The sequence below is a fragment of the Henckelia pumila genome, chromosome 4 (assembly GCF_033568475.1).
Source record: "Henckelia pumila isolate YLH828 chromosome 4, ASM3356847v2, whole genome shotgun sequence".
Lineage (NCBI taxonomy): Eukaryota > Viridiplantae > Streptophyta > Magnoliopsida > Lamiales > Gesneriaceae > Henckelia > Henckelia pumila.
In genome coordinates, this window is record NC_133123.1 from 231668211 (window position 1) to 231812389 (window position 144179).

The 144179-nt window shown below is 35.3% G+C and overlaps 3 protein-coding genes, 1 long non-coding RNA gene and 1 pseudogene across 4 annotated transcripts; 1 reads left to right on the plus strand and 4 right to left on the minus strand.

Annotated features, from left to right (window-relative positions):
- Positions 1-13650: 13650 nt before the first annotated feature.
- LOC140866817 (heat shock cognate 70 kDa protein-like) lies at positions 13651-15965 on the minus strand. Its single transcript, XM_073271871.1, has 2 exons — positions 15641-15965; positions 13651-15543 (listed from the first exon to the last, which is right to left on the minus strand). The coding sequence occupies exons 1-2, from the start codon at positions 15855-15857 to the stop codon at positions 13871-13873; spliced, it is 1890 nt and encodes a 629-aa protein (XP_073127972.1). The 5' UTR covers positions 15858-15965; the 3' UTR covers positions 13651-13870.
- Positions 15966-18036: 2071 nt separating this feature from the next.
- LOC140862894 (heat shock cognate 70 kDa protein-like) lies at positions 18037-105812 on the minus strand (annotated as a pseudogene).
- Positions 35710-36955, plus strand: LOC140860057 (uncharacterized). The gene is made up of 3 exons (XR_012143583.1): positions 35710-35824; positions 35956-36051; positions 36861-36955. It is a non-coding gene; the product is annotated as an uncharacterized lncRNA (long non-coding RNA).
- Positions 105813-111989: 6177 nt separating the features above from the next.
- LOC140867302 (heat shock cognate 70 kDa protein-like) lies at positions 111990-114259 on the minus strand. Its single transcript, XM_073272376.1, has 2 exons — positions 113951-114259; positions 111990-113640 (listed from the first exon to the last, which is right to left on the minus strand). The coding sequence occupies exons 1-2, from the start codon at positions 114156-114158 to the stop codon at positions 111998-112000; spliced, it is 1851 nt and encodes a 616-aa protein (XP_073128477.1). The 5' UTR covers positions 114159-114259; the 3' UTR covers positions 111990-111997.
- A 21433-nt stretch (positions 114260-135692) lies between these two features.
- Positions 135693-136052, minus strand: LOC140862895 (uncharacterized). Its single transcript, XM_073265927.1, has one exon. The coding sequence runs from the start codon at positions 136050-136052 to the stop codon at positions 135693-135695; it is 360 nt and encodes a 119-aa protein (XP_073122028.1).
- Positions 136053-144179: the final 8127 nt, after the last annotated feature.

The window sequence follows — 144179 nt, forward strand, 5'->3', positions numbered from 1 at the left end:
TAACAATTCCGAACGACGCTCAAATTCAAAACCGATTGAGAATAAATGATCAGAACTCTGCCAAGAACAACATACTTGAAACTCAATCGATTCTAACATCATCCAAAAAACAAAACATGTCTGATCGGAGAAATACTTACGGTATAACAGAGCTCTCGTTGTTGTGATCGCTAATCTGCCTTCAGAAATAAATTCCAACGGCCAGATCGAGCTCGGACTAGAATCTAAAGGCTTGGAGAAAGCTTGAAGGCGCGTCAATGGAGGGAACCGATGGGGAAGAAGGAGGAGAAGATAAGGAGACTAAGTCAAAATCAATCCAAGTGTAGATAATATATTAAACTCCAATTTTGCACTTTAGTCCCTGAAATTTCCAAAATTTGCAAAATAAACCCTGATAAATATCAAAACGGCCCTCGACTTTTTAAAACTCTGATTATCTCAAATAAGCTCAATTAAGATAAAATCGGGGCGTTACAAACTTGATCTTAAACATAAATCAATGCTAAGAATAACCGGGGTATAAAATACATGCAATACAATAAATTCAACAATAAAAGCATGCTACAAAATATAACCGAGTTCTAAAAGTTAAACGACTCTAAATCGGCGTCTCAGATCTATCATTCGATCTCAAGCTAACCATGATGACTCTGACTAGCTCCTCCCTCACCTGTTGTCAAATACACACATACAAAACAAGACAACAGTCGGATAACTCCGGTAAGAATAAAATCTCAGTACATACGACGTAAACATGCAATATCAACACTTATATCCAAATCATGATATAACACATACGTTCTTCAAGAATAATGCAAGATGAAATGCATGTCTTTAAATTCGGGATTATCAAATCGGATAATCAAAAGGTAATTCGGTTCTTCAATTCTTCGGTTGGGATCCCGAGGATAAATATCACAACAATCACACCGACTTCCCCTTTCGAGGTGGACAATGTATACTTCAATTCTCTAGACTCTGGAGCATTCAATAGAGAGTTGATCGGTCACTGTAGTAAATCGCCTACTAGTGCCACTCGACTATAATCCCCAGAACGTCTAATTCAAATATGGGCAACTCAGCCCTCTCAAAATCAAGGAATCAGGCTCAATATGAATACATATGACACAAATGCAATTAAATCAAATTAAAATAACAAATTTCTTTATTCAGACATCAAAATATCGTAAATGCATCTCATTCAATTCATATATTCAAACTCATGAATATAATATTGAAAATCATTGAAGTAATTCAAATAAGCAACCTCATGTTTTTTAAATGGAATATATGCATCACCTACTTCAAACAATTTTAGATAGACAGACTCAAGTCTTTCAAATAATATCGAAAATCAATTAATCATCGAAATTCTCATTCAATATCAAATAATCAAATAAACATGCAAGTATGTGATTTTAACGGGAACTCGAGAATCTCAAACTCGCTTGATTCCCTTCGAAATCAACATCAGCTCCTACCTCAATTTTCCAAATATGGAAAAGCTCAAATCCCTAGACTGCTGATTTTTGCCTTTAATATCCTCAACTGTCTTCCGATTTGCGAAAAATCTTATAATATACAAAAGTCAACTTTGGTCAACATGGTCAAACTTTGATCGATAAATTGTGCACTTTATCGCGTTCTCACCGCTGAACGAATTCGAATCTTAACTCGAAACTTGGATATCTGGATCTATCACGTCGAGACGATAAAAAAATGGGTAACAGATCGGAGGTCGCCGAAAAATGAAGAAGACGGCGGCGACGGCGTCGGTTATCCAAACGTGCTCCAAAAATTATGAAATTTGGCAGGGTTGTAGAGCTCGAAGAGACGATTCCAACCATCTAAGCCACGACCGGAACGGAGGTCTGACGCCATAGATCGGCTATTTACAGTCCGATTCCGGCGACTTGGTTTTGCTCTGATCTACAAGATTTATTCACCAAAAAAGATACAATAAGATAGGGAAATGTTCTACACATCTCATACTATCATATATAAACTCAAAAACCAAAACAAACGAGCTCAAATCGCGAAAATCTCAATGAAGAAGAAGGTGAACAGTACCCGCGCAAAATTCGTCTGTTATTCGTCGATTTTCCGGCGATCCAACCATCGGATCTTTGATTTCTTGGTACCAATAGACTTTCCTTGATCTTGGCTACAAAGTGACTGGTAGGATTTTTTATCGAGTTCTGAAAAACGGCCGACGAAGCTAAACGTGAGGGCTGCTACAGTAAAGTCGAGAATTGGGAAAAATTGGGGCAAAAATTCATAACTCTGTATTTTATTTACTGATGTTTCTGCGCGTGTTTTTCTATTTATAGTAATCCAGTATTTTCGGGTCTCGGACTAATTTATTTGATACTCAAATGGTAAAATTAGTCCCCGATCTGATATTTTTCTGATACACACACCCAACATCAATTAATACAATTTCTGAAATTATTGACTTTGACCAGTCAATTGGACTCATAATTTTCCAAATTAAATACTAAATCCAATTTAAACTCTGACTAGTCCACTCGGTCAAATATTCTTCAAAATTAAATTATCTGGAATAAATATTTATTTTTATTTCAATATCTCAATAATTATTTCAAAATGCCAAAAATATCAGATATCCAGAAATAGTCAAATTCATTGATTAACTAACACGTGTATTTTGAAAATACACTCTATAATCTCATTAGCATTAATAATTATTTAATTAACTCCATAATTATTTTAATTGCTAATTACTCCGGTAGATAATTTTTGGGGCGTTACAACTAGTGTAAGTTTTATATTTATAAAATTTTATGCTTTTAGGAAGAGCCATGGATGACAATACTGATAAATGGCTGTAAATAAGAACCCCGGAGTACAAAGCGCGTCTTCAGCATTCACCTTGTTCGCGAATCCAGTGATACCTAATAAATCTACCAGGTCTGTCATATCTTGAGTTAATCCAAAACTTGCTGCTGCTCCACTGATTAATATGTAAGATATAATCTTCCCAGAAACCCAAAAGAAAAAAAATAGCTTTTAACCGAGCAGCTCGACTCGAAAATATTTATTATTCCTAGCTTTCCAGCTACCCGGTGATCAAGATCCTATCATGTGGCTTGATCAATAGTTTAATATGAAGGATTATGAACTTTAATTTTCTTCAAATAGTCGTGTTGAAGTATGTTTCTATCAGATTGAATAAGAATACAGAAGAGATCAGATGAATTCAGTTATCAGATGAGATCATTGTCAGATCGAATACTGGGATCATATCGAAGTTGATTGTCAGATGAGTCTTCGGATGAGTTTGTGCAGATCGATTGCTCGAGTACTAGGACTTGGTTAGAAGTCAGATGAATTGACCGTAAAGCCGGAATCTTGAAGACAGATCAATGCAGATCAAAGTACGAGATCAGATCAGACTAATGTAAGATGACTTATCGGGTTGGACCATGTTGAATTTATAATTTGGCTGTAAGTTGTTTGACCTAAAGCCCAAGATGAAAGTCGGTGTAATTCTCTATATATAAGCAGATGGAAGCTACGCCAACGAACATAACAGAAAATCAAATTCTTCAAACTCCAGAATATTTGACAGAGAAGAAAAGAGAAATTTCAGAGAAGAAAACAGGGGCGCAGATTGTGACGGGAAGAATTCAAGGCTTTAAAGCTTGAATTGATTCTTTATCTAGCATTAGAGTTTATCTTGGCTGTATGTATAATAAAATCTGGTTATTGAGCTTGGATTTTTTCTGTTGGTGATTAATAAAGTGGTTATGTTGCTCTCCCGTGGACGTACGCAAATTTCTTGCCAAACCACATAAATACTTGCGTCGTTTATTTACTTTCGCATGAGTTGGAGTTTGATCTGTGTACGTTGGGTTTTATCTGCTCGTTGGGATTGTGTTCTTGTTTTGTTGTGTGTTATCTTGTCTGGTAATTCTTGGAATATCGAATTCTTCTAGATTGATTCCTAGCAAGTGGCGTCGTCTGTGGGAAATAAGCAAAGATGGTGGGATCAATGAAGTTTGATATTGAGAAGTTTACGGGCTAGAACGATTTCTCACTCTGGAGATTTAAGATGCGGGAAATCCTGATACAACAAGGATTGGTGGAAGTTCTTAAGAAGAAAGAGGATATGTCTGATAATATCAAGAACAAGGATGAATTGCTCGAGAAAGTACACAGTGCAATTATTCTCTGTCTGGGTGATAGACCTCTTTGAGAGGTGGCGAGAGAAGATTCTGCAGCGGCTGTGTGGCTTAAACTTGAGAATTTATACATGACAAAATCCCTGGCTAACCGTCTGTACATGAAACAGAGGTTGTATTCCTTCGTGATCAAGGATGAAAAGAACCTTGAAGACCAGATCGAAGAATTCACCAAGATATTGGATGACTTGGAGAATATTGAAGTAAAGCTTGAAGATGAAGATCGGGCTTTGATACTTCTAAATGCACTTCCTAAAGCATATGAAAATTTTAGGGATGCTTTGCTCTATGGAAGAGAACATACGATAACTTTGAAAGAATTTATGTTGGCTATTCAATCCAAGTAACTTCAAAGAAAGTCAAACACAAACACTGAATCACATGGAGAAGGTTTTATGGCAAGGGGCAGAAGTGATAAGAGGACATCCAGTGGAAAATACAGGCCAAAGTTCAGATCGAAGAGTCAAGGAAGATACCAGAACAAAAATTTGGGAAATATGAAGTGCTATGCATGTCAGAAGGTTGGGCATCTAAGAAGAGATTGTCCAGAAAGGAAAGGGAAGCAATAGGAAAAACCCAAATATGATGGTACTCTGGCCATTTCTTCAGATGGATATGACTCAGCAGAAGTATTGGTGGTTTGTAAAGGTGATCAAAACCACGAATGAATACTGGATTCAGGATGCTCCTTTCACATGTGTCCTAAAAGATCTTGGTTTGAAAATTTGGAGGAATCAGAACAGGGCATGGTATTGTTGGGGAATAATCAATCATGCAGGATAAAGGGATCTGGAAACATCAGAATAAGGATTCATGATGGGATTGACCGAGTACTCACTAAGGTGAGGTATGTGCCCGAGTTGAAGAAAAACTTGATATCATTGGGAACATTTGATGCTCAGGGATATTCATTCAAATCAGGAGCAGGAAGTCTCTCAGTGTCAAAAGGATCTCTAGTTGTTATGAAAGCTGTCAAAAGGAACCTCCTATATGTACTAAAAGGTGAAACGATTATTGGAAGTACATCAAGTATTCAGGAACAACAAACAGAACCAAGCTATGGCATCTGAGGCTTGGACATGTAAGTGAGAAGGGATTACATGAGCTATCTAAACAGGGTCTGTTAGGTGGAGATAAGATCGAATCACTAGAGTTGTGTGATAGTTGTTCTCTTTGGAAATCAAAAAGAGTATCGTTTGGTCAAGGAAGTCACACAACTGAGCAACCATTGGCCTACATTCATTCAGATCTATGGGGTCTTTCTCGGACAGAAACTCATGGTGGAGGCAGATACTTCATGTCTTTGATAGATGATTACTCAAGGAGAGTATGAATATTCTTCTTAAAGACTAAGGATGAAGCTTATGACAAGTTCAGAGAATGACTGCTAGCAATTGAGAACAAGAATGATCGAAGAGTTAAACACCTGAGAACAGATAATGGGCTGGAATACTTATCAGATAAGTTTGTGAAGCTATGTAAGGAGAAAGGCATTACCAGACACAGAGCAGTGGCAGGTAAACCACAGCAGAATGGCCTAGCAGAGAGAATGAACATAACTCTTCTGGAAAGGGTCAGATGTATGTTGATCAATGCTTCTCTTCCTAAGTCCTTCTGAGGAGAAGCATTATCTACTGCGTGCTATTTGGTCAATAGGTTCCCATCCAGTGCAATTGGTTTCAAGACATCAATGGAAAAGTGGAGTGGAACACCTACAGACTATTCAAACTTGAGGGTATTTGGATGTCTTGCATATGATTATCTGAAACAGGACAAGTTGGAAGTAAGGGCAGTCAAATGTATATTCATTGGGTATCCGGATGGTGTGAAGGGTTATAAGATTGGGAACCTGGAGTCAAGAGGTCCAAAGTGCTTCAACACCAGGGATGTGAAGTTTGATGAATTCAAACTGGGATATAAAATGAATACAGATGGAAAGGATAGTCAGATCAGTGTGAATGATAAACTACCATTTGAGGTGGAGTCTTCTGTGCCAGATAAAGAGTTAGAAGAGATGCAAGATGAGAATGTGATAGCGAGTGATCCAAAAGAGTATTTGAGTACTTATAATTTTGCAAGAGACAGAACCAGAAGGGAGATCAGAACTCCTAAGAGGTTTGGTGAAGCTGATTTGGCTTGGTATGGGCTTCCAGTAGCTGAGGAGATGGAGTATTCAGAGCCGAATAATTATGATGAAGCTATGAAAAGTAAACATAAAAACAAATGGATTGAAGCTATGAATGAAGAGATGAAATATCTTGAGAAGAATCAAACCTGGACACTAGTAGATAGACCGAAGCATCAGAAGACATTGGGATGCAAGTGGATCTATAAATAGAAGGAAGGAACTCCTGGTATAGATTAGATCAAGTATAAAGCCAGATTGGTTGCAAAAGGTTTTGGTCAAGTAGAAGGAATAGATTTTAACAAAGTCTATTATCCAGTGTTCAAACATTGTTCCATCCGGATTATGTTAGCATTGGTGAACCAGCTCGATTTGGATCTTGAGCAGATGGATGTGAAAACTGCATTTCTACACGGTGACCTGGAAAAACTATATATATGGAACAACCTAAGAGCTTCATACATCAGAAAACACATAACAATGTCTGCTTACTGAGAAAATCATTGTATGAGATAAAGCAAAGTCCGACGCAGTGGAACATGAGGTTTGATAAGTTCATGATTGGTATTAGTTTTGTGAGAAACCAATATGACAGATGTGTCTATCTGAAGAAGGATGAAGGGCAGGTTATCTTGTATCTACTAACTTACGTTGATGATATTTTGATTGCAAGTAAAAGTAGGACAGAGATATCATCCTTGAAACAACAGCTCAACTCAGAGTTTGAGATGAAAGATTTGGGAGAAGCGAAGAGAATATTGGGCATGGACATAGTGAGAAACATAAAAAGGCAGGAGATTCATTTGAATTAGAAGAACTACTTGAAGAAGTTTGTTATGAGGTATAACATGAATCAAGAAAAATCTGTCTTAACCCCTCTAGGATAACATTTGAAGCTATCTACGAATCAGACACCTGAAAGTGAGGAAGACAAGATGAAGATGGCTGGTATTCCATATGCTAGTGGAGTGGGAAGTCTCATATATTGAATGGTGTATAGTAGGCCTGATCTGTCATACGCAATCAGTGTTGCATCAAGATTTATGGCTAATCCAGGTACATATCATTGGGAAGCTCTGTAATGGATTCTCTGATATCTCATAAACACAACTGGGCTAGGGTTGAAGTTTGAGAAACAACAAGATAGAATTGATCTGGTGGTTGGATATGTGGATTCAGATTTTGCTGGAAACTTATACACGAGAAATTCATTGACTGGATATGTGTTCACCTTTTATGGCACAGCGATCACCTGAAAGTCTAATCTACAGTCAGTGGTTGCCCTTTCTATCACTGAGGCAGAATTCATAGCTGTTACTGAGGCCATAAAGGAAGGATTGTGGTTAAAAGGGATGATAGCGGAGCTTGGTGTAAAACAAGATCAAGTTGTAGTACACTGTGACAATCAAAGTGCAATACACTTGACGAAACACCAAGTCTATCATGAATGATCGAAACACATAGATGTGAAGATGCATTTCGTCAAAGATGTGATTGAAAAAGGATATGTGATCCTTGTGAAGATAGCATCAGAATAAAACCCTGCAGATGTTATGACGAAGTCACTTCCGTATGCTAAGTTCAAGAAATGTTTGGACTTAGTTAATGCGGTAGTTGGAAATTAGCCAACGAGGCTAGAATGGAGAGCAGCATTCAACCTGAAAGAATCAAGGTGGAGATTGTTGAAGTATGATTCTATCAGATTGAATAAGAATAGAAAAGAGATCAGATCAAATAATAGAGATCAGATGAATTCAGTGATCAGATGAGATCATGGTCAGATCGAATACTGGGATCAGATCGAAGTTGATGATCAGATGAGTCTTCGGATGAGTTCATGCAAATCGATTGCTTGAGTACTGGGCCTTTGTTAGAAGTCAGATGAATTGTCCGTAAAGCTCTAAGATTGAAGGCAAATCAATGCAGATCGAAGTATGAGAGCAGATCAGACTGATGTAAGATGACTTATTGGGTTGGACCATGTTAACTTTATAATTGGGCCGTAAGTTGTTTGACCTAAAGTCCAAAATAAAAGTCAGTGATTCTCTATGTATAATCAGATGGAAGCTACACCCATAACAGAAAATCAAATTCTTCAAACTCCAGAATATTTGATAGAGAAGAAAAGAGAGATTTCAGAGAAAAAAACTGGGGCGCAGATTGTGACGAGAAAAATTCAAGGCTTTAAAGCTTGAATTGAGTCTGTATCTAGAGTTAGAGTTTATCTTGGTTGTCTCTGTAATAAGCTCTGGTTATTGAGCTTGGATTTCTTCCGTTGGTGATTAATAAAGTGGTTGAGTTGCTCTCCCGAGTATGTAGGCAAATTTCTTGTCAAACCACGTAAATACTTGCGTCGTTTATTTGTTTTTGCGTGAGTTTGTGTTTGATCTGTGTACATTGGGTTTTATTTGCTCGTTGGGATTGTGTTCTTGTTTTGTTGTGTGTTCGTTTGTCTGGTAATTATGGGAATATCGAATTCTTATGGATTGATTCCTAACAAGTCGAATATGAACGATTGTGAAGTTTAATTTTTTTTCAAACTACAAGTTGACAATAGGTGCATAGTAAGCTCAAATTTTAAAATACAGAGAGTTTCTATCTAATATTTTTTTCATGAGGAGGATTTGAGAAAAAACTAAGATATTACAAGAGTAATGTTTGCAATTTCTTCTAAATTCTTTTTTTTAATATCATACATAAATTAAACAGAAGACAATTTAGTAAAATCACATTGACTTTGACTGTGTGTTTGGTTTTGGGACACGCGTGAAACGTAACTTATATAAAAACACAAGAGTTAGAAGCCTATTTAGTTTTCATAAGGATGAAGAGGGTATTTTCAATATTTTATTGATAATTTTTGGCAGAATACACTTTTTTTAAAAAAAATATATTAAATTATGTCGTTGACCGTTAGTAACCTGGCTATTGATCGAACTAGACTCTAACAATATTCACTTCTCTAGCTAGAGGTTGAAAGAATATCTAACAGATTTCAGACTCTAGTTAGATTCCACTTACTTTTTATTTTTTTTTTTAAAAAAAATCTCGAGATCAACTTAAGCTCAAGCCAGGTTTTGATCAAACCAGGGCAACCATATATTTTATGAAAATAATGATTTATTAATATCCGGCATTCTCAAATCTTAAATAGCACGTACATATATTCTCATGTTTTCAATTCTTGAACATATAAAACCTTTATTCATATATGTTTCAGGGATATGCACGCTCAAGATTTGAAAATAATGAGAATAAATAGTCACGAGAGATATTCGATCAATAATCTCTTGATTCAAAGGACAATGTATATATATAAGTAACTCGTTAATTAATTTGGCTATTGTTACCTTGTCATCGTAGAAATCAACGTAAACGAATCTATCGCCGCCGAAGCGGCTTCCGTTGCTGATTTGGTAATGGTCAAACCACATACCGATAGATTGTTCAACTTGAATATATGAATAGAAATAGATATGATTTCACATTTTTAATTATTTGACAACATTTTATGATTCTATAATAACATGTAAAATTGAGTTTAGAATTTTAATTTGTTAGGTCCAATAATTTCTTTGTTGTAAAACAATCGAGGTGTGACATTTGATTAGTTGCTTCGCTATAAAGCAATCAAAGTGTGACATTTGATTAATTGTGATGTGGTTTAAAATTTTTGAGTTGTTCTATAAAGTGAAACAAAACGGTGACATTATCTTCACAAAAACTTTTTATGAGATCGTCTCACAGTCAATTTTTTTTTAAACATTTTCGACCCGACTCATGAAAAATTATTAATTTTATGTCAAAAATATTATTTTCACTCAATATATAGATCGTGTCGACTCTTTTCATGAACATAGATTTCTTAGCTGTCTCACAAGAAACCTACTAGTTATTTTTTTTATTGCAATAAAAGTGATCATATTACTTTCTTTACTTTAGACATTTTTTTCCTATAATTTTTACTTGTAAGAATTGATAAAATTGTTTTTTTTTTCTGTATGTTTATCTGTCTTATTCTAATTTTTGTTATCTATGTTGTTTCGGTTTCAGTACCCTATTTTTGTTTTTTTGGGACAATTTTAGTCTTCTTTTTGATTTCTAGCTAACATGAAACCTACACAATGCTGATGTAGCGTTGACATATATACATAGTTTCACATCAGCGTTCCCAATGAAAAAGAACTAAAATTTTCAAAAACAAAAAAAAAATTACAGAATTAAAATTGAAATTTAATAATTACATAGAAAACTAAAATCACAAAGTGACAAAATTACACAATTAAAATTTTAATTTTCTCGAAAACATTTATCTCCATTTCAACATTTTGGTTTGGGGAACAATACTCTTATTATGTAGCCCGTCAAAAACCGTGATTACTATATATTTTAAAACAAAAACTCTGACGAAACCGTCTTATATATGGGTTAATTTTATGAAATCGGTATTCGAAATTATCCAATTTATGAGAAATATTATTTTTTTGTCAAGAATATTACTTTTAATTACATATATGAATGAAATCAATTCGTCTCAGAACAAACCTAATTATCTTTTAACAACGGAAATAATACTATTATTTTTAAATTATATTAATTGAATATAGTAATACTATCTTACAATATCTTACTATATTATTAAAGAATAACACCACTTAATAACATATTTAAAATTGATTTGGTGAAGTCAGAGATGAAATATATAAAATACACTTCAAAAAACCAAACAAAAAAGAAAAAGAAAGAAAAAAAAAATTTATATCTATTTTAAACTTTACGCACTCGCCCATGATTTTCTCATTTTTCGTACCTCTATTTTAATTTTAAATTTAAATCTATTAGAAATAAAAATATAAAAATAAAATATAACAATAAAAAATAATAATAATAAATATTCATGTTTTAACAGCACACACATTGTGTGTGGATGCAACTAGTATATAATATACAACAACCCCATAAAGAACTAACTCGATCATTTTTAATGTTATATATATATATATATATATTAGGAAATCAAGATAGTTTTTCTTTTCAAAAAAATAAATATAATCCAGATGTAAATTAAATTTATTTTTCCTACAGATTTATTTGATACCTTGTTCAATTTTACAAAAGATTAATGAATGAATAAAATAACGTACATTTTTTTCAAATTAAAAATCAAGATAACAATTAACCGGATCACAAAATCTAGTAATACATATACCTTATCTTATTATATTATTATTAAAATCAAGATAACCGGATAACAAAATCTAGTAATACATATATCTTATCTTATTATCTTATTATATTATTAAAGAAGAGCACCACTTAGTAATCGAATTAAATTAATTCGATGAAACTAAAGACGAAATATCTAAAATATCCTTTAAAAAGAAAATTTTTTTTATCCTATTTTAAACTTCATTTTTACATTATTTTATCATTTTTGTGCTATCATTTTATTTTTCAAATTTGTTTTTTGAGAGTCAAATTTATTTGAAACAAAAATATAATACATGTATACAATAAATAATATTCATATTTTAATCAAACACGCAACGTAACTAGTTATTATATTATGATAGGATCGGTTGAAAGTATAGAGGGGGTGAATAGACTTTCAAGAAGTTTAGTATAAAATAATTGAACTTGATCGGTTTAGGGACTGAGTTCTAGGCTTATCTTAATGTCAGATGTAATTTGACAAACAAAATATATGCGAAAATATGTCAATTTACAGATTTGAAACACTGAGTAAGTATCAGTTTAGGTTAGGTGGTGATGATGAGTAAACTAAAATAACACAAACAATTGTTTATGGATGTTCGGAGATTTCAAATGCTCGTACGTCACTTCTTCTTCCACCTTGGAAAGATATCACTAGAAGACTTTGAATTTTACAAGTAATTTGCAAAACCCCGATCCAGTTTAGGACTTAGACACTGCCTAAACAAGAACTCCTAGTACAACACTTCAGTTTCAGTCCTAGACTGATGATAGAACAAAAGGAATACAACTCGAAATCCTTAGCAAAAGAGATTGATCCTTCAATGATCCGAATAACACTTCGGCGTTTTGTGCTTCGAGTTCCTTGATCAAATCTTGAGCGTGTAAAGCTTTGAGTTTTTTCGTAAATAACAGAATTTGCAGAGCGTAAGAGTTATTTTTTTTGATCGATCAAGATCTCTATTTATACCCTTTGGATTGATAACGGTCATAAATTCAAATTGAATCTTCAGATAGGGTTTGAAATATTTTCGTTGGATTTGTCACTATCATCAACGAATTCTGGAGCCGACATTGCCCTTGGTATCGCGACACTCTCTTCTGCAGAGTTGTTAGAGTACGGATAAACTTATCAAAAAATGGCAAGGTAGAAGACTGATGCTGGTAAACTGTTGTAGACAGTTTAGCGAGTGTAAACTAATCTTTTGGCCAATTGAACGCTGTCGTTGATTATGACATAGTTTAGTTCCAAATATCAGTTTAGCGCTTCTTAGTTGCTTTGATTAGTTTAGCCTTCTTTTAGACTTTGTAATATTGTAAACATCAAAACTAAATTTTCCAACATATTAGTATAACAGAGATCATCTAATTAACTAAATTTCAATTAATTGGTGAATATTATGATAAAATTATGATTATATCATAACTTAATTCCTAACAAAACCAAAATTATTAGAAAAATTAGTCATTTTGTATGGTCTCCTCTTTTTTTAACCATTAGAAACAGTTTTATTTACCAAAATGTTAATAGCTATCTTTGTTTTTATTTTTTTAATTTTTGTAATTTTTTTTGTAAGATTTAGATTAGATAGTTATCATTCTTTTAAATTTTGAATATCTAATTCATCATGTGAGTTCTAAAATAATATGAAAAATAGACGTAAACAAATTATGTATATGCACGTATCGCGGGCAATGGACGCAGTTTTACTTAACAATTAACATTTGGTTATTAATTTGATTTAATTAATTTTCTTTACGCTTCATATAAAGCTCAAGATATAAATAAGAATATAATAAAATTTTAAACCTAAAACTGAAAATTTTAATATTTGATTACATGTATAATTAATATAATTAAAAGATTAAAACCTTATTAATATAATAATGTGAGTCGTTATTAATATGGAAAGCTATAAGTTTAGAGGATTAATAAAAAAATTAATATATAAAGAAAGTCATATTCGGATATTTTTGTCAAGAGATGGAACAAAAATATACAATGGAGTGCTATGACAAATTTATAGTTATTTTATTAGACCTTTATAATATTATAAAGTAAAACTAAAACTAAGAAAATCACAGTAATTGGTAAAATTTTCATGGTTTTTTTTTAGGTAAAATTTTCATTGATTGGATTGGATATAATATAACCTACAAGTCCTTTATATATAGAACTTGAACCAATTATTTGGACAAAGATCGATCAATCAAATTCTTATAAGCACATCCACACCAAAAGATGTATCTGCTTAAAAAAAAAAAAAAAGAAAAGAAATAATTAATGTAAAAATTAAGGAACTTGATTATTTAATGAAGTATTAAGCTAGAAGATTGACCACCACTTCTTCCTCCTAATTACCCGACTACTCTTCCCTATAATAGGATCCCAAACACTCTTCAATTCCTTTGTTTTCTTCTCAAACACATGTGCTTCTGCAGCTTGGTGTTCATCCAACCACTCCATTGCAGATTTTATCCCATCTTGGATTTTTTCGGCATCCGCAGCTGGTAGTTTGAGACCGAGTTTCGTGGTCATAAAAGCAGCCCTGGTGCGATACACATAATGCTCCAGAGAATTTTTCGCCGCGAACTTGTTTCTAAGCTCTTCATCTTCTATCCTAAATCTTTCTGATTCCTTCAACATTCTTTCAATCTCCTTCTTGGACAACAAGCTCTTGACATGGCTGATTGTAATACCATTCTTGTTGCCACTTGCTCTGTCTTTAGAAGTCACTTTCAAAATACCATCAGCATCAATCTCAAAGCAGTCTGTAATTTTAGCAACACCTCTCGGAGCAGGAGTAATGCCACTCAAATGAAATTTACCCAACAGAATGTTGTCGCTAGCTCTAGGCCTTTCACCCTCGTACACACTGAAATGTACACTAGTTTGGCCGTCCTTGATAGTGGTATACCCCTTTTCTTTCTTAGTAGGAATAGTGGTATTCCTCGGGACTATCACAGACATTATATCATCATTCACATTCACACCAAGAGATAGAGGTGTGACATCCGATAATATTAGGTCTCGGATTTCATGATTGCCCTGTCCAGTCAAAATCGCGGCTTGAACTGCTGCACCATAGGCTATAGCCTCATCAGGGTGAATGCTTTTGCAGAGCTCCTTACCATCGAAGAAATCCTCAAGCAATTGCTGCACCTTTGGAATTCTAGTAGATCCACCAACAAGAACCACTTCGTGTATGCTTTTCTTGTCCATCCCGGCATCCTTCAAACACTTGTCCACATGGACAATGCATTCCTCGAACAAGTCTAAGTTGAGCTCGTCAAATTTGGCACGTGTTATTGTAGAGTGAAAATCAAACCCATCACACAAACAATCAATTCCAATAGTTGTGTGTGCCGTAAAAGACAAATTCCTCTTTGCCCTCTCACAAGCTGTCCTCAACCTTCTCAATGATCGTGGGTTGTCGCTTATGTCCCTTTTGTGCTTCCTCTTGAGTTCTTCGACGAAATGGTCCACCAATCTGTTGTCAAAATCCTCTCCTCCAAGGTGTGTGTTGCCCGCGGTCGACTTAACCTCAAAGACACGCTTCACCATAGTGAGAAGTGAGACATCGAAAGTGCCACCGCCAAGGTCGAAAACAAGTACATTCTTTTTAGAAGAGCTACGTGACATTTTGTCAAGACCATAGGCAATGGCCGCTGCAGTTGGTTCAACAATGATACGCAAGACATGGAGCCCAGCAATGATTCCGGCATCCCTGGTCGCCCGCCTCTGGGAATCATTGAAGTAGGCAGGTACGGTGATAACAGCTTTCTTTACGGTAGATCCCAGAAAAGCTTCGGCAATCTCCTTCATCTTGAAGAGGACCATTGAAGAAATCTGTTCCGCAGCGAATTGTCTCTCTTGACCTTTGTAGGTGACCACAATCATTGGCTTGTTGTCATGAGAAACAACCTTAAAGGGCCAAAGCCTCAAATCTTTCTGTACCAAAGGATCGCTGAATGTCCTTCCGATTAATCTCTTTGCATCTACAAAAATATAATTTATTATATATATATATACATTGAGATTGTAAGACTAACACTTAAATTGTTGAAGAAGTGGGAATGTTAATTAATATCTCACCAAAAACAGTGTTGGTGGGGTTGACGGCCGCAAGATTCTTGGCGGCATCGCCGATGAGACGTTCGGTTTCGTTTAAAGCTACGCAAGAAGGCGTGATGCGGTTGCCCTGATCGTTTGGTATGATCTCAACACGATTCTGTTGCCATACGGCTACGCATGAATAAGTGGTGCCCAAATCGATTCCCACCGCCGCCGGAGCTTGACTTTTCCCGGACATAGTTATCCGCTGCAATGCGTGAGGATCACTAGAGTTTTAGGAAACTGAGAATTAAGATCAATCAATAGTTAAAGATTAATTTCTAGAGTTTTAGGGAAATAAGAAACGAGTTTTACGTATATAATATTTGGGGAAAATTGCTTTTTTGGTCCTGTATGTTTGTCACTTTGCGATTTTGGTCCTTTATGTTTTCAGATTGCAGTTTTAGTCCGCTATCTTTATTTTTTTGGCAATTTTAGTCCTTTTTCCGATGTGGCGCTGACGTGGCACAAATTCAATGCTGATGTGGAGCTGACGTGTACAGTGCCACGTCAGCATTTTCGAAGAAAAAGGACCGAAATTGCCAAAAATCGAAACATACAGGACTAAAACTGAAATGTGAAAACATAAAGGACCAAAATCGCAAAGTGACAAACATACAGGACTAAATTTGCAATTTTCCCTAATATTTGAGTCGGGGGGAGGGTTGTTACGATTGATATCGAACTCGAGATTTCGCAGCGATATTATTGCTACAAAAAAAAAAAAATTAAAACTATTAAAATATTTCCTTCCGTGTTTATCAATATATTTGAATTCTAACATGATCTTATTGATCTTACCAAAAAAATTAATAAATAAATAAAAATTCACAAAAATCACTATAATATCGTCGTATCTTTAATCAATTTTGTGGGATGTATCTCTTATCACGTCTATACATAAAAAAATATTACTTTTCTATCAAAGTATAATTTTTTACTTTAAATATAGATTTGATCAATTCATCTGGATCAAAGTATAATTTTTTACTTTAAATATAGATTTGATCAATTCATCTCACAAATATAGATTAGTTAGACTGTATCCAAAACTCTAAAAAAAACTAATTATTACAAAATTATTTATCGCTAAAAATGTTTTATATGCATCGTTAATTGATAATTGATAATCAACAAATATCACTTCTTTGGTACAGGGAACTCATCTCACTTTTCTAGTGTGATCGCTTTCACATTCCCAACGAACGATAAGCTACACTATTACGATTATTATTACTATTACTATTACCATTACTATTATACCATTAAAAATTGAATCTAAGCTAGATTATTATTTTATTATTATTAGCGATCGAGACATACACACGCGATGTATGTGTAAAATAATAAATAAATTCTATTTAATAAAAAAAAATTAGGAAGATAAAGAATAAATAAATATATTGATTAAAACAAGTTGATAAGAGGTTCTTTCAAATTTTAAATTAATGATAATGAATTCTATCAAACAATAAAGATATTGTATAGAGTAGAGATCATTTCTTTGATAATAAATTCTATCAAACAATAATCTCCAGATGTCACATTGACAAACCAAATCAGTTAGTGCAAGTGTCTCAAGTTTTATATAGAGTAGAGATCATTTCTATGATAAGGTGACGATGTAGAAAATTATAGAAATTGAATTAATAATGTCTCAGCCACTAATCAATCTCAACTCGAAAATATTTATTATTCTAGCTCGGGGGTGATCAAAAAAGTTTGAGTAGGTCTTCTGCGAGACGTTATCACGAATCTATATCCATAAAATGGGTCAACTCGATTAATAATTGTAGTGGAAAATAACATTTTTGGGATAAAAAATATTTTTTAATGAATCGGGTTAGAAATGTGCATTATACAAAAAAATTGACCTACGAGATGATTTGTACGAGTTTTTGTGAGTAAATTTTTGTTGATCTTAGCATACCAACATCGATACACAGTTAAAACCACATGGCCTGATCAATAGTTGATTACATGCATACAAGAAGAATCGAAGATTATGAAGATTTATTCAAAATATAAGTAAATTATGCAATTGGCCTTTAGTAACCCAGCCACCGATTGAGCTCGGCTCGAAAATATTCATTACCCCAGCTCGAGTCCAAAATATTCACTACCTGAGTAATATATTTCAAACTTGAGCTCTATTACACTTATTTAAGAATAATTTAACATAATTAAGCCCTAATCAAGCTTTCAAAACTTAACAAGTAATTAAATTTATCAAATTCAACTTTACTAGCTATGCAATGTTTAGGATCAATAATCTCCAGGTGCTAGTTATAAAGGTTTGGGTCATACTCCCAAAACAGGACAAAAGATAGTATATTAATTCAAAAGCCAAAATACTTGAAACTATGAACAATAACCTCAAATCTTAAGCTGAAATCAGAGAGTTGGGATATTTGAATCATTGAATGCTTCCCCCTCAGTACTGCTCAATTTCATAGAAATAGGATCCCAAATACTCTGCAGCTCCTTTCTTTTGCTCTCGAATATGTCTGCATTTGCATCTTGGTATCCATCAAGCCACTGGATAGCAGATTTGATCTGGTCTTCTATCTTTTCGGCATCGATAGTTGCTGACTTCATAGCAAGTTTCTTGGATGCTATAGACATATTTTTCAAGAAGATTCTTTGCCTCGAATTTCTTCTTAAGCTCCTCGTCTTCTATCTTAAATCTCTCGGCTTCCACCAACATTCTATCAATCTCATTCTTGGACAACATGCCTTTGACATTGCTAATAGTGATGCTGTTTGTATTACCAGTTTTTCTATCTTCAGCGAGCACAGTTAAGATACCATTGGCATCAATATCAAAGAACACATTTATGCTAGGGATGCCTTTCGGAGCAGGAGGGATGCCTGACAAGACAAATTCACCCAATAGAATGTTGTCGCTTGATCTAGGTCTTTCACCTTCGTACACTGGGAACAACACACTCGTTTGATCATCGTAAAGAGTGGTAAAAAATTTTACCATCTTAGTTGGTACTGTGGTGTTCCTAGGGACTACCAAACTCATTTCATCATCTCTGGTACTCACACCAAGAGAGAGAGGGGTAACATCCCATAAGACCAGGTCTTGAATCTTGTGATTACGCTGACCAGTCAAAATAGCTGCTTGAACTGCTGCACTGTAGGCTACGGCCTAATCTGGATGAATGCTCTTGCACAACTCCTTACCATTAAAGAAATCTTGCAGCAACTGTTGGACCTTTGGAATTCTAGTGGATCCACCAACAAGCACCAAATCATCGATACATTTCTTGTCCATCCTAGCATCTTGCAAACATTTCTCTACATGGTTAATGCATTACACAAACAAGTCCATGTTGAGCTCCTCAAATTTGGCACGTGTTATTTTAGAGTCAAAATCATTTCTGTGTCATGATGAAACTCTCATCACATGACAATCATGTCACAAAGTTCTTCCTTAGCCATTGGTCTGCGAAGCCATACGCACATGCCGCAATGGTAATCATTGCATCTCTGATTAATTACATTGTCTCGACCACATGTTACTCACCTATGAATCTCGATCGATGGACTTGTCAAATCTCTTGGATACTGATCCCAGTATCAAAACTAACTCTACGAGATTCACCCATCATGGGACATCCTCATGTTAGTTATACATACTTGCAATCACTGTACCCACATCGAGACTAAGGCAAGCTTCCACCAAAATTCTTGACTGGGACATTCCACAGTACACCGACATATGGAAACACTTCCTAACTCGTCTTGAAACTCGACAGTCATTTGCACCTGGTATAACTCATCTCGGTGTCTCTGATGAAAACCATCATCGTTACTTACAACCTCACAAGGTTGAACCAACTGATCTTTAAAGAAAACTAATCCCAACGGATTTCAACATTTTCACTAACTCATGTTCCTACTGAAACGCATCAGCCCTGACATGAATTGGAAAAGATTACGATTTCTGAAGAACACGTCACTCCTGGCACTAGCGTAACCCACCTAGTTACCAAGGTCTTCAAAGAACACGCCTAGCGTTAACACGCTCGGAATAATCTTCATGACATGTAACGTATCCGACTATTGTCTATTGCTGAAACACAATAACCTTAACAATTAGTCCGTACTGATGTGACCCATATTTAGACAAGATGCATTGTCCTTTGTACTAGATTATGACAATTGTCCTCAATCCATTCTAGTATTCTCATGGCACAGCACATCAGAATTTTACTGAAAGAACAATGACAACAATCCTGCCAGACCGAAAACCACAATACTGTTGTCTCATTCCACGGTCAGATAACTGTTGTTCACTTGCTAAAGAACATTAGAATCCACAATACTTGTTGGATCTCCAACCCAACGGTATACTAAGACATCATCACAAGAACACTTGGCAAGATGTTCGGTTGACAGTCCTCGAAAATTTTTGATCACTAACGAAATGGAGCAACACTTGATCCCTTCCTTACCCAACCTTGAGTATACTATTGCTAATACTAAACAATTGCTTGGATCAATTTCGGCTTCTTCTTAACAAGAAAACGCTTAACTGGGAAAGTACCAATTTCCTTGCTTGCTCTTAATACAGCTGATAACTAAGTTATCACTCAAACTTGACCGCACAAGTCAACTCGCAATCATCCTTGATTAGCAGCAATCCCAAAAGATCCGTCTCTGGCATTCCTAGAGATTCCAATTATACCCAAATTGCCAACTGCTATGAGACTATACCAAGTACCAATATCCTAAGCACAATGCGACAAAATACTATCCCAAGTACTTCTCGATCTAGTACATCCAAACCATCACTGATCGGACTCACTTATCGACCACGTCGCTCTGCTGTGGCTTGCAATTGGCCTGTCGGTGATAATCAATTCAGATAACCACTGATTATCAAAAGCCTACAAGGTTCGATTAATAATATTGACTCAGTTGCCACAAGACTACTATTCCCCAAACACTTGGAATCACAAGAATCACACCTGATTCGACATACCTATTTCTGACAGAGTCCGACAACAGTTACAAGTAGTCACTAGTACCAATCCTGCACCATTCTGGACCTACTATCAACTGTCTCATTCATTCGAGATGAACACCAGGACTTGCCAAGTCCGAAAGATTCTAGCTATTGTTGAACATGCTCATGGTAGTTATATCTCTTGCTAAGACTGTGCAACAAATCAATACTGAGGTAAACTCCCACCGATAGCCCAAATCTGGAATAATCTTCCAGATAACACTAGCGTAGGTCATTCTTCCTCCTGTCTTGAACAATGCAGTAACCTGAATTAATCCTATCACAAGGAATCCCAATCGTATTTATGATTAAATCAGATGATACTTTGTGCCAACACTGGTAGAAATCCGGCTACCTACTAGATCCACTAGTCTAGCAATATCTCACAGGTCAACACGTAACTGATCAGAACACTCACCCATCAAGGACTCACTCCAAGACTGGTTCTGACAACAAAAAACCCAAATCAAATATCTATGACAAAGATCAGACGATATCTAAGCCACTGATACCAAACTCGGTATCTAATCCATACAAAGGTCATACCCCGTCGTGAGTGTTACCAAATCCCTAGATTGAGTAGCCTTCCCACCGCCACCTTCTGAAGCACAAAGGCTCCCAGGCAATACCGGCATAGGGTCGCGCCTATTCACATCTAATCCTGGTCACAACCCACAACTCTTGGTAATACTTGACCTGACATTCTGATGAAAAACCTATCATCACAAGGTCACAATCTAAGAAAATCAAACAGTCCAATGTTCTAAGGAAAAAAACCTAGAACAATACCCCTACATTTGAATAATCTCCTCATCCCTGGCACAACTTAGTCCACTGACTAACTAGGTCATCCTAAACACCTAGACTAACCAATAAATGTAGTTATAATCAGATTACTCAAAACTTATGAGTTACAACAGTTGAACACAAATCAAATATGCACTGGATCCAACCCAAGAAATTCCAAAATTAATATACGTGTATCATTGTTTCAAGTTATATACAATTCTTATTACAATCCCATGTAATACAAATTACTAGAATCCAAATACACTGGAAAATGCACAACTCAACTTGAAATGATACAACTAGTGTCTAAATCAATATTACAGATGATTTAATACTTACAACTGAAATACTGTTTACAGTAAAACACAATATTCAAATACATTTAAATCATCGTATACATCTTGATTTTGAGCACGAATCTTTTCATCTGTCCAAGCATCGATACAAGAATACTCTGACAAATGTATTTCATTCACGCTTCAAACCTAGAGATTCTCATTACTCGAGTGGGTGCATCACGAATATATGTGTAACCCCCGATGGATGAGATAATATCTCTATGATAATCTCTCCAACTACGAGTGGAGAATCTTCAGAGGTGTGTCATCATGGCCGAACGGTACAGATGCATACATCAAGTGTGTCCCAACCAATCCTCTTCCAGTGCCTCCAAGATCTGGTACTCGATCCAAAGCTAGGATCCACATGATTAGAAATCTCGAAAACTCAGACACGATCTTTCGCTCCTATCCGCACTTGCTGGAATCCCATAAGAAAAATGTGAGGACCTGGATTCTAATCATCTATCAAAGAATAACATTTAAATAAACCACAGAAAGTCCGGACAAAAGGTAAGAAATTTTATTTTATTTTTTAAAGACATGCACGGACCCCGTGCACCCTCCGTGCTTGGGTCCGTGCATTAATCTATAGCCAATGGTTCGGAGGCCACAAAATACACGGACCCCATGCACCCTCCGTGCATGGGTTCGTTAGAAACTAATGCACTAAAAACCCAACTCTCTGTTTTATTCACTGAGCCCGTGCACCCTCCGTGCCCGGGTCCGTGCCCAACATTTCAAAAAAAACAAGTTTCTGCCTCGAACTAAGTCCACACGGACCCATGCACGGACCTAGGCACGAGGTCATGCATGAACAAATCCAGAACACACAAAAAAAGCAAAGATACACGGACCCTCACCCGGACCTAGGCACGGGGTCTGTGCCCTGCTATTTTTCTGAAAAATAAAAGAACAGACAGCATTTCATGCAATCCAAAAACAATTCTAATACTTAAATTCGACATACAACATGCATAAATCCAATACATGATAGTTATAAGTTGTACAATAACCGATCTAGTAGAACATGCATCAATTCTAAGTTCTTCAATACAAAATACAATCCAAAGGAGTTCGAATACAAAGTTCGACTTCTAAACTAAGCCCTCACTTCTATCATCACAATCCCAGTCTAGTCATGCTGCTTCTGACTCGAACCTGCCCCACCTGTTTCCAAGCACACATACAAAGACAAGACAACATCCGGATAAATCCGGTGAGAATACAATTCCTAGTAATAAAATACATAACAAGCAATATCAACTTATATATCAAAACATGATATATCAACAACCAGACATGCAATTTCACGAAGTATATAAAAAATCACGAATAACAATAACTCAATTCAAATGCAATAAAATGCAATGCATGTCATCAGAGTTCAAGATTATCTAATCCGATAATCGAAAGGAAATTCTTCTCTAATTGGGATCCAGAGGTAAAATATCACAACAATCACACCGACTCTCCCCTCGAGGTGGATGATGTATATTTCAATCCTCTAGACTCCGGAGCAACTTTAGAGAGCTGTTCGGCCATTGTAGTAATTCGCCTACCAATGCCACTCGACTATAATTTCCAGAACGTCTAATTCCAAAGGTAATCAAATCTTCCTGCTCAATATGAATGCATATGGTAATCGTAATACATTCAATCATATAATTCCATAAATTCCTTTAAACAAGCAAGTATGTGATTCTTTGGAACACTCGAATCAAGTCGGATTCGAGTAACTCGTCCCGTTCAAGTATAAGCTGTCTTATACCTTTTTCTTTGGTTCTAAGTAGCTTCCAATCTCGATCAAGCTACAATAACAAGAATTTCCAATCAAATGTCATACAACTCAATTCCAAGAATGAGATCAACTCAAAACCAAACCTCGATCCATTCTTCGACGATTCGAATTCTGCCAATTCTGAACTCCACGATCTTCGACCAATCTGTACGGAGATAATACAATCCAATATCAATCAAATCAACTCAAACAAAACCCAAAACTCAATCAAACTCCCTAAAATCCAAAAATCTCAAATCATAACGTCTATAAAATCAACTATCCGAAATCACAGAACAATATATCAATCTAAACAACTCAAATCAAAAAATACTCATCCAATTCCATCCAATTCCATCAAATCCCAAAACACCATTTTCGAATTTATGCCTAAAAATTCATAACAAATCCGAACGACATTTTTTTTCCGATCCGACTTCAAATATATGATCTATCTTAGCTCAAGAACAACATATACGAATTTAAACAAATTTTGACAACATCCCAAAATCGAAGTATACTGAATCGAAGAAAAATTTACGGTATAACGGAGCTCTCGCAGCCATGATCGCGAATATACCTTCACATTGAATTTCTATCGGACGGATCGAGCACGAAAATAAATCTGAAAGCTTGAAGTTCACGTTTCCATCTTCAATGGAGTTAGCATGAAAGAGGAGAAGGAAAGGAGAAGAAGAATAAGCATCACACGCCTCATCCAATTATTTAAGTCAAAGACTTAGTCAAATTATCAAAATTGCACTTTGGTCCCTGAAACATTCCCAAATTTTCAAATCAGTCCCTTTTTGAATACCAATTAAATCCTCGAATTTACTAATCTATGATTATAAATCTTAATCTCATAAAATCTCTATTAGGCTAATTTTGGGGCGTTACAACAATTCTTTAAAAATCTTACCGATGATGATAGTCTTCGGGCATTCTAAATGCCTCATCATCATTCCATTTAAAAAACCCACCATTCCTTCAAGGATAACCCAAAGTCTCAGTACTATATCCCAAGTCTCTTTGCATACGCTCTCATACCAATAAATGTAGCGACCCAACCCGGATCCACTACTAATCCGAGTTTAGAGCATAATTAAGCATGCAATTTAAATAAATTAAATTATTCGTTGTGGAAGAATTAAATAAATGCTGACCGACAGAATACAACCGGTTAAATAAATTTGATATACAACCCAATCGAATTAAATCTAATAAAACCTACAGCTAATCTTGTTGTCTTAACTGGCCGCTGGATCCTTCGAGCTACTGGGCACACTACCTGCACCTGCCCCGTCGAATGTGGTGTCCAAACATACAGAAAAATACTGGACGTGAGCGACTATCCTCAATATGGAAGCAATGATATATAAAATATATGCAGCACATAAATGACTTTAAATTAGAGTAAAACAGTCTACTCAGAGCGCCATGAATATACAACGCCGTGCTGGATAGCTAGTCCATGGGGTCGCTCGTATATTCACCTACCATTATATTCACCCATGCATCATTATTTAAGCTCTAAAAGCCTTAACTAAGCTATTGCATACTTCTAAATATTTTTAGGAAGCAAAAGCTATACCTTCGTCCGTCATCAGCCCGCTCATGGCGATAGTCCCAAAAATTAGGCATAGCTCCGCTACTAGCCCCGTAGCGCCTAGCCACATCTGGATTGCCAATATGACGCCTAGAAAGTCCCTAAAAGGCTAAAAGACTACAAGAGGAAGAAGAGAGAAGATGAAATGGTTCATCTCACAAATGAGCTTGACACCCCTATTTATAGAAGTTCCAATCGCATGATCGGAGCTTTCGATCCAATTGGAGCGTCCGATCCCATGCTTCCAATCCCTCTCAGCCAACATGTGTCAAACTCTGGCTGTTCACCAACAGTCCGATTGGAGCTTTTGTTCATGATCGGAGCTTCCGATCTGCTCTGATGTCATGGCTTACGTATTATTCCAATAGCTGGCTCGGGGACCTGATCGGAGCCTCCGATATGACTTCGGAGCTTTCGATCTCAGCAGAGCTTCCGAACCTGGTTCGAAGATTCCATTCCCCTCGAAGTCCAAAGCTCTTACCGGACCATTTTTGATCGTTCTGGATCCATTTCCGAGTTCCTTAGAATCATTAGGAAATCCCTTAATCATGTTATACTTAATCTAATCATGACCACTTGATTAGTTACCAATTAATCGTAAATTCAGGATATGGGTTACTACATGAGCCTTTTAATCTTCTTGCATGTTTGGTTTTCAACCAATACTTTCCAGTTTCTGAAATTTTGCAAGGCTTCATTCTTGTGTTTCATTGTATATACTCATACCCTCCTAGAATAATCATCTATGAAAGCTATGAAATATCTAGAGCCTCCATGTGTCTGAGTCTTTGCAGGCCCCATGCATCTGAATGTATGTAATCCAAAGTTTTTTTTTCTTTGCTCATCTTTCTTGAACTTGACGCTAGTTTGTTTTCCTAAGATACAATGCTCACAGAAATCCATATTTCTTATTTGGTCTTTGCCAAAAGCTCCTTTTTATTTAACTCAAGCATTCCCCTTTCACTGATATGTCCCAATCTGGAATGCCACAATCTTGTTTTATCAGGCTTGGCCTCTACAGTAAAGAAAATTTTCTCAGCACATGATTTTCATTCCCGCACATATAGGCCATTATGCCTCAGTCCCTTCATCACAACCATCACACCATTGGTGACAGTAAGGACTTCATTTTTGGTTTTGAACTCATAGCCTAATTGATCGAGAACTCTATGTGATATCAAGTTCCTTTTCAATCCTAGAAAAAACCTCACTTCAGATAAGGTTTTAATGGTACTATTATTGAGTTTGAGCTTGATAGATCCAATGCCTTCAATATGACAGGCTACATTGTTTCCCATAATACCTTTTCCACCATCGATTCTTGTGAAATGACTAAACCATTCTCTGTATGGACTCACATGGAAAGAACACCCTGAGTCCAAGATCCAATCCCTCTCAGATTTCTCAGTGGTAACCAGCAATATATCTGCACTCTTATAACCATCCTCTACCACAGCTGCATTTCCTAATCCTGATTATTTTTCACCTTGTTTCTTATTTCTTTCTGGACAATTTCTCTTTAAATGTCCCTCCTTATGGAATAAGAACATCTTTTTTTTTTTTGAAGGCCTTGATTTTGAGTTGGAATTAATTTTGGGCTTCAATTCCATCTTGTCAGATCTTCAAATAACAAAGAGTCCCTTACTTTGATCATTACTGTTGGTCCCAAACTTCGTATGATCAACTACTTTGACATTAAGGAAGCGTGAACTTCTTTCAAGGTCAGTGATTCTTTGCCATAGATCATGAAGTCTTTCAGATTATCATACCCGGGAGAGATCTTAGTAACAACAAATCTTGGTATTTATCTTCAATTTTAATATCTATATTCTCAAGATCCAAGATAATTTTATTGAAGTCATCAATGTGATCTTCAATCAACTTGCCACTTGGCATCTTGAATGTGTACAACTTCTGTTTGACAAAGAGCATGTTCGCCAAAGATTTAGTCATATAAAGATGCTCAAGCTTCATCCAAATCGTAGCTGCTGATGCCTCCTTCGATATCTCATGCAACACCTTATCTCCAAGACTCAAGATCAGTGCACTTAGAGCCTTTGCAATAATATCTTTCTTGTCGATTCCTTTGACTTTATTAGGCATCTTCTCTTCTCCCAGGAGTGCATCTTCGAATCCATTTGAACCAGCAATGACCTTATATTCAACCTCCATAGACCAAAGTCATTTTTGCCCGTGAACTTCTCAATGTAAAACTGTGTGGTGTCACCTTTAAACAGGATCTGATGTCATTTTGTTAGATGTATTCAATACAATATTGATGATCAAATGCAGACGTTGACGTAATCTCACCAAGAATTGCACAACATGCAACGAAACAAAGAACAAGGAATAGAAAAAAGAGAACAAAACGATATATTGTGGTTCGGATCAATGCTCCTACATGTACTTTTGCCCAAGGCTCAAATGTTTTCTTCAAGATATCGAAATCAGAGTTGTTTACAAAATCAATTTCTATGATCTATCTTCGCAATACAATGCACATATCAAGAATAAATGAGAGATACAATCATTCAACTAATATAATCTTTTGCAAATCAAGAGTAGGAGAGAATGATCGTATATGTGCTGGGATCCATCTGCGCGCATCTTTTGTTCTTCTTATATGCATAACGATATCCATGCTTCCAAAGTCGGCTATTTGTTAGGTTAGTTAGTAGAGCTTCAATCCTCCACGGTTGTACCCTTGATAATCTTATGCACTTCAAGCCATCCATGCAGCCCATTCCTCTAGTGAATAGTCAATCCAACTCATAAATAATAAAATAGAAGGAAGGGTTTTCAGATTTTTGCATGGCTGACCGACGATTTCGGTTGGAAAATTCTAGCAAGTGTAGTAGGTCAAGTTATAATATAATTGGATTGAGTACAAGTCGATGCCACAGAGACTATTGTTTAATTACTAAGATATAAATTATTTAATTTCATCTAGGCAAATCAAAATGAGGGATTTTTATGAATTAATCAACTAAATGAAATAAACTAAATTATTTTAAAAAAATTTTTTAATTAAATTTAAAAACAGAGTAAATTAAAGAAGAATTAAAATTTCAAGAAAATGACCAGGAACACACAACGGTACCAGACATCAATTATTGTCACGTATTGGATTTAATCAAGCAAGAATTATTCACATTCACGATGAAATTCTCTAAAATAATTATTAATATATTTTTAGAATTAAATATCCTATTTTTATTTAACAGCCCAATAATTTTTAATTGAATTGAATTAAACAAAAACGCATTCGCAACTATGGAATTTAAGCTTTTGCCTAAAATTGCACATTGAAACCGAATACTATTTTTAGTCAGTTTAACCATGTGTTGATTAATATTTTTGAAGCTAATTTCAATCTCTTCTTTTTCAAGTCCATATCGAACAACAAACATGCGATTAATTGGCCAGATTAAAAGCAAAAAATCTGTGTAAATATTAATCAATAAATATATCATAAATAAAAAATCAATCAATCTAAACATGAACAAACATCGATAGTCTGGCTCTATCGTGGCCCCGGTCAAAGAACAACTACTCCATAATATCAAAATCAAAAAAAATTCTAATGTTTGAATTCAACATAAATAAATTAGAAGAAGAAGAATAAAGAAATTCTCAACGATGGTGCGCGGGTCTTGCTTGTGTTCTTCGTTTCTTCTCTTCCAAGCTCTCTAGCCGTCTTCTGAAAATATGGCAAAAGTCCTTTCAAAGTCGGGCCCTCTTTTCTTTTATACTTCCCCTCCAAAAAGCCCTATTTTTGTCTCCAAATAAATGTTAAATATTTCCTCCAATAAAAAGAATCTCTGTAAGGCCCGAAAATATTAAAGGATTAATTACGGAAGAAGAAATTTAAATTTCGGGTCAAAAATATTTAATTTGAGAATTTACGGATATTGAGATTTAAATTCCGGGATTCTTAAATTAAAAGATTAAAATATTTGTATTGAATATTTACAGGATTTGAGATTTAAATTCCTAATTTGATAAAATATTAATTTGAGTATTTTGGGAGTTTATATTTAAATTCCAATAGAAATGTAAGACCAGGATTATTTAATTTTAATCCGAGAATATTTAATTTAGAAATATTTAGAGTTTAGAATTAAATTCTAATGTTCTTAAATTATTTAGGATTGAAATTGAATTAAAAAGATTGGCCGAGAGCTAATTTGCAAATAGCGCAGGGACTGATTTGCAATTAAGCCAAAGTTCAGGGACTAAACTGCAAATAGGCCAATATATATCTAAATTTCACTTCTATTCTTAGAATTTGCACGTGAAATGAGCAGTAGCATATAGGAGAAGCTGAAAAACTCACCCAACGCCATTTTTGAAGCTTTCCAATCTTCGGTTTTCGTCATCCGTTCGGTAGAATTCAAGATTGAACATATATTTTCGATCACCGCTCCGAGAGCTACGTTTTGACGTAAGTTTTCTTGATTTCTCTCATGTTTTGATTTTGTAGTGGATGATGGAATTCTATTATTATTGGATATATATGTGCTTAAGCTAGCATAGATTACATATCCAAGACGGATCGGAAAAAGAACGGCGTTTGGAATTATTATGAATTTCTGAAGCAATTATAAAAATTCTGATTTTTGGGGGATGTATATTTAGAGATTATGCTATTAAATTGGCGATAATATCATGGTTAGATCATAGTATGATTGATTTTAATGCTTTTGGAATTACCGAATTCGCACCATTACACCGTCGGTTTATATTTGATGAAATTCATAAAATTGTAAAGGCTGATTTCGAAATCTTTATGAGGGAATGAAGATGATATGATTCATAGAATTTTGAATTAATGTTTGTGAATCAAGTTTAGAGTTGTTAAGATTTACGGTTTCGAAATCGGATGCCGTCGGTTGAATTTTGGTTCTTTGATCAAGTTTTGAAGTTGTTAAGCATTGAAGAGGATTGGAAGATGATTGTGAATTGTATAATACTTCCTTTCAGACTTGAGATGAAGATCATAGATCTTGAGTCGAAGTATTCAAGGCGATAAGAATATGAATCGGAGAATTCGAGTCGAATGAAGTTTGAAGCAAACAAGATCTTTGACTAGCAAGGTGAATGCTCAAGAGTTGGAATGAACAGATTTTGCCAAGTTTGAGCAAAGCCTTGCGAGGTTCAAGTACTTCAGATTTAATACTGAAAGGTATGAATTTACATTTAATATGATGGGAAGAACAACTCAAGATCGTTTATGATTATTGAGTTTCCTAAAATCATATACTTAAATTTTTATGTGTTCTTATGTGATTGAATTGTTATTGTTGCTTTGAATGATTATGTGATTACATGTTCAAGATGTTTTACAGATTTGTATTATTTAATGCATCAAGATTATGTTGCATTCATCTTGAACCCAACTTGAAAAGCATAGAGGGCTGATTGGCCTAGATTACGAAATGACGTTTGGAGGGCTATTGTGATTCCTGGGGCTGAAGAGGCAGGGAGTGATCGCCGGTGCCAAGAGCTTGTACGGACAATGAGCGGCTCCTGGTAGGCTTCTAGGCGGAGGGAGACATGAATGAACCGATCCCGTGCCGGAATGAGAGGGATTCTGAGACTGTGTAGGTATGGGACTACATGGTTTAGAGGGCTTAAAAGATTTCATATGTACTATTCATATTAAGAAGGTGCATCTTCTTTTCGAAAGCTCATCACATAAGAACTCCAAAGTTAAGCGTGCTTGACTTGGGGCAATTATAGGATGGGTGACCCCCTGGGAAGTTTTCCAGGGTGCGTGTGAGTGAGAACATAAGCACGTTGAAAAGACCCATCTTGATACAGTGGAGCGTTACAAATGGTATCAGAGCCGACCTCTCTTAGTAAGGTATGGTTCGGGGACGAACCAAGCGGAAGCTGGTGGGCATGTGACGCCCGGGGCTGAAGAGGCAGGGAGTGATCGCCGGTGCCAAGAGGTTGCACGGACAATGAGCAGCTCCTGCTAGGCTTCTAGGCGGAGGAAAACATGAATAAACCGATCCCGTGCCGAAATGAGAGGGATTCTGAGACTGTGTAGGTATGGGACAACATGGTTGAGGATGACTTAAAAGATTTTCATATGTACTATTCATATTAAGAAGGTGCATCTTCTTTTCGGAAGCTCATCACATAAGAACTCCAAAGTTAAGTGTGCTTGACTTGGGGCAATTATAGGATGGGTGACCCCTGGGAAGTTTTTCAGGGTGCGTGTGAGTGAGGACATAAGCACGCTGAAAAGACCCGTCTTGATACAGTGGGGCGTTACAGCTATAGAGTCGGTGGTTGGTTCTAGATTTTATTCCCCAGGACCCCAAGAGCTAAGATTCGTTGTTATCAGACTTGATAGTATATTCCTTGAACATGCATTGCATTTATGCATTAACCTAGAGATTTCTGTGGTTTAGAATATGCAGTTATAAATGCTAGCATGTTGTTATATGTCATTCTAGATATGAATGTATTGATATGCTTGTTATGATATTGTTGTAGATAACAACTATGCTTTAAGAATTTAAGAATTGAATGTGCTTCTATGATTTACATGTTCTTACATGTTTTGATGATTTTAGATTATTATGGCATATAGATTTCATATGCTTAAATGATGTATATGCATGTTGTTCATACTGAGATTTATTCTCACGAGTTATCCGGCTGTTGCTTTGTTTGTATGTGTGCATTGCATCAGGTTGGGGCATGAGCAAGTCAGATGTGGCTTGGATAGCACGAGATTGAAAGATTAGAAGTGGTGACTCGGGTTTTAAGCAGAAGACATGTATTATGACTTGAAAAACAAGTTAGATCAAGAATAAGAACTTTTGTAAATATGTTTGCCGAGTACTAGTTTATATTTGACATTATTTATCCTAGATAAGAAGAGTAATGTTTGTATGCATGCTTTTGATGTTGTAGTTTTTAAAAATAAATTTTGTTCTTGATTTATTTATTTACATTAATGATGTTTAATGTATGTTTTTTCCTTAAGAATAGATTAGCAACCCGAGTTCCTAGAACAGGTGGTATCAGAGCATAAAGTCTTGGACTAAGAAAGATGTTGAGCGGGGTAGATTGAGTCGCATGAATTTTTTGTCTTGCATGATTATGCTTTACTTGATTTGTAGAATTGTATGCGAATATGATTAATGGTTTAACACTGCTTGCTTTACCGATAAGAGAATTACATGCTTTTATGCTGATATGCATGCATGATTAATTGAATTTATCTGACTAAGTGAATTCGTTGCAAGCATGTATTATTTGAAAAGCATGAGAATTAGCAAGAATGTGTTATATTCAGAAGCATGAGATTATATGTATGTTATACTGAATTGTATTTTATAATCTCTGCATTATATATTGCTTTTTTTTTTATAGAAGAAAACATATTTTACAGATAGAATGAGAACCCCAGATAGAACAGAGCAGTGTTATGGTAAGTTTTGAACCGATATATACAAGGATTTTACTGAGGAGGATGTTAGATGAACAACTCCAGAGGTATTAAGCACCAACTCAGAAAGATACAAAATATGCTATGTCTAGAAAGGGGTTGATTTGAAAAGCTGGATTAGTTGTTCAAGTGAAGAATATTCAGATAAACATATAACCAGCCTGATTTTTATTCAACTCCATGTCTTAGCATGAAGTTGGTGAATTGTACAGAAAATCTTGTTGAAGAACAGAGGTACTGAAATGGTTTGGCAGGTAAGTAAACAGAATTGTTTCTTTTTGTATGTGATAAAGAAGATAGAAAAGCAGAATTTGCAGAACAGAAGCATAACAACCTGAATGAGTTGATTGAAGTCAGTGACAGAATAAAGAAACCATGAACCGGTTGTATGAGGCAGAGTGGAATTTTATTCACGCCTCTATAATTGAGAAAACTATTATCATCACCTCCAATACTTATTCCATAGAGGTATAGCTATGAAGCAAGAGATAGTGACAACAACATCAAAGATTGATTCAACCTAAAAGCCAACAGATGAAGAAATATAAGAATAGCTCCCCCTAGCTGAAATAGATCAAGAGGAAATTCGAATGGCAGATGATCTCATAGGCAATAAGCAATTACAGAAGATTATGCTCAAGTTGTATCAGATAATAATATTGTACGTAAGTGAGTTAATTCTAGTTAACCTTCTTATATCTTAATTGCATAGCATACATTCATAGATCAGTGCTTTGTTATGCTACAATCTTTATCTGTTGAGCCTTATTAATTGTATTTGCTGAGATTTTGCCTTTGAGTAGATGAAATGCATTTGAGAGATTAGACATAAAAGATAACATACAGATTTGAGAAAAATAAGATTGAATTTGATAATATGAGACTTGGGTATTAAGCTAGCATGCATTATAGATATTAATGCTATAGCTGAGTACCAGTTAACTGTTGATTGTTTCCCGTGCAGTGAGTAAGTTAGATCAGCAATAGAAATGATTAGAGATTTATGATATGAGTTTCCAAAAATAAGATTTATTTTATTTCGGTACTGATTATATCAAGATTAAAGTAGAAGAATGTCGGAAGAATTCTAGTAGATGTACTAGACCAGTATAGAACTAACCTAGAATTGACAGATATGTCAGTGGTTAGAATGTACAGAAATAGTCAGATGAAATATTCCGACCTTTCTACGAAATGAAAGAAGTTCTATATAGAGAGTGGTGTCTAGTACGAAGATCTTGTGACAACTCGTATAGAAAAGCACTACTTGAACTGAAGAACTTCAAAAACAGCTAGAAGATTGATGAATGAAGAATTATCCTAGTATCAAATTGGTTATTAATTCTATGACAATGAATTAAGTCGAAAAGATGATATTCGACTATTGTCAATTGGGAATTAATTGATAAACTCATATCAAATGAGAATAAGAAAAATCAGTTACAGTTGAGCTTTCTCTTCAATTTTGTTGAAGATATTACATGATAAAAATCATGATTCTTGAATCTCTTGATATCGATTCTAAGGTTTTTGCTATTCGACCTCGATCGATCTTGATTGACTCTTATTTATTTGCTAGAGTCTGATTTGATTCATTTTTTTTAGTTTTATGATGCAAGTGAGTTGGTATCACTTAGCAGATTTTATCATCCAGAATATGTAATTTTGGATGATATTGATTTGAGCACATTTCTTTGAGTCAAGATTCGAGAATTGTTGATCATTTAATGTATATATTCAGTACACTTTGAAGTTTTTGGCTCGTAATTGATATAAATTTGGATACAGAGTACCAAGAATATTTATGGATTGATTGCATGATTTTTCATTCAGTAAGAAATAGAAAGAAGAAATTAGATGAATGCTTGATCGATTGAGTACAGATCTGTGTTTTTGTATTTGGGTTTCTAGATAGATACTCAAACAATCATAATTGTTGCAATCCAACTAAGCTAGATTAGTTTGGAAAGATTAAAGCAACATTGATATGAGATCAAGCAATGGAAATTATATTGAGAATGCTAGATTCAGATATGAGACAAGAAATCAGATCAGAGTTGATGGATTATGAAGTAAATAAGTAGTTTGCTTATGTCAGATATTTTAGAAATGGAATATCAGATTTTGAAAGAGGCATACTACAACAGATTTCATATCCATCCTGTTATTTTAAATTGTATGAATTACTTGGAAAGGAGTATTGGTGAAAGAAAATGAAAGCAGATACGACAGAATTGAAATTACCAATACTAAATTTCCAGTACAAGAAGCAGAAAAGAAGAGACCAAGTGGTATATGTAACATATTAGTTACTTAAGAGCCGAAATAAGATCAACTTTTTGAAAGATTTTAGTTCGAAACTACTCAAATTGTCATGGTTTTGCGATTTAGATTGTGGTAGATTTCGACATATTCAAGAATATGCTGTATTAGATGCGATACAGATATTGATGAGATAACTGTTAAGAAATGAGTAATGCATGTTATGAGATTACAGGAATTATTGCAATCTATTGTCGAGATAGAGACTTTAGATTTATTTTCTACCTTGTGGCATTGATTATCAGATGTTCTGAGTGTGTGGTTTTATGAGATTTCATTATACCATCCTTTGATTAGTGGACTATCAGATGTGATTATCAAGATTTCCGAGGATATACTCAGAACTGTAGTACTAGATTCGGTACTAGCTGATTGATTTTCTGCCACATGATTATTGTAATTCATGTGACAGTTATCTGATAGATATAGAGACATTCACTAGTAGAATTTTGGCTTTTTACTTCGCCACCTATTACTTCGGCAATTATTATTGACGAAGTAATATGGAACAATCAACTTCGGTAATAACATTGGTGAAGTAAAAACTAATTTTTTACTTCAGAATTTAAAAAACACGGGCTTCACTTGTATTTTTGATAACATTTTACTTCAGTATTTTAATTTAGACGAAGTAAAAAGCTAAAAACTAAAATTTATAATTATAATTACTGAAGTAAAAAGAATAACCGGGTATCTTAGATTTTAATTTCCCTCACACTTTTCTATCTAAAATTTATCCTTAAACGCTATTCCCTTTCTTCTCCAGCCCAATCGCCGCCGATTTGCATCTTCGCCTTCCACCTCCGCCTCTTTGACGGAAATGTTCAGTTGACTACATATTTGGTAAGATCTCGTCGCAAGCTCTCTCTCGATACCCATTCCATAAGGAAATTCCAGATTTTTATTTCGGTTGTTGGAATTAATTGCGTTTTTCCGGCCGTTTTCCGATCGATTTTGGTGTTTTCTGGTTGTAGGTTGCTTGGATTTGAGTTTTATAGAGATTTATGGCACCTCCTCAAATTTTCCGACATATTTCAGTCACGGCCGCCGCAAGTCCACCGTTCACTGCCGTAGGCTTTCAGACTCGATCTTGCTTAAGAATGGGCAAATTTTCTTATTTCATATTTAGTCAGGAAATTTTTTTATTCTATTTATTCAATTAAGGGTGGACTTGTAGAACTTCACTTGACTTGACAGTGTAGTGAGAAGGAAAATGTGTGTTAAATTGGATGTCATTAACTAGATTGGATCTAAGATTCTTGTTTATGAAACACAATTTCCTGACTACATCTTTATGTTTGCATAAGTACTTTGCTTTCTATTGGATGTGTCAAAATCTATAGAAAGTAGATAAATTTGGAGAAAATGCACATACTAATATACTATGAAAAGGAAAGAAAATAGCATTTTCAAGCTTCCGACTTCCATATATATAACCCACAAGACAAATCCTAGGTTTCCAGAACATAATTACAGAGAGAGATGGAAGGTGAAATGAAATTATACAATTGGGGTTACGAAGTAAGAAGTGAGAACTTGTTCAGATGCTTGTATGTCTGCCATCAATTCATACTACAACACAATGTTTGCGCAATTTCTTTTTTATTTCTTGAAATATGTTTTCTTGATGTTATTTTTTTTGTCTTGTTCTTTGATTACTCGAGGGTTGTTTACTATGTACTTATTTGGTTTCTAGATGTTATTTGTGGTGTAGCTCTTTGATTACTCGAAATGCATTTTTAAAAAAAATTTTATTTATGGTGTGGCTTTTGGAATCCTTGAATGATTTTATGTAAAATGTCATTTCCTTTTACTTCTTATATTTTGTCCCTTCTTGTTTCTTGGAATGATTGAGTTCTTGAATTTGCGTTTTTCTTAGGTGCTTGGTCATGGGAGAAAAAGGTCTGAGATATTGGATGCTCCAAAAAGCGATCCACAATGTGTCCTTGGAAACATTTGGCAACTCATTTTCTCTGCTCAGCGGATTAACCTCGTGCTCCGCCGCACGTTGAGGTAGCCAAGTCTTATCTCGTATATATCTTGTTGATTTGATAATATTAATGGGTTTGGTTTTAGGTTCTTATAATTGAGCTTTTCCTACTTTCTGGTACCTATTCTTTCTCTTATCTTCTTAATGATGGATGGAATTTTTGAATTTGGACAGAATCATGCTTGTCCGTATGAGAAATCTGTGTTTGATGTTTTGCTGTATTTTATTTCTCCTGATAGAAACGATGATCTGGCCGTGGAGTTGCATTCCAATGTTACTGCTGAATCTTGATCACTCTCTGTTTTCCTTTTCTTTATCTACTTCATTGCTTTTTTTTCCTTAAATTTTATGAATTTATTAAGTAATTTATGTTGTTATGGTCATGATGTGATTATTATTGGAGTTTCAGACTGCTTTGGATGTTTAAACTAAAAGATGTAAATATTTACATATAATCCGTACTAATGATTTAAGGTTCTTTCTATTGGTTTTGTTACAGCTCTTACAAGATTTTCCTAGATATATTGTGTCACTTGAGACTTGTAGAACAGGTACTTGTTGAAGTTATGGTTGAACCAATCTCGGATGTTGACTTCATTTCCAGTTATGATTTTGAAATTGTTTTACGCTTCCGTGACAGTATTTCAAATATCTTCTTATTGTGTGTAGTCACAGATAACTATTTCGGAAACAGATCAATAAAATATGAAAACTTGATTTGAAGCCAATGTTATCCAATCAAAATGAGAGAAAACTTGAATTATTTTTTTATACAGAGTGATATTGATCTTTGGCGATCATAGCATGTCACTTATAAATTTTTTCAAAATCTTAAAACCAAATAGAAATGAAACGGATAAAGTATTTCCATACAGAGAATCATACATATAATAGATTATACTTTATTCCGGGAAAAGGGAATTTATTACTAGTTTAGCTGATGATAATGGCTATGGATGAGCTATTACAAAATCTCTTGTAGCCGCAGGTGCTGAAATTTATTGGTACATGGGTGTCTATATGTATATGAGATTTATGTTTCAATATTCAAGTGTTAATTGAACTTTTTTGGCATGTTCTATATTCTTGATGACAATATCATCTTTCAGGCTCTAACCCATGTATGCGTGGATTTTCTTATATCCATCATTTATAATTTTAATATTTCTCTTTATTAATGTGTGGTTTAATGGTTTGGAATTGATGCTATAGGTTGCCAGATGGTTGTTTGATGGAAATTACAAAATTTTACCCATTAGATGCAGTTTATGACTGTCCTAAGGATGTTCCTAAAGATGTAATGAGAAGTTTTTTTTTTTTTTTTTGTTTTGGCAATATTCCCATTATGAAACTCTACATTAAATTAGTTGTTCCTTGATTATGCAGTTCAGAACAAATAATCAGTATGCAAGATCTTCAAATTGGACAGTAAAGGTATTTTGTAATAGAATCCTTTGTTTACTTCTCTTAACTTTTTTTCGCAAGTGCACCAAAAGCTAGTTCTTGTTCTTCTTTCACACAAACTTGAGCAGAGTTTTAATGGGAATGAGAATTATGTATATGGCATGCTTTAGGGTTCCTCTCTCGATCTCCATTCTCGATCTCCACTTTGAGGCCAGATCCCATCGGTCCAGCGCAACTTCGGAGAGGTCGACTGTGTCAGGAAAAGGTTTATGGTCCTCTTGCAAAGGATTGTATTGGTTTTTGTTGGAAATCTGTGGAGTATACCTCAGCATCGATTTCCAGATTTTGAAACAAAATGGTATTGAAGACACCGGTTATGGATATCATCATGTCGCTGCAATTTCTCATACCACAAGAACAAGATGGGGGCACGGGGTCAGGCAGCAGAAATAAACCTCTTTTAAAAATGGGTACACCTGCTGGTGCTCTTTCGAATGAGCAGTTTTCATAATGGGGAAGAGTTTTCTCCCTAGGTATATATCATAACAATTTTGTGCTAATATTCAACTTATCTTGCATTTTGACAGCTTATTTTGTTTTTGTCGTGATGTTCAAACAGGTGAGGAAGCAGTATACGATCACAAAACAAAGGGAACAATGGACGGAAGAGGAGCATAAAAAGTTTCTTGAGGCACAGGATATTCATGGATTGGGTGCCTATGCTTATGTTATACCATCAGGATGACTTAGTGGTGTTTGCTTGTATCTTATTTTCGTGTGCTTAGTAATCCTTATCGGTTGGTCTATTTCAGTTATTGGGAGGAACTGGCAGGCCTCCTCCCCTGTACATTGTTTTTCTTGTTATGAAAAAAATAACCAAATGCAATTAGAAACTTACTTGGAGCAGGCATGAATGTGGTGGTCTATTGCATGTGTATGTGTGTGTACATATATGCATATACTGAATCATATTCAAAGCAGACTGAGAATAATTTGTGGGCTCTTGGTGAATTGTTTTGATCATGATTTCTTAACCTTTTTTCACGCTCTTTCTTTCTGTTAGAATAAATCTTGGCTTGGATCGTTAATCAATACGGTGATCGGAAATTTAAAGCTTTCAATTTCAAACATTCACATCAGATACGAGGATCTTGAGAGGTATGCAGGTTTTTATACCGGATTCATCCTTACTTTCTTCCCCCTTTCTCTGCTTCTTTCTCCCCTGATCTCTGAATGTAACCCAAAGCAACCATTTCATAGTGCCACTGTTTACCAGTAATCCAGGTCATCCATTCGCAGCTGGTGTAACCTTGGATAAACTTTTAGCGATAACAGTGGATGATAATGGGAAGGATACTTTTATAACTTGAGGTGCATTGGAGCAAATCCAAAAGGTTCATGTCCCTTGAAATCTTAATCGAGAAGAAACAGAATTGTGTTTCTTCAACTGTTCCTATCAAATAATCAATTCCTTATGTTTGTGGTTTTACTGTGTTTGGTTATTATTTACCTGTGCAACTTGATCCATGCAATGTATTCTATTAATTCGGAAATTTTAGTGTTATATTATATTTGAGAACTTTAGTGTTATAGTGTTATATTATATTTGAGAACTTTACTCATTTGCTTACCTAATTCAGTTTTTTTTTTCTAAACTTATTGCTGAAATATTTTTTTATTTCATTGTAGGGTAATATAAAACAAAGTGGTTCGGTTGAATGCGGATTTTGTGTGATGAAGTATATGAAAGATATAGTTGAATGCGAAAATCTACATTTGGATAAAATGGTGAGTTTCCTTTTCATTTTATGATTTGGTTTACGTGAAAATTTGTTTCCATCCTTTTTTGCTACTTAGTTGCTCATAAATGAATCTGAAGTTGACATCTGTTTTGAAGTTGGCATTTATGGTAGGCTCTGTTTTGAAGTTGGCATTTTTGGCATTCTTCTTTCTAAACTTTCTGTCTTAGCACTGTTAGTGGTGAAAGGGTTTTATAATTATTTTTTAAACAACTCTTTTTCAGAGATATTGACATATTGTACTTGCTCGCTGGTTTATATCATATTTTCTCGTACGAAAAAGGCCATTATTCCATGCTGATAAATGTTGGAATCAAAATTGTCTGAGATTACTTGCGACTGCTCTATGATGTATGGATTATTGTTTCTAGTTTGGATTGGGTCAATGGTATTTCGTGCGACTGTTCTATGTTCTGGGCATTTGATTCTGCACTTATTGGCTATTTCTCTATCTCTCACCACCTGTCCATTTGTTCTCGCATTATCTGCCTCCCTACTTCTGCAAATTTAGCACTCATTTCCAAACCAAAAATGTAATATGAAAAAGGAATAAGATTGCAAGAATTTCAATAATTGGTGCTGCAAATGGTCGAGGAAAGGCTTGTGATGCTATAGACCCACAAATACTTTTATTTAATTTTTCTTTAGATCTATTATGTTGAAGCTTCAAGATTTTCATTAGCTAGCTGTTGGAATTATTTGTGAAATGACAAATATATATGTATCCTTGATAGAGTACTGTGTTTTCAATTTAGTAATGTTTTAATTTAATCATCTGTTGCAATGACAACCTGTGATCAGTACCTGCATATGTCGTTACCTTTATTTGTGAAATGGCAAATATGAATCCTCGATCTTAAATTTTATTCTAATGTATTTTATTTTTTTTACATTTCAGTATTCAGGATCCATCAGGAACCAATATTACGACCAAGCTCAATTTGACGAAATTAGAAGTGAATGGAGCGAATTCGTCTACTCCTATGTAGGTTCATAAATTGGTCATATGCACGTTGGGATGCATAATACTTTTATTGATGGATATACTTTTGGATGGATAATTTATCAATCTTTTGTAGAAATACTCGTGGATGCATAATTTTTTATTGATGGATGTACTTTTGGATGGATAATTTATCAATCTAATTAGTGTATTTTACGTTTCAGATATATATATATATATATATATATATTAATGGTGTTATTGTATCTAATTAAAATTGTTTAATGTTGATTTAGTGATACATATATTTTTACTTCATCAATCAATGTAAAAGCCGAAGCCATATGTACTTTATTACTTCGTCAATTAATGAAACTGCTGCAGTAAGGGCATGTTTTTACTTCGCCAAGTTACATAACATTTGAAGTTAAATAAAGCATTTACTTCATCACTCAATGTAAATACTGAAGTCATATATGTTCTATTACTTCGTCGTTTAATGAATCAACGGAAGTCATATATGTTCTATTACTTCGTCACTTAAGAAAACTGCCGAAGTAAAATACGCGCATTTAATTCGTCAGTCAACGTAAATGGCGAAGTTATAGATGTTATATTACTTCGTCACATAATGTATATGCTGATGTAAAAGGCATGCTTTTACTTCAGAACCGGTCCAATATTAAGTGAAGTAAAATGGTACCCTATTACTTCGGTAATTTCATGCCTAATACTTCGGTTATTAAGCGAAGTAAAATGGTACCTATTACTTCACGTGCATCTACTTCGGTACTTATCTATCTACAACTTCAGTTAATATGCGAAGTAAAAGACATAAATTCTACTAGTGATTGTTTTGATGATAAGATGATAAGAAAAGCATAATTGTCTTTATATGAAGACAGTATTTCAGAAGTATCAGCTATTCGATCAGAGGTGATTCGAGAAAAAACAGAGAATATGAAGATTGATCCGAATAGAGCAAGAATAAAGCAGAATAGATGGAGGTAGCAGAGGAGTAAAATATACAGATTTTGATGTGTGAACAGAATGATCAACAAGAAAAATTTGTTTCAGAGCATTATCCATTTCAAAAAGAGATTTCAAAAGTGAATCAATAATTGATTCTTGTGAGTATTAATCTAGCTTATTGATTAATATTTAATCTAGAATTGTCAGACAAATAAGATGTGATCTTTGTATTTAAGTTGAACAACATCAGCTAAACTCTTTCCTGTGACTTCAATTTGATAAAGATGAAGTCGATAAGATTTTGAGCTAAGAAGAATAAACAATGCAGATTTTGATTTAGAGAAAAGAGTAGCTCAACTATAAGTTGACTCAATGATTACAGAACAATGAATTAGCTATGATTGAAGAAGCGATCAGATAGACGAATAAGAGAAGATATCAGAACAAATATCTAAAGCTCACATAATTGAAGTAAGTATTACTTCAGTCAGCTATACAGCTTACGAGATTCAGTAGTAAGATTGAATACGATTTCGAGGACGAAATCATTCCTTAGAGGGGAGGAATTGTAAGACCCAAAAATATTAAAGGATTAATTACGGAAGTAGAGATTTAAATTTCGGGTAAAAAATATTTAATTTGAGAATTTACAGATATTAAAATTTAAGTTCCGGGATTCTTAAATTAAAAGATTAAAATATTCGTACTGAATATTTACGGGATTTGAGATTTAAATTCCGAATTTGATAAAATATTAATTTTAGTATTTTTGGAGTTTAGATTTAAATTCCAATAGAAATTTAAGGCCAGGATTATTTAATTTTAATCCGAGAATATTTAATTTGGGAATATTTAGAGTTTATAATTAAATTATAATGTTCTTAAATTATTTAGGATTGAAATTGAATTAAAAATATTGACCGAGAGCTAATTTGCAAATAGCGCAGGGACTGATTTGCAATTAAGCCAAAGTTCAGGGACTAAACTATAAATAGGCCAATATATATCTAAATTTCACTTCTATTCTTAGCATTTGCACGTGAAATGAGCAGTAGCATAGAGGAGAAGCTGAAAAACTCACCCAACGCCATTTTTGAAGCTTTCCAATCTTCGGTTTTCATCATCTGTTCGGTAGAATTCAAGATTGAACATATATTTGCGATCACCGCTCCGAGAGCTAAGTTTTGACGTATGTTTTCTTGAGTTCTCTCATGTTTTGATTTCGGAGTGGATGATGGAATTCTATTATTATTGGATATATATGTGCTTGAGCTAGCATAGATTACATATCCAAGACGGATCGGAAAAAGAACGGCGTTTGGAATTATTATGAATTTCTGAAGCCATTATAGAAATTCTGATTTTTTGGGGATGTATATTCTTAATTCGGTATCAATTAGCAAGTGCACTAGGTCAAGTAATAGTAAAGTGGACTGAGAGTCCAAGTATCGATCCCACAGGGACTGTTGTCAATTCTCAAGAATTAATTATTTAGCTTAATCTAGACAGAATAATAAAACGAGCACTAAAAATTAAATAAAAATTTAATTACTAAAATAAAATAAGAATTAAAATAGAAGTAGAATAAATTCAATTAAATAGAGACAACCAAGACACACGCAGGTACCCAACAAATCATGCAAACAAGTGGCAAATCCAGGATCCAGATTTAATCTTAAATCACGGCGAATTATCCTATCTTGTTTAGCAGTCTATTTCTAGAACATGTTAAACCTATTCAAGTTATGACGGATTAATTTTCATAATTCTAATCAAACATGAATGCATTCAATATTTGTGATAATTCAGTTTTCACCTAAAGCCGCATACTGAAACCGAATACTATTTCTTGTCGGTTTAACCATATGTCAATTATTGGAGTGATCGAAATCAATTCCTCCTATGTCGACTTGGAATCAATTAACAAGCAAGTAAATAGTTGATTAGGTTATTCACAAGACAGAATTTAAATCCAACAATCAATAATATTAACAAAAATCCAAAAATCCTAAATAAACATCCAAATACTCAACATAAAACTGTCTGGCCCAATCTCGCGGTCTTGGTTGAAGAAAAACTAATCAATAAACGAAAATAATATTCAACAAAAGTTTATTAATCTAAAGAAGAAAGGAAGAAAAACTCGAATGAAGCGTTCTTCAATCTCCAAGCCTCCTAGCCGCCGTCTCTCTTATGCGATTTCAACCCCTTTAATCACGTTCTGAACTCTCCTATTTATATGTCTTTGAAAGCCCAAGAAATAAAGACCAAAAAGTTGAAAGTTTTAATTCCAGAAAATTCTATTTTTTCTGATTCTGCGACATGAACGGACCCTGGATAAGGGTCCGTGTCTAGGTCCGTGCATTAAACTGAAAAATGCTGAATTTTTTACGAAGCTGCACGGACCCGTATCTGGACCCTTGCACGGGGTCCGTTCATACATCCTTTGTTGGAACACGCGTTCTCTAATCACACGGATGTGATACCCGGAGCAGCGGAAGTTTAAAAATTTTATTTTTCGATATGGAACGATTCCATATCGTGGGTATCAAATCCAAACGATTAAAATCTTGCAAGTAAAAATATAAATTCACAATTAAATATTTTTACCTCTTCAAGCTAAGGCTTGATTATGGACTCCAACTGAATTTAATCTGCTCTTCTTGTAAATCCCGGGAACCGATGACTTGCTCGATCAATCTCCGGAATTAGGTCCACGAATAGAAAATAGAAACCCTCTGATTGATTGCACTAGAAATCAATCAGATGTTTATCGTAGAGAATAAACAGATTTGATCTGTTAATTCAGAAAGTGACTTTTCAAAAAAATCACAGACCGAATTTTCTCAAAAAAGAGAATAGAGAATTCGAAATTCCCTTAGAATATTATAAGTGTTTTTTTCGAAAATTTCAAGGATGGAATGCATGCAATTTTCGAACACTACACCTATATTTATAGATAATTTTTAGACTAGATTAAGTTATAATTATATTAGGACTCTAACTCTTTAGGGCCCATAATCCATAACTTAAACCCAACAAGCCATGCCTGTTATTATAGAAATTAATATAAAATTCATCATGACTCCGATTGATAAACTGATTTCACCAATGTGCACAGAAACCATTTCTGCATCTTTTAAAGTCAAGATAATTTTTCTAAATCCGAATTCAGTGATTTCCAAAAATGCCCATCCATATGTCATTTTAGGAAATTCCACTCCATTTAGTTAAGAAGTCCAACTTCTCTTTCATTAAATTTAACTCTTTAAATTTAACTATCTCAACGGGGTTTATTAATCCATTACTTGTGTGACCCTCAATGGTTCAGGGATACAGCTAGCTGTGGGCTCGCAACTCCTTGTGACTCGGAACAACAATTTCCGACTTACCCATCGAATCATGGTAAGAGCGCCTAGCAACATCGCCCCATGATTCCCTAGGTATCACTGATAGTGCCTGCAAGAACCAGTAGATTTTGGTTAGCGTACAGTACGGTCCCTTCATCCAAATATCCCGATCGAATCAACAACCATTGGTACATCGAGAGTCGTTCGAGATTCGATAACTATGCAACGCATCTTGAAGATCAAATAGTGACATCGCATGTGCTACTAGGAAACCAAGTAACCTAAATCACATCGAGTACTCTGGCTAGAGATTTGTCACACTAATATCTCCTCAGATCGCATAGGATATCCACACTCGCAAGCGTGTGGTGAATCCTTGACAACAAAGCATCGACTCCTATATGTGTCGTTACTGTACCCAATCCCGACACCTGATGACCCCATAGAGTCGGTAAACGAGTCAAAGTACAGTACTAGCATATAGAGTCTCAATGATGTTTCAAGTAGTAAGGACTAATGGTGTACAACCAAAACCGCAGACTTATCCACTCAAATAATAATAACCACTTGGAAAGTTCGAATAGGGTAGTTCGATCATTCATCATATGAATATCCATTTGCATGCTTTGAACATCTCCATGTCCACTACCAATGAAACGTGGTACTGGCATCACAAATGCTAGTCTCAATCTCGAGCGATCCTTATCCTTATTAGCGGACGGCTCAATTGACTAGGAACTATTTAGAATATACAGTGACTATAAGATGTGTTTCATAATAGTGATCTCTCTTTATTCACTATCTCATCTTACTTACACTATAGTATATTCAAGGTCTTTATCAAAACAACAATAGTATATCACAATATAAAAATATGAAGAAAGATAAAGAAAATGCCATTAATTAATGTAAATTATATTAAACAAATATTGTTTATACATAGAGTCATAAAAGCCCTTAGCCACAAGTTGGCTAACCGGGCACCCACTCTTTCATCCTTGCCTGCGCGCAGTTTTCTTGAAAAATTCATATATTAAGTTCTAGCCTTCGGATCAAGCTGAAATTTGGACAGAACCTTTAAAACATTTGGAACGTCATGTTGAACGGTGGAGATTGGATTTGGAGCTATATAAAATTAAAAATTAATTTTTGACCAAGGCTGCTCCGTAATTCACTCTTCAACAATTCATTTTCCTACAAAATTAACCCGATGAGTGAAATACACACACATAAACTAAAACAAATAAAAACACATAAAAAATAATATGAATGCACACAAAATAGATATAAAAATATCACAAACTAATGCATACAAAATGTTCTCATCAACACCCCATACTTAACTCTTGCTCGCCCTCGAGCAAGACATGCAAAAACAATATGCAAACAACGACATAAGTAAGAATGAATCATGAACAACATAGCCTCCGATAAGTTCCAACTTCAATCAACTAAAAACCACAACAACTTCTGATTGTCCACAATACACTATCAGTTTAACGTAAACGTGTGTGTGTGTCATGTCATTCCAGCTTCATGCAACTTCAAAAGAATATGTCCTAAGAATGCTTAGCGACCTATGACAATTCAATGCAAGTATCACAATCCAGTACTCCATCATCTCAACAATCCCAAACAAAAATATGTACTTTCTTGAGATTAATTACGTACCTCCGGATTTTTCACCCGGTATTTTTAATAAGCCCCAATAATTAGCCGCAAACTTAGCTATAACTAAGATAGGATTCGAATTTCAATCCCCTCGTCTATAGCCCGGATGGAGCCACAATCCCATTTAGCCCGCAAACTTAGCTATGGAAGAATGATTAGGATTTCAATCATTTTCCAAGCCCGGATGGAATTGTTATTTTAAAATTTCAAATTTTCAACCCCATGGAATCCGCATACTTAGTCAAGAACAAGAGATTAGGATTTCAATCTCTGCTCGTAACCCAGATGGAGTTAACTTAATTTTCAACAAAAGTTTTTTCAAAAATTTTATAGGTACGCCTAAGATCATACATGCAATGTCTAACAACTATCAAGAATCCAAAGCACTATCATGAACAACAAACACCTATTGCCGTGAAATGATCAAGCAAACACGAACTTCATCAATTAAATCGCTACACTACACTAGTCTAACATGCGTGCTTAAAAAGATTCACGATTCAACCAACAGTTTCTCATGTTCAATCAAAAGCAACATTTTTTTAAAATTTTTTTTTCAAATATATCATCATCGGCTATTATGACTCATCCTACTCATGCAACACAAAACAAAAAAAAAACAACAAAAATGAACGAGATGCAAACAAACACAAAACATTACTAATGCAACACAAACACAACAAACAAAAAAATAAACTAGTCGACCCCACCATACTTATCCAAAGAATTGCCCTCAATGCTTCAGAACCATGAACAGAATGCGAAACAAGCACACAATGAAAACAAAAATAGCACTTCCCTGGTTTCTTATTCGTCCTCTTCATCTTCCTTTGTAAAAGTCCAACAGCAACTTCTGGTGGCGGGGCAATATACTGCACATATAAAGGCGGCAGGTAATGCATAGGATTAGCAAAAGATAATAAAACAAAAACAAAAACAAAAAAAATAATAATAATGAAAAGAGAACACTGGGTTGCCTCCCAGTCAGCGCTAAGTTTATAGTCTACAGCCCGACTATGCAGAAGCAACCATCAAAGAGCGGTTGCTGCCCATAGTAAGAATCATACGAATCTATGTATGGGTCTTGATTTCCTTCGCCCTCAAGCTTGGCGTGATATATACTTTGTAAGCTCGTCGGTCCAACAACACTTGGTCTGAAATTTTTCTTTTGGAAGGAGACTCCGAATCTAGGCTGAAGCTCATAGATGATGGAATATGCTAGAGGTGGCGTCAATGGCAAGAACGAATCTTCTAATGGTATGCATGAAAATATCATTGACGAGGACAAATCTTTCGCCTTGTATATTTCTTCCTCCTCCACTGTAACTTTCGGCTCTTTGTCACATTCAAATTTCTCAAACAAAATTTCTTCTTGATCTGGCTCAATTACGGTCGCAGGATCATACTCCCATGCAAATTGATCAACACAAATCGCTTCATTCTCTTGATTGATATCAGGAACTGACTGCACCAGAAGCTTCATTTGTTCATCCAAGAAACTCAAAGAATTGATGTGAGTTTCTGAAAATTTTTGGTTGATCTCTGACTGTCTATTAACAATGTCCTGCAACTGATTCAGAAATTGTTTAGAATACTCTCCATTCTCCACGTTATGCTCACGTGGTTGATTTGAAAATTTTGGGTAGTGGGGTGTTGGAGGATATTGGTGACTCCAACCCTGCAGTGAAGAATCCCAATGTCAATGGTAGTCGAAATCTGCCATATCATTTAACAAGTGCATCACACTGTCGTAATCTCTCTGAAATAGGTGACTGCCAGTTGAAAAAGCTCCATAATCCACCCAAATTCTTGTTGGCTCATCCAAAACACCATAGAAAATCTGAATTAGAGTGTAGTTCGAAAAATTATGGTATCAAAATCTGTCTGCCAAATAATTGAATCTCCTCCAAGCAACATAAAATGGCTCCGAGTATTGCTGTCCAAAACTTATGAATACCCATCGATTATCCATCTCCAAGCACCTCACAAGTAAGAAAAATTAATATTAATAATTAAAAATAAAACAAATGCAAGAAAAAAAATGTCTAGTCTCAAACAAATAATCTATCCTAATATTAACTGAACAGTCCCCGGCAACGGCGCCAAAAACTTGACCGCTTAATTCGGTATCAACTAGCAAGTGCACTAGATCAAGTAATAGTAAAGTGGACTGAGAGTCCAAGTATCGATCCCACATGGACTGTTGTCAATTCTCAAGAATTAATTATTTAGCTTAATATAGACAGAATAATAAAACGAGCACTAAAAATTAAATAAAAATTTAATTACTAAAATAAAATAAGAATTAAAATATAAGAAGAATAAATTCAATTAAATAGAGACAACAAAAACAAAATCAGGTACCCAACAAATCATGCAAACAAATGTCAAATCCAGGATCCAGATTTAATCTTAAATCACGGCGAATTATCCTATCTTGTTTAGCAGTCTATTTCTAGAACATGTTAAACCTATTCAAGTTATGACGGATTAATTTTCATAATTCTAATCAAACATGAATGCATTCAATATTTGTGATAATTCAGTTTTCACCTAAAGCCGCATACTAAAACCGAATACTATTTCTAGTCGGTTTAACCATATGTCAATTATTGGAGTGATCGAAATCAATTCCTCCTCTGTCGACTTGGAATCAATTAACAAGCAAGTAAATAGTTGATCAGGTCATTCACAAGACAGAATTTAAATTCAACAATCAATAATATTAACAAAAATCCAAAAATCCTAAATAAATATCCAAATATTCAACATAAAATTGTCTGGCCCAATCTCGCGGTCTTGGTTGAAGAAAAACTAATCAATAAATGAAAATAATATTCAACAAAAGTTTATTAATCTAAAGAAAAAAGGAAGAAAAACTCGAATGAAGCGTTCTTCAATCTCTAAGCCTCCTAGCCGTCGTCTCTCTTATGCGATTTCAACCCCTTTAATCACGTTCTGAACTCTCCTATTTATATGTCTTTGAAAGCCCAAGAAATAAAGCCCGGAAAGTTGAAAGTTTTAATTCCAGAAAATTCTATTTTTTTTGATTCTGCGACATGAACGGACCCTGGATATGGGTCCGTGCATTAAACTGAAAACGCCAAATTTTTTACGAAGCTGTACGGACCCGTATCCGGACCCTTGCATGGGGTCCGTTCATACATCCTTTCCTGCGCGCAGTTTTTTTGAAAAATTCATATCTTCAGTTCTAGTCGTCGGATCGAGCTGAAATTTGGACAGCACCTTCAAAACATTTGGAACTTCATGTTGAACTATGGAGATTGGATTTGGAGCTATATAAAATTAAAAATTAATTTTTGACCAAGGCTGCTCCGTAATTCACTCTTCAACAATTTATTTTCCTACAAAATTAACCCGAGGAGTGAAATACACACACATAAACTAAAACACATAAAAACACATAAAAAATAATATGAATGCACACAAAATAGATATAAAAATATCACAAACTAATGCATACAAAATTCACTCATCATATATTTAGATATTATGCTATTAAATTGGTGATGATATCATGGTTAGATCATAGTATGATTGATGTTAATGCTTTTGGAATTACCGAATTCGCACCGTTACGCCGTCGGTTTATATTTGATGAAATTAATAAAATTGTAAAGGCTGATTTAGAAATCTTTATGAGGGAATGAAGATGATATGATTCATAGAATGTTGAATTAATGTTCATGAATCAAGTTTAGAGTTGTTAAGATTTACGGTTTCGAAATCAATATGCCGTCGGTTGAATTTTGGTTCTTTGATCAAGTTTTGAAGTTGTTAAGCACTGAATAGGATTGGAAGATGATTGTGAATTGTATAATACTTCCTTTCAGACTTGAGATGAAGATCATAGATCTAGAGTCGAAGTATTCAAGGCGATAAGAATATGAATCGAAGAATTCGAGTTGAATTAAGTTTGAAGCAAACAAGATCTTTGACTAGAAGGTGAATGCGCAAGAGTTGGAATAAACAGATTTAGCCAAGTTTGAGCAAAGCCTTGCGAGGTTCAAGTACTTCAGATTTAATATTGAAAGGTATGAATTTACATTAAATATGATGGGAAGAAAAACTCAAGATCGTTTATGATTATTGAGTTTCCTAAAATCACATACTTAAATGTTTATGCGTTCTTATGTGATTGAATTGTTATTGTTGCTTTGAATGATTATGTGATTACATGTTCAAGATGTTTTACAGATTTGTATTATTTAATGCATCAAGATTATGTTGCATTCATCTTGAACCCTACCTTGAATAGCATAGAGGGCTGATTGGCCTAGATTGTGAAATGACGTTTGAAGGGCTATAGATGAGTGACATGGATTGTAGATTCGCTTACAGAGCCAGAAAACTCACTATAGTTGCACCAAAGTCAGGGGAAGTAAGATTCTTGATGCCACCTCGATTGGGTGAGTCCGTGGTTGGTTCTAGATTTTATTCCTCGGGATCCCAAGAGCTAAGATTTGTTGTTATCAGACTTGATAGTATATTCCTTGAACATGCATTGCATTTATGCATTAACCTAGAGATTTCTGTGGTTTAGAATATGCAGTTATAAATGCTAGCAAGTTGTTATATGTCATTCTAGATATGAATGTGTTGATATGCTTGTTATGATATTGATGTAGATAACAACTATGCTTTAATAATTTAAGAATTGAATGTGCTTCTATGATTTACATGTTGTTACATGTTTTGATGATTTAAGATTATTATGGCATATAGATTTCATATGCTTAAATGATTTATATGCATGTTGTTCATACTGAAATTTATTCTCACCGGAGTTATCCGGCTGTTGCTTTGTTTGTATGTGTGCATTGCATCAGGTTGGGGCATGAGCAAGTCAGATGTGGCTTGGATAGCACGAGATTGAAAGATTAGAAGTGGTGACTCGGGTTTTAAGCAGAAGACATGTATTATGACTTGAAAAACAAGTTAGATCAAGAACAAGAACTTTTGTAAATATGTTTGCCGAGTACTAGTTTATATTTGACATTATTTATCCTAGATAATGTGTAACGCCCCGTTTTTATCTTAAATGAGTTTATTTGAGATAATCGGAGATTTCAGAGTTCAAGAGACGACTTGTATTTGATCAGGGACTACTTCGCAAATTTTGGAATTTTCAGGGACTAAAACGCAAAAAATGGAATTGTTATAATATCTAGACTTTGACTAAGTCTCCCATTCTCCCTTCATCCCTCCCAAACGTTTCTCTCCCCCATTGAAGAACTCAACGTGAGTTTCAAGCTTTTGGATTTCCTCCCGAGCTCGATCCGTCCATTAGAAATTATTTCTGAAGGCAGATTAGCGATCACGGCTGAGAGAGCTTCGTTATACCGTAAGTATTTCTCCGATCGGATATGTTTTGTTTTTCGGTGGTTAGAATCGATTTAGATTCTAGTATGTTGTTCCTGGCGGAGTTCTGATCGTTTATTATCTGTCAGTTTTGAATTAGAGCGACGTTCGGATTTGTTATGAATTTTTGAAGGGATTTTCGAAAAAGTGAGTTTTGTGATTTGTTGAAATTGGATTGTTTTGGTTGAATGTTGATTGATATGAGTTGCTTAGAGTGATATTATGCTGTTTGCATTTTCGGTTAGTTGAATTTATAGCCGTTATGCCGCCGGTTTGAGATTTTGGAAATTGGAGATTCGTTTGAGTTTTTGGGAGTTGCTCGTTTTGAATGGATTGATATTGGATTGATTTTATCTCCGCAGATTAGTTGAAGATCGTGGAGTTCCGAATTGGCAACTTTCGAATCGTTGAAGAGTTGATCGAGGTTTGGTATCGAGTTGATCCATCCTCGAAAGTTGAATTGAATTATCTTTATCGTTGAACTTGATTTGGAATGGAATTTTGATTTGGAATTCTTGTATCGATGTTGTTTCCAGGTTTGGAGCATCGACGTTGTTGGAAAGAGGTATAAGATGACTTGGAATGGAATGGAACGAATGACTCGAATCCGACTTGATTCGAGTGTTCCGGAAAAATCACATACTTGCATGTTAATTGATTATTTGAGTTATGTTGCATTGCATTCATATTGAGCATATGAACCCTGATTTGAATAGCGGGCAGGACGGCCCTTTTGATGATAGACGTTTTGGGAATTATATTGTGAGTGGCCTGGGTGTAGCTGTTTCACCTAGTGCTAGCATACTCCTTATAGTTGCACCAAAGTCTAGAGGATGGAGATACGTAGCACCACCTCGATCGGGAGAGTCGGTGAGTTGTTTACGTGATCTCGTCCTCGGGATCCCAAAAGCAAAAGCTGAAATGTTTTGATTATCCGACTTGATAATCTCAGATTTAAAGACATGCATTGCATTTATGCATATGAATTGAGTTTTAGACATGCTTGTGGAATTGCATGGTTGTTATTTGAATATGTAGAAGATGATGCATTTCGTTTGAGATGTTTTTATGATATTGCATGTTTGTCTCTTTTACTGGGAATATTATTCTCACCGGATTATCCGGCTGTTGTCTTGTCTTTGTATGTGTGCTTGGTAACAGGTGGGGCAGGACCGAGTCAGAGATCGCATGGCTAGGTGGTCGAGTTGATAGAGTGAGGCCTTGTTGTTGTAGAAGTCGATTATGTAATCGAACTTGTTTTGTAATGCATTGAAGTTAGATTGAAGCATGTTCTATTAGTTTGAGATTGTACAACTTTAGAACTTCATGTATTGTATTTTGATAGTTTGGATATCAATGCATGCTTATGATTAAGTTGGTTTACGGTTTTGCAATTTCCCAAGATTTAGATTGGCTTTTTGGGAGTGTTTTTAAGTGCAACTCGAAGGGGCAGCGCGCCCACGCGATTGGAGGAGCGCCCGCGCCCTTGTATTCGAATCCGCGGCGCGCCCGCGCCATTAACGGCGCGCGCGCGCGCTGTAAAAAAAAAAAAAAAAAAATTTCTTTATCTCTTGGATCTTTGGATGTCTATTGATAGGATTAATTCTTGATTAGATGATTAGAATCGGGGTCTCACATAATGAGAGTAATGTTTGTATGCATTCTTTTGATGTTGTAGTTTTTTAAAAAATAATTTGTTCTTGATTTATTTATTTGCATTAATGATGTTTAATGTATGTTTTTCCCTAAGAATAGATTAGCAACCCGAGGTCCCCACAATCTCGAAATTTCCAAATTCTGGCAATATATTTTTTTTCCAATTTCGCGACATGCACGGACCCTGTGCCACCTACGGACACACATCCGTGCATTTTCACGATTTCTTCTCAACAAATGGCATGGACCCTGGACATATGTCCGGACATGCCTCCGGATGTCTTCTGCCTCGCGATTCTTAACTAGACTTATGCACGGAGCTTCTTCCAAAGTATGAACGGGGTCCGTGCATTAAACTGGGGCTTAATCTTTCTTTCTCACAAAATGCGCGGACCCTCTTCCAGAAGGTGAACATGGTTCGTGCATTAAACTTCAAATTTTCCTTCTTCATTCTCGTCGATTTCCGGCCAAGCTCCAACGTGGCATCGCAATGTTTGACTTTTTCTTCAATTTTAAAGTCTTCTCAAGTTTCAGTCAAATCTACAAACACATGAAAGTATGACGATTTATGCGCAAAACTAGGAATAAAAACGCCAGATAAGCATGAATACGACAAAATAGAGTGCCAAAGAAGCTATAGGATTCGTGCTTATCAAACCCCCTAAACTTAGCATTTGTTCGTCCTCGAACAAATCAGAAGAAAATTAGAGATGAAAAATATCAATGATTTACAACACAGAGTGGCACAATAGAAACCTTTCAATCTACCAATTCTCGTCACACCCAGTGAAAAGCTCATACATTGAAAATCAGAAGCCTCGCTTTCGTTGCAATTCAAAACTCGAACACTACCCAGAAAAGATCAACATAATGAGACATGCGTAGTGTGAGTGTCAGAACTTATACTCCTAAAAAGTTATTCGGTTCAAGGATCCCTCATGTTTATTCATCATTTTTTTTTCTTTTTCTAGCCCCATATGCTTGTTTTTATATCCCTCTCTACTAAATGTGGAACGATTATGACTCGGTTAATAGGTCTTTTAAGCTTATAACGTTAGGCCACGACTCACAGCTACAAAAAAGATAGGAAATCAAAAGTGAGAGACATCAAACAAAATTTTCATTTAGCATAATTAAATATCTCCAATTCCCATCGATTACTGAATTTCATAACATTCTTTTCATTCAGCAATACAACCCCTTTTTCTCTCTTTTCCTCCTTTTTTTCAATACCCTTTGATATTTTTTTTTTCCAACTCAAACCCTTCTTTCATTCAAAAATAATTCACCAACTCCTTCAAATGTTTTTCTGTGAATAACTTGGAGTTTATGTAAATTTAAAAACGCTAAAAGGTTTGTTTCTCTCAAAATTCAGGTAGAAAAAATAGTGTATAGGATAAAAATCAGGTAGTCAATGTAGGACAGAAGAAATGACGAATGGGGTCTAATTGTGTGCCATTGGCACACACCATTCGATTTTTAATCAAGCTCAATGGGGTTACTAGGGACAATAGTGATGCATCAGGTAGGCTCAAAAGACTCAAACGGTCCAAAAATCGCCTAAATAATCCCTAAGTCACAATCGTTAAAATTTTCGCTTCGAGGACTAATCAGACAAGTTCTAGGGATAACTGATTCAATTTTTATCTTTTTTTTAATCTAGGAAAATCAAAATGAGGGATTTTTATGAATTAATCAACTAAATGAAATAAACTAAATTATTTTAAATCAGAAATTTTAATTAAAATTAAAAACAGAGTAAATTCAAGAAGAATTCAAATTTCAGGAAAATGACCAGGAACACACAACGGTACCAGAAATCAATTATTGCCACATATTGGATTTAATCAAGCAAGAATTATTCACATTCACGATGAAATTCCCTAAAATAATTATTAATCTATTTCTAGAATTAACAATCCTATTTTTATTTAACAGTCCAATTATTTCTAATTGAATTGAATTAAACAATAACGCATCCGCAACTATGAAATTTCAGCTTTTTTCTAGAATCGCACATTGAAACCGAATACTAATTCTAGTCCGTTTAACCATGTGTTGATTAATATTTTTGAAGATAATTTCAATCTCTTCTTTTTAAAGTCCAGATCGAACAACAAACATGCGATTAATTGGCCAGATTAAAAGCAAAAAATCTGTGTAAATATTAATAAATAAATATATCATAAATAAATAATCAATCAATCCAAACATGAACAAACATCGATAGTCTGGCCCTATCGTGGACCCGATCAAAGAACAACTACTCCATAATATCAAAATAACAAAATTCTAATGTTTGAATTCATCATAAATAAATTAGAAGAAGAAGAAGAATAAAGAAATTCTGAGCGATGGTGCGCGGCTCTTGCTTGTGTTCTTCGTTTCTTCTCTTCCAAGATCTCTAGCCGTCTTTCGAAAATCTGGCAAAAGTCCTTTGAAAGTCGGGCCCTCTTTTCTTTTATACTTCCCCTCCAAAAAGCCCTATTTTTGTCTTCAAATAAATGTTCAATATTTTCTCCAATAAAAAGAATCTCAAAATTTTCAAATTCTGGCAATATATTTTTTTCCAATTCCGCGACATGCAGGGACCCTGTAGTGACCCTTACCCGGATCACCTACTAAACAGAACTTAGGCATGCAATTAACTTAATTAAACAGCTATCAGAATAAAACTGCGGAAACCATAAATAATTTACAACCCCAAGTACAGGAATCTGTAATTTATTCAATAATATACAACCAAATCGAATAGCTGTATAAACCCAAAACAACAGTAATAAAACCTAAGCGAAGCTCCAGCTGGCCAACCACTGACTAGCCCCTCCTGGATCCACCCTCCTCGTCCAATCGCAAACCTGTCCCATGAAATAGGGTGTCCAAAAAATACAGAGTACGAGACGTGAGCATAAAACGCTCAGTGCGAGAGTATGAGTATACATGCATGCAAAGTGAACTCCCTATAGACTCGAGGTCAAGGATCAGATAACAGAGACAGACCGGGCCCTGGTATGTAGCACGCTATGCCGTCGCTTCAAGAGGTGGCTCCCATACAGAGATAACCGTGGATACGCCGGACCCAAATCGATGGAAGTCCATCCACTAACAGGATAGGGTACAACCCTACTAACAGACATCTCGAAAGAGATACAGCAAGATGCAAATGAATGCAGCATAATATCATGTCATATAAATCATGCAGTCACATAATACATGCATACTCAGTCAGGATATCTCGAACAGTACTTCCGTACCTCAAAACAGTGCAAGCTCTACCAATTCTAGGTCCACGCCTATAGTCTGCTCTACACTGCCAAATGATACTACTATCATTAAAGTGCTCTAAAAGCCTTAACTAAGCTATTGCATACTCCTAAATATTTATAGGAAGCAAAAGCTATACCTTCGTCCGTCGTTAGCCCTTTGATGTCGATGCCTCCAGAACTTGGGCACAACTCCGCTACGACTACTGAACGCCTCGCCGACCTCCGAACCAAGCCTAAGAAGACTAGAACAGCTCCAAAAGGACTAGAATGGAAAGAAGAACTCGGAATTGGAAAATGAAAGTGAAGCCTCGGCCTTCTATTTATAGACAACGATCGGAACTTCCGATCCTTGATCGGAACGTCCGAACCTCGATCGGAACGTCCGATCCTGCCATCGGAGATTCCGAAGATCCTGATCTGCCACGTGTCAAAATATCACTTGTTGACTCCGGATAGGGGTGATCGGAGCTTCCGGTCCTGATCGGAGCTTCCGATCGTGCCACACGTCATGCCTGACGTAATACCGATCGGAGCTTCCGATCCTGATCGGAGCTTCCGAACTCACCTTCGGAGCTTCCGAACTCTACCCAAGTAATTATGATTAATCCCTTAATTACTCAATTAGGGTACGGGCTACTACAGACCCTGTGCCACCTTCGAACACCCATCCGTGCATTTTCACGATTTTTTCTCAACAAATAGCATGGACCCTGGACATAGGTCCGGACATGCCTCCGGATGTCTTCTGCCTCACGATTCTTAACAAGACTTATGCACGAAGGTTCTTCGAAAGTATGAATGGGGTCCGTGCATTAAACTGGGGCTGAATCTTTCTTTCTCACAAAATGTACGGACCCTCTTCCAGAAGGTGAACGGGGTTCGTGCATTAAACTTAAAATTTTCCTTCTTCATTCTCCTCGATTCCCGGCCAAGCTCCAACGTGGCATCACAATGTTTGATTTTTTCTTCAATGTTCAAGTCTTCTCAAGTTTCAGTCAAACATACAAACACATAAAAGTATGACGATTTATGCGCAAAACTAGGATTAAATACGCCAGATAAGCATGAGTACGATAAAATAGAGTGCCAAATAAGTTATAGGATTTGTGCTTATCAATGGCCCTGTGCATTAGAAAACGTAAGAAAACGATAACGACAATCAGAAACTGTTGGATCGAGTTCAAATTTGGTATGAACATTTATGATACCCATTTTGGTCCTTCTTGTTTGTCATTTTTCCTAATATATTTCCTTTTCTTTTCGGGCTACCAAAATTATCCTTATTATTTCGTAATTATTCTCAATTTTATATCTGTCTTCATATTTCAGTTAAAAAATAATAGAGATCCGGTATGTCTCTCCCTTAAAGCTTCTGAAATGGATTAATACATATTTTGGTCTCTCTTGTTTGTCGTTATTCCCAAAATAGTCTCTATTTAGTTCGGGCCGCCAAAATGATCCCAAATGTTTCGTAATTATTCTAAATTTGGCGTCTCTTTTAGTATACCAAGTAAAATCTAACTGAGATCCAGCATATCTCCCTTTAAATCTTCTGAAACAGTATCTGAAAATAGTTGTCACCAAATTGAAAACCCTCAAACAGATGCACCAAATCGCGTGAACAACAAAGTCTAAAGATACTATTTCGAAATATAGCAACAATTCATCTAAGCTAAGTCACATGTTATTCACATTAATTTTTCCATTTTATTATCGAAACATTGCACCATTGTGTAGCATAGTAATCCATTTTTTTTATTTTTGTGTTATTATTAAATTATACAATCTATATCTCCGCATAATATTTTTAACTCCTTTGTATGCAAGCCAATTATTTCTTAGATGTTTGAATTGTTAATAGGTGAAGGCAGAGAGAAAGAAGCCTAGTGGTCTGTTACAGAGTTTGTCAATTCCTGAATGGAAATGAGATTATATTTCTATGGACTTTGTGACGAAGTTGCCACGATCATCCCGAGGTTGTGATGCGATTTGGGTGATCATTGATAGGTTGATGAAATCAGCATGTTTTATTCCATACCGAATGAAATATCGACATGATCAGATGACAAATTTATATGTCAGAGAAGTGGTAAGATTGCATAGAGTGCCAAAGTCTATTGTATCTGATAAAGATCCTAGATTCACGTCTCATTTTTGGCACAGTTTGCAACAAGCTCTAGGTACTCATTTGCACTTAAGTACTTCTTATCATCCTTTAAATTACGAACAATCAGAACGAACGATTCAAACTCTTGAAGATATGCTGAGAGCTGTAGTACTTGATCTGAGTACAAACTGGCAAGATTCGTTACCACTCGTGGAGTTCTCGTATAACAACAGTTATCAAATTAGTATTGAGATGTCTCCATTCGAAGCTTTGTATGGTAGGAAGTGCAGATCACCGTTGTACTGGGATGATGTGACAGAAGTACCGGATATTGGTCCTGATATGATTAGAGAGATGACTGAAAAAGTTAAACTCATTCAGAACTGAATGAAAACAGCTCAAGATAGATAGGCAAAGTATGCGAACGTGAGACATCGACCTTTGAGTTTTGAACAGGAAGACAGAGTATTTTTGAAGATTTCACCTTTTAGGGGTACTATTCGATTTGGCAAGCGAGGGAAATTGTCTCCACGTTTTATTGGACCGTATAAGATTCTAGAAAAGATAGGCGATCTAGCTTATCGATTGCATTGCCTCCAGATTTATCTGGTATTCATGATGTTTTCCATATATCGATGCTGAGGAAGCATCAGCCTAATTTATCTCATATTATCCAAGTCGATGAAGCAGGACTGGATGAAACTCTTAGCTATTTCGAGATGCCGATTCAGATTCTCGATCGAAAGGAAAAACAACTCCGAACCAAAACCATTCCATTGGTGAAGATTCAATGGAGTCGACATGGATTTGAAGAAGCGACATGGGAAACTGAAGACGACATGCGACAGAAATTTCCCTATCTATTCCATTGATGTGAGTTCTTATTCAGTTTTTCTTTTATTTTTTTATCTTATGTGTCTATACAGATTGCTTATGAATTCGAGGATGAACTCATGTCTTAGAGGGGGAGAAGTTTAAGGCCCGAGATTATTTGATTTAATCCGAGATTATTTAATTTTAATCCGAGAATATTTAATTTGAGAATATATGGAGTTTAGATTTAAATTCTAATATTTTAAAATTATTTAGGATTGAAATTGAAGTAAAAAGAGGGCCAATGTCTGTTTTGTGAGTTTTGAAGTTTCTAGGGACTTAAGTGCAAAAAGTATTGTTATTAGTGGAGTACACGTGTGGATAGGATATATTCAAAATTATGAATGTGTGTATTGATCAGAATTTTGGACAAAAGAATCGAGAAAATCAGATTTCCGACTTTATTCGTCATCTTCAATCCTTCGTATCTTTTGATCCGATTGTCCGATTTCAATTTTGAATATAGTTCTGGAATCCTTTCGATGAGAGCTTTCATTTGATGTAAGTATTATGATATTTTTGGCATGTTCGAAAGTTCAGAAATGAAAGGAATCAGAATTCTTTTCTTTATTCATGTTCTTGAGCTTTTATACCATGTATGTTTGAAACCGGATCGAAGAACGAATGTCGTTTGTATTTGATATGATGTTCAGCATGTATGTTGAGATTTATAACTGCTGAATTGCTGGTTTATGATTTTAATATGCTGCTATATGTGGTGTATGATTGTTGGATCGAAGTCGGTTAGTTTCTGTTATCGAATTTTTGTCGTTATGCCGTTGGTTATGATTTGAAGTTGTTTTGATATTGTGTGATTGAGCTGAAGTATTCCTTGAGTTGTTGCTGATATATTGAGCTTATGATCACCTTGTTTCAGCTTTCTAAGAGATTTCGAACTCGAGAAATTCGATTTCGAACCGAAGAAGAAATTAAGCTAGGTTTGAAGTGTTCTTAGAAGATTGAATGATGATGTTTGTATAGAGTTTATATATGTGTTCTTGTTGTTATGTTTCAGATTTGAAGCTTCTACAATCCGAGAAGAAACAGAAGGTATAAGACAACATCGAGTTCTAGATGAAATTATGTATGTTAGTTGTGTCAAACATGTTAGAAAGATTATGGTTTGGAAGACACGTATGATACTTTTAGTAGTTTCATTCTTGTAATGCCTTTCGTATTATCCGGTTGATGTAAGAAATACATGGCATGATGTTTGAGATTTAGTACTTGTATCTATGTATTTCCAGACTTGTTTTAGCTTGTTCAGAGTTGGTTTAGCATGTTTGGAATCGGTTTTGACAGCAACAGAAATATGCAGGTTTTTGAGCAGGGATGCTCGCTCGATCGGTAATGATTGACCGATCGAGCGAGGTACAATATTTTGCAAACAGAGAATTATATTTTTCTGCTCGCTCGATCGATAGAGATTGACCGATCGAACGAGGCCATTTTCGCTCAAACCCGAGAATTGTTAAGTTCTGCTCACTCGATCGGTTAACGTTGACGGATCTAGCGAGATGCATATTTTTTTAAAAAAAATTTTTTGTTAGTTTCTTGAATGATTTGATTAAATTTTTTACGCTTCTAATTTTTTCCCTAAGAAGATATTAGCAACCCGAGGCCCCACAATATCCCTATAATTCTAAGGTTAATTATTTTAATTACATGAATGAATTATTTGTTAGCCGATGACCAGTGATATAATTGAATATGGAAATCCCCTGAATCGGAGTTTGGTAAATATTGAATTTCACATTTAATTAATCGTTCATCTCATTTATTTAATTCTCGTTTATTTTCATTTTTATTGCATACCAAAAATTCCCCTTTTTTGTTCATTCACTTGAAAGAAATAAATACATGTTCCCTGTGGATTCGACATTGCTCGCCATTACACTCATTTTACTAAGGAGTAGGAATTAAGTTTGTTGGCTCGACGACAACCCATCAAATTTTAGCGTCGTTGTTGGGGAGCGGTGTTAATAATTATTTCTTTTGATTTCTGCTGTTTGTTTGTTTGTTTTTTTTCCCTTTTTTTATGCCTCGTTCTTCTTGTACAGGAAAACTAGAATACATTCCGGAAATCGAGAAGACGGCTAGGTAGGGATGCAAACGAATCGAACTTGTTCATGTGCTTTTCGAGTTGGCTCGATAAATATTTGATTCGTATTCGAACTTATCAAACTCGAGCCGAATTCGAACATGCTCAAACTTTTTTTTGAGCCGAGCTCAAGCAAAAATTACTATTTTCGATAGTTCGCGAATATTTCGTGAGTTTTAATATATAATATAATTATATAATAAATATATACACATTTCAAACATTTTCGAAAATTTTGAGATTTTTGAACTATAATATCCGAGCAATAGTTCACGAATAGGTTTGAATATTTCGAGCCGAACTTGAACTCGAACTTCATTTCGAGCCGAGCTTGAGCCAAAATATTTGAAATTATCGAACTTAGAATCAAGCTCGAACTCGAATATACTTATATCGAGCCGAATTCGAACCATAAAATTTTGCCATTATTCGGCTCGATTCGGTTTGTGTTCACCCCTAATCCATCTCCTGGTTTGAACGTTGCATCAAATTCAAGTGAGTCTGAGAGGGAATTTGTAGTAACCTGCACCGTGATCACCTATTAATCAGAAACTTAAGCATGCAATTAAATATTAAATAATCTTAATCGGAGTAAATGCGGAACTTTAAAATAAACCAATACCAGATAAGAAAAATCTAGTGGTCAACCCTGCCCTCCAGCCTTGGTCACCATCTAACCACCTTGTCCTCAAGGGAACTACCTGCATCTGCCCCATTGAATGGGGTATCCAGACAACAGAAAAAATAACCAGAAGTGAGCCTAACACGCTCAGTACGAGAGTATGAATATACATTATTATATGTGAATGAATGAAAATGAACTGGGTACCAAGACTCTCAGGTCAAGAAACTTGCTCATAAACCGGGCACAAGGTATATGCACGATGCGCCGTCGCCTCAGGAGGTGGCTCATATACCCAGTGGATATTGGTGACCTGATACTAGTACGAGTGTCCAACCATAACGGTGACCTGACACAAGACTTGCGTATCCAACCATCCACAAACTCGTAGGCTGAGCGCCCTACTATAGGATACCTCTAAGATAAAAGCTCAATATGCTCATGTATGCATCATACAATCATGACATGTTGTATATAAAGGCATATAAATCATGCAATCACATAATACTGCATACTCAATATAGATATCTCGAATAATACTTTTGTACCTTACTAAGGCAGATCCTAGAAGCTCCAATCTATGTCCAATCCAACCATGGAGCACTAGAATGCATAAATACCATGCATTAACTAACATTCCAGATATCACCTAACATGCTCTAAAAGCCTTAACTAGACTATAGCATACTCCCTATTTCCTATAAGGAGCCAGAACCATACCTTTGTCCGTTGTCAGCATGCTGATGTCGAATGCCCCAGAGCCTAGGCATAGCCTAAATATGACCCCTGGACACCTCGCCAGAGCTCCGTCACCTGGCCACCACTGTGGACACCTTGACAGAGCTCCGCCGTCTGGCCACTACTACGGACACTGTCCGTTATATAAAAATATACTATTTCCAACTCCAACTCTTAAAAAAAAAGTCCCGAAGCCCTTAAAATAGAGCCATTAAGGGAGAGGAGAGGAAATTTGGCAATTCAAAATGAGCCATCCTTGGCCCTATTTATATACCTCGATCGGACGGTCCGATCCCCGGTTCGGACGGTCCAATCTATGCATGGTTTCCACGTAGCCTGCATGCATCTTCGGACGATCCGAACCCTCTTCGGGTCGTCCGATCTCATTCATTCGAAACACTTGTCAAATCTTCCTTGCCACTTGTCCTGGTGACACAACGGACGGTCCGATCCTCCATTTCGGATCGTCCGATCCAGCTATGTGATGCCAGCAATGACGTCATCTACTACCAGAGATTTGGACACATGTCCCTGGGTGAGTTTGGACCGTCCAATCCCTTAATCGGATTGTCCGATCTCACCCTACCTCTGAACCCAAACTGAGCCTCCGAACTATCCTGGTTCGGACCTTTCGAACCCAGTTCGGATCCTCCGAACTGCTCGAGCCCAATAAACCCATTAACCATTTTTCGAGCATTCTGGACCCAATTCCTTGGTCCGTTTGATCATAATAAAATCCCTTAATCATGTTTTATTAAATCTAAATATGATTAGCAACTTAATCTTGTAAAATGGAATCAGACCACTACATTATCCCCCAACTTAAGATATTTTGTCCTCGAACAATCTTAAGTATTTAATTCAGTTAACACTGAATAAACATATTTTATTCAAACTGAACATTTTACAAGATATAACTGAAATACAACACTTTTCAAAACACTTCTGGATATTTTGTACGCATACATCTCTCAAGTTCCCAAGTGAATTCTTCAGTGTCTTGATACTGCCATTGAACTAGAACAAGAGAAATGATCTTGTTGCGTAATACCTTATCTTAATGACCAGAGATATGCAAAGGTCAATCCACACAAGTCAAATCCATATCCATTCTCTCTTTGCATAGTTGCTGCAACTCATCTATCATATATCATCTTAACTGTGATACATAGAACACATTGTGGATACTATCCATATAACTACAATACTTGCTTGAACTATATCTCATGTTATTGTCCAATAACCCAATTAGACCAATAAACCCTAGAGATATCTTTTCTGGTTAAATAGATTAAACCATACTCTAAGAATTAACTCTTGCTTTCTCAATTGTTTCTTAAAATTTCAGATACTATACACTGACTTATCATCAATCTCCAGATGATCGATTGAAATCTTACTGAGAGTAATCCCAAAGACATGCTGAGAACTCCCCCAAAAATAGGAAACAATTTCTAAACTTTCCACTTCAGGAAATGTCATAAAAATTCACTATCTTTCAAATTTGTAATTAATCACTATTGATAAATGTGATATCTCGATTACACAAAAGAAACATATCACCTTGGTGAGTCAATACATCACAACCTTAATTGTATCATAATTCCTCGAGAATATCAGCAATTGGTTCACAACTTCATTGTGAAAATCCTTATTTCCATCCATGAATTAATACTTATGATACAAAACTCCAGGTTGTATATATTTAATCTAAATCTGTTGACTCACTCAACACCAAGAAACATTATAAAACTCAAATGTTTTTTTCCTTTTATCAGAGCTTGTACAACAAATCCTCATACTACGGACTTGTACTAAGTCATAATACTTGTGACAACACTGTTGTCCACAATTCTTGATTTTCTGAATTCTGCAGAATTCCACCGAATCCTGACTAACTAATTCCGGATATCGTAATTAACAAGCAACATCATCTGGTAATTACAAAATTTTGTAATTCTGCTTATAACAATTTTATATCCGATCATATGACTCTCTACCGCATCCAATAGACAAACCTGGAGAATTAGTGACAACAATCTTTTCAAACCAGATATATACACATCTCGATTGTTGTCTTTCTCTATGTCTAAAACACTTGATGAAATCCTGCTAGATTCCATGATCAGTCATAAAATCATCAGATATATTAACTGATATCACTGATTCTAGTTCATTATTGTTTGTAACAAGCATAAGAAATTTAATCCTTTTCTCGCAGTGACCTCCCATTGACCAAATACCGGTCAACATCACTGGAATTATTTTAAACCTGATACTCAGATCCTGAGTCAAATCTCTAAAGATTGGACTATCACTTTTATCATCATATATAAAATCTAGAGATATCTCATAATCATAATACTATATTTTAAACACTTTATGATTCCAATCTAATCATGTAGATTTAATTATCAAAATAAACCATCCTGATAACTTTATTACATACTAATCACTGTCTCGGAACACATACTTGTTCCATAATATATTATATTCATCTTGGAATCAGTCCCATTTATCTTTGAATGCATCAGATGATAGTCACCATTAGTCATTGGGTACTAATCTTGCACCAGTTGACTAACTATTTCAAAGCAAACATGAATACCTAAATGCTCAACTTTCACTATCCAAGTGAATTCTCATACTGCTGAATCCCTGCTGTAATTTAGCAGGCTCGTGACATTCGTCAAACACTAACCATATCAATCATCTGATAGGTCCCAAACTCTTCTGATGCCCAAAATGTTCCTAACCAGGAAACACTTATCCCATCATAGTTCTTTTCACCAATAGGATCAATTATCTTTTTCAAGAATAATCAAACTGACACTAAGTTATACTTTAACGTAAGTGTTGCGATAATCTCTAGACTGGTAAATTTACATACCTTCTGAAGTACAAAAGACTTCCAGAATAACATTGGAAATATACTCCACCATGTCTAGTCTTTGATCACAGTTCACGTCTCCCAGTATAAGTCATCCTGGTGTCCTGATGAAAAATTTTCTTTACTTGACAATCCAAAATCATATTCCAATTCTTACAGGAAAACTTATCTAAGTAAATACATCACTTAGAATCCCAATTCATCATGATGATCATATCCCTGATCATTAATTGTATTTCTGATAGAATCAGACAATACTGGTCAAACCTCCTGGTTCTCCCCCAGTACCACATGCGAAAACTATCCGTCCAGAATATAAATTTGTCAAGAAATCTTTTTCAATACTATTCTATCCACGGAATCAAAAATCCGTACCTCTTACAAAGTCAGATAATAACTCATCACATCCCTTCACACTAATCCAGCATCAAGAATAATCTCTAGAAGACTCAAATAAATTCTGAATATTCTCATGATAGTTATACCCATTGCAATGACTATACCATATTAAAACCTGACAGTCATCAGCACCCTGACATAACTCATCCCTGCGTCTCTGATAAATTCGATTATTACTGAGAAACATTCCTATCTTGACCAAAATCATTGGTCAAGGAAAACTTGCTTAACTTTACAGAAGCACAACTCAAATCCCGAGTTTGAAAGCATCTGAAAATTCAATCCTGTTGAATACCAATTCAACTAAACTCCCAGATTAATTCCTGAAATCCAAAATCTAAGATTAAACTTATCTGTTAAGAACGATTACCTGTCAAGGAAAATTCCCTCCAAGAATGTTCTGTCAACAGAAATTCTCGCTGTGTATCTCTGAAGAAGTCAGACTTATAACAAATTACCTTGGATATCAAATCTCTAAATCTTCGCAAGATACTTCCATTATAATTATTGGTAGCGCTTAATCGTGCCACGCCCAAATTACCCGACTCAATCAGATAAACAAAATACGTAGTAGTGTGAGTAGGGATCGTTCCCACGAGGAAAGAGAAATTTAATGTGTTCTAAAATAAAAGAAAGAGGGTTTTGAGTTTGAGATTAACTACTGAAAATTTAAGCAATTTAAAATTCAAGTTTATCACTAACATGCATGATTAAAATTATACTGAAGAAATCAGTAAGAAACAAGTCTTGGTATCGGTCGACTACATCCTTGATATCATTCATTCAATCATCGATTACCTAAAAATAATTAATCCTAACAAATATTCATCATTGAAAATTTAATTCCTATTTCACCTTAATCTTAGTTAATTAGACACCAGCGTTCTAGATTAACCTTTACCAATAAATCAACCCGGATACCAGCGATCTAGATTTAAATTTAAGGTAGCATTCAAATGAGTGAAACTGATGAATATAGACAACACAAATACCAGCGATTGTTTTTAATCTAGTCAATTGTTGTTCTTACAATTTAACAAATTCACAAGCGGAAAATATTAAACGCAGTTTCTTCACAAATTAGTTGATTCAAAAAATTACGGATTTGAATTCTAATTTAGCATTAGATTGTATATCGAAATCCTCCCCATGTTGTCGTGTGTGTTGGAGACATCGGAAACAACACTTAGTGCATAGTGTTGTTCAAAGATCTTTTATGTCTCTCGAGTTTTGGCATACAATGCATCTAATTTGTTTATTATTCTATTTTTTTAGAATGCAATTTGGTTTCTGACTTGTTGAAAACTTTAGTCTTTACCGTTTTTCGTACAAATCACTAGTATTAGTTTATAAAACTTATTTATGTTTTCTAGTGACTATTTGGTCCTAAGACACCCGCACAAGTACCAGTTACTTGTGCATGATTATCACTGGTTTTACATATTTTTATTAATTATTCTTATTTTATTAATTCCCTGAATTTATAGCAAAATGTGAGCAACTCGATGAAGCAGTAAAATAATCTACTTTCCTATTGTGATTTTATTAAAAAAAATAAAAATTGATTAACAAAGTTTTATTATCTTTCTCAAAAAATGTTTTATATATCTTACTTATTTGCTAATTTATAATAAAACAACGAAGAGAATTGACAGCAAAATTAACGAGTTTATAAATCATCCATTAATTTGGTCGAAACTCGGGTACATATCCTCCATCATTCCATTTGATTATAAAACAAAACATACATAATTTGTTACCATGAATACCATTTCTCTGCTGTCCCGGGAGGCATTTGATACGTTAAATAAAAACCATCTTCCCTTACGAACCACAAACATACACCAGTTTTACGGCATGGATATGTACTCTTCCAACCCGAACCCGAAGCGAAAACTGCGACATCTATTTTCTTGGCCTTCCACCACACATGGCAAGTGAACAAACTTCCACGACTTTCGCAAAAATCGAAGTTGAAATTCTGACCATGGGAAAGCTGATGGAACCCGAGATAGTCGTCTTTGGACTTGCAACGCATATACAACTTATCCGACGAATTGAGAGGGAGATCATTTATAATATAAATTTGGTAGCTCTCCGAAAAAAAACATGTTATTTTACTTGAAGAGTGCCTGATGGAGAGTGCCTGATGGAAAAATATGGTTGCGATGACCAAAAGTATGGGAAAGATGAATCTCATCTTTAATTGGAGAGTGCATGCAATTTTATACGTACCCTGTTGAATTAAGCACATTAGTAGTCCAATTTATAGAGATTAATTTTTTCCATATTATGATGAAATAAATGTAGTATCTAACATCTCTACCACCCAATGATTTTCAATTCAAGAGAATGATTATTTGGGTCCAGATTTGAATAATTAATTGGTGAATTTTCATGGAGAGAAATCGAAATAAATTGAATGCTTTAGAAATGGATATGATTTACTGATGAACAGATTAGGAAATCATTTACTATACTTTGTATTTCAAATCGTGTTACACTTTACTCAAACAACTCTCGTTTGTACAAATTATTTAAAATTAAATTAAACCCACTAAACACCATGTATGCACAAAATACAAATTAATTATTGATAAAACATTAAAGTTGTTAGTCCAATTTATAGAGTTTTATCCCCCCTGATTATGATGAAATAAATGCAGTATCTAACATATTACACATCACCACCCAAAGATTTTCAATTAAAGATAATGATTATTTAATTTGGGTCCAGATTTGAATAATTAATTGGTGAATTTTAATGATAAGAAATCGAAATAAATTGAATGGTTTGAAATGGATATGTTTTACTGACCACATTAGTCCACGGGTTTCTACAAAATACTTGCAATACTTTGTTCAAATAAGTCCGCGGGTTTCTACAAATTAATAAAATTAACGCACTAAACATCATGTATCAATAAAATATAATTAATTATTGATAAAACCTTCTATTCATTTATTTATTTATCTATTTTTTCAAAAGAAATTGATAGCAAATTATTTACCAAGCACGATAATTGATTAAAAACAATATATTGATTTTTTTTATTAAAAATATTATTTGACTAGAAGTCAGATTTTATACATTTTACCATACTTTGCAATTATTTTTTTAACGGTATTACATGTAAATTTATTGAATGGAATTGTCTATAATTATAAGATATACCAATAAAAAAGAATCGTCATTCGTCCAAACCAGAGACGGACCCATGATTTTCCCGTAAGGAGTGCTAATTTTGCATGAAAAAATATGAATAAAAATTATAGTGTCTTTTTTAAAAAAAAAAAATTATAGTGTCAATATACATATTAGGTATATGTTTATATTTTATTATTCATATATTTTTTAACTTGTTTATGATTAAAAAAAAGGTTTGAACATCAATCATGCTAGTAATGACACAAAATTTTAATATATCAATATTCTTATACATTTTTTCTATATTTAATAGTAAATGCATTTCAATAATTAAATTATATTTTATAAAAAACTCATGAAAATTTTATGGGTTAATGAATAAAATATTTTTTTATCTTTAATAACTTGAGTAATTGTTTTATATTTTATAAAATATAATTTTTTGAATTTGATAACGTACATAATTATAGATTTACTTTGTATTTATGATGTTAATTTCTACTCAATAGCATATAATGTTCAATCTATTTAATATTCCATGAAATTGTCTATATATATACAAAATTTAGAAGCCCAAATAACTTGAAATAAAACCCATATATATCAATAAATTTAAAAAATTCAATTATCTGCAAGTAATAATAATAAATATTGTATAAACATATATATACATATACATACACTATATGGGCTGGGTCAGGCTGGGCTTCATACTTCCATATAGTTCCGTCTCTGGTCCAAACGAAAAATGAAGGCGAGGGAATAACAAAATGCGCAACATTATAAGCTACACTATTGGTCAATCTGTGCTCGTGTACAACCTCTGTGATCCTTAGAGCTTTCAACATATAGTGTATATCTAGGCATGAGCATTCAGTCAATAATGGAAAAGAAGTAACCGAATTCTTTTTAGGCTAATCGAACCGAGCCGAATTTATGTTATAACTGATTTAACCAAATCGAATTAAAATAAGTTAATCGGTCGGCATCGAATTAACCGAGTTTTTACAAAATAAAATTAAAAAATAAAAAACTTTATAAAATTAATGATTGAAATATGATATTTTTATCATAACAAAACACATTAAGCTTAAAATTTTAAAATAACAAAAATTAAGTACAATATTACATATAAGCACATCAAACAAAATATTATAAAATATGTTTAAAGCCTAATAAAATTTAAAATTTTAATTATTTATAATTTTGTTAATTCGATTAACCGAATTTTTTTTACGAAAACCGAATCGAATAAACCCAAAATTTCTAACACTAAAATGAACCACTACATGAACAACTTTCGGTCAACGAGCTGGATCTCAATAAAGAAAGGATCAAAAATAGGGAAAAAAATCAACTTACACGATTAAGAAAACAAATACATTGTTAATATGACCTAAAATTGGAAAAAAATGTAAATTACAAGGTCAAAAATTTATTTCTTCAAATTTAATTAGAAAAAAACGGAAAAGGTAATTAATTATTGATGCATCCATATAATTTTTCCTCCATGGGATTTTTTTGGATGGTGAATTGCGTTTGTGGATAACACAACACTTTCCTATATTTTAGTACTAGTTACTCACCCGTGCATTGCACGATAACTTATATTTATACAACTAACCAAAAAAAAGTGAGTATGATCATTTGAACAAATAATTAAAATGCAAATGAGCTAAATGAATTATAGAATATATAATTACAAAATAGAAAAATTTAGTTAACAAAAAATGTTAAATATAAAAATAACTTTTAAGTGAATAAAAAATTATATTATATGTAATCTATATATAAAATACAAAAAAAACGTATCAAAAAGTTATGTTTAATCGCTGACATTTGCACTTTTCAAATCTTGGAAACTATTAAATTCAAACATCTTTGAAGAAAAAGTATCATCGAAAATCTCGCATACATTTGCTTTATGTGTAAAATTGATTTTTTATTTGTCAGTTGTCGTTTTATATTTCAGTATATTTTCTACTAATTACGTTTTGAATCGTAAAAAGATGACATTCTTTGAGAAGTGGTTTCACTTTGTCAGGAATGCCATCTTTGATGGTTATATGTATGTGTGAATCCTACAAAATAGCTACAGAAAATGTAAAATATACTTGTATATTTACTAATAATAAATATCAATAAGAAAAAAAATACATATCCGATCAACATCATGAAATATGCATTCTAACGTGGGAGCCCACTTGTTTCCATACGAAGGTAGCTCACAACAACGATTTAATTGTCCCACGGATTTTTTTATTTGAGTACTATTTATATTTGATTATGTGTGTTTATCATTTATGATACTTTTTTGTTGAGGAATTTAAGTTTCGGTGTTTGCAGAAAAGTAAGTCAAACGCATATCAAAACAGCTTCGCTGAAGTAAATTGGTTGAGTAAACTGCTCTCGCACCTAAACTGTTACAAAGTATAAGCGTTTACTTACTTAGGCTGATTAGTCAAGCAGTTGGTCACACAAACCTGCTTAATTTACTAAACTGATCTCTCAATCAACTGATGTTTGCGCATACAGTTTACCAATATTCCAGAAATATTCAGAATTGAATTTTGTCTACCTTTTTGCCACAAAATTGCTTTCTTTAGTCAACTGAAGTTTGCGCAGATAGATCACCAACATTCCAGGAATATTCAGTTAGTCTACCTTAGTGGATAAAGTCTTCCGTACACTGGCACTCTGCAACAACCTCCATGCACTCAAATTGTACTATTTTGGCAAATAATGATGATGTAAACATATACAAACAGCGCAATGAGAAGAATTTGAAGATATCAGATTATATTTAAAATTATGACCATAGACATCTAAGCCTATAAATAAACATCTCGATCAGTTTTGGAAGCGTTATCAAGTCTTACACATGAACTCAAAATATTTGAAAAGTCTACCAAAAAGCTTTCAAATTTCATCAAGCTAAACTGATCAAAAACTCATAGCACATTTGCAGATATCATCTGATCATTGAAGGATCAATTTTTGCACTTGCAATCGAGTTGTAATAACTCTGTATTAAATTCAATCTAGGATTGTCTTAGTTGTTGTTGTTGCTAGGAGTTCTGATATAGGCCGTGTGGTAAGTCCTAGTCTTGGAGTGAAATTTTGCAAAGTGTTGTAAAATTCAATGTATTCTACTATAAACCTTCCTACTGGGAAGAAGGGGTGATATATGAGCTTTTAATTCCCCAAACATCCAGAAACATTTGAGCATGTTCTTCATTTCAATTACCTGGAATTTTTCAGTCTCGAATTCATTTCTCTCACTTAGTGTTCGGAATCTGTTTGTTGGCTTCTTCCGCACATTTCATTTCTTTGTCAACTTACATCGACAACAAAGAAATAAAGAAGTCAATCGCCAACCCAATTCACTTCTAACTATTTAGTGATAAAAATTTTTGTAGTGTATTCCCTCCCCCCCCCCCCCCCTAGCTCTCTACACCCTAACCGATTCTATCAAGTGTTATCAGAGCGCAAGATCTTTCTTGTCTCTGAACTATACCAAATATGCGACCTCGTCATTTAGTAAGATTCCTATGTTCTCCAAAGAGGATTTTGATGATTGACAAATAAGAATTAAAGCACATCTATCAGCTTAGATGATGACATATGGTATGATGCATGTTTATGCAATTTGAAAAGAGTGTTGAAGAGATGTGAGGAAACTAATCTTGTGTTGAATTGGGAAAAATGACGTTTTATGGTGCGTGAGGGAATTGTGTTAGGACACAAGGTGTCTGAAAAAGGTGTGGAGGTGGACAGGGCAAAATTAGAAGTAATTGAAAACTTCCACATCCCACGAACTTGAAAGGAATTAGAAGCTTTCTAAGATATTTGGGATTCTAGAGGAGATTCATTAATGATTTTTCTTCTATTACTAAACCCCTTAATAATTTGTTGATCAAAGAGGTTCCTTTTAATTTTCTGCTCAGTTTTTACAGGCTTTTCAGATATTGAAGCAGAAATTGACAACCACACCTCTGATTGTAGCACCTGACTGGAGTCTTCATTTTTAGTTGATGTGTGATGCCAGTGACACCGCGTTGGGATCCGTGCTTGGATAGAAAATGGATAAAGTACTTCATGTTATCTATTATGCCAGTATCACCCTGTCAGTCGTCCAACTGAATTATGCCACCACTGAAAAATAACTCCTTGCGGTAGTTTTTGCATTGAACAAATTCCGATCATATTTGGTGGGGAGCAAAGTTGTGGTCCACACTGACCATTCAGCATTGAAGTATTTGATGAGAAAAGAATATCATAAGTCCAGGTTAATTCATTGGGTTTTACTTTTACAAGAATTTGATTTGAAAATTATTGACAGGAAGTGCTCGGAGAATCAAGTAGCGGATCATCTTTCCCTGTTGGAGAATCAAGGAACTGAAACGCAAGTGATTCATGATGATTTCCCAGACGAACAGCTGTTTGAGGTAACGAATCTACCATGGTATGCAGACATTGTTAACTATCTATCAAGTATGTTTCTTCCCCCGCATTTAAATTATCAACAGGAAAAAATTTTTTTCTCCGATTTGAATTATTTTTTGTGGGAAGATCCTTTTATTTTTAAGATCTGTACAGATGGTATAATTCGTAGATGTATTCCAGCGAAAGAGGTAAGTTCTATACTCTCACCCTATCACACAGGTCCGACTGGATGTAAATTCGGCGCGGGTCATACCGCTGCTAAAATACTACAGTCGGGATTTTATTGGACATCATTGTTTAAGGATGCGTATGCCTATGTGATTGTTTGTGATGCATGTCAAAAAGTGAGTAATATTTCTAGGAGACATGAGATGCCCTTAAAATATATACTTGTCTGTGAAGTTTTTGATGTTTGGGGTACTGATTTCATGGGACCGTTTCCCGCGTCTGAGGGGAACAAATGCATTTTGGTAGCAGTCGATTATGTGTCCAAGTGGGTTGAAGCGCTTTCTTGTAGAACTAATGACTCTAGAATGGTTGTAAAATTTCTGAAAGGTTTATCTTTGCTCGATATGGTTCCCCTAGAGCCATAATTATTGATGGAGGAACTCACTTTTGTAACAATAAATTTGACACACTTTTGACTAAATATGGGATCACTCACAAGGTAGCAACACCTTACCACCCCCAAACTAGTGGGCAAGTTGAAATATCAAATTGGGAGTTGAAACGAATATTGGAGAAAATTGTGAATTCAAAGAGGAAAGAGTGGTCCAATAAGCTAGATGACGCGTTATAGGCTTATCGTACTACTTTTAAAACACCTATAGGAATTTCTCATTTTAGGTTGTTATATGGGAAAGCATGTCATCTGCCTGTTGAACTTGAGCACAAAGCATTATGAGCAACTAAATTTCTGAATTTTGATGTGCAGGCTACAGGCGAGGAGAGGTTGCTGCAATTGAACGAGCTTGAGGAGCTAAGGTTGGATGCATATGAGAATACCAGAATTTACAAGGAAAAAACAAAAATATGGCATGATCAACACATCGTTTCACGTGAGTTTGAGGTAGGCCAAACTGTTTTATACCCTGTTTAGACAGCTCATGTAATCCCTTCTCACTTACATGTCCAAGCCTCAGATGCCATAGCTTGGTTCTGTCTTGCTGTTCCTGAATACTTGTTGTACTTTCAATAATCGTTTCACCTTGTAGTACATACAGGAGGTTCCTCTTGACAGCCTTCATAACAACCAGAGATCCTTTAGACACTGAGATACTGCCTGCTCCTAATTGAATGAATATCCCTGAGCATCAAGTGTTCCCAATGATATCAAGTTTCTCTTCAACTCGGGCACATACCTCACCTTGGTGAGTACTCTGTCGATCCCATCATGCATCCTTATTCTAATATTTTCAAAGCCCTTTATCCTGCATGATTGATTATTTCCCAACAGTACCATGCCCTGATCCGATTCCTCCAATTTTTCAAACCAAGATCTTATAGGAAACATGTGAAAGGAGCATCCTGAATCCAGTATCCAATCATGGTTCTGATCACCTTTAGAAACCACCAATACTTCTGCTGAGTCATATCCATCTATAGTTACGGCCAGAGTACCATCTTCTTTGGGTTTTTCCTGCTGCTTCCCTTTCCTTTCCGGACAATCTCTTCGCAGATGTCCAACCTTCTAACAAGCATAGCACTTCATATTACCCAAATTTCTGTTCTGGTATCTTCCTTGACTCTTCGATCTGGACTTTGAACTGTATTTCCCATTGGATGTCCTCTTATCACTTCAGCCCCTTGCCGTAAGACCTTCTCCCTGTGATTCAGTGTTTGTGTTTGATTTTCTCTGAAGTTCCTTGCATTGAATAGCAGACATAACTTCTTCCAATGTTATCTTCTGTTCTCTTCCATATAGTAAAACATCCCTGAAATTTTCATATGCTTTAAGAAGAGCATTCAGAAGTATCAACGCCCGATCTTCATCCTCAAGCTTTACTTCTATATTCTCCAAGTCATCCAATATCTTGGTGAATTCTTCGATCTGGTCTTCAAGATTCTTCTCATCCTTGATCACAAAGGAATACAATCTCTGTTTCATGTACAGACGATTATCCAGGGATTTCGTCATGTATAAATTTTTGAGTTTAAGCCACACCGCCGCTGCAGATTCTTCTCTGGCCACCTCCCCAAGAGGTCAATCATCGAGACAGAGAATCATTGCACTGTGTGCTTTCTCGAGTAATTCATCCTTGTTCTTTATCTCATCAGACATCTCCTTCTTCTTCTTAAGAGCTTCCACCAATCCTTGTTGTATCAGGATTGCCCGCATCTTAATTCTCCAGAGCGAGAAATCGTTCTTGCCAGTAAACTTCTCAATATCAAACTTCATTGATCCCACCATCTTTGCTTAGTTTCCCACAGACGGCGCCAATTGTTAGGAATCAATCCAAAATTTGGTTATCGAGAATTCACCAAGAAAACGAAACACACAGATAAGAACAATAATCCCAGAAAGCAGATAAAACCAACGCACATAGATCAATCAACCAACTCACCCGAAAGCGATTAAACGACGCAAGTATTTACGTGGTTCGGCAATGAATTTGCCTACGTCCACGGGAGAGCAACACAACACTTTTATTAATCACCAACAGAACAACCCAAGCTCAAGAACAGGGCTTATTACAGAGATGGACTCAGACAAACTATCAAGCTAGATACAGACACGATTCAAGCTATTGATACTTGAATCTTCCCGTCACAATCTACGCTTAGTTTTCTCCTCCGAAATCTATCCTTCTTCTCTCACATATTCTGAAGAATTTTGATTTTCTGTTATTCTCGTTGCGCACAGCTTCTATCTTCTTATATAGAGAATTACACCGACTTTCATCTTGGGCTTTAGGTCAACAGTAACTTACGACCCAAATATAAAGTCAACCTGGTCCAGCTCGATAAGCCTTCATTCATTAGTCTGATTTGCCCTCGTATTTCGATCTGCATCGATCTGCCTGCAAGCGTATAGCTTGTCGGACACTTCATCTGACTTCTAACCAAGTCACAATACTCGAGCAATCTATCTGCATGAACTCATCCGAAGACTCATCTGACCATCACATCGATCTGATCCCAATATTCGATCTGGGCCATGAACTTATCTGATCACCGAGCTCATCTGATCTGTACTATTCGATCCGATCTCTTCTCTATACTCATTCAATCTGATAGAAGCATACTACAACAGGTTTTTTATGCAATTGTTCAATCATTGAAATAAAGTTGATGTTTGATGAAAATACTGAAAAACCAACTAATAACTGGTTTTTTTTTTTTTTTTTGCTCATATACTCAACTAATAATTAGCTTTCTGCCTGAGGTCAACTCTACTAGCTGAAAAAATAATGAATGTCCCGATTGGATTATTAGGATACTATTGCTCTTGTGGAATCTGTTTAGTTAATGGACCATACTCAGCATAGCTAATTTTTTGGGAATACATTTTTTGTTCACTAACAAGCGTATATTATATTTATTTTATTTAACATCAAAACTTGACGATTTTCCAATTCAAGTTTCTTTCCTTACGTAAGGAGGTGATATCTGCAAAGAAGGAAATTTATCCCCTAGAAGATATCACCAATTATATCCCGGCCACAATCAACTAATTTTAATCCCTATAGTTGAGATATAATTGACTAAGAAATGAATTTGATTTAATTTTCGAAAACTTTGCCTCAAGCTGAAGCACAAGTCAAAGATATGAAATTTAATGATAACTTTTTCTTCGATGCAATGAATTCATCAAATATGCCACTAAGTTCACACTTCTTGTGGTTACTCCACATATTTTTGGTTCCACCATAAACTTCTTAACTCTCACTCATTTATTCCCTTATCTAATTCAAGACCAAAAATTTTTGATCATGTGAGGCTTTCAAGGGTTTGACTATGCCAATGGGTTTCATCCACGGGTAAAAAGCATGCTAATATCCAGAGCATTGTTATTTTGCGATTAAAATGTGGATATCCATTGAGTATTCTATGGGATGAGAAATAGTCAATTCAAGAAATTTGAAATCGTGTTCGAAATATGAAGCATTTTAGGTGTCCACCATCCATGATGCCTAGTATGGGAAGAAATACTGCCCCCATAAAAAGGTGCCGGATTGGAGATGGCTTGATACCATATGAAAGAAACTAAAAAAAGATATAATGGGGAAAACAAATCTAGCTACCATTTTTTTTTATTGAGATGCATCCCACAAAAAGATTAGAACATACAAAGAGACATAGAAGATGAAAATATTAGGGTTTGAGAACGAACAACATTGCAGAGGTTTAATTTGTGGAAGAAACCTTGGAGGTAAGTAGGGGTGTCAAAACTCAACCAAACCCGTCAATCCGACACGAGTCGATCCGAAAAATATCAGATTAGGGTTGGGGGTTTTTGGGTTTGGGTCCAATCGGGTTGACCCAAAACTTTTAATTATTATTATTATTTATATAAAATTAAGATAAATTTACTACATTTTTATACGTTATATGTTTGAAAAAAAATTATTGTATATTGATATAATATATTTTCGTCATTTAATTTTTATGTTGTACAATTTTTATTTTTAAAAATAATTTTTTATTTTTTGTAATAAGTGTAATTTAAATTTTCTACAACTAAAAGTTCAAATTTAAATTATATATAAGCTTAGATTTTGTTATTATGTGATTAAATTAAATATTAATATTATTATTGTGTGTTTTGAGTTTTTATTTAATTATTTTTTAAAAAATAAAAAAAAATAAAATCTGGTTGATCAGGTTATGCGGGTTAGTCGGGTTCGGGGCAATTCAAATCATCCGACTCAAAAAAGAATTTTTGCACACATACTCAAGTTATCAGAGGAAAACTAAACTCCTTCAGTTTGCCGGCCCACTCAATCGAGAAAGCAAACATAAAGCATCTTGAAGTCTATCATCTGAGAGTCGAAGAGCACAAGCACAAGTATTTAAGCATGCAGATCAGTGAAGATCAACCAGTGCTAAGTGTTGGGTAATAACAAGTGTTGTATCAGTGATAAAACAGTTGAGGTGCTGCAAATCTCATTGTAACAAGAAGTAGTTGTGAACTGTGTTCTTGAGTGTTTCTAGGAGTTTTGGGATAGAAAGTGTGTGTAAGTCCTAGTTTTGGAATGAGATGTTGCAAGTTGATTAATTGTAATAGTCAAATTCTTCTAGAGTGAACTCTTCCGACGCGGAAGAAGGGGTAAAAGAAGTTTTTGAAATCTTCGAACATCCATAAATAAACTTCGGTGTTCTTACTTTCAGTATATCACATTCACACACTATTTATTCAATTATGGGTTCAATCTGTTAGTTGATCTCATTTCGCACTTATCTAGTTGGTCAATTAACATCGACACACAAGATTCAATTGATTAACCTCAACTAAAATGGAATTAGTACTTTTTGTGGTAGATTACCATAGTGTTCTCAGTTGAGCAGAGAAAGAACTCCCATAAACCGATCATGTCACCAACACATCCTATCACTCCTTCAACCACCTCCATGCATGTGTTTTAGTGGCATCCATGTTATAAGGGTGTACTCCGAATTCTAAAAATTAGTGCGTCAATAGCAACAACAGCAACAACAAAGATGAACAAAGTCGAGGCGAGAGAAACTCTCTATCCGCAAGACGAAATTGCCCGTTAACAGTGCTCAATGTTGGATGCAATTGTCTCTAAGATACAACGACTATTCAATCGAGATATAGCAGCACTACAAATATCTCGATCTTCGTCGAACTAAAATATGTATCAACTTTTTCTTTTGTGAGAGAGAGAGAGGGAAGAATTTGCAGAGAAATCTGATATTCAATCGTTTGATGTTATCAGATGTTTTCGGATCATTTCTCTGCGTTATAACAGTCATATATATATACTATGACTCCAAAATACACGATTTATGGCGTAAGGATGCAACCAATGACAGAAAAAGGCCAGAAAAAAAACGCAGCTTTTCGGACTGTAGAAGACGCGCTCGGTCGGTTATTTTTGACCGATCGAGCGCCCCTCTTCTGGTAAACATTCTGTCTTGCTCAAACCATGGTGCGCTCGGTAAAATTTATGAAACTTACTGTCTCGGCAGATGAGGGCTGCGCTCGGTCGGTTGTTTTTAACCGATCGATCGCATTTTCAAAAATAATAAAATATTATTCTTGAACCAAATTTTATCCAAAAAGAATATTTGATCACAAGACCTCGCCTCGCCACGCCCCGCCGAGCCGGCCGGCCGGCCGCGCGCGCGTGTGTGTTTGTTGCATCGATTAGCGTCTTGCCCCTTTACAAAACATCGGTGCCCTAAGGGCCCAATCCTATAATCCAATGTTGGATTATATAAGGTGAACAATACATTGAACATGTTTCAATGTGGGACAACTTTCCCTCCAAATTATTTCACCAAATTCAAATTTTTGCATCAATTGGGATAAGCTCTTTGGACAAGTATACAAGCCTTTTGGACAAGTAATTCAAGCCCATTTCATGCCATTTTATTCAAAAAATTCATTCAACATTTCTTCCAACAATCCCCCACATGAATGAATTTAACGTATATTAGCATTCTCACTAAAAAGTCATTTTTAGTTATTGTTACATCAGGATAGGTAGCTTGTGGCTTTGAACCTACCTTAGTAAAATACTATCGGATTTACTAGTTGCATAGTGACGCGATGTCTTGAACTAGTCAACCGTTTATGTAAACCAAGACAATAGTACTTACATAACAATACTCTAACATATTTTGTTCTCACGTTGTGTCTATTTCGGCCCTGGACCATATCTTAGATTCATAAGTGTTGCAATCAAAGCGGCCAATACTTTGCACTTATATAGGTGATCTCCTATCAAGTATCCTGCGTTACTCCACCTCATAGGTATAGGAATCATTAAAAGAAAACTTAACCTCACCATATTTTGCAGGTCATTTATACTTGGATATTTCAAGAATGAGCAAGTAACAATTCCAAGCACTCAAACTAATATTTATAACTTAGTTGTCCCATTGAACCAAGGTTTTCGGATCTCCAATTCTCAAGGTTGGGTTACCGCTATAAATATTTTAAGTTGTGGATTTTAAACCCATTCCTCCAAGTAGTTTGTACATTTGATCTCTATTTATACTTTTTGTAAGCGAATCCGCAAGTTTTTCCTTTGACTTCACATAGTCAACCGAAATAACCCCATTCGAGATCAATTTGTCTTATGGTATTATGTCTTCGACGAGATGTCAAGATTTACCATTGTACATACTACTTTGTGCTCTTCTATTGCTGACTGACTGTCACAATGAATCATAATGGAAGACACCGGTTTATTTCAACATGGAATATCTTCTAGAAAGTTTCGAAGCCACTCGGCTTCTTCTCCAGCTTTATCTAGAGCAATGAACTCGGACTCCATAGTAGACCGAGCTATACAATTTTGTTTAGAGGATCTCCATGACACCACTCCTCCACCGATAGTGAACACATATCTACTCGTAGACTTGGAGTCTTTCATGTCAGAAATCCAATTTGCATCACAATATCCTTCTAGGACCGCAGGATATTTTGTATACACTATTCCATAACTTAAAGTGTATTTCAAATATCCAAGCACTCTCATTAGCGCTGTCCAATGATCCTCACTTGGATTACTTGTGAACCGACTAAGTTTGTTTACAGTATATGCAAGATCAGGACGGGTACAGTTAGTTAAGTACATTAAACTTCCTATCACCCTTGCATATTCCACTTGTAAAACAGGTTCTCCTCTATTTTTGGCTAAATGTGTACCCAACTCCATAGGTGTTCTACCGAAGGACGATTTGTGGCATTAAATCGTTCAAGAACCTTTTCTACATAATGAGTTTGGGATAAAATAATTCCAGCAGGAATTCTAGAGACTTTAATCCCTAGAATTATATCACACAATCCCAAATCCTTCATATTAAAATGTTTTCTCAACATTTTCTTGGTTTTCACAATTAATTCATGGTTGCTTCCCATGATTAACATGTCATCTATATAAAGGCAAACAATTACATATGCATTTATAGTACCTTTAATATGGACACATTTGTCACACTCATTTATTGTGAAACCATTGGACAACAGTGCAGTGTCAAACTTTTGATGCCACTGTTTAGGTGCTTGTTTGAGTCCATACAACGACTTGACAAGTTTACACACCTTTTCTTCTTTTCCGGGTACAATAAACCCTTCTGGTTGTTTTATATATATTTCTTCTTCCAACTCTCCATTCAAAAACGCTTTTTTAACATCCATTTGGTGTATCTCAAGATCACGCAATGCTGCAATAGCTATGAGAACACGGATGGATGTTATTCTAGAAACCGGAGAGTAGGTATCGAAGAAATCATATCCCTCTTTTTGTCGAAAACCTTGAACCACTAGTCGAGCTTTATATTTATCTATAGATCCATCTTCTTTGTATTTCCTTTTAAGAATCCATGTTGTGAAATTTCCTCGCAAGCGTACGAGTGTCAAGTTTTAATATAGTGATTAAATCAGATATCGATCCCACAGGGAGTAAAATGAAAATATTTAGTACTTGTAATTAGAATAGTCCAAACTTTATCTAGAAATCAAACTTTGAGAATTTTGCAATAAAAATAAAATAATTAAGAGATTTAAAAGCACGCACACAACTTTCAGATTAAAAATCAATCAGAGAAAATTGGTCTAGAGGTATAGATTTCACCTGGTTTCAACAACAATCAATCCTAATTAATTAATCTTCATGAATTTCAAAGAATTAATAGCCAAGAACACTTACGTGTATTATTTCCCTCTCCCGAGTAGTAAATAATGTTTATCAACTACAATTAAATTTCAATATCCCTATTAAGAATTTATCGCAATGATCTATCACAAAACAATGTTCTCTTTTAAAAAGCTCTGTTAAAGTTATAAGCTCTCCCGAATCAGATAAACAATTAACAGTGTAATTTCTAATGTCCTATTCAAAATCTCCTCTCCCGAGTGCCAGATTTCAAATAAATATAACAAATTAATTATTGATCAGATAATTGAAAATACAATCAATTCTAGAAAAAACAATTAATCTAGAAGAAATTCAAATCAATAAAATCAAGAATTCAAGAAAGTGTCTACACCAGGTTCCATCCGACCTCTAGACTATAAAAATTAGTTCATAATAAAATTCTGAAAACAATAAATAATAAATCCAAACATATTCAGAAGTAACAAAATAAAAGATAAAAGAAACAAATCCGTCGTCGATGTCGTGTCCGGTCTATCGAAATCCGTCTTCGTTCTTCAATTAAGCTCCAGAAATAAAATAAAAGTCACGATCAAATCTCTGATTTCTGTGTAATTGTTGTGGCGGCTCCTCCTCATAATCAGATGAAAAATTGCCTTTTATATCGTCCACAAAAGCCCACTCAAAATCCCATAAAATATAAAAATTTCCTTCCGCTAAAATATGGCGACGCGCGCCCGCTCCACAATCCATGCGCCTGCGTATAGCCTTCTGTTTCAATTCTCAAATCTCCCAAGGAACGCAGCGCGTTTGCTCTGAATGAAGCGCTAAAGATAAGCGCTATCTTTGGCCCAATTGTGAAAATCCCATTAACCTCTCCTGACTTGACTATGTACGTTGTTTCCTTTTCTTTTCTTCTTTCTTCTTTTTATTTTTTCTCCTCGAAATTCCATAATTCACAAAATCTCGATAATTTCCTACAATCACAAAAACAAAACAATACCCACATAAATCTACTCGAAATAAATATTTAACAATTAAAATCATATATAAATTAAATGTATAAAATACACTTATCAAATACTCCCAAACTTAGACTTTTGCTAGTCCCGAACAAAACTATTCAAAACAATAACTTCCAAAAACTCAAATCATCATAAACTCACAAGAATAGTCAAGAAATATTATGGAGCAATGGCCTCGACAATGATTTCAAAGAATTTTCAAATCCAATCTCATTCAACCTACTAACACTTGAAAGTTTCAGTCATAACAAAATAATAACCGCATAAACTCACAATCTCCGCAACTCACGTTCAAAACACCCTTATCCAAGTTCAATTCAAACATTCATAGATCATGAGGACTTTTCAAGGATAGCATAGGATCAAATATAAGATATTGAATCCAAAACACTCACAATCAGGTAAATGCAAAGAATAATAGTGTGTGCGTGTTTAGATCAAAATTCATAATCATTAAAAGCATCAATCAACAGTCCATAGGCTAAATTCTTGAAACTCTTCTCCACTAGTATATTGGGCAACTGAGACTCGGTCAATAGGACTTATTCAGCTTATAATGTAAGGTCTGGCTCATGGCTACAAATGAAGGATAAGAATTCAAAATAAGGAGTAATTCATATTTTTATGCTCATTCTAACTTCAACTCCTTTTTCATTCACAATTTCACATTCTTTCTTCCTTCATTTCATTTCTCAACTTTTTCACAACTCTCTCACAAATTTTTTCTTTCTTTCACAACTTTTTCAACTACATTTTTCAACTCTTTTTTTCTACTACCTTTTTTTTCATCTTTTCAATTCATCCACCACACCAATCCTTTTTTCACAAATAAAGCTAGGAGCATACAACATTTTAGCATTCAAATTACTCCCTTAAAGGTAGGAAATAGTGTTTAGGCTATTCAGGTAGTCAATGGAAGACCTTGAAATAATGACGAATGTGGGTTTAATCACACGTTTACACGCATGCCATTCGATTTTTAATAAAGTTCAAACAATGTACTAGGGATAAAATAGTAATAGGTAGCTTGAAAGGCTCAAACGAATTCAGAAAAATCGCCTAAATCATTCCTAATCTCAGTTTTTGCCCGTATTTCGCCTCGAAGAGTGTTCGAACTAGTTCTAGACAAGTCTCAATCCACAATTAAATCATACAAATTCAATCAGTGCAGAAAAAGAATAATCATCAGCAGTTAAAGATGATTTTCACAACAAATTCAGAATTTTGTACCTCAATGTACTTATACAAGTGTAGGCTCAAATAGGCATCTAAAGCTAAATTCAATGAAAATTAGGCCCAAAAATTTCAAACAATGCCTCAATCATATCTATGTCTGTATGTCTCAAAAATCAGATTCAAGCATTAATCACAGCGTATATAGGAAATTGTTCATCCAATTGGTTCCATTTTTTCAAAAATATTTGTCAGATAGGTAGACAATCATGGATTTCAGTTATAGCACAAAAATATTTTTCATTGACCATGCATCCATATATTTCTCAACTTCGTTTCAACTCAACTAACAACAACAACTAAACTCAACAAAAATTTTATCTATAAAGCACACAATAAAATTCAACTACTCAAATATCAACCAAACAACTAAATCACTAAATCAAAAACTAATTCACCCCCCCCCCCCCCAAACTTAATGTTATCATTGTCCCTAATGATTAAAAATCAAGAAAAAGAACAAGGGACTCATAACTTCGACACCGAGCATCAGGACTCGGCATCATCATCATCATCTCCATGGAAAGAAGGTGCAGCAGCAGTATCATCAGAAGACCACTGCGGAGGAGGTGGATAAGGCACAACAGTGGGAGGATAATTTTGGGCGAGAGCGGCAGTGAAGTCATGCATATATGTCATATGTGCTCGCATCATCTTCCACTGCTTCTTCATCTGAGCAATCACGACCGTAGAATCATCACGAGTAGAATACTCAGTGGCCGGATGTGTCGGTAGTGACATAGGTGCTTCCAAATGGGAAGGTGCTGGCTCAAAGTGTGGTAGTGGCTCAGAGGGTTGCGGTGGTTCAGCTGCCTGTTCAGAAGTACTGGCTTCTTTCTTATTCTTGTCCCATCTCAATGCACCAGTAATTCTTATAGGACCTCGAATTGGAAGAATCTGCTCCGTATCATCCCACACAACACCAGCTAACCGGCAAAGTTGAGTAATCAAAGACGAGTGGGGTAAACTGATAGTCGAGGAACCCCTAACTGCAGCAATAATAGACTCCTGAATCACCCTCCCAGCATCGACAGATTTTCCAGTGACAATACAGTACACAAGACCAGCTCTAACCTTAGTCACATCAGATGTATGCCCAGATGGCAAAATTCTGGCAGCCACAAACTCATGCCAATTATTCGCTTCTCGTCTAAGAAAGATGGATGGAAATGTAACAGCTTCATCCTTTGAATTCCTCTTCCATTCCGCCCCATCATGACACAAAGTCTGAATTACAATATTCTCTGGATATGACTCATTCTTAAATACCTCATACTCATCATCAGAAATGTCCAAATCCGGCATTTCATAGAGACGGTTAATTGTACTCTTATCAAAAGGCACCAATTTCCCTCGAACTCGAACTTTCAGATTCACGTCTTTGACCATCAAATTTGCATAAAACTCATGAATCAATGATATAACAGCATCTGGTGGACTCCTCACAAATGTCTCCCAACCTCTTCTCTTAGCTTCAATTAACGCCGGCGCACTATGCTCTCTCAAACTCATTCCTCTTTCTTTGTGCATCCCTCGCTCCATTACATCAAAACAATACTCCTCTGCTGTGGCATTCCAAAATCTGTGTCTATCATATGAAGCAGTAGAGGACGAAGAAATCGCTCCTTTCCCTTTGGTTTTCGGTGGCATTGTAACTCAATAATTCAACTCAAATCAAATCAAATGCCTCAAACAATGCACTAAACTCCCAACAATTCCAGCAACCAACGTTTAAATATAACCCAAGCAATTCAACAAACACTTGGTAGGCACGAATAAAATGATATAGAATTTCACTGCATCAAAACGTACTCCACTCCACAGCTCAGACAACCCAATAGCCTCAAATCACAACATTTATCAAGAATCAAATGTAAGAGATAAAATTTCAGCTTTTGTACCGTTCACGAATAACATTTTCCAAATTCTCCAAATTCCCCTTTCTCGACAATCGTAGATGGAGCAAGACCAATTCTGAGAATCTCTGCCTTGTAATTAAGATCAAAATCCTTGAGATGATGATATTTTGTTGAGTAGAAGATTTACGATGATCGTGCCAGTGCGTGAGATTTAAAGATGGACTCGAACGAGGGATCGTGATTTAAGTCTGGGAGGAGTAGACTCTGGAGTGGGCTTTTAAATTTCTGAAGTATTGCGCGATAGCGCCTAATCATGCGCTATTTACTCGCACGATAGTGCTTATGTGGCGGTGTAAAGGAGCACGATAGCGCATGCTGAAGCGCGGTTGGTGAGCGCTGATGAGGAATGGTAGGTTGCGCGTTAGCGCAAGTATGAGGCGCGGTTGGGTGGCGCGTTAGCGCATGGTTCTGCACTTGAGAAAGCGTAGAAGTGAGGCGGGCGCGGTGGATCCACGAGCGAGCGCGCATAAGCGTCTGCCCAAACTTTTAAAAACCTGAAAAAAAAAAAACACATTTATAAAATCAATCACCATAATTCCCAACAATAATTTCAAAATAAAAAAAACATAAATTAATCTAATGAACAAGAATAAAAATTAAAGCATAAATTAAAAATAAAAAAAATAAAAAATAAAACAAAAATTTTTGGGTTGTCTCCCAAAAAGCGCTTGGTTTATAGTCGTCAGCCCGACTTTCACCGAATTAATTCTTCCCTTTCTCTTTCACTCGCCAAATAAATTTCACGAACCGTCTTTTAAATTTTGCTTTCTTGTTCTTCGTGGCTTTCTTTGGTAGTAAATTTGGCGTTTTCTCCTTCGATGAATCAACTGCAAAATCAGCTCTTTGACAGCTCTCCAACTTCACAACCGGTTCTATCAAGCATAATTTTTCGATAGGGGTGTTAGATGACTTCATGAATATATTAAAAATTACACTCTCACCGTCCACACCCATCGACAATGCACCTCTCTTCACCTCTATCTTGGCATCGGCAGTGGCCAAGAAAGGTCTCCCCAATATCAGGGGCATGTTTGCATCCTCCTCCATATCTAACATAACAAAATCCGCTGGAAAAATAAATTTATCTACTTTTACCAAAACATCTTCAATGATTCCAAGCGGATATGTGATAGATCGATCAGCCAACTGCAACGCGATCATGGTGGGCTTCACCTCACCAAGTCCTAAGCTCCTGAAAATAGACAAAGGCATGAGATTAATGCTAGCTCCTAAATCGCAAAGTGCATTATTAAAATAAGAAGAGCCAATAGTGCAAGGAATAGTAAAACTCCCTGGATCCTTAAGCTTTTGTGGCATCTTCTTTTGGAGCACCGCACTGCACTCTTCCGTTAAATTCACTACCTCGTTCTCTAGCAGCCCCCTCTTCTTGGACATCACCTCCTTGATGAACTTCGCATAATTCGGCATTTGCTCCAAAGCTTCAGCAAAGGGAATGTTGATGTGAATCTTCTTAAAAATCTCCAAGAACTTGGAAAATTGCTCGTCCAATGCTTTCTTCTTGAACCTTTGCGGGTATGGAAGTGAAGGCTTGTACATCGGTTTTGGCTCAGATTCAAGCTCCTTCTCTTTCTCCTCAACTTTTTCCTCAAGTTTCTTATCCGCAACAGTAGGAATTTGGACTCCAACGTCTTTGGCACTCCGCACTTCGATGGCATTGCACTGCTCCTTGGGATTCACCTCAGTATTGCTAGGGAACTGGCCGCGATTGTTGTCCTTCAGTGCGTTCGCCAACTGCCCAATACTAGTCTCCATGGATTGCAACACTGCGCCCATGTTGGCCATGTGCATCTCCAAACTGTCAAGTCGAGACTCAGTTCTCGCCATCCTCTTACCTGAATCCTGCACAAAAGTACTAACCACATCCTCCAACGACTGCTTACCCTCATCCTTGTTTGTATTGAATCCCGAAGGATTCAGCACATTTTTATTGTTAGCATACGAAAAATTTTCATGATTACGCAAGCTAGGATGATAAGTATTTGGGACAGGGTTACCTCTATAGCCTCCATATCCTCGGTAGCCATTTGGATTTATATAATTGACTTGCTCTATAGCCGGTGATCCTTCAACTCCAGTTGAATCTGCAACATTAATTTTATTCAAAGAAGCTACCTGTGTAGTCAGTGCAGATAATTGAGCAGTAATGGAGGTGAGAGGATCCACTGCATACACTCCAGCTGGCTTCTTGACTCCCACACGCTCAGATGGCCATTGGAAACTATTGACCGTCATCTCCTCCAACATATCATAAGCCTGAACATGATCCTTCGCAAATATAGTACCTCCAGCCGCTGAGTCCACATTCATTCGCGTAGGCGCATTCAGTTTGTTGTAAAACCACTCAATCTGTTCCCAATCTACAAAATTGTGGTTAGGACAACGTCTAAGTAATTCTTTATACCTTTCCCCCGCCTCGTACAGCTGTTCAGAGTCCATCTGCCTGAAAGTACTGATCTCAATCTTCAGTTGGGTGGTTTTGGCAGGTGGAAAATATTTCGCAAGAAATTTTTCTGCCATCCCCTCCCAAGTAGTGATGCTTCCAAGCGGCAGTGATTGCAACCAACTTCTGGCTTGATCCCTGAGAGAAAACGGAAACAAGCGTAAGCAAATAATATCCTCAGACACACCATTTATTTTTATCGTATCCATAATCTCCAAGAAGGTGCGTAGGTGTAGGTGAGGATCAGCAGTGGTGCTCCTATTAAATTGGTTCTGTTGAACCATGTTGATCAAGGACGGCTTTAGCTCAAAATTGTTTGCATTGATAGTTCCACGAGCGATTCCAGAATAGTGATCCTGGATCGTCGGCCGAAAGTGATCTCTAATTGGCACCAAGGGAGCTTGTTGTGCTTCTTCTTCAGCCATGTTATTAATTTTTTCTCTTCTCTCTCTTCTCAAAGCACGTGTAGTGCGCTCGATCTCCGGATCAAAAAATAGAGAATTAGAACTTTGAGATCGTCGCATAGACTGCAATTAAAAATAAGAAGAAATTAATTAGCAACTTAAAAAAATAAAATAAAAAAAAACTCTAAATTAAAATCTAGACTAATTGGTAACAAGACAAAAAAAAAATCAAAATTACTCCCCGGCAACGGCGGCAAAAACTTGTTGTGAAATTTCCTCGCAAGCGTACGAGTATCAAGTTTTAATATAGTGATTAAATCAGATATCGATCCCACAGGGAGTAAAATGAAAATATTTAGTACTTGTAATTAGAATAGTCCAAACTTTATCTAGAAAATCAAACTTTGAGAATTTTGCAATAAAAATAAAATAATTAAGAGATTTAAAAGCACGCACACAACTTTCAAATTAAAAATCAATCAGAGAAAAATGGTCTAGAGGTATAGATTTCACCTGGTTTCAACAACAATCAATCCTAATTAATTAATCTTCATGAATTTCAAAGAATTAATAGCCAAGAACACTTACGTGTATTATTTCCCTCTCCCGAGTAGTAAATAATGTTTATCAACTACAATTAAATTCCAATATCCCTATTAAGAATTTATCGCAATGATCTATCACAAAACAATGTTCTCTTTTAAAAAGCTCTGTTAAAGTTATAAGCTCTCCCAAATCAGATAATCAATTAACAGTGTAATTTCTAATGTCCTATTCAAAATTTCATCTCTCGAGTGCCAAATTTCAAATAAATATAACAAATCAATTATTGACTATAAAAATTAGTTCATAATAAAATTCTGAAAACAATAAATAATAAATCCAAACATATTCAGAAGTAACAAAATAAAAGATAAAAGAAACAAATCCGTCGTCGATGCCGTGTCCGGTCTATTGAACTCCGTCTTCGTTCTTCAATTAAGCTCCAGAAATAAAATAAAAGTCACGATAAAATCTCTGATTTCTGTGTAATTGTTGTGGCGGCTCCTCCTCATAATCAGATGAAAAATTTCCTTTTATATCGTCCACAAAAGCCCACTCAAAAGCCCATAAAATATAGAAATTTCCTTCCGCTAAAATATGGCGACGCGCGCCCGCTCCACAATCCATGCGCCCGCGTATAGCCTTCTGTTTCAATTCTCAAATCTCCCAAGGAACGCAGCGCGTTTGCTCTGAATGAAGCGCTAAAGATAAGCGCTATATTTGGCCCAATTGTGAAAAGCCCATTAACCTCTCCTGACTTGACTCTGTACATTGTTTCCTTTTCTTTTCTTCTTTCTTCTTTTTATTTTTTCTCCTCGAAATTCCATAATTCACAAAATCTCGATAATTTTCTACAATCACAAAAACAAAACAATACCCACATAAATCTGCTCGAAACAAATATTTAACAATTAAAATCATATATAAATTAAGTGTATAAAATACACTTATCAATCCACTTGGATCCCAAAGGTTTACATCCCGGAGGAAGATCAACCAACTCCCACGTATGATTGTGCATGATGGAATCTATTTAATTTTGTATGGCTTCCTTCCAAAAAGGAGCCTCAGGATTTGATAAAGCCTCTTGAAGAGTTCTTGGTTCATTATCTAACATGTATGTTAGAAAATCAGGACCAAACGATTTTTCAACTCTTACACGCTTGCTGCGTCTGGATTCTTCTTTGGTTTGTGGAGTTTCAATTGTATTTTCATAAGTTCGCTTATTCAAACTTATTTCTTTCCTTTCTTTACATGAAAAAATATTTTCAAAGAATACAGCATTCCTTGATTCCATAATTGTGCCTTTATATACATCAGGAATCGTTGACTTATGTACTAAAAATCGATATGCACTACTATTGTATGCATAACCAATAAATATACAGTCAACCGTTTTAGGCCAAATTTTTATTTGTTTTGGCTTAGGTACTTCTACTTTAGCCAAACACCCCCACACTTTGAGGTATTGGTAAGAAGGTTTATGACCTTTCCACTATTCATATGGTGTCTCATCTTTCCCTTTGATTGGAATCTTGTTTAGAATGTGAGTTGTTGAGAGAATCGCTTCACCCCACATATTTTGAGATAAACCAGAATTTATTAACAACGCGTTCATCATTTCCTTTAATGTTTGATTTTTGCGTTCTGCAACGCCATTGGATTGAGGTGAGTAAGGGGCTGTCGTTTGATGAATGATGCCCGAAGTTGAGCAAAATTCTTCAAAAGGAGCCACATACTCTCCACCTCTATCACTTTGAATCATTTTTATCTTTGAACTTCGTTGATTTTCAATCTCAGTCTTATATTTCTTGAAAGCTTCAATTGCTTGATATTTGCTTTTCAATAAATATACATAACAAAATCTGGTGCAATCATCAATGAATGTTATAAAGTACTTATTTCCACCTCGTGTTTGTACCATTTTTAAATCACATACATCAGTATGTATTAATTCAAATGACGTAGTACTTCTCGTGACATTATGAAATGGAGCTCTAACCATTTTTTCTTCAACACAAATCTCACACTTATGTTATGGATTTCTTTTAAACATAGGTATTATATTTAAATTTGCAAGTCTTTGCAACGTGTTGAAGTTAACATGTCCTAATCGTTCATGCCATATATCATAACTTTCAGTCAAGTAAGCAGAACCAAAAACTTTATTCTTCGCCTCAGGGCGGATAACATTCATTACATTCAATTTAAAGAGACCACTATCTTGGTACCCTTTACCAACAAATACACCGGATTTTTTTAATACAAATTTATCAGACTCAAACACCATTCTAAAGCCTGCCTTGCTCAAGAGAGAACCCGAAACTAAGTTCTTCCGAATGTCTGGCACATGCAGCACATTCTTGAGCGTCACCTCTTTGCCCGAGGTCATCTTCAACACCACATTTCCCACTCCAACAACTTCAGACGTTGCGGAGTTTCCCATGAACAACTTTTGATCCCCAACAGTTACAGGTGGAATACATATCTTATCGGCACAAATGTGGCTCGTAGAGCTGGTATCAATCCACCATCCTCTCGGTTTATCCACCACGTTGGTCTCACAAATAACGGCACTTAAATCAATATCAGAAATTGCTAAAGGTACATACCTTTGTTCAACCAAATTTGATTGATTTCGTTTCTGATTTGTGTTGTTTGTTTTTTTGGAATTTGGCAATCCCTTGCCATATGATTCGGTTTGCCACAGTTGTAGCACTTTTCTTGGAATTTCTTCGCTTTCCCCTTTTGCTTTCCATCATGGGGTCTCTTCCTCTTTTGACTCGTACTAGACTCCGTCAGATTTTCTTTGGCCTCGGTTTCCATCATCTTTTTATGTGACTTGGCCTCGGTATTTCTGTTATCCTCCTCAATACGAAGTCGCACTATAAGATCTTCAAGTTTCAACTCCTTACGTTTGTGCTTAAGGTAGTTTTTGAAGTTTTTCCACAGTGGAGGCAACTTCTCAATGATAGACGCGACTTGGAATGGTTCATTGATTTCCATTCCTTCGGCCAATAAGTCATGCAAGATGATTTGTATCTCTTGCATTTGACTCATCACAGTTTTTGAGTCTACCTGTGAGACCTCGATTCTAATCATCTAATTAGTAATAATCCAAACTAAATCATACAAGAACCAAGATGGAAAACAAATAAAAAAAAAAAAAAATTTTGCTAATGAACAGTGCCCGCTCGATCGGTTAATTCTTACCGATCGAGCGGCCGAGAATTCCAGTTTCTCTGCCCAAACTAAAACAGGACCCCCGCTCGATCGGTAAAATCTTACCGATCGAGCGGGCACAAAATATCAAAACCTCTGCCTCACTGAAAGGGGTGCTCGCTCGATCGGTAAGAGTCTGCCGATCGAGCGAGATGCCCTGCCCAGAAAACTCTGTTTTTTTTTCTTTCAAAATTTTTTTTCCAACTCAATCCAATATCAATCTAACATGCTCAATTCTGAATTCAACAACATGCAATCAACATACAAACTTCAACACTCATCATTCATAATCGATTATAATATTCCATACTTCAAAATCAAATACAATACATTCGAATTCTAACATGATTTCAAAACATAAACTAGATTGGCATGCATTTCCAATTCTAACTCGAAGTCTCACTTCTAATCTTCATTCTCGTTCTATCCCTGTCGTCTCTGACTCGATCCTGCCCCACCTGTTGCCAAGTACACATACAAACAAAGACAACAGCCGGATAATCCGGTGAGAATTGATATTCCCAGTAAAAGAGACTATCATGCAGTATAAATCAAACATATAAATCGAACATATCAATCAAGACATGCATCAATCCAAGTCATATATCAACTTTAGATATAAATCAAGTAAACATATCAAGTCATGACATATATCAACTTCCATATATCTATCACATCAAGATAGAATTCAAGTAATTAATCCAAGTACTGAATTAAAATGATATGCATGTCTTTAAAACTTCTGGATTATCAGACTCAGATAATCAAAATGGAAATCACAAAGCTTGGAAAGCTTTGGAGACGCCTTCAATGGAGGGAGACGGCTTGAAGGGGAAGGATGAAGTAAAAAAGGAGAGTCAAAGCTTGCTTAAATATCTATTTAAGTCCAAATTTGCGTTTTAGTTCCTGAAAATTCCAAAAATTGCATTCTAGTCCCTGATAAAAATCGAATCGGCCCTCGACTTCTAAAATCTCTGATTATCTCAAATAAAGTACATTAAGATAATTTTGGGGCGTTACAATTCTCCCCCTCTAAGAATCGATTTCGTCCTCGAAATCAATCATTGTTCTATCACAAGGTCGAGGATCTAGTCAAAGGACTGCAATAAGAATTTACATCTCGGAACTAAGTCCAGAATCGTCTTCCAATCAAACTCTGAATCGTTCGTCTCAACAGCTCGACATCTCAATCAATCAGAGAAGTCAGAAACTCTAGTCGAATAATTCATCAACACTCCGTCCGTCTATCAAAAGTCATCTCATCCTCGTCAGAAAATTCTTCTAAACTCAGCCACAATTCGAATCTTTTTTCGTTCTAACTCCTGTGACACAAAAAGTTCATAACAAAAGCAAGGAGATCTTCATCTCTCCTCGTACAACTTCTATAATGTGCCTCCAATAACTCGTCAAACTCTGTCATTGCAAGAAATTTTCACAAACATCAAGAGTTTCTGTCAACTAGTGCTAAGTCGAGCACTACTACTCAATGCAATTCTTCTAAAGTTCAACTCATCTGATCTTGCTGTCCGTCGTTCTGAGGGTATCGAATCGAAAGTAGATGAATTCAACAACAAATTTCTCTTCGAAGTCTATGCCGAAAGGACAATGCATCAAGGATCTCAGTCTAAACTAATAGACTTCGGCAATTCATGACATCTGACAACCTCTGACAAGATATTCATTTCTCGGTTCTTCATCAAAATCATTCTGTACAAAAAACTATAACAGATCCTATCTATCGGTCAATCAAAATCAGACAGTAGATAAAATAAGAACAAATTCTTCGGTTCTAAACATCAGTTGCTGCATTCGCTCCTTCTGTTAAAAAGATTCAAATCAGAAATCTCAATAAGAAGAAAACCAAGTACTACAAGATCATCAGTACTGAAACTCAGAATACAAAGAGCGGAAAATCAGAAATTTCATCATCAGATAATAAGATCAAAGAAATTCATTCGGTTCAATCAGAATTTCAAACGTCGAGATTAGTCTACAATTGATCGGCGTACAATTATGAAAAGATTGAAGCTCTAAACGATCAGTACAATTCTCACATACAGAAAACAAGAATCATCAATAAGAACTCCTAATTTCAACTCATACTTCTGAGATATTCGGTCAACAGAAAATTTTTCAACAATACAGGAGTATTCTTCAAATCAAACGGCCTGTCAAAAGCTCAAAATGGCCATACCTCAATCGGAAACGCTTCTGAGAAAGCTCACTTCACAAACTTCCTGTAGATAAAAAATTTGAATCTCAAATCAGTGTCGAACTCGTTCTGACAACCGGGACCAATCTAGAAGTTCATTCCGAACAACTTCATTTGTTCCATAACCACTGGCACATCAACCAGTTCAGGTTACAATTCAATACATCAACTGTAAAGTTTCGAGAGTTCGTTCATACTATTCTGTAACAACAGTCAATCTACAGAATAAAACAAGAATTCTTAGAATCGCGAATTCTTAATAGAGTATTCCATCACTCGATCAACGGTACTCAGGTGACATCTCATCTCAGACTCAACCAAGTAGCCTTGCTACAAAAATCATCAAAATGCGATCTCAATTCCCTTCTGAATCAGAATAGACTGAACAATAGAAAATCGGATCGCTCTCTCTCTGACTGCTGACATTTCAAAACATCAGAAGCCTTACTTCGAACTTCACGCTTCATCATCCTCTATTCGATCTGATTCCCCAATTCATCAAACATCTTCCTATCATCTGGAAGAACTCTGAATAAACTTCAAAGTGCAAATCTCTTGATACTCTGTCTCAAATCGAAACATCTGGCACAACAAAAGTTATTCGCTAATAAGGCATCAATAAAAACCTGAAACTCAGATTATACTCAGATCTGCTCTATCTTCATCGGATTTTGAATGGTCGAATCAGATTCCAAAACGTTCTCAATCTTCTGAATCAAATCTGATTCGAAGTCGAATGAAGGAGTCAAGATAAACATTCCATCTGTTCCAGACTCTATCAGAAGTGCAGCAATCATCTGTCAAAGAGAACAAATGAAGTAGATAAAATAAGATCAGATCATACAACTTACAATTGTAGCTGTTACCATCAGTTCTCCGGATAACAATAAAATTTGCAGTCAGATTAATCGCCCTGTATAACTCTCTTTCCCAACTCATAATTAGTTCAGACTGCGACAATCAAAACTTCTATCTTCCAAGATCAGAATAGATTATTGAGATCTTCCAAGCAATAAGATCTCCGTGAGATTCAAATCGGAAACTAACATTGCATCTCGAACGTCTTCAACTTCTTCGATGTTCAAGATAACAAAGAGTTCTTCTAAACAAGAATAAGTCTCAATACTCAATAAGAATAAGTGCAAAGCACCAATAGGTCATCAAAGATACAACTGAACAGAAGAGCAAAACTTGCTGAGTATTCGTCTAATCAACAATAAGAATTTCTCAAAGGATTTGCGGTAGAACTTGCTAAATCAAAGACTCTTCAAATTCAGATAAGGACGTCAATCCAGATCAATTCATAACAGCTCTAGTCTTGAGGTATTCAATAAAATTCTATCTTCCCAGAGAAAAGATCGAGGAAAATACCACACGGTCTCACGAGATTCAGACGTCAAAAGAATATCATAATTGATCGACATGCAAATCTGCAAACAATTCTTAAAGAATCTGAAAGATCAATACGGATCTTCGAAGGATAAAATATTTATCGATAAGAATACTCAAGAACTCATCTACAAACCTCTGGAAGATTCGGTTCAAAGAACTCATAAATAATGCAGATGCAATTCCAACTCAATCTATACGATTAAAATTCAAATTGGTCGTACCTCATTCCGAATTCAGTCTCTGAAACTTCTTCCCTACAGATTATCTGTCGATGATGTCTAATCTAAAAAATCAATGTTGAACTCATCCTCTCGACTCGGAGGCAAATCTGGAATCTCAACTAGAACAACATCAGCAAACTTAACATCTCTGTTAAAACAACCAACACGGGCTGATTGAAGACATCATCTGCATACATCAAACATTCCTCCGCACCTTTCTGTAACCAACGGTAATCAACAAACAATAAGAAAGAAATTCTTAATTCAGGAATTCTTACCGGAGGAAATCCACTCGTCTATCATCTCGGATCCGAATCTGGCAACAATCTGAAATCAACTCGGTTGCTCTGTACTCGGTTAATGCACTGCTTCATCATCGTCAAGAGCAGTTAGAGTCTGTGAATCCTCGAGCAAGTAGTAAAGTCTGTCGCAGAAATTTGGATTTAAACAAACTCTACGAAACGATCAAACCTTGTTTCTCTAAAGCTTTCTTCTTCGATATCCACCAATTTCGCAATACCTTGCAGTTGGTAAACAATTAACTGAATCCGTCGTTCATCAGTGTAGTTTAAAAGAATCAAACAACTGATCGATCTCTTCTAGTCAGCTTTCAAACCCAAACTCATTCTCAGAACTCCTTAGAGTTGAAGGCTAAAAGACTGAAATCTTATCAGCAATGCTTCCATCATTTCAGAGTGACATCCATCAGTTCAGTCACAGGACAATTCTGTACCATCGAGTTCGCTACTAGTTGAATCTTGTTCAAAACTTGTCGAGTAGAAAATATGATTCAAGAGGATTAGGACACAACATCTCAATTACATCTATCCGGTGTCCAACAACCTCAGTTCAACATACTCATTCGATCTCAAGAGTATTCAATGTAACCCGAAACAGTTCGTATCTCAATTGTTTCATGCTTTAAAAATTAAATCACATATCCATGTAATTCAAATAATTCTCAATCGTAAAGCATGCTCGCATATTCTTCAATCATAGAATTAATCAATCACATATGAGAAATTATATTCAAGAGGACTCAATCTACCCCGCTCTCTTCTAAATTCAGTCCAAGAATCTTAGTAATAATACAAACTAAATCATACAAGAACCAAGATGGAAAACAAATTAAAAAAAAAAAAATTTTTTGGTGATGAACAGTGCTCGCTCGATCGGTTAATTCTTACCGATCGAGCGGCCGAGAATTCCAGTTTCTCTGCCCAAACTAAAACAGGACCCCCGCTCGATCGGTAAAATCTTACCGATCGAGCGGGCACAAAATATCAAAACCTCTGCCTCGCTGAAAGGGGTGCTCGCTCGATCGGTAAGAGTCTGCCGATCGAGCGAGATGCCCTGCCCAGAAAACTCTGTTTTTTTTTTCTTTCAAAATTTTTTTTCCAACTCAATCCAATATCAATCTAACATGCTCAATTCTGAATTCAACAAAATGCAATCAACATACAAACTTCAATACTCATCATTCATAATCGATTATAATATTCCATACTTCAAAATCAAATACAATACATTCGAATTCTAACATGATTTCAAAACATAAACTAGATTGGCATGCATTTCCAATTCTAACTCGAAGTCTTACTTCTAATCTTCATTCTCGTTCTATCCCTGTCGTCTCTGACTCGATCCTGCCCCACCTGTTGCCAAGTACACATACAAACAAAGACAACAGCCGGATAATCCGGTGAGAATTGATATTCCCAGTAAAAGAGACTATCATGCAGTATAAATCAAACATATCAATCAAGACATGCATCAATCCAAGTCATATATCAACTTCAGATATAAATTAAGTAAACATATCAAGTCATGACATATATCAACTTCCATATATCTATCACATCAAGATAGAATTCAAGTAATTAATCCAAGTACTGAATTAAAATGATATGCATGTCTTTAAAACTTCTGGATTATCAGACTCAGATAATCAAATGGAATTCTTCTTTCTTTCTTTATTCGGTTTGGGATCCAAATGTTAAAATATCCAACAATCACACAGAACTCCCCTCTCGAGGTGGACGAGGCATATTTTAATCCTCTAGACTCCAGAGCATTATAGAGATTTTATTTGACAAGGTATAAAATCTCCAACCAGGCCACTCAACTACAATCTCTAGATCGTCTAATCAAATTGAAATGAAGGCTCAATATGAATGCATATGTCATCTCATGCATTCTAATATCATTTCAATCATCAATTCATATAAGCATTCAATCATGCTTTCATTCATCAATTCAAATAATCATTCAATCATGCTTCCAAATAAACATTCAATCATGATTCCAATTAAGCATTCAATCATGCAAGTATGTGATTTCTTCGGAACATTCGAATCAAGTCGAATTCGAGTTAATCGTTCCATTCAAGTCTAAGTCGTCTTTTACCTTATTCGCTTCGAAGGTACTTCAATCTGAAATCAATAATAAGGATAATAATCAATATCCAATCACATTCATTCAAAACACAATCACACTTCTTCGATTGATAAAATAAGAAATTCGATACTGTACCGACTTCAATCTTCCAAACTGACCAAAGCTACTATCTCGCAACTCTGTTGACTTCACTTCAATCTAACAGAAGAAGTTATAAGGATCCAAAAGCTCAATCAAACTCGATACGATCAAAATAATTAACAAAGTCCAAAACTCAAACTGACGGCATAACGGCTATCAACTGATCAAACCGGAAACGCAGACAGCAAGATATCAATTCAATAAACTCATAATCATCTCAATATCATCAAAACAATTCAAATCCTTCAAATCTAAAATCTCCAATTTCAAAATAATCTTCTAAAAATCAAAACAATTCCGAACGACGCTCTATTTCAAAACTAACAGAGAATAAACGATCAGAACTCTGCCAAGACCAACATACTCCAAACTCAATCGATTCTAACAACATCCGAAAATAGAAGTCTAGTTGATCGAAGAAAAACTTACTATAGAACGAAGCTCTCGCAGTCGTGATCGCTAATCTGCCTTCAGAAATAAATTTCAACGGACGGATCGAGCTAAAATGGAAATCACAAAGCTTGGAAAGCTTTGGAGACGCCTTCAATGGAGGGAGACGGCTTGGAGGGGAAGGATGAAGTAAAAAAGGAGAGTCAAAGCTTGCTTAAATATCTATTTAAGTCCAAATTTGTGTTTTAGTCCCTAAAAATTCCAAAAATTGCATTCTAGTCCCTGATCAAAATCGAATCGGCCCTCGACTTCCAAAATCTCTGATTATCTCAAATAAAGTCCATTAAGATAATTTTGGGGCATTACACTACCATCTTGAAGTCCAGAAATTTGCCAACCACGAACTTCTTTATTCCCGCGTCTTCAGTTTTGTATTTCTTCTCCAAGAAATCCCAGAGTTCCTTGGCCGTCTTCACAGAGGAGTAGACACTATAGAGAGTGTCATCAAGACCATTCAAGATGTAGTGTTTGCATAGGAAATCGCTATGGTTCCATGCATCAACAGCGGTCCTCCTTTGGGTGTCAGAATCGCCATCAACGACGATAGGGGGATCCTCCTTCAGGAATCTAGACAGATTCAATGTGGTAAGGGAGAAGAGCATTTTCTGCTGCCAACTTTGAAATCGGCATCAGAAAACTTAGGCGGCTTTTCTCCATGTGCGGGGGCGGAAGCGAGCGGAGTGAATGATAAGGTAGACATTTTCAGAATCCAAGAAATACAAAATTTTGTCTTACGATTGTTATAAGGGTGTACTCCGAATTCTGAAAATTAGTGTGTCAACAGCAACAACAACAGCAACAAAGATGAACAAAGTCGAGGCGAGAGAAACTCTCTATCCGCAAGATGAAATTGCCCGTTAACAGTGCTCAACGTTGGCGGCATCGTCTCTAAGATACAACGACTATTCAATCGAGATATAGCAACACAACAAATATCTCGATCTTTGTCGAACTAAAATATGTATCAACTTTTTCTTTTGTGAGAGAGAGAGGGAAGAATTTGCACAGAAATCTGATATTCAATCGTTTCATGTTATCAGATGTTTTCGGATCATTTCTCTGCGTTATAACAGTCATATATATATATATACTATGACTCCAAAATACACGATTTATGGCGTAAGGATGCAACCAATGACAGAAAAAGGCCAAAAAAAGACCAGCTTTTTGGACTGTAGAAGGCGCGCTCGGTCGGTTATTTTTGACCGATCGAGCGCCCCTCTTCTGGTAAACATTCTGTCTCGCTCAAACCATGGTGTGCTCGGTCGGTAAAATTTAGCGGACCGAGCGCCCACTTTTATGAAACTTACTGTCTCGGCAGACGAGGGCTGCGCTCGGTCGGTTGTTTTTAACCGATCGATCGCACTCACAAAAATAATAAAATATTATTCTTGAACCAAATTTTATCCAAAAAGAATAATTGATCACAAGACCTCGCCTCGCCGGGCCGGCCGGTCGCGCGCGTGTGTGTTTGTTGCATCGATTACATCTTGCCCCTTTACAAAACATCGGTGCCCTAAGGGCCCAATCCCATAATCCAATGTTGGATTATATAAGGTGAACAATACATTGAACATGTTTCAATGTGGGACAACTTTTCCTCCAAATTATTTCACCAAATTCAAATTTTTGCATCAATTGGGACAAGCTTTTTGGACAAGTATACAAGCCTTTTGGACAAGTAATTCAAGCCCATTTCATGCCATTTTATTCCAACAATTCATTCAACATTTTTTCCAACAATCCAATCATACGCCAAATCCACACTCATGTGGACTCCATGAGACGTCGCAACCCACCACGTCATCTTTCACCATTCCAAGTAGCATAAAAGCCCCTCATTGCTCATTGCGACAATGTGCACGTGCGAAATACGCCATCAATAAGCCCTTTGCATTCATCGGGCTCGGGCTCGGTCAGTGCGTTGCACCTCTCTCACCTTGGATTTGACTTCAAATTTATTTAATTAGTCAATAATATATAGCAATATATATGTAGGAATTTCTATAAAGTGTTGAACTTTTCATGTGCGACAAGTCTGATATCTCCCAGAACGCATCAATTGAGCCTTGAACATCAATATTAAATAATTAATTTTTCATTCACCCGAGATCAGTTTTGAGCAAATTAATATAAAAAAATTATCTACTCCAAACGTAGATTCCAATTTTCAAGTCAATTTCCAATGTTATCGGACAAGTTATGCTCCATTAATTTTCAAAACTTAATGAATCTCAAAACTAATTTCCAACAAAAGATTTTAACGTCATCTTGAATCCATTATATTGGTTTACCAAGATTTTGTGCTCATGTAATAATTTCTACACCGAACACAAACTTCAAATTTAATTAAAAAAAATTTATTCCAACTTTTTAATTTACCTCAAAAAATGTGTTGCGTAAATTAAAATATATTAATCTTACTGATATATTGATTTATATCAATTTATGTTATCTTAACATATATAATTAATTCATATATCGTTTTATTTGTTAACAACTTTTTTTGGTTATAAATATATATAACCATTAATAAATAAAAGATTTAAATTTTATCATTATTTTTTTTAAATAGCTTTTCAGATTCGTTAAAGTTATGAAATAATCAAATGATGAATCAGTGTATGTTTTCTGAAAAATTAACAATCTTTATAACTTACTTTTTATGCTAATAAACTTTATTTAAAAGTTTTAATAATAATAATAATGTTTTGGAGCTAACAATCTATTATCCTTATGTACCAATTAAAACGTACGTTTGTGTCACAATTCATTCAAAACAGATATTTGAAGATGCTATAAAACACACCCCCTAACTGCTGCATTTTGTCAAAATAGGATCCCAAATACTCTGCAACTCATTTCTCTTGTCCTCAAACACATTCACTTGTGCAACTTTGTGTTCATCCAACCACTGGATAGTCGAGTTGATCTCGTCGTCTATTTTTTTTTGCGTCTGCGGATGATAACATGAAAGCAAGCTTCTTGGTCACAACAGTCGCTCTGGTGTCGTAGACATACCTTTCGAGAGAATTTCTCGCCTCAAATTTCCTCTGCTTCCTTCAACATTCTCTCAATCAAGCCTTTCGCATTGCTGATTGTGATGCTATTTTGTTTACCGGTTGTTTTATCCATAGCAGACACAGTTAAGATCCCATTAGCATCGATGGCAAAGCACACCTTAATTTTCGGGATGCCCCTCGGAGCAGGAGGAATGCCATGCAAAACAAATTTACCCAAGAGAATGTTGTCACTTGTTCTAGGCCTTTCACCCTCGTAGACTCGGATGGACATACTAGTTTGGTAATCATGAGTGGGATACTCTGTTTCCTTCTTAATAGGAATTGTTGTGTTCCTGGGTACAACTACACTCATTTCATCGTCATTATCTGTTATACCAAGAGAGAGAGGGGTGACATCGCACAACACCAGGTCTTGAATCTCGTTATTACCATAGGCCACAGCCTCATCGGGGTGAATGCTTTTGCACAATCTTGAAGCATTTGTTGTACCTTTGGTATTCTGGTGGATCCACCGACGAGCACCACATCATGGATTCTCTTTTTTTCCATCTTACTATCATTCAAACATTTCTCAACATCCTTAATGCATTCCTCGAACAAATCCATGTTGAGCTCCTCGAATTTGGCACGTGTAATTGTCGAGTGAAAATCAATTCCATCGTACAAGCCATCGATCCAGATAGTTGTAAGTGCCGTAAAAGATAGATTCCTTTTCGCCCGCTCACAAGCACTTCTCAACCTTCTCAATGCTCGGGGGTTGTCACTCATGTCCCTTTTGTGCTTTATCTTGAATTCTTTGACAAAATGGTTCACCATTCTACCGTCAAAATCCTCTCCTCCAAGGTGAGTGTTGCCCGCAGTCGACTTAACCTTAAAAACACTCTTCACCATGGTGAGAAGAGAGACATCAAAAGTGCCACAGATAAGTACATTCTTTTCTGTACGGCTTCTAGAAATTTTGTCGAGGCCATAAGCAATGGCCGCAGCAGTTGGTTCGACAATGATACGCAAGACATTGAGACCAGAAAGGATTCCGGCATCCATGGTCGCCCGTCTCTGGGAATCATTGAAGTAGGCAGGTACAGTAATTACTGCACTTTGAACCTTATGTCCAAGAAAAGCTTCTGCAATTTCCTTCATCTTGAAGAGAACCATTGAAGAAATCTGTTCAGCAGCAAATTGTTTCTATTCACCTTTATAGTTAACAACAATCATGGGCTTATCATCATGAGAAATGACTTTGAATGGCCAAAGCTTCAAATCTTTCTGGACCAAATTGTCACTGAATGTTCTACCAATCAATCTCTTTGCATCTGTAAAGTATATTATTTATTGAGAGACCATGTGAATAAGTCTGCATAATATCATTAATATTGATATATTTCATATAACTATGATGTTCTTCTATAAAATAAAACCATGCGAAGAATAATAATATCTTACCAAAAACAGTGTTGGTGGGGTTGAAGGCCGCAAGATTATTGGCGATGAGACGTTCCGTTTCATTGAAAGCTACGTAAGAAGGCGTGATGCGGTTGCCCTGATCGTTGGGTATGACCTCCACATGATTCCGTTGCCACACGGACACGCATGAATAAGTGGTTCCCAAATCAATTCCAACAGCTGCGTTTTCTCCAGACATGGTTGTCTATCTACTGAAAAAAAGTTGAAAACTTGGTTTTTAGGGGACTTCTCTTGATCGATGCACCTTATATCTTTGATACTATGACGGAAAACGAATTTCATACGTGTACGGCAACAGAGTTTGTCTATAATCCAAAGTTGTTTTCGGATTTTGGATAGAAGATTTTAAATCCATGAAGGATACTTAGTAGAATATTTATCAAATTTGTTTTCTATCTTTCCGTAAGTTCCCTTATCAAAATATTTTATTCCTATTAAAACTTATTATTTCTAAATATTCCCACCATTACAATTGAAAGTTCGATTTATGTATGGTTGGAATAAGAGATATCACATTAATTAATTGGCACATAAATACACATACTAGTTTTTTTTGGCCACATTCGTGAAAACATTTTTTTTTTGAATAATGTTAGAGGTATAACCAATATCTCGTACAACCATATTTACAACAATTATATCCTGAGTTTTTTTTATTATATCGTGATATTTTGTTATTATATCGTGAGATTTTGTAATCAATGTATCATGAGATTTGATAAAAAAAAAAATTGTATTGATTTTTTATGGTGTAAGATGTGTTGTACAAATTTGGTTGTACATATAGCATTACTCTTTTTTTTTCGTGTTGAGTAATTTTTGTGTAAAAAATTGGAGTTATATTAAAATTTTAAAATTAGATGGATTAGTTTTTTTTGTTAGTTTTAAATTCTAGCGATTCGTGGCAGATTCATGTGATCCATACAAAATAGAATGAAATGTGTTTTTTAAATTTTAAAATGAAATTTATCAATTTTTTTAGTTGAAAGTAAAATTCAAAATTTGAAATTGAAATGATATAAGATAATAGATAACTACAAGAAAAATGTCAATTTTAGAGACCGAAAAATTGGTCTCTAATAAAAAATTTAGACCGATTTTGTCAGTCTCAATAATCATGGTCGCTAATTGTGGGAGACCGGCAGCTAAAATCAATCTCAAATTTAGAGATCGAAATGTCATAGTCGGTTTCTATTTTAGAGACCGATATTATTTAATTTGTCGCTAAACAGAGAAGAGACCGATTTTCCAAAATCCGTCTCTATTAATAAAGTACTCATCCTGCCAGCAATGCAAAAACAATCACAAAACAATATACATAATTAATCAATATAGTCATATGAAAGCACAAATTAATATGAACATTAATATAAAATATCTTACAACACAATATTTACACCAATTATTCAAGTATGAAAAATTCCAAAACAAATGTTAGTTCATTCTACAAAATGTTTATTTTGTAACGATAACCAAAGCTCAAATCTATGCAAAATACAGACTAATAGAATAAATATGTCTTAATAAAATAATTTCAGGATCGTCTCCTTGATTGTAAGTTCCATAGCTACTCTCTTTTGCATTTGAAGTCGTGGTTGCGTATATATTTATGTCTGTAGGAAGAAGACCCTCAAATATACTTCCAGATTAACAAGCTTCGACATAAAATACCTCTAAATCATCCAAATATACAAACAAGAAAATTTTTACATCATGTAGCTTTTGACATATGAAGACATTCAGTAACCAATCTACCAAGCTCTGATACGATCCAGAAGCGTGTTTTTTTTTCAAAACGTCGATCTATCATTCGCAAAAAGTCAAGGGCCGGTAGCATCCCTGAGAATAATATTGATATCACTACGTTGAAAATAAGGGATACTTGTACACTAAAAATTAATATTGTTAGAGTAGAAGCCCTTCAAGCCAACTGTTGGCTAGAGATTTTATTGATTCAAGTGTAATGAACAATTTTTATTTTAATATAATTTACATTTATTCTGGCATTTTTTTTTCTTAATACTCACGCAAACTGCATAGATAAAGACCTTGAATATACTATAGTACAATAAATATTAGGTGGTACATATGATGACAATCATGAAACACATATTTAAGTTACTGTATATTTTAAACAAGTTCCTAGTCAATTGAGCCGCCTACAATAAGGATAAAACTAGCTTGAGTTCGAGACTAGCATCAGTGATATAGTGTACCACGTTTCATTGGTAAGGATATAGAGATGTTTGAAATGAATATTTTATTCCTAAAATTCCTTAAGTATCAAAATATTTTATTTAAAATTTTTTGTCTTTCTTGGACATGAAGTATCGTTGAGATTAAGTTTACAATTATTTATTTCTTTAGTTAACTAGATTGAGATATTATTATGAGTTTATCATATCTAATTGATTTATTTCTCAATCTTTGTAGATTTGATATGATCAAATCTAGAAAAATCCTTGTCTTACAAGAAAACAATTTGAAGAAGGATTCTTGCTTATTTAAGGAGTTGAACGTGCACAAAGACATAGAAAGTGTGTGCAAGTCCTAGTTTTGGAATGAGATGTTGCAAGTTGATTAATTGTAATAGTAAAATTCTTCTAGAGTGAATCCTTCCGATGCGAAAGTTGGGGTGAAAAAAGTTTTTGAAATCTTCGAGCATCCATAAATAAATTTCGGTGTTCTTACTTTCAGTATATCACATTCACACACTATTTATTCAATTACGAGTTCAATCTGTTAGTTGATCTCATTTCGCACTTATCTAGTTGGTCAATTAACATCGACACACAAGATTCAATTGATTAACCTCAACTAAACTGGAATTAGTACTTTTTGGTGGTAGATTACCATAGTGTGCTCAAGATTCAATTGATTAACCTCAACTAAACTGGAATTAGTACTTTTTGGTGGTAGATTACCATAGTGTTCTCAGTTGAGCAGAGAAAGAACTCCTATAAACCGATCATGTCACCAACACATCCTATTACTCCTTCAACCACCTCCATGTCATGTGTTTTAGTGGCATCCAATCATACGCCAAATCCACACTCACGTGGACTCCATGACACGTCACAACCAACCACGTCATCTTTCACCATTCCAAGTAGCATAAAAGCTCCTCATTGCTCATTGCGACAATGTTCACGTGCGAAGTACGCCATCAATGAGCCCTTTGCATTCATCGGGCTCGGGCTCGGGCTCAGGCTCAGTCAGTGCGTTGCACCTCCCTCACCTTGGATTTGACTTCAAATTTATTTAATTAGTCAATAATATATAGCAATATATATGTAGGAATATAAAGTGTTAAACTTTTCATGTGCGACAAGTCTGATATCTCCCAGAACACATCAATTGAGCCTTAAACATCAATATTAAATAATTAATTTTTCATTCACCCGAGATCAGTTTTGAGCAAATTAATATAAAAAAATTATCTACTCAAAACGTAGATTCCAATTTTCAAGTCAATTTCCAATGTTATCGAACAAGTTATGCTCCATTATCTACATATTATATATATTCTTAACGATGATGCATTGATGCTCCTTTAAAATAACAAAGATCCATACGTAATGTGAAAGGTCCATGACTACAAGTAACTGTTATACTGTCACATATTTCACTCTAATAGAGTTGCATCTATAGAAACAAAAGGGCAGAACTAATTATAATTCGCAATTTGATTGATGGTATGGGGCCAAAAACCACCAAAATTCATAGATTCCATAATTTCTACTTCAATAGAATGGAACATTAATTGGTCAGAATAATAATATCTTACCAAAAACGGTGTTGGTGGGGTTGACGGCCGCAAGATTCTTGGCGGCATCGCCGATGAGACGTTCGGTTTCATTGAAAGCAACATAAGAAGGCATAATGCGGTTGCCCTGATCGTTGGGTATGACCTCCACACGATTTCGTTGCCATGCGTATACACGGCTACGCATGAATAAGTGGTTCCCAAATCAATTCCAACAGCGTTTTCTCCATACATGGTTGGTTGTCTACTGAAAAAAGTTGAAAACTTGCAAGTTTTTAGGGAACTTTTGTTCGACACTGTGACGGCAAAAGAATTTGCTTATTACTTTATCTTTGTTGTGTTTGGATAGAAGATTTGAAATCCATTTGTTTTCGATCTTTCCGCAAGTTCCCTTGTCAAAATAATTTTTTCTTATTAAAACTTATTATTTCTAAATATTGCCACCATCACAATTGCAAGTTCGATTTTATATATGGTTGGAATAAGACACATCCCAATAATTAATAGACACATAAATACATATATAGTTTTTTTCCTGGCACACAATGCGTGGATACATTTGTTTTTTTGGAGTAATTTTTTTGTTTATATTAAAATTCAAATGTGTACAATTGGTTCGTTATCATCATCATGAATCATGGTCAATAGTGTAAGGACCCAATGTTAATTTTCTAATTAATTGGCAAGATTTATTGATAATTATTTTAAAGCATAAAAATAAAATAATTAAGCCAAATAATTTAATTATGTGTTAAATATGTATTAGTAAATGTTAGTTTATAGACAGAATTAAAATATATATTTGATTTTTATTGCACACAAGAGTTTAAATAATTCAAGTCGAGTCAAGTTTTAACTCAAAATAATTAAATATAACACATGCCAAAACAAAAGTATATTTTATATTTTAAATATATATTAGTCATCGAGGCACATGTGATGCCTCACAATTGAAATGCCATAACTGTTGACAATATAAACTTGTACAAAAAATTGACTAAAAAATCAATCTAAAATAAACACAATGAATTTTTCGTAAATCATGATCCTAATTTCGAAAAGGAATGCAACATAACAAACATCTACGGAAAAAAAAAAAAATCAAAGCATATAAGTCATTGGAAACATATTTGAGCTAAGAGGGAAATATTCTATTCTATAATCTATGTATAGACTCCTTGTAATAAACTTGAAAATTCTCTACTCTTCGAAACATTTAAATTTAAAGTTCTTTCACAACCTTTCATGATCCTTGTTCATTGATGTATCGCCATGCTACCTGTCCAAACATAAACAACCTTAAATAGAATGAGTGCAAGCAAATAGTATTAAAATTACGTCATTGAGAAGGAGAATTATATTTACACTCCAAAAATTTATAAACACACTCAAATTTTAACATTTATTGTGATTTCTTACAAAATTACCCCCACTGAATTATTCTATAATTTTTAAGTCTAATATACCCTTCTTTATATATATATATGTGTATATATATATGTGTGTGTGTGTCTCCAAAAAAAAAAATCACTACATTTATGGGTTATAAAAACATCTCACGTTTCCTCATCAAAATTATTTTTCACAAGATTGTAAAATGCAATACATTAATGATTTACAAATTAAGTTTTATTTGCAATCTTAAGATGTATCATAAATTTTGAACATTTTTATAAATAAAGTGTGGTGATTTCTTTGAAAAATTTCTTGATAAATATTTTGAGTTGTATGAAAAATCTATAAATTAGAATATGTGCATGAAAAAAACGACAAAAAGAAATTAACATGTCACTTGGAAAAAAATATTTCAAACTTTAATTAAAATTAAGTATAAAAATTTAATACAACATAATTAATTAGAATTAAGTAATCTTAATTGCATGTAAAATTATATTTTTGTGAACTTATTATATGAACAACAAAAACGTGGCTTATTCTTAAAAAAAAAAAAAGAAACAAAATGTGGCTCATTTAACATTGAAGTTTTAATCACTTGTTAATACAATTTTTTTGACAAATCTAAAAATTGAAATTATCTACACGAATATTTAAATTTTCTGATATTATCACCATTATGTTTTGATTAAAAATTTCAGAAAAATCTCAACTTAATTTAAATTTCAAAACCGATAAATTAGTCCAAAATAAAAATTTACTTGAATGATTAAATATTTATTATTTTTTGAGAGTGACAACAATCTACATAAGAATTTTCTTTAATTTAATATTTCTTTGAGATGCTACTTTTATTATTTTCTGAATATCGTCAACAAACTATAAACTTTCAATAATATCCTTTATTCTCCCATGTTAAGGAAAGTGAAAGACGAACAAAGAAATTAAAAGTTTGAAATGATCTAAATTAAATTAAATAAATAAAATATAATGGAAAAGTAAATAAGTAGTAAGATTGAATGATTGATGAAAGAGTATATTAGTTTAATAAAAATATGGAATAATTAAGTAGGGGTAATATTGTAAGAAAATACATTAATAAGCAAAAGTGGTATGGAGTGCAATTATAAACTATAATTTGAAGTATTGAGTTTGGAATACGTCACAATATGCATAATATATATAATACTCCGATCCTAAAATTAGAATGCACTGAATTTGGAAATAATAGGATCCCAGATGCTCATCAACTTCTTTCGTTTGTTGTCAAACGTATCTGCTTCTGCAATTTGGTGCTCATCCAACCACTCCATAGCAGATTTGAACTCGTCTTGTATTTTCTTGGAGTCGGCAGCTGATAAGTTGAAAGCATGTTTTTTGGTAAAATAAGTAGCTCTTGTCCCATACACATAATTTTCAAGAGAATTCTTTGCCGCAAATTTCTTCTTAAGCTCCTCGTCGTCTAACTTAAATCTCTCTGCTTCCTCCAACATTCTCTTAATATCAATATTGGACAGCATGCCTTTAACGTTGCTGATGGTGATGCTGTTTTTCTCGCCAGTGGTTTTATCTTCAGCAGACACATTTAAGATACCATTAGCATCGATATCAAAGCACAATTTCAATTTAGGGACATACCTCAGAGCAGGAGGAATGTGAGACAAACAAAATTTACCCAATAGAAAGTTGTCGCTTACTCTAGGTCTTTCACCCTCATACACTGACAACAACACGCTAGTTTGGTTATCATAAAGAGTGGTCAATCCACGTTCTTTCTTAGTAGGAATTGTAGTATTTCTGGGCACGATTACGCACATTTCACCCCCATTAGCTGAGACACCAAGAGATAGAGGGGTGACATCCCATAACACCAGTTCTTGAATCTCTTGATTACCTCGGCCAGTCAAAATTGCCGCTTGAACTGCTGCACCGTAGGCTACGGCCTCGTCAGGGTGAATGCTTTTGCACAACTCCTTCCCATCGAAGAAATCTTGAAGCATTTGTTGTACCTTTGGTATTCTAGTGGATCCACCAACAAGCACCACATCATGGATTCTCTTTTTTTCTATCTTACTATCATTCAAACATTTCTCAACATCCTTAATGCATTCCTCAAACAAATCCATGTTGAGCTCCTCGAATTTGGCTCGTGTAATTGTCGAGTGAAAATCAATTCCATCGTACAAGCCATCGATCCCTATAGTTGTCTGTGCGGTAAAAGATAGATTCCTTTTCGCCCTCTCACAACCAGTTCTCAACCTTCTCAACGCTCGGGGGTTGTTACTCATGTCCCTTTTGTGCTTTCTCTTGAATTCTTCAACAAAATGGTTCACCATTCTACTGTCAAAATCCTCTCCTCCAAGGTGAGTGTTGCCCGCAGTCGATTTAACCTTAAAAACACTCTTCACCATCGTGAGAAGAGAGACATCAAAAGTGCCACCACCAAGGTCAAAGATAAGCACATTCCTTTCTGTGTGGCTGCAAGAAATTTTGTCGAGGCCATAAGCAATGGCCGCAGCAGTTGGTTCGACAATGATACGCAAGACATTGAGACCAGAAATGATTCCGGCATCCATGGTCGCCCGTCTCTGAGAATCATTGAAGTAGGCAGGTACAGTAATAACTGCACTTTTAACCGTAGATCCAAGAAAAGCTTCTGCGATTTCCTTCATCTTGCTGAGGACCATTGAAGAAATCTGTTCAGCTGCAAATTGTTTCTCTTCACCTTTATAGTTAACAACAATCATGGGCTTATCATCATGAGAAACGACTTTGAATGGCCAAAGCTTCAAATCTTTCTGAACCACACTATCACTGAATCTTCTACCAATCAATCTCTTTGCATCTGTAAAGTATATTATATATTGAGAGACCATGTGAATAAGTCTACATATATATTATCATTAATATGAAATATATATATATTCTTAACAATGATGTCCCTTTAAAAAAATAAAGATAAAATCATGCAATGATGTGAAAGTTGTTATACGTACTGTCACATATTAATTTCACTCTAAAAAAATAAAGATAAAATCATGCATCTATAGAAACGAAGGGCCAAAAACCACCAAAATTCAAAGTTGTTGATTCCATGATTTCTACTTCAATAGAATGGAACAGAACAATTGGTCAGAATATTAATAGCATCTTACCAAAAACAGTGTTGGTGGGGTTGAAGGCAGCAAGATTCTTGGCGGCATCGCCGATGAGACGTTCGGTTTCATTGAAATATACACAAGAGGGCGTGATGCGGTTGCCCTGATCGTTGGGTATGACCTCCACACGATTCTGTTGCCACACGGCTACGCATGAATAAGTGGTGCCCAAATCAATTCCAACAGCTGCGTTTTCTCCAGACATGGTTGAAAAGAGTTCAAAACTTGGTTTTTAGGGGACTTCTCTTGATCGATGCGCCTTATATCTTCGATACTACGACGGAAACGAATTTCATGTGTGTACGACAACAGAGTTTGTCTATAAAAATATGCTTTACCTGTGTTGTTTTTGTATTTTGGATAGAAGATTTGAAATCCATTAAGGATACTTTGTAGAATATTTATCAAATTTGTTTTCAATCTTTCCGCAAGTTCTCTTATCAAAATATTTTATTCCTATTAAAACTTATTATTTCTAATATTGCCACCATTACAATTGAAAGTTCGATTTATGTATGGTTGGAACAAGGGCCGTTTCCTTTCACTAGATTTTTAAAAAAATAAGTGTTTTTTTTTTAAGTTGGCTTTTAAAAACACTTTTTAAAATAAAAGCAGAAATAATTTTGTGTTTGGATAAATATATTGAAAGTATTTTTTTAAACTTGAGTTTTAAAAAAAGCATTTGAAAAGCTATAAATATATGCTTTTAAAAGCACTTAAAATTTATCCAAACATATTTGAGTAAATAAAAACACTTTTTTTTATTTAAAAAAAATATTTTTTCTTAATTGTCTATTGAAACAAAACGGGCTCTAACAGACATCACAATAATTAATTGACACATAAATACACATACTAGTTTTTTTTTTTTTTTTGCCACACAATGCGTGAATACATTTTTTTTTCGTGTTGTGTAATCAAAAAAATTAATGGATTTATATTAAAATTTTAAAAATAGATGGATTAGTGTTTTAATACTTTTTATAAATTCTTCCAGTCGTAACAGATTCATGTGATCCATAAAAAATAGAATTAAATGGGTTTTTTTTAATTTAAAAATGAAATTTATCAATTTTTTAAGTTGAAAATAAAATTCAAATTTTGAAATTGAAATGATAGAAGATAATAGATATACAATACAATAAAAATGCAAATTAGAGACCGAAAAATCGGCCTCTAATCGAGAATTGAGACCGATTAGCGACTGATTTTATCAGTCTCAATAATCATGGTCGCTAATTGTTGGTGACTTGCATCAAAATCGGTCTCTAATTTAATTACCGAAATTTTATAATCGGTCTCTATTTTAAATAGAGACCGATATTCTTTTATCGGTCGCTAAACTAGATACCGATCATCTCTAATTTAATTTACATATCTAAATTAGAGACCGATTTTCCAAAACCAGTCTCTATTAATAAAGTAGTCCTCCTAATCTTTCTCCTTATTTAGAGCAATGCAAAAACAATCACAACACAATATACATAATTAATCAATATCATACAAAAAGCACAACTTAATATGAACATCAATATAAAATATCTCACAACACGATATTTACACGAACTATTCAAGTATGAAATATCCCAAAAAAAAATGTTATTTCATTCTACAAAATGTTTATATTGTTATGATAGCCTCATAAGAGTTACTTTGTAGAATACTAGTATCTCACCCGTGCGATGCATGAGATGTTATTTTATACAATTAATAATAAAAATTTAAATGTTATATATGATGATATAATCTTTCTATATTATTATAGCAGAGAACCTTTGATTAACCAATATCGTTACTTTTTAAATTCAATTAATTTTTGTGCGTCCAAATATATGTGAACATTTACATAAATGATATATATGTTAATGTACTAATTTTCAATTTAAAATTTGAAATTTAATGGTATGTTATCACTACTTTTTAATCTCAGTTAATTTTTGAAATTTAATGGTATGTTATCACTACTTTTTAATCTCAGTTAATTTTTTGTGTCAGTGACAATTTTCATAAATGCTATACATGATGATATACCAATATTTGGTTCAAAATTTAAAATTTGATAGGATGTCATCACTAATATTTAATTTCAGTTAATTTTTTTGTGTTCATATTAATGTGAAAATTTCTATAAATCTATATATGATCATAATGTATCAATTTTCAGTTCAAAATTTGAAATATGATCGAATGTTATCATTACTTTTAATTTGAGTTCATTTTTTGTTTCCACACACACATATATGTATTGTTTGAGAGTCACACACATATATATGTATGATAATGTAAGTTTTTCCTAACATGACCGATGTTATGGCTCAACCAATCTTAAAATATAAACTACATTTAAATATATATTTTGATTATATTATTTCATTTAATTTTGGTCATGTTTTTGAGTTTTTTGTATTGATGTTATATATTTAATCATCACCACTCTATATCATATTAAATAAATATAACTTTTTATACAATATTACATTTTCAAAATTTTTAAAAGAGTATCGTCCTTAATATTTTATGTATTTAGTTTTCTTATATCGCTAGTATATGCATTAATTAGAACCTTGAATCTTGATATAAATTTATTTAATATATTCTAAAAAATAATCAACATTTTTAATCAAATTTATTCATCAACAATGGCAAAAAATTTGAATTTTTTGAAAATATTTATTTTTTAAAAATGTTGATAGAAAAATAATATTTGATTTTTTTTAGATATCTTTTGTATATTTTTATTAGTGAGAGTTTCACTCAACCAAGATAAATAAGTTACTTTAACCACACAAAATTGTTATATCATTTCAGTACATATCTCAAATGATACAAACATTTCTCTGATATATGGTAAATTGTTGAGGATCGGTTGCGGTGTGGTGAACTTCTTTTGAGGATAGAATCGATTTGGGTGTGAATAGTAATTTCCAAACTGATTACACTGTTGCAGTTGAGCCCTGAATCTTCCAAATTGAGTTCAGTTGAGATTGGTCAATTGAACTGCTTCATTCTCGCGTGTCGATGTAAATTGCCAAACAAGTATTATGTGCGAAATGATGTCAACTAACAGATTAGTACTTGTGAACAAATGGTTTGATTTGAGTAGTGAGTGAGTGAGAGTGCTCTACTGAAAGTAAGATGTGCAAGTATTTGTTTTTGGATGTTCGAAACAAAATTTCCTATGTCACTCATTCTTTTTCCTTGGAAGCATCTACTCTAGAAGACTTTGACTACTATTACAACACTTTGTAAAGCCCACTCTAAGACTAGGACTTACACATAATCGCCTATCCCAGAACTCTTAGACTCAAGAATCCAGCCCTCGACTGATCCTTATAATTGTAAGGTCCAAAGTCCACTAGTTCAATAACGATATAATTAATTAAATTAATCGATATATTGCAGGTTAGTTTAGAAAATTTAGTTTTTATGTGTTATTATTTGAATAATGTTAATGTCTGAAATTTATGTGAATGTATGATTTTAAAAGTTTTTCATGTTGGTATTTAATTCTGGGTCATAGGAACGAATCTAGCCTTCGAACGAGTCAAGTTTAATATTTTACTTAATATTTAAGTTGATGTAGTGTATTCTATTAGTGGGCAATGGAATTTTAATGTTTTTTGGAACTAATGGGCCGAACTAAGCCCATTAGTCACAAACTGAGTGAGCGTTCAAATCAGTTTCTTTTCTCAGTTTTTTTTTTCTCAAAAATTTGGAACGCCGCTTTTTCCTTTCCCCTTTTCTCACGTTTCAAATTGTATCAAGAGCTAGGGCAAGATTTGTAACACCCCAAATTTATTACCAAATTAATTGGCAATTAAAATAGTTATTGAGTTGGAAAAATATTTATTGCGACCAATTGAGTTATAGAGTGTATTTATAAAATACATATCTGTGTTTTATTGAGTGTGTTTTAGTGTGTGTTTTGAGATTTATAGCAAATCGATAATTTTTTGATTTGTACTAATTTATTTGATGTCCAAATGGTAAAATTAGTCTCCATTCTGATATTTTCTGCTACACACACCCCACAATTATTAACATCATTCTCTGAAATTATTGTCTTTGACTAGTCAATTAGACTTATAATTTCTCAAATTAATTATTAAGTTAAACTTAGACCATGATCAGTCAACTCGGTCAAACATTCTTTTAAATTAAAGTATCTTACATAAATAATTATTTTAATTCCGATATCTCAATAATTATATCAAAAATGCCAATATTACCAGATATCCGGAAATAGTCAAACCAATTGACTAATTGACACGTGTATTTTATAAATACACTCTATAACTCAATTGGCCGCAATAAATATTTTTCCAACTCAATAATTATTTTAATTGTCAATTAATTTGATAATAAATTTTTGGGGCGTTACATACATGATCATTCCTGTTGGTGCCAAATTGTTGAGAATTGGCCGCCATGTTCTCGATTAAATTCCTCGCTTGTACCAGAGTTTTATCCACAAAAACTCCACCACTGGCTGCGTCTAGCATACTCCTTTCATGAGGTAACAAACCTTCATAGCAATATTTGATTAATAAATTTTCACTTATCTAGTGCTGCGGACAGCTAGCAGAAAGCTTCTTGAACCGCTCCCAGTATTCGTGCAGTGATTCCCCTGAGTATTGCTTGATTCCATAGATTTATTTCCGAATGTTCGCGGCTCTAGAGGCTGGGAAATATTTTTCCAGAAATATTATTTTCATCTCCGTCCAAGTCGTGATAGAAACAGAGGGTAAATAGTATATCCAATCCTTAGCAGCACTCTTCAAGGAGAAAGGAAAGGCCCTCAGTTGAATATGCTCCTCTGTCACTCCATGGGGTTTCATACTTATGCAGACCACATGGAATTCCATCAAGTGTTTATTAGGGTCTTCACCTGCAAGACCATGAAAAGAAGACAATAAGTGAATCAATCCAGATTTAAGCTCAAATGTAGCATTATTTTCTAACGTAGGAAAAGTAATGCATAAATGTTGATTGGGATCAGGAGTGCCTAATTGTCTAAGACTCAGATTAGCATTAGGAGTCATTTCTTCTTCTGGAAATTCTGTTCAAGCAACTTCTTCATGTTTCCTACGAGCTTCTCTCCTTCGCCTGTGTAAAGTCCTTTCGATCTCCGGGTCGTAGAGAAGGTCTTCTTCAGCAAAATCACCTGAAAGAATGAACGAGAGAGAAACTAGAAACAAAGAAAAGAGAAGAGAGTGAGATTAAACAAAACAAAATAAAAAGAAAAAGAACACAATAAATTAAACACCGTTCCCCCGCAACGACGCCAAAATTTGGTAGCGCTAAGTCGTGTCACGCCCAAATTACCCAACTCAAATCAGATAACAAAATGTGCAGTAGTGTGAGTAGGGATCGTTCCCATGAAGAAAAAAAATTTAATGTGTTCTAAAATAAAAAGAAAGGGGATTTTTGAGTTTTGGAATTAACTACTGAAAATTCAAGAAATTTAAAAGAAATATTATCACTATCATGCAAGATTTAAAAGTATGAGGAAATCAATAAGAAACAAGTCTTGGTATCGGTCGACTACACCCTTGATATTAATTCATTCAATCATCGATTCCTAAAAATAATTAATCCAATCAAATATTCATCATTGAAAATCAAATTTCTGTTTTACCTTAATCTTAATTAATTATACACCAGCGTTCTAAATTAACCCTAACCAATAAATCAACCCGGATTCCAGCGATTTATATTTAAATTTAAGGTAGCATTCAAACGAGTAAAACTGATGAACCTAGACAACACAAATACCAGCGATTGTATTTAATCTATTCAAGAGTTGTTCCTACGATTCAAAAAATTCAGCAGCAGAAAATATTAAACGTAGTTGCTTCGCAAATTAGTTGATTCAAACAATTATGGATTTGAATTTTAATTTAGCTATAGTTTGCATAGCAAAATCCTAAGATGACCAATCCGAAAATTTCGCATACAAACATGAAATAAAACAGATCAACTATTGATACTCAATAAGGATTAAAGCATGACAATCGAATCTCATGAATAAACAAAATCAAGGGCTTGTATTCCTCAACCAAGTTCTAAGGTTTAGCTACAATGATTCATGAAAAATTCGAGAAAAATTAAAAGAAAGGAAGAAATCTTGAGAGAAAATTGTAATACAAAACCTAGCCGCCAAGGAGATATGCCAAAAGTCTGATAATGAAGTCTGAAAAATGGAATAAAATCCTAATAAAAGCTAGAATCCAAAATAAAAGAGTTTCTAAAATTAACAATTCTTTCCCGAACAGCGACGCTTGCTCGATCGGTAAAATGTGACCGATCGAGCGAGCCAAAAAATGTACTCCTACTATTTTGCGAATTCCGCGAGCCGCTCGATCGGTCAAGTCTTGCAGATTGATCGGCCGAAAATTCCAGAGCCTACTGTTTTCAACTTCACATGCTCCGTTTGATCGGTTAAATGTTGCAGATCGATCGAGCGCTTCCCTTCAAAATAATTTCGTCATTCCCCTTTGCTCCATAGTTCGTCCATGCATCCGCTAAAACGCACAACCTAACCAACAAAATCGGGAAACCAACCATGTAGACACATAATATGCAATACGAACAAAATACTTAATTAAAACACATAAACGAATGCAAAACAATAACAAAATAACATTAAAATAAGCAACACAAACACAACTATCAGTTATGTTAGGTGCAATGACTGTCGAGTTTTGAGATGGAATAGGAAGCGTTTCCATATGTCTGTGCGCTGTGGAATGTCCCAGTCGAGCATATTGGTGGAAGCTTACCTTAGTCTTGATTTGTGTACAGTGATTGCGAGTATGTTTAACTACCAGGAGGATGGCCATCGATTAAATTCATGGGTGAATAACCTGTGATCGAGATGATGTAAATCATCAATGGTGCGATGATTTCCATTGCGGCATATGCACATGAATTCGCAGACCAATGAATCAAGAAAGGATTTTGTGACATGATTGTCACGTGAAGAGAGTTCCTTATGACGCAGTATTGAGTATACAAAGAAACGTGAACTATGATTTGCACTAGACATGGTGGGCTAAATTCCCATTATTTCTTGGGAAGCTTGTTTGCTTTGGTGGAGCATGGGAAGGATGACCAGTCTGGGAATCGTGTTGAATAGTTACGTTGGAATATAGCTTTGTGTCAACTAGATTCTTTTGGGGAGAAATTCGGGCTTTGTTATGTCAGCACATTGTCAGGATTGGTGTTTCCTGACTAGAGGTGATAGGCACCGAGAGCTTTTGAGAACCATTGGATGGTTAGATTCAATTAGTGATTCGATGAATGTCGTAAGCCAGTCAGGTTATGACTTGGTCTTTGTCAGTCTAAGATTTTCCCTTGGGACAATGATTTCGGTCAAGAGGGTGTTTGTATCCTTAGTGATCAGTGAGATCGTGGTCAGGATGGAAGATATATCAGTGTGGCTGATACAGTCGGTAATTGGATCAAATGTGTCGTGTCGTTTGCGATTAACAATGGATAACTGAAGATAGTCAGTAGTGTTACGCAATTCTAGCAGTATTGCAGATGAATCAGCGCGGATTCTAAACCGAGTATAAGTTCCGATGAGGTTCAGTGATTAAGCATACCCTGCAGGTTTAGCGAGGTTTAGAGTTTTCGAAGGTTATTCGACCAGATGTTTCGAACCGGAACTATTGGTGAATTGGACAAGTGGTCTATATTACGTTCTCGAGGTTCTACCCTAGATTTCAAGGGCGAAATCCTTTTAAGGGGGGGGGGGGGGGAATGTAGTGACCCGTATCCATAATTTGTGATTAATGAGTATAGTAATCATGTGATCATGTTTTGATTTATTAATACATGATTAAGGAAATTTTTGTTGGATTAACGAACTTCAGAAATGGATTCAGAATGATCGGAAATGGCCCGGAGGTTGACCAGGAACGGAAGAAACGTTCGTGGAACGGACGCAACGTTCTTGCCATCTGATGTCATCCGTGACGTCAGCAAGAGGACGTCGTTGCTTACGAACGTGATGGGACATCAGATGCAACGATGGGAGAACGGACGCAACGATCGGGAATGGACGCAACGATGGAGGAACGGACGTTCCGTGTTGCGTTTATAAATATGGGATCCGAGGCTTCATTCCAACTCGCACCTCTCCTCTCTTCTCTCTCAATTCCTTAGCCTTCTAGCTCAGATCTAGGGAATTCTAGGCATCCTTTTGGGATTCCGGAAATGGCATAGCGATTCAGGCGTCGTAGCGGAGCTGTGTCCTAGTTTTGAGGCAATCACCATCAGCGGACTGACGACGGACGCATGTATAGCTATGGTCTCCTTAAATTATTTAGGAGTATGCAATAGCTTAGTTAAGACTTTTAGAGCTTAAATATTGATGCATGAGTATTTGCATTGTAGAGCTGATGATAGGCTTGAGAACCTAGAGTGGGACTGCTAGGAACTGCCTGTAGTAAGGTATATAAGTACTGACTGAGATGACCAGCATGATATATATTGTATGTATTGCATGAGAGTATGTGCTATTTGTTTTACCATGTTTTACGACTTTAGCACATGCATGTTTTTACGATAGACTACATCTGGTATGATGTGAGTCATGACAGTTTCCATCAGTGAGGCGTTACTTCCTGTGGATTCGTGTCTGGGGACACTCAGCCCCTGGATTTTGCTATCACTAGGAGCTACCAAGACAGTGGGCAGACACTATAGTTGATAGGTGAATATACGACCGGCACCGCGGACTTGCTATCCGATATTGCCCTGTACATTCATGGCGCCTCTGAGTACTGTTTTTACCCTCGTTTTAAATACACTTATGTGTTGTATATATTTTATATATCATTGCTTCTGTATAGAGCGTATTCGCTCACGTCCAGTATTTTCTATATGTCTGGACACCCCATTCGGCAGGGCAGGTGTAGGTGCAGGGTTGAGCACCAGGAGCTTGAAGTAGCAAGTGACCAGTGAAGAAAACAGGATTAGTTGTAGATCTTTACCCTTAGAATTATTTGTAATTCGATTGGGTTGTATATCGGCTTATTTAACCGGTTGTATTCTGCCGGTCTTCTTTTATTCAAGTGTTCCGCAACGATTTATTTTAAATGCATGCTTAATTATGCTCTAACTCTGATTAGTTAATGGATCTGGGTTGGGTCGCTACATATTCGCCTGGAATACATCTCAACTGATCTGCAAGTTGTTGATATCTTCACAAAGCCATTACCTGACGCTAAGTTTTCTTATTTTTGAAATGTTATTGGTTTGATTGATATTGATTAAATATGCTTATTTTTAGGGGAAACTTGTTTCGTTTTTCAAACTCATATGCCATGAACTTTTCTGCATTTTCTTGAACTCATCTAGTTGAACTTATCTTAACTTTAATTTTTTTTTGTGACTTTTTGCTTATCTTAGCACACTCATACATCTGCACATTAAGTCACGATTTGACATACACAGAAGCAAATAACAAGCAAAATAATTTCATTTCATGATAATAAAAAAAATTTACATTCTCCGAGGCGCATACATCCTCTTCATTATGTTAACCTCTTTATGCCACTTAAACAATCACTCTCTAAGTGGTGTTTCAAATGGCGTGAACATAAACTCACCTTACGGAGAAGAAGATACTTTGCACCTTCTGAAGGGATGATGGCCTCGTCACTTTCGGACCATAAAAGGTCCCTGTACATTTCTCTCCTGTAAGAGAGCTCCCTGGCGTCCTCCTCCTTCCGTGGTGGGAAGATGGCAGGATGATACATTAGTATCTCCTTGATCTTAAAGTACGTCCTCATCGTGTATTTTAGGACAAACTCCTGAAGCTCTTCCTATCGTTCTTCAATACTTTGCACCATTCTTATCTGATATTTCTTTTCTGTGCAGAAGATCGGACAATCGATCCGATTAGTTAATTTATGGAGGGTTCTTTGTCGTTTTTTATTCCCAATAAAGAATTAAATATATTATTTCTTGTCGCGATAATAGTACAGCCGACTTACACCGTATATTTTTTAATTCAAAAGTTTCTCACGTCACTCATCCACACTTTTGGGAAAAATTACTTACATACATCTATATCACCTCTCTTTCTTACAACTGAACCCTAATTTCTTTCACACAAAACACATTTACTTTGGAAAATTTATTTCGATTGCAGGAAAGATGTCTCCGATTACCCAAAATGTTCTTCTCATAGACTTTCACACTGTGTACGATCTTCTTGATCAAGGGATGGTGGAAATTTTTCGCACCATCAAAGCTTCTGGGTTGAGGAAATTCCTGGAAGGTAGGAAAGTCATCTACAAGCAGGCACTTCCAAAGTTCTTTCAGATAGCCAAAATCTAAGATCAAGTTATCTCTACTGCTCTTCGTGGAGAGTTCGTGAGGATTACATCTGATTTATTTTCTTCATCGTTCGATCTACCCAGACAGGGGATCACAAACTTCTCAGAAATTTCTTTTGAATTGAATACTCAGATGAAAATGATGTATTCTATGACAGATAAACCAGTTAAGATACCTTGCAATAATAAGGAACTCAAGATGGAATTCAGGCTGCTATTTCTGCTGGTATTGCAGTAAATTGGTCTGTTGTTCTGTTATATGTTCTATCTGCAAGGATCACTGCTCCAATAGTCCAATCTCAAGGCTTTGCAATTCAAATCGGAGAAATCTTGAATGATTTGAATGTCCATCTGGGACCATCTACCAATCTTCATCCTCACAAGACATTAAATGAGAGGGCCATCGAGGTGTATGAGGCCAAGCAGTTGATCGTGTTCAAGCATGGTACACCCAATCCAGATGAAATTGAAAATTTGACTATACCAGATGAATCAAAGCCTCCAGCAATTCAAGCTTCCAAGTCCACTGCAGATCCGAAGCCATCTGTTTAAAAAAGGAAGAAATCAGTAAAAAGGAAATTACTGATTGAATCTACTGAATCAGAAGAGTCAGAGTCAGATCAAGTGACTCTGGTTGAGATCGTTCTTCCTCCTCCTCAAAATAAGAAGATATCTATTAGACCTCCTCCCGAGTTCCAACAGCAATTCAATCTGCTCCAATTCCTTCTATACCTCTGTCAAGAGTTGAAAGAGCTGTTATTTTAGTGACATAGATGAATATCACTACTCTTCGGTCTGGATTTTTTAAGGAGTCCGGTGATACATCTGATCCTTCCTCTACTTCCAATGCACAAAGGATTATTGATCAAGTTGCTGATCACATCATCAACAGTGCAGAAGAAAAGATGAAAATCTTTGACAGATGGGTATTCCACCGGACCAAAAATCACATCTCAAATATTAAGTCATTGAAAAAGCTGTCCAATATTCTGCTCTTGAAGACAAGATCCTTGAGTGAGCTGAAACTCAAGATATCTTACTTTCACTGAAAAGAAAAAAAATTATTGAACTCAGACTGAAGGAAAGTGTCCTGCGAGCTTATTTGAGAATGAAGAGAGCAAAGTTCAATCCAGTAATTTTGGATATTTTTGATCAAACTGCTGCAATAAGTTAACAGGAGAATGATGCTCTTCTGATGAATTCTACTGCTCAAATGATGAGACAAGATTTCCCTGTTGAGGTTTCATCAGCCAAAACAGCTCACATTAACTCATCTGAGACTATTTTTGACACAGAGGATTTTGATTCTATCATTGACATTCCTTCTAATGATCATGTTTCTCGTACTCGGTCTCCTGCTCAATCAAATTCTCCTCCGAAGGGAATTCAGATGATTGACACTATTATTGAAGAACCATTGATTGAGATTCAGATTGAAGAGCCATTTATTGATCAATCTATGGCTGAATCTCACATTGAAGATCATATTTTTGAAGATTTGTTCATTGAGGATGTTTTTGTTGAGCCTCCAAAACAAATGTTGACTTCAACTTCTTCTGAGGAAATCAACTTTGATCCGGACACAACCATTGTCCCTTTTGTTCCAGCTATAGAACGATTTCAGGTTCCATCTACAGAATCTTTGAATAGGAAACCAAATTGTTAAATCTAGTTTCGTTAATTTATGTAGATGAAATATGCTATGATAGCACAACACACCTAATGTATCGCTACTCGCACACTAATTATTCATGACAATTACGGATCATTGAACTCATGGTTAGCATTCAAAAGACGTAAAGTCAATTAATTTATCAGATTAATCGACCTACAACTTTCATGAAATAAAGCATAAATCAACAAATACTAGAAACAAACAAGAACATCAATTTAAACGTATAACCTCACAGTGATGAATCGAAATACCGGAAAATATCCTTGAATCAAAATTAAAAACTTAGCCAAGCATAGTTGGCTAGCCTAGAAATATAAAAGATTAAACCTAAAAATTATGAAGAGGAAAAGAAGAAGAAAATTTCTCTGCCTGGTCGTCTCAAGAGTGCAGAACAAGATGCAGATATCTGTAGAATTCTCCCTAAATCTGAAACTAACGTGTAAAACTTGTAAAAAGGAAAAAAGATAAAGTCTAAAATTAAAAACAAAAAGATAAAGCCTAAGTAAAAGATAATGTGGAGATATTGTTTGAATAAAAAATCTCCAACTATCTTTATTTATGTAAAAATATTCTCTTCAAAAAATCTTCCATAACTTAAATACCATATTTATACTTCTCAAATTCTGAAATCTTCTATTCCCCACAAGACAGTAACATAGTAATCACACAGCGCGCCCACGCCTTGTTTAAGGACCACTTTTAGTTTGCTCAATTTCTCAAACTTTCCTCTTGGAAACTCCAAATGTGATATAATTCAACTTTTTAGCCCAATTTTTGTCCAAGATCATCAAAATTCCTCCAACTACAAAACATGACAAAAACACACCAATTAACATATGCAAAAGATAAAAACTCGAGAAATATGATACTAAAAATATAAATATTATGAACCTATCAAAATCTCTCATACATAAACCATGCTTGTCCTCAAACATATAATAGTTCAATCTATCATCTCACTCATCATCCTCCTTTCTCTTCCTCAACCAATCCAAACAAAATATTCATGCATTTAATGCTTTAAAAACATGCCAAAAGTGCAAATTCTCACATACCACATCACAAGCAATCAACTCAATCAATTGTATTAAAATTAAAATACATAGGGCACAACAACTTCTCACGGGATTCACTCATTGCACTCAACAAAAGTGTTTGTGGTGTATATATCAAGAAAAAAAACTCTCATGTCAAAACATAAAAGATTTTTAACCATAAGCTTGCAAATATATCACGTCTTTTCCACCAAATGAATGAATTGAAATGCATGATCAAATGGCGTAAAGATGGTTGTAACAGAGCTAGAAGTAAGGTAGCTTAAAGGATAAAATGGCTAATAGAATTGAAGTCATCATATAAAAATTTCCACAAAAACAACTCCATCTAGCTATTCATCCACAATCCATGACAATTTTGACATCCAATAAAATCATTCATCTCTCTTCATTTTTTTCAATTTTTTTTGGGAATTTAAAATGTAAAAAATAGAATTATAAGACTCGGAGCATGAGTAACTAAGTCTCCAAACTTTTTCACTGTCTTTGATTCAAATAGTGCCCTATGTGAAAAGTTTACATAATTTTTCAATTCAAGGTTCAAAGAATGGGATAACCAATAAATAAAGGATTTTCATGGCCTGTAGTGTGGTTATTCTTCAAAGAAAAGGATTAGGCTAAAAATTGACTCACTAAGGGTATATTCATAAAGGTTGGCTCAAAGCAGGGGCATATGAAAAATGATTTTAACCTAGGGCCCTTAATTTTGAACAATGCATTAAATCCACCAAAGGGGTTAATTAGGACATGTATAACAATGCAAGTTCTAGAAAAATTAACAATGAATGACAAACACACAATCAAGAAAACAAGGCATGATATAGTGATTGCTCATTGGCCCAAATCTCGCCAAAAGAGATGGCTATGTGTGTTAGACCCATGCATTTGTCTTTTCAACGATTATCAAGAGCAACAACCCAAAATGAAGCAAAGAGAGTACAATTTTTTTTTTTCAAAAAGGACCAGTGTTAGAAGTATCCAGGATTTAGAGGAGAGAAACAATAATCATGAACTAAATATCTCTTGGACAGAAACTCACAAAATTGAATTAAAAAAAATAAAAAACAACAATAATTAACCACCGATAAGAATAACACAAACAACTTAAAACCTCCCACACCTAAATCCGCATTGTCCTCAATGACATAAAAAATGCTCAAATAAAACAAGAAAAGGGTAAGGATAATTAGATAACTCCCCTGACAATTTTGAGCATTGACGAAAATGCCATCTATTGCTGAGGTGAGAGAACTTTGGATCAAACTACGCTGGTAAATATCATTAAAATCAAACAACACTCCACAAAATATTTCAGCAATCACCCACCAAAATCATAGTAGCAGCTACTACGAAGGAATAAAACCTTGGCAAACTAAAGAAAACATAATGCACACCGGAACCAAAGATAATAATCAAACAATGATGATCTAAGAGTAGAGAGATATCACCAAATTACATCGGTGAATGGTGGCTGGTCGATGGTTGTCTTGGAGTGAAAGTGAAGAGCGAGCGGCGGCTAGAGAAGACGGCAAGTGCATGGCATTGACGAGGTGGCTGGACGGTGGTCTGGTGATTGTTCGGTGCGAGGAACGATGGTGGTCTCAGGCCAAGAGAGGTGGTGGATGCAGGCGGTGCTGGATTTGAAATACGACGGCTGGTGGTCACGATGGATGTTGGTCAGTGATCTGGTAAATGACGGCAGCACAGAGGCGTTGTGAGGATAGGCTGCGCTGGAATTTAGCAGAAAAGTGGCTGACGATGGTGCTGGAGTGAAGTAGTGATGCACAGGCAGCGACTGCGGTGATGAGGGGTGAGAAACGACGTTCGTGTGAAGTGGAGTGAATGGTGGTGGAGAGAGGGTGAGTAGCGGGTGACTTGGAGATGAAGGAGAGAAAGAGACGGGAGGGGCGGCCCTGTAGAGAGATAATAAAAAAAATGATAAGGCGATAAACCCTCTTATTTGAGTTATTATTCTTGTAATAATTACAATTATTAATTAAAAGAAACTAAAACAAATTGGAAACGTTTTCTTTCAAAACAGAAAATAATTTTTCATAGGGCATGGGCACACCTTGTAGAAAATTATTTTCTAAAAATTTTAAAGTTTTTAAGAAGAAAAATTGTTTTTTTGTACAGAAAATGATTTTTCATAGGGCGTGGGCACACCTTATAGAAAATCATTTTCTGAATATTTTTTTTAAAAGGAAGCATAAAAAAAAAATAATAATAATAAATAAATAAATAACGTTGGGTTGCCTCCCAAAAGCGCAATTTTTTTAGCGTCGTTATGCTCGACGTTACCAATCTCATCAAGTCGTGGAATAACGAGAAATTGTTAACTCAATCTCCATGTACGACACACTTTCATTTTCATGGAACACCTTCAGTCGATGTCCATTCACTTTGAAAATTTTCTCTGTATCCAAACTCTTAATTTCTACTGCACCATAAGGGAACACGTGAGTAACAACAAATGGACCAATTCATTGAGAACAAAGCTTACCTGACATGAATTTTAACCGAGAATTAAAGAGCAGTACTTTTTGGCCAACAATAAATTGCTTTCTCAACATAGAGTTATCATGACACAACGTCGTTTTCTCTTTATAAATCCTTGAGTTCTCATAAGCCTCCAAACGCAGTTCCTCTAACTCTTGCAGGTGCAGTTTCCTAGTTTCTCCTGCCTCATCCAATTGTGCACACATTTGAAAATTTTCAGTCTCACATTCTTCCTCAAAAACTCCCTGCACAATTGAATCAACATCTATCGAGCATATAGAATGATTTTACTTGGGTATTTAATAACATCAAAAATATTAAATTTTACAATCTCTCCATCAAATTCGACGGAGAGGATACCATCATCAACAACAATCTTGGTCCTAGCTGTCTTCATGAATGGCCTTCCCAATAGAATTGGAGGTGAATTCGAAATGGATTCATCCTCCATTCGCAAGATATAGAAATTTGCGGGGAATATCAACTCTTTAACCTGTACTAAAACATCATCAACAACTCCTTACGGGTAAGCATTAGAACGATCAGCCAATTGAATCACCACTCTAGTTTCTTTCAAAGGACTCAAATTTAGAGCACAATTAATGGAATATGGCATGACATTTATGGATTCACCTAAATCTAACATGGCACACTCAATTTTTAAATTTCCAATAACACAAGGCATAGTAAACATATCCGGATCCTTGCATTTATTTGGTAAAGACATTTTTATCACAACAGATACATTTTTTCCCACACTTACCTTCTCATCACTTCTCAACCTCCTCTTGTTAGTGCACAAATCCTTCAAAAATTTAGCATACCTTGGGATTTACTTAATTGAATCAATCAAGGGTATGTTAATTTCCACTTTTCTGAACGTCTCCAACACTTCATTCTCAGCTTTTTTGGATTTTTAACCTAGAAGGAAAAGGAAGAACAACCACATTAGATATATCAGATACAGAAGGTGTGGATTTTACCTTTGTGTGCTCCTAGGATGTGTCTTCAACCTCCTTGTCCATGTATTTTCTTTCACTAGTCTGCTCAGGTGAGGTAGACCCAATTTCTTTTTTCTTTCCACTTCTCAACACCATTGCACTTGCATTTTCTCTTGGATTTACTACCATTTGTGATGGTAATTTTACAGAATTTTGAGCCTCCAAATTGATAACCACAGTAGCTAACTGGGTTATCTGATTTCCTAGATTCTGAATGCTGTCCCTCGTTTCATGTTGGAATTTTTTAGTGTTAGTTGCAAGGGTCTTAACAATTTCATCTAGAGACATACCTAAGTCGAAGGATTGTGCAGGTTCCGGTTTTTTGTTGTAATTCTGTTGTAAAAACCCTTGTTTTTGTTACGCCTTAAATGCATACAAATCTCGCGTTATGAGATTAATCTTTTTAATGCATTAAAAAGTCTCATGTTATTATGTTTTGATGATTACAAACTCGGTTAATTGTTACTAAATGTTTAAAGTGAGATTTTGCAGATTAGATTTTTATTGACAATTAAATTCTTGGAAGATATTTTGAAGTTGTAAATGTATTTATGAAGTCTCGTATTCCTCATATAATTGATGCAATGTTCTGTGGATGGTACGGAATACCTTGACGATGGATACGAGAACAAAAAGAAGAAAAAGTATGGAGAAGCAATGTCCAAAAATCACTGGGAATTTTTTATAGATCCATATCAGATCTCCACCACTCATAATCTGAGGATGTTGTAAACCTTCTGTCCAAATTTCAGATCCATCCAAGGGCTATATTTGGAGATATGATTTTTTCAAATATGTTGCACAATATCTACTTCTGCAAGGAACGAAACCATGAAGAATAAACTTCAGAAAATAACAGGGAATGTTTCACATATCCAAATCCAATATCCAACGATCAGAATCCATTTAGGATGTTATAAATCTTATGTTCAAATTTCAGGTCAATCCAATGGATAGATTGTGAGATATGATTTTTTCAAATGTGTCGCGCAGAACAAGAAGCAAAAATATTATGAAGCGAGTTCCGAAAATTACTGGACGTGTTTGATTCTTCCAAATCCAATCTTCACCGTTCACAATGCATTATATGATTTTTTAAAGCATCTGTCAAAATTTCGGCTCAATCCCACGGTTAGATTGTGATATATTATTTTTCCACATATTCCGCACAGTGCTGGGTGGAAGTAGACCGCGGCGCCGAACACTTTTTTTTCTAGAACTTCTCTTCCCAACATACTCTCCATGCACCAAAAGGAGTTTCAAATCCTTGCCAACTATAAATAGAGGCTTTCCAAGGCCATTTGAAGACATCCCAACTCATTTCTTCTCTTCTTTGCAAGCAGTCTTCTCTCTATCAAAGTGTTTGTGTGATATATTCAAAAAATCGAGAGTTGTTTGTAAAAATAGTTTGTGAAGTTGGTTGTGATATTGTTTTAAACACTTGAGTGTGAAGCCAAGTGTGTTGTGTGATTGTTGAGGCTATCCTTGGAGCCCTTAAGGCCAAGTGTTTCGAGTTGTAGCGGCGCGGCGATCGTGTTGTTGTTTTACGGCTATCATGGATCCATCAAGGCCAAGACGTTGAAGTGCTAGTGGATTTTTGGTTAATCGATCTTAACCAAGAATCACTTAGACGATTTATCGTCGAACTTTCATAAACATATCCTATCTCATTTACCGCTCTAATTTGTTTTACGCATTTATTTACCGCATTTATTTTTGATTGCTTTAAGTCTTCCGCTTACATATTTTTATAATCGCTTTAAATTGCTAAAGTTTCCAATAGAACCTAAACCCCCCCCCCCCCCCCAATTAGGTTCTAACAGTTGTCCTCCTTGGTTTTTGTAGCTGAAGTTCGGGTGATCTCTCCATCCTGGATTGTAGGTATTGGAATATGGATCATATTAACGTTGTGGTTGTCTAGGAAAATTTCCAATTGCATTGGCTTGTTGTGTTTGATCTTCTTGTAATGTTGGACACATATCCGTCGGATGTCCAACAATCGAACATATACTACAAGATTTGACCTGTTGTGCTTGTCCTACAACCAATTTTTCCAAAAGAGATGTTAAAGAATCTAATTTTTTTATCAATGGGACTAACACTTACCTCTTTGACATGTCTCGGAGCGTTATCTTCTCTTGTTCTAAACTGTTGAGCATTAGTTGTCATGTTGGCTATAAGATCACTTGCTTCTTGAGGTGTTTTGTTCATTAATGCTCCTCCACTTGCAGCATCAACCATGTTCCTATAAAAAACTGAGAGTCCCTCATAAAAATACTGAACCAAAAGTTGTTCAGAAATTTGATGTTGCTGAAACGACCCTAACTCTATAATTAATAAATAAATATGCGGAATTTTTTTTTTTTCTAAGTAAAAATATGTACATACATGCCCATACATATATGCACAAAATAAATAGATTTAAAAATAAATAACTTGAATAAAATAATGTAACAAATCGAAAACTTAACATTTCATAATTTAAATATCTGAGTCATGAGTTAAATAAAATACTGACCAAAAGTGAAATAAATTAAGGTTTTGCATGCACTGAAAATTTCTCAAATAAAATATCCCGAATCACAACCATTGAAAATAATTAAAATGTAACATGCTAAAAATTCGAGACATGCATAAAGACTCAGACAACGGTCACGAGGATCACTGCAGTCTGCTCATACGTCCTCGCCTCCGGTGGGTACTACGTCCTCTACGTACTCACCTGCACCATACCAGTGTAGTGAGCCTAGAAGCCCAACATGCTAACATAACAAGGATTTAAAATAATTTAAATCACTTTAATACTAATACATAACATATACATGAATGAGCATGCTTAAAATAACATCATGACATAACATAACTTAAATTAACTTAAATATCATAATTATACATAATACATAAACATTGTTGAGCAAATTATTTTCTAACATCGCATGGTTGTATCCATAGTGTAACCTTAAATCATACATCAAATACTGATCAGCGTGGAAACCAACGTACGTGGCGGTGACGAATCACCTCTTAAATTGGCAGTAAACTGCCCTTCAATAGTTCACATATGGGGATGAATCCCCCTCAAATTGTCACACTACTTCAACTTCCAACATAAAATATTTTCTTTTGCTCAACCTTAAACATTAAATCATGCATAAAAATTATTTCATGAATGCATGTACTTAAATAAAATGTGTGTCCTTCATATATATTTAATTTAAATTTCATACTAACATATAATTATTAAAATAACTTCCATGCATAAAAATTATTAAATATATATTCAGGACACATGCAAATTTCTCATGGGTTGTACTGACTGCTGGCCCTAACACTCAAGCCCAATTACTTAAATCTGGCCCATTAACACTGAGACTGGCCCATTAACGTACTTAAGCCCAACATTACATTTCTAAGCCCAATGAATTAATTAAAGCCCATTAAAACACTCCTGGCCCAATAACAACTTATTCTGGCCCAATGGGCCCTAAAGCCCAAAGACTGGCCCAATAACTTCCATGGGCCCCAAGGCCCATAAAAATTTAAGAGATTAACTTAAATTAATTTAATTAAGCCCAAAAATAATTAAATTTATCCCAAAGAAATTAAATGGAACCCAAATCATTTTATTTCAAATTAATTGGCCCAAAAACCAATTAAACCCTAAAATACTTTAAAATTAAAAAGACTCGAGCACGGCCCACCAACCCGGACCCGGACCAACTTAACCCGACCCACTACCCTACTGACCCGACCCGGACCACTCAGACCCGGCCCAGACCCGAAACTAGCCCAAACCCGTGACCCCCCTCCTGTGCCCTCTCTCGGCCGAGAGCAGCAGGTCTTCACGGCCTGCTGCCGGCCAGCTCTGGCCGCCCCTGGCTAGAGCCCCACCGCCCAGACGTAGCCCACGCCTGGGCGGTCCCGACTTGGCCCTAGCCCTGACCCCATGCACGCCCTAAACCAAGCCCGAGCCCCTCTTCCCTCGAACCCTAGCTGCGCATCCATGGACGCGGATCTGCACTTGGTGGTTTCTTGGGCTCATTTTGCTCGAGCCACTCGAGCCATTCAAGTCTAGGCCTCCCTCACGCATCCTAAATTCCCTTGACCAGAAGTAGTACGAATCATGGTTAAGAAAAACATGAATATGATCAAGAAACGCAAGAACACACGCATAAAACCCGCACTATTCTCGTTTTTCTGAAAATTGTTGGAACAATCTGATGTCTACACATTCACACATCTAATTTCTGATATGGCACGAAAATAAAGAGAAAGAATCATGCCTTTCACCGAAATTGAAAAGATGAAGGCGCATGGAACGATTCCGGGACGACGGGACGACGACGACAAGCTTTGGACCTTCAAAAAACGTGGCTATGGAGTCTACCTTGGGGCTGCTCGGTCGAAGAAGAAGATGAAGGAGGGTGGGATGTCGGCTAAGTGAGTGATCGGGTGAAGGGTTTGGGTAGGATAAGTTTAGGTTTAAGTTTTTAATTAAAATAGGTTTTAGGATAATTGAAAATATTAAAAAGGATATTAAATATATAACTTAAAAACTCTAAATAAGAAGTAAAATCTGATAACTAAATTAAAATCCCGAAATATTAAATTAAGGGAATTTTAAAAATACTAAAAAGTCATTATTTTGGCTTATTTTGAATAAAAACGGACTCCTAAAATTATATAAAATTAAATACTAAAAATATTGAGGAAATAAAACTCAAAATAATATTTTTGGGCTCTAAAAAGACTCATAAAATAATTTGGATAGAAAGTTGTCATCTCGTCCGTCCACGGTCCCGTCTACGCGATCAAAAACAATTAATTTCCATAAATCGTGAAAATCACTAATTATGGGTTTAATGCTTAAAATAACTTAAAACATGCACAAATAATTTCACATAATTATTTAGCCCATAAATCTAAAATTCTAAATAAATAAAATTCCTAATTATGCATGCGAATTTACGTATTTAAAATACCGGGTGTTACAGTTGCGGACAACTTGCATACAGTTTCTTGAATCTCTCCCAGTACTTCAGAAATTTGATGTTGCGGACAACTTGCATACAGTTTCTTGAATCTCTCCCAGTACTCATACAAAGTCTCTTCCTGTAACTGTTGGATCCCACAAATATCCTTCCTAATGTTTGCTGCTCTCTAAGCTGGGAAGAACTTTTCCAAAAATTGTTGTTTCATGTCATTCCAAGTTATTATAGTTCCAGAGGGCAAATAGTAGAGCCAATCATTAGCCTTGCCAGCCAGAGAGAATGGGAAAGCTCGCAGTGAAATTTGTTCCTCTGTAATACCTTGAGGTTTCATAGTTGTGCAAACAATGTGGAATTCCTTCAAATTCTTATGCGGGTCTTCACCTGCAAGACCACGAAAAGTTGGTAACAAGTGAATCAAACCAGATTTTAATTCAAAATCGGCTTCAATAGGGAATTGAATGCATAATGGTTGTTGAGTAACATTAGGATTAGCCAACTCCCTGAGAGTTCTTCGAGCTGGTTCTGTCATTGTTTCTTCGTGCTCACTTTCTTCAGTTTCAAACTCGAGGTCAGATTCTGTAACGCCCGGAATTAATTGAATTAATCCGAGAATTATTGAATTTTAATCCGAGTATATTTAATTTGAAAATTTTGAAGTTTTGAATTAAATTCTAATATTTTTAAATTATTTAGGATTGAAATTGAATTAAAAAGATTTGGCGAGGACCAATTTGCAAATAAGCAAGAATTGAGGGGCCAAAGTGCAATTTTCAGATTTTACTTGGACACTTGGCTTGAATATGTAGTGAACGTGTATACACATGTTTTATCATCAATTATGATCAGAATTATCATCTTCCTCAATAGCCAAAACCGAGACCTTCAATTCTTTGTCCAAATTTGATCTTCTAAATTCGATAACTTTTGCTACGGTTGTCCGATTTCAATTCCGAAGATAGTTTTGGAATCCTTGCAAGAAGGGCTATCCATTGATGTAAGTATTGATGGGATTTAGCATGTTTCGAAATTATGTGTTTGGGCAGAAATCAGAATTGGTCATGGTGTTGTGTTCTTGAGCTTATATTGTTTGTTATATCGAAACCGGTTTGAAGATTTGATACCGTTTGTATTTGCTATGAATTTCCAGCTTATACTCGAGATTTTGATGCTTCTAATATGCTGGTTATTCAGAGTTTATATTCTGATATGTATGTGATTTGAGTGAAGAGAATTGAAGTATTGTTATATCGAAGTCGGTTCGGAAAAAGGAATGTTGTTTGCAATTACTACAGAATTTCAGCAGCTATTTCGAAACCTATGACTATTGATCTAGCTGGTTTATGATGTTATGTTTCTGGTATAACATGTATTTGAATTAGAAATGGATGATAGAGTTGTTGAATTTCAGTTACGGTTGCTGAATTATAATCATTACGCCGTCAAGTTCAGAATTTTCTTGTCGGGGACTATCTTTGATTAAGCTGTTATGGAATTGATATTATTTTCCAGCTTATGTTTCGAAATTCACACCTTTTATTATGCTGATATATGATGTTAGGAAATGAATTAGAAGTTAATATGATGTTTAGAAATGATATATATTACGATATCGAAGTTGAACCGAAGAATAAGCACCGTTTGCACGTGCTATGATTTTTCAGAAGTTGGATTCAACCCTATGCTTCTTATTTAGATGATATATGATGATATTCAGCTGTCATAATATGTATATGAAGTTGATAAGAATGATAGAATGGTTGGAAATGAATTACGGTTGCCGAACTTATATCGTTATGTCGTCAAGTCAAGAATTGACTAGTTTTGGATTCTCTTTGATTGAGCTGAACATGGTTTGAGTTCTTGCTGATGTTCTTCTATATATATGATGCGTTTTCAGATTGAAAACAGGGGACATCGAGCTTGGAAAGTTCAGCTTCGAATTGATAGAAGTTTGATCAAGGTTTGTGACTTCTAGCCTTGGAGAAAGAGTTGAGTCTTGAGAAGATTTTTGTGACAAGAGACATGTTGTGTGGTGTGCAGATTGTGAAGATTTAAAGAGCTTGAAACCAATATTGAAAGGTATAAGACAACCTCTAAAGAAAGGGCTTGCACACTCAATATGAATCTATTGAGTAATCATTTCTAAAACCACATACTTTGTGCTTCTATGTTAATAGATGCTTATATGATTACTTGTTGAGATTATTGATTGATAACTTATTTGATATTGATGGGTTTAAATTATTTTGAGTTGTTGAGTTGTGGTAGATTGATTATAGAGTTGTTAGTAAACCTCTTGAGCCACAATTCTTTCGAAACCTTGAAAACAGAATCGAAAAGAAAATATTGGACGTGGTTAACTTGTATATGAGAGGCTTGAGATCTGACTTGATTTCTTTTTGCCATGATTCTCAGTATAGTGTTCACAGTCCAGGGAATATGAAATTGTTACCACCTCGAGCGGGAGTGTAGGTGGGAGGCTTGATTTTTGGCCTTATGATATTCCCGGGATCCCAATGAAATGATTTTTGAAAATATCGATTCTGTGAGATTTGAATCCTTGAACCCTCGACTTGTCTTGGAGTCTTTATGTTATTGAATGAATTTTCTTTGGAAGATATTCAACAGGTAAGGGTATAAGGAAATGATGATTGTTTGAAGAGTTGATATTGACTTATTGATTTGATATGAGTTTGTAAATATTGATAGCATGTCTTGCTTAAATGCAATGTTTGCAACTTGATTTATAGCATGTTGAGTTAATATGTTTTAAGTTGCCTTTAGTCTTATTTGTTGAATAATTGATATATACTTCAAGTTGAATTACTTGAGATTATGCATGTTTATGTTGTTTTATACTGGGATTAAATTCTCACCGGAGTCTTTTCCGGCTATTGTCTTGTTTGTATGTGTGCATGACAATAGGTGGGACTGGAACATGTCCGGGAAAACCGTGAAGAATCGAGACTTGAGAGATTAGAGTGATGATCCAATATAGAAGTTTTGTTGCTGTCATGGTTATGTTAAGAACAAGAGTTGGAGTTATGAACTATTAGATTAGACCTTTTGTCTAGAGTTTCTACTCCTTTGTTATGTATCACACTTGAACTACTTGTGCTAATTTTACTTTGAGATGTGGGAATAAACTTGTTAATAACTTTTATACCATGTTTGTTGCATCCATTACTTAGTAGAGTTGGTAGATGGATTATTTAAGTATGGTACAGCAACAATTCTGATTTTTTTGGCAGCTGACAGAACTCAGCTCGCTCGAGCGAGCCGAGGGAGGGGGTCTTGGACTCGTGAGGCCCGCGCTCGAGCGAGGGGTGTGGCTCGCTCGAGCGAGCCTCCTTGAATAAAAAAAAATATATTTTTTTGAGGCTTTGGTTGCTTGATTATTGCTTGGTTTTAATTCATGATCTTGGATTAAATGTTTGATTTGAGAGATTAAGAACCGGGTCGTCACAACAGGTGGTATCAGAGCATAGGTTCTGGACTGATTTAGAATGAGCGGGGTAGGTCGAGTCCGCTTGATTTCTTTATTCGCATGTGATTGAATTCTTTTTGTAATTACCTGAAGTACATGCGAATACTGTGTTATAAATCCAGAACTATATGATCGCATGATTTTGTGATTTAAATTATCGAGCTTGCTTTACTGTTTCTCAAATTATATGATGCTATAATTCTGTGTTTAAATGGTAAGAATAGCATGTCGTACAGATGCAAGAATTATAGGCTTTCCTTATTATCTGAGTTGATTGGAAGCGTGTATTATTCGAGAATGAATCAAAACTCGATCTCTTGAGAATGCACGACAATGTTGATCAGAGGAGGACTGAGACAGAATTGTTATACATGAGATTGTATTATATACTAATCTGTTTGAATTAGCAGATATGCCTTCTCGTCGAATGATGAATAGACAGACAGAGACAGTTCCTCAACCTGAACAGGGGAATGTATCCCCGATAGTGCCACAAACACCTGAAGCTCCGAGAATAGAGCAAGGCAATACATTGAGAGATATGAGGGATGACACAGCTTCACCAATGGAGATACTTCTGAAAAGATTTCAATCTTTCAAGCCGCCTACTTTGACAGGAACAGAGAATTCAGTGAAATGTGAAGGTTGGTTAGAAGATATTGAGGTGATGTTTGATTCCTTTGGTTATGCAGATGATAGGAAGAAAAAAAAAAATTTAGACTGATTGGGTATCAATTGCAAGATGTTGCAAAGAGCTGGTGGATTACAACCAAGAAAGCTCTCGAAAATCAAGGTACGACGATTACTTGTAAAGTGTTTAAAACTGAATTTTATCAACGATTCTTTCCAGTATTGTACAGAAAAGATAAGAATGCAGAGTTTGCCAATCTAAAACAAGGCAATTTGAACATCGAGGAATATGTTGCTAAGTTCTCTACCTTGCTGAAATTTGCTCCACATGTAGCTGAGAATGAAGAGGCTAAAGCTGATCAGTTCATTAATGGACTGAATTCAGATGTATTTACACTAGTGAATTCTGGTAGATCAAACAACTTTGCTGACGCACTTAATAAAGCAAAGGGAGCAGAGGCTGGTCTGATGAAACAACGAGAAGCATTGTTTGAGTTACAGTCTCAAAGAGAGCCACAGACACAGTTTCAACAACCATTCCCCAGATCTGAGGAAGGTGGTAGCATTAGTGGCAAGAAAGATTCTTTGAAAACAAGAGAAAAACAATTTAAGAAATCAGGAGATAGTTCATCTAGCTCTAGCGGGCAGAGGCAAACTAGTTTTGTGTATGCAGGAGTTTATTTGCAACAAATGTGGAGGAGGACATCCTATCAATCAGTGCAGAGGTGTACTTGGGAGTTGCCATGTATGTTATCAAATGGGACATTTTGCTAGAGTATATCCGCAACGTGGTGTGAAAAGATCACATAGTGCAAGATCATCGAGAGACGTGACTCAGCCTGAACTGCAAGCATCTTTGGTATATTTCTATCAACTACAGCCTCCACTACAGATTAAACCAGGAGAAAACCAGCCAAAAGCATCAAATGATGATATCACTGATTATGTGCGTTACCTATTGATGTATTATCTACTGTGGTATCTATTCGTGATTTTTAAGGAAGTGACATCTGTTCAAAAATTGTATACTACAGTCTGATGGTAATGTGAGAAACATCGATTGTATTGTGCTTGGTTCGTCAGATTATGATTGAAATATCGGCTTAGATATGTTGATCAAGTACATGGATGTCGTCGATTGATTCAGAAAGTTATGAGATTCCGAATTGAATTGATAGAGGTGTTGGAGAACGCGGCGATCAGATCAATCAGAATTGATACCCGGTGCAGCGAAAGTTTAAAATTTTTATATGGAACGATTCCATAATGGGTATCAAAACTTTACGATTAAATTGTGTGTGTAAAAATTAAATAACAATTATAAATTTTTACCTCCAATCTCGAATCGAGATTATGGACACCAACAGATTGCTCTGCTCTTGTTGTATCTCCCAGGAACTGATGGACGAACTGTTCTTCAATCAGGTCCACGAACAGAGATTTAATCCCTCTGATAGATTGCACTAGAAAATTTATCAGAAGTTTCTACGAAGAGAATTAACGAATTTGATCCGTTAAACCAGACTGTAATTCAAAATTCACAGGCTGGATTTTTCCCGAGCAGAGGGGAGGGGGCGGCGGCCACACTTAAGAAAAATAGGGTTTTCGAAAATTATTTTGTGACCTGTGTTGTGTAATTTCTGTACTGCAATAACTTATTTATAATGTAGGCCGCTAACAGCTTAGGGCCCATTAGTCATAAGTTCAAGCCCGACAAGCAAAGCCCGCATGTTCAGAAATTAATATAAAATTCATCATGACTCCGATTGATAAACCGATTTCACCAATGTGCACAGAAACCATTTCTGCACCTTTTAAAGTCAAGATAAATTTTCTGAATCCTAATTCAGTGGTTTCCAAAAATGTCCATCCCTGTGCATTTTAGGAAATCTTACTCCTCTACTCTTAAATAAGAAGTCCAACTTCTTTGTTCATTAAATTTAACTCTTTAAATTTAACTATCTCAACGGGGATTAAAATCCATTACTCTGTGTGACCCTCAATGGTTCAGGGATACAGCTAGCCGTGGGCTCACAACTCCTTGTGACTCGGAACAACAATTTCCGACTTGCCCATCGAATCATGGTAAGAGCGCCTAGCAACATCGCCCCATGATTCCCTAGGTATCACTGATAGTGCCTGCAAGAACCAATAGATTTTGGTTAGCGTACAGTACGGTCCCTTCATCCATATATCCCGATCGAATCAACAACCATTGGTAAATCGAGAGTCATTCGAGATTCGATAACTATGCAATACATCTTGAAGATCAAATAGTGACATCGCATGTGTTACTAAGAAACCATTTCTTAAAACACATCATGTACTCTGGCCAGAGATTCGTCACACTAATATCTCCTCAGATCGCATAGGATATCCACACTTGCAAGTATGTGGTGAATCCTTGACAACAAAGCATCGACTCCTATATGTGTTGTAACTGTACCCAATCCCGACACCTGATGACCCCAATAGAGTCGGTAAACGAGTCAAAGCACAGTACTAGCATATAGAGTCTCAATGATGTTTCAAGTAGTAAGGACTAATGGTGTACAACCAAAACCGCGGACTTTATCCACTCGATAAGTGATAACCACTTGGAAAGTTCGGATAGGGTAGTTCGATCATTCATCATATGAATATCCATTTGCATGCTTCGAACATCTCTATGTTCCCTACCAATGAAACGTGGTACTCTGCATCGCAAATGCTAGTCTCAAACTCGAGCGATCCTTATCCTTATTATCGGACGGCTCAATCGACTAGGAACAGTTTAGAATATACAGTGACTATAAGATGTGTTTCATGATAGACATCCCCATGTTCTACCACATCTTACATACACTATAGTATATTCAAGGTCTTTATCAAAATAACAATAGTATATCACAATATAACAATATGAAGAAAGATAAAGTCATTGCCATTAATAAAAGTGTAAATTATATTAAACAAAAGATTGTTTATACAAAGAGTCATCAAAGCCTTTAGCCACAAGTTGGCTCATCGGGCACCTACTCTTTCAATCTCCCACTTGCCCTAAAGCCAACTAGTCATATTACGTAGACCCATTGCTTCGCGATGTTTGTCAAATAATGGTCCTGGCAAGGGCTTAGTAAGTGGATCAGCGATATTGTCTGCAGAGGCCACTCTTTCGACAGTGATGTCTCCTCTTTCCACAAGCTCCCGGATGATGTGGTATTTCTTCAGTACGTGTTTGGATCTTTGATGAGACCTTGGTTCCTTTGCCTGAGCAATGGCACCCGTGTTGTCACAGTACACCGGGACTAGACCAACAACTTCAGGAATGACGCCCAACTCTTGGACGAAATTCCTCATCCAAACAGCCTCTTTAGCAGCAGCTGATGCTGCAATGTATTCTGCCTCAGTGGTGGAATCCGCTGTGGTGTCCTGCTTGGAACTCTTCCAAGAGACAGCACCGCCATTGAGCATGAACACAAATCCAGAGGTTGACTTCGAGTCATCCACGTCACTTTGGAAGCTAGAGTCGGTATAGCCTTCCAATTTTAGTTCTCTTCCTCCATATACCATGAACATATTCTTAGTCCTTCGTAAGTACTTAAGAATGTCCTTCACGGCTTTCCAATGCATTTGACCGGGATTAGCTTGATATCTGCTCGTGATACTCAGAGCAAATGCTACATCCGGTCTGGTAGATATCATCTCATACATGATACTACCTATGGCTGACGCATATGGTACATGTGTCATTTTCTCTATCTCTTCATCAGTCTTGGGTCACATAGACCTGGATAGAGAAACTCCATGACACATAGGTAGATGTCCTCTCTTGGACCCATCCATTGAAAACCATTTCAATATGGTATCGATGTAGGTTGATTGAGTGAGTCCTATCATTCTCTTAGATCTATCTCTATAGATCTGTATCCCTAGAATATAGGATGTCTCACCCAAATCCTTCATCGAGAATCTACCTGATAACCATATCTTTGTTGACTGCAACATCCCTACATCATTCCCAATGAGTAGGATGTCATCAACATAAAGTACTAAGAATGTCACAGCATCCTTAACTACTTTCTTGTACACGCATGGTTCCTCCGGGTTCTTGATGAAACCAAAATCCTTTATTGTTTCATCAAATTTCTGGTTCCAACTTCTTGATGCTTGTTTTAGACCATAGATTGATCTCTGAAGCTTGCATACCTTATGCTCGCTTCCCATGGATGTGTATCCCTCAGGCTGCGTCATATAGATCTCTTCCTTAATGTTTCCATTAAGAAATGCAGTCTTCACATCCATCTGCCATATCTCATAGTCATACCAAGCAGCTATGGCAATAAGGATTCTTATGGACTTGAACATTGCAACTGGTGAAAAGGTTTCATCATAGTCAACTCCTTGTCTTTGAGTGTAACCTTTCGCCACCAATCGTGCCTTGTAGGTCAATACCTTACCATCAGGCCCAAGCTTTCTCTTGTAGATCCATTTACACCCTATTGGAACAATTCCATCGGGAGGATCTACTAAAGACCAAACTTGGTTTGTATGCATCGA

What these genes read in the sequence shown, in the direction of transcription:
- LOC140866817 (XM_073271871.1), bottom strand. Translation starts at nt 15,857, where the DNA reads ATGTCCGGGAAAAGTCAAGCTCCGGCGGCGGTGGGAATCGATTTGGGC. An exon ending in CCCCACCAACACTGTTTTTG is followed by an intron (nt 15,544 to 15,640) that starts GTGAGATATTAA and finishes ATATTTTTGTAG; the next exon opens with ATGCAAAGAGATTAATCGGA.
- LOC140867302 (XM_073272376.1), bottom strand. Translation starts at nt 114,158, where the DNA reads ATGTCTGGAGAAAACGCAGCTGTTGGAATTGATTTGGGCACCACTTAT. An exon ending in CCCCACCAACACTGTTTTTG is followed by an intron (nt 113,641 to 113,950) that starts GTAAGATGCTAT and finishes TATACTTTACAG; the next exon opens with ATGCAAAGAGATTGATTGGT.
- LOC140862895 (XM_073265927.1), bottom strand. Translation starts at nt 136,052, where the DNA reads ATGACAGAACCAGCTCGAAGAACTCTCAGGGAGTTGGCTAATCCTAAT.